We start from the raw sequence: 144,179 nt of genomic DNA, 5'->3' as shown, positions 1-144,179 counted from the left end.
AAGCTACTGACATCTGTTCTGCAAGTTTTGATGCCAACACTTTTCTAACTGTGCCTGGTGGTGTCAGGAAACAACAGCTGTGATATGATTACCCACCTACCTGGCCACCAGTGATAGTATGACACATACTGATTTAGAGATGTTAAAATGTAGGAAAATGCAGTCTTAGGATTGGTGAATGTGATATTTATCTTTCTGGTTCCAACCCCAAAGTTGCTGTGTTTCTTGTGACTCAATCCCTGACTCAGTTCTCTGAATGGCATCATTCACACTATGTCAAACTCCAGGCTTTGGAGAAAATCCTATTATTCCCCCTATTGTATCTGCTTTACCTATACATTTAAAAAAACATGTTGTTTCTCTCTCCAGACCAGGAACCCCTACTTATGAGATGTAACCTTGCTACTTGGACCAGTAAAATCGGCCTCCCTGGGAACTTGCTAGAGACGCGGAGTCTTAGGCCTCATCCCAGAACTCCGGAATAAAAATCTGCATTTTAATACAAATTTCAAGTGATTCAAATTCACATAGGACTTTGAGGAACATTTGTCTAAAGCACTTATGACTGTGGCACTAGCAGTTGCTGTTACACAACTTGTTGTGCACAGATGCTAAGGAGACACATCTCTATTGACTATGTGCTGTGTGCCATATCCTGTTCATTTCCAAGCCACAGTACTCGAGAGTCAGATCCTTGCTTGCTTATAGGTCATTCATTTATTCAGCTCTAACTTAGTGATTTGTATGTGCCAGGCACTAGAAATACAAAGTTGAACAAGACATGGGCCCTGATCACAGTTACTATAAGGTTGGAACAGAAGCATGTGCCCCAAACGCCATAGGAACTCAGTTATTGTTACCAGGGTGGCTGATTCCAGTAGGTGGTGTGAGTCCTTTATCCAGGTAGCCTGGATATGAGCAGTGGGTGGGTGGAACTTCTTATGTGGACGCCAGGTTGAAGGCAGGTAACTCAGTGTGTAAAAGGGAATGATCATGACTGATGTTGAACAGGAAGAAGTACTACACAGCAACCCAGAAGCATGGACATTGGAACTGAACCTGATGAAACAGGAACCAAATAAGCTGTATTCTTTGGCCAGCATGCTCAGGAAGCTGGCATTTTTTGGTTTGTTTATTTGTTCACCTAAGTCCAGGGGTCTGAAGACTCTGGCCCATGAGCCAAGTCTGGCCCACTATTTGTTTATAAATGAAGCTTTTTTGGAAAACAGCCCTGTTTATTGGTTTACATGTTATTTACTGATGCTTTCACACTACAGTGGTAGAACTGAATAATTGCAACAGTGATGGTCCACAACGCTGAAAATATTTACTATCCCATCCTTGACTGAAAATGTTTGCTGACCTCTGATCTAGTCTTCCACTTTAGCTAAAATTAAAAAAATTTTTTCAATGAATTTTTAAAGTATACATACATTTAAATAGAAAAAGTCTACAATGATATGTCCTAAAATGATAAATCCTAAAAGATGATGCTGTGAAAGTGCTGCATTCAATATGCCAGCAAATTTGGAAAACTCAGTAGTGGCCACAGGACTGGAAAAGGCAATGCCAAAGAAAGGCAATGCCAAAGAATGCTCAAACTACCACACAATTGCACTCACCTCACACTCCAGCAAAGTAATGCTGAAAATTCTCCAAGCCAGGCTTCAACAATATGTGAACCATGAACTTCCAGGTGTTCAAACTAGATTTAGAAAAGGCAGAGGAACCAGAGATCAAATTGCCAACATCTGCTGGATCATTGAAAAAGCTAGAGTTCCAGAAAAACATCTATTTCTGCTTTATTGACTATGCCAAAGCCTTTGACTATGTGGATAACAAACTGTGGAAAATTCTTCAAGAGACGGGAATATCAGACCACCTGACCTGCCTCCTGAGAAATCAGTATGCAGGTCAGGAAGCAAGAGTTAGAATTGGACATGGAACAACAGACTGGTTCCAAATAGGAAAAGGAGTACATCAAGGCTGTGTATTGTCCCTCTGCTTATTTAACTTCTATGCAGAGTACATAATGAGAAACGCTGGGCTGGATGAAGCACAAGCTGGAATCAAGATTGCCGGGAGAAATATCAATACCTCAGATATGCAGATGACACCACCCTTATGGCAGAAAGTGAAGAACTAAAGAGTCTCTTGATGAAAGTGAAAGAGGAGAGTGAAAAAGTTGGCTTAAAGCTCAACATTCAGAAAACTAGGATCTTGGCATCCAGTCCCATCACTTCACGGAAAATAGATGGGGAAACAATGGAAACAGTGGCTGACTTTATTTTTCTGGGCTCTAAAATCACTGCAGATGGTGATTGCAGATGTTAAATTAAAAGACGCTTACTCCTTGGAACAAAAGTTATGACCAACCTAGACAGCATATTAAAAAACAGAGACATTACTTTGCCAACAAAGGTCTGTCTAATCAAGGCTATGGTTTTTCCAGTGGTCATGTATGGATGTGAGAGTGTATGGACTATAAAGAAAGCTGAGCACAGAAGAATTGATGCTTTCAAACTGTGGTGTTGGAGAAGACTCTTGAGAGTCCCTTAAACTGCAAGGAGATCCTACCAGTCAATCCTAAAAGAAATCAGTCCTGAATATTCATTGGAAGGACTGATGTTGAAGCTGAAACTCCAGTATTTTGGCCACTTGATGCGAAGAGCTGACTCATTTGAAAAGACCCTGATGTTGGGAAAGATTGAAGGCAGAAGGAGAAGGGGCCGACAGAGGATGAGATGGTTGGGTCGCATCACCCACTCAATGGACATGAGTTTGGGTGAACTCTGGGAACTGGTGATGGACAGGGAGGCCTGGCATGCTGTGGTTCATGGGGTCACAAAGAGTCGGACACAACTGAGCGACTGAACTGAACTGAACTAGGTTACCAGTTTATTATAGAAGGATATAACTGAGTAACAACCAGATGGAAGAGATGCCTAGGGCATGGTCATAGAGCTTCCATGTTCTCTCAACACCTCCAGGTGATGACCAACTTGAAAGATCTGTCCTTTTGGGTTTTTATGGAGGACTCATTACCTAGTCAGGATTGATTAGATCATCAACCATTGGTGATTGAACCCAACCTCCAGCCCCTCTCTCCTCCCAGAAGGTCTCCTCTCTAGTCACTGGGTTGGTTCCCCTGGTAACTAGCCTGGGTGCTTAGATAACCTAGAGGCTTTCCACAGGACACTCATTAACATAAGAAATGACTTCAGAATCTATCTCAACACTTAGGCAATGCCAAGGATTTTAGCAGCTCTGTGCCAGGAACTGACCAAAGAGTACATACACCCGTTTTATTATAAATCACAACATCACACAAGCTTTTAAAGGTGTTTTTGGCTTATTTGTTTTGTTTTGGTTACTTGTTGATAGGATTGTTTCAATTTAAATCCTTATCAGATGTGTCTAAGAATGCCTGCTTCCCAGAACTTCCAACTAGGTATTATTGAAATTAATATAACAGTACCTTTGCCAGTTTCACTCTTGGTTTCCTGTTTCCTAGCAGACTGATCTCCTCTTCATATTGACCATTTAAGCTACACCCCACCTCTCAGGACCACTTAAGCCCCTAACTACTAATATTTGGCACCGCTGGCCATCAGCATCAACATCAGCTAGTTCTGGATGTCAGCCCTACTATGTACATGCCTCTTTCTCTCACCTTGCTCTAACACGTGTCAACTGATGAGTCTGGTGGGGTCACATAACCTGCCATATACTAGGCCACACATCACTGAAAAGCAAAAGTTTTATCATGAGGGTAGGTGACCACTCTCCTCCTGTTTTTGGCCAACATCCATTAGAGAATAGTGAAAACTTTCTGCCTCCACTCGCAATCCCGTGAGGTTCTGCTGAAATGGAGGAGTCAGTCAGGAACTTCCAACTGCCTGATCCAGGGACTTCCTTTGAGGTTTGTCCTTCTCTTGGCAGATTTCAATACTTGACTCTCCTTCTTGAAGATGTCTTCTCCACAATGTGCAATTAACTGTTCACACTCAGGTCTCCTTTGCTGGCTCTTCTTCCCTTGAACGCCTTTTAAATACAAATATTCTTGACGTTCTTGCTTTCCTTAGTTCTTGTCTCTTTTTGTTCATGCTTCATACCTACAAACCTCTAAAGCTGTGATCTGCAGATGGCTTACCTGCTCTAATCTTTTCTTGGTCACTTCCAATTCAACCTGTCTGCAATGTAACTCACCCTCCCTGTCTCCTCACCGGAACAGGTTCTTCCACTCCTGTTTCCTTTCTCTCTGAGCAGAATCAGCGTCTACCAACTGCTCAGCTTAGAAACCTCAGAGATATCTTTTTCTCCTCTCTGCCTTGTCTGTCAACATCCAACCTGTTGTCAGACCCTGTTGGCTTTCTGTATGAATGTTCAATTGTGAAGACCGCCTGGAACTGAAACGCAGCTTCCTCATCCATGACTTAATGGTCAGAGCAATTTTCTATCCCATTTTCTGCTTCCTGATTCTCCAGTCAAATTCCTTTCATGCTGCTGCCAAAGCCATCTTCCTATGATGCAAATGTGATCAAGTTCTTTTCCCACCAAAATAATCTCTTAATGACTTCTCATAGATAACAGAAGCCTTCATAATCTGATCCCTGCCTTCCTTTTCTGTATTAAACCTGTAGGTCTTCCTGCCCAGCAGCCAGTTCATGCTCCTGGCAGGTCACCTTCTGGTCTCAGTTTGCCCTGGGCCCCTGCCCAGGATGCCCTGACTTAGCCCCTTCTGAATCCTGGACACCTGGCCTCACCTTTCCCCAGCATCACTCACTTCCTGCTCTTTGGCCCTTGGCACCTCTGTCCTTTCACTGGTAAATCAGTTATCACGTTGTTATTCCAGCGAATCCTATGCCTTCCCCTTCTCCGCTGCCAGATGCTGTGTTCAGGGTAGACCAGACCTTGCTTGATTCATCTCTGTCTATCCAGGGCTTTGCACAGGGCCAGGCACAGAGGAGTCACCCCTCTAATGTTTGTTCCTCTAATGACCTCATCAAGCTTGCTTGGTAACTGATATTTGAAAGTGTATGTGTATGTATATTTGTGAGTATGTATGTGCATGCGTGCATGCGTGCTAAGTCGCTTCAGTTGGGTCAGACTCTGCGATCCTGTGGACTGCAGCCCACCAGGCTCCTCTGTCCATGGGATTCTCCAGGCAAGAACACTGGAGTGGGTTGCCGTGTCCTCCTGCAGGGGATCTTCCCAACCCAGGTATCAAACCTGCATCCGTTATGTCTCCTGCATTGGCAGGCAGGTTCTTACCACTAGCGCCACCTGGGAGGCCCATGTATTTGTATATCTGTGTGTGTATGTATTGATCTCACTTTGCTGTACACTTGAAACTAACACGATATTGTATATCTATGCTTCAGTATAGAAAACTCCCACAGGGGATTTCCTGGCAGTCCAGTGGGTAGGACTCCTCGCTTTCCCTGGGGAGGGCACAGGGTCCATCCCCAGTCAGAGACTGCAAGTCACGGCCCCCTCCAAAAATTCCTGCAGATGTCAGATTCTAACTATAGCCAATATTCTATCAGTAATCAGCTTCCATATTGATCTACATTCTTGTTGTTGTTCATCAGATCCACATCTTCTCTGTATAAGATATTAATAAGAAGTTGGTGTTTTCTGTAGTTCCATCACAAATTCAGAATGGGTCAGCTGTTGGTGGGGTGGAGGGAAGTACGAATCAAACTGATCTTGAGACCAAAAAAATGAAGCAGGCAGCTCTATATAACCAATGGGTCAGTTTATTACGGGGTTACTTACGCACAGGTGGGATCTGGAAGCATTTACAACTGCATTCCCTGCCCCTGAGGGGTCATGGGGGCAACTCTATAGCTAATCTAGGGTATGGGGGTGTGTGCTTAGAAACAGGACGTGTATTCCTAAGTCAAGATTTATGAATGGGTAACTAGTCTTGTTGGTGCTGAGAATAGGTCAACAAAAGTTTTCATCATTGTTTGCAGACTAACAGAGCATAGAGGCCACCTGGATCTAATGATCATTAAACAATATCTATTAACTACAAAGCCCTCGATGATTGAAAAGAGATTTACTACACAGTACGGCCCTAAGGTGGGGTCAGTAGAAGGACAAGAGGAGCTGAATGGGCCTACAACGGCATCAGTAATGCTAATAGCCATACACCTCCTAAAAGTGGCCTGTTTATTCTCATCTCCAAACAAGAAATTAAAAGGCACATGAAAATGAAGCAGACAAACGGAGCCAACATTCGTAGCAATTCCTTCACCAAGTGCTCTGGGATTTTAGTTTGTTCCTGCTAGTTTCTAGAAAGACGTTTGCTGCCATAAAAGTGAATGAAATTTTGCCGTTGGCAGTAACATGGGTAAACTTGGAGGGTATTATGCTAAGTGAAATAAGCCAGACAGAAAAAGAAAAATAATTAATTATATTACTTATACGTGGAATCTAAAAAAATACAATAAACCAGCGAGTATAACAACAACAATAAAAAAGCAGACTCACAGGTATAGAGAACAAACTAGCGGTTACCAGTAGGGAGAGAAAATATAAAGGTAGGGGATTATGAGGTACAAACTATTATGCATAAAATAAGCCACAAGGATATACTGTACAACACAGGGAATACAGCTAATATTTCATAATGAATATAAATGGAACATAATGTTTACAATTTGTGCATCACTATCTTGTACACCTGTAACTTATATAATATTGTATAGCAACTATATTTCAATTTTAAAAATTAATAAAAATATAAATTAAAAAAAATTTAAAGACAAAAAGTTTTATAAAAAAATGAAAGGCATTTGCTCAGGCTGACTGGGCCTGGGGCAATCCCATGGGTGCCGAGGGTGCTGGCAGTCCTGCCTGGGATCAGGTGGATATTGCTGGGAAGGCTACTAGCCCTCTCCGAGCCTCAGTGTCCTCACCTGTAAAGTGGAAACAATGACCCCGTGGTAGAGGCTTGTTGCACAAGTTGGGGGGTGAAATGTTCCAGAGAGGGCTCGTGGCCTGGCATGTAGTAAGCGCTCCATGTGCAGCGGTCACAGTAACCCACTGCAGACATCTAGATGAAAGTGACCCAGAGTTCCTGCTCCATGCAGGCCTCCCCTCCCCCTTGGCCAACACAACTGCTTTACCCTGACGAGAGACATGGTTTCATGGAAGCCACCTGGAGCTGGGCCGGTGCAAGGTGCTTAGTCAAGGCCCTCTTGCTTTGAAATTCAGTGACCAGGGAAGAAGCTTTTAGGGGTTCAGGGTGTGTTCAGGGGTTCTTTGAACCCTCTGAAACCATGTTGATCAATTTTGTGCAAAAGTGTATTTTTCCTGGGAAAGAGGTCTTGGTTTTTATCAGTTTCACAGAGGGGTCTGTGGATCTTAAAAAATGTTAGGCACCACTGGCTTGGAGTCCAACCAGCCTGGGACACATGGGGACACATGCATTCCTCTGAGTCTCTTACGGCCTTACCGAAACGGAGCTGAGAGCTGGAGCCAGTCCCAGCCCAGACCCTTTGTCAGCCTGGAGTGCAGCTCTGGACATGTAAACGGAAGAATGAGAAATCCCTTGTCAAGAATGACAGGTGAAGTGATGTGGCTTTGTGGTGGCAGAGATCCTCTCTACAGACCCTGCTCTACCTGGGACTGTCAGCCCTCAGTCTTAGACGGGAGCTGTAACACCAGCAGGAGGCTGCGGCAGCCTCTGTAACCAGGCTTATGTGCTTATGTGTGTGTGTGTGTGTGTGTGTGTGTGTGTGTGTGGTGTGTATGTAAGTGCGAGGATAGATCTGCCTGGATCCTGGGTGGCAGATGTTGGTACCAGCTTCTGGGGGTAGGAGGTGCAGTCTGTGGTCCAGGAACTTTACAGAAGAGAGATCTCCTGTAATTCTCATCTAAAGGGAGGACAGCCTCCATCTTATTACAGGGCTCTAACCACCTCCTGCTAAAGCAAGCTGGCAGCTGCAGGAGCTCCCTGTCCTGGAGGAACAACTTCTGGGCACAATGGTAGGCTTCTCCCCACATCTCGTGCTGGGAGAGGGTTCTGCATAGGGCTTCCCACTACCTGCCTCAGTCCTCAGGGCAACATTCAGAATACAGAAACATCTCAGGTATGAGCTCTCAGAGACTGAAGGCGCATGTCCACTGGCAATCAGGTATGTTCAGATTGCCTGACTCCCTGGGTTTAGTGGGATGAGACAGGTGTCTGGAGGTGCTCCGTGGCAAACAAGTTTCCTGATGGAAATGCATTTATTCAGAAGCACATTGTTGCTTCCTTGGGCAGGATGTCTTAGAGGTCTCTAAGTTGCTCAGCTTTCCCTCCAGGTGAATGGAAGTCCTTTATGCCCCTGGCTGAAGGAGAAAGAGATGATGCGGTAATAGCTCAAGCTTGTCTTCATGCAGATATTACATTCAGGTTTTTACAATGAATGTTTGATTTTCCCTGGAGGAATATTTATTTCCAAATCTACCAAATGCTTCTCGAGGCAGCCTCCACATGGATTTTAATTGCTAAACCCACTTATTCTGACTCAGTGTCTGTTTGGTAAAATGTTTGGAGATACAAAAAGTAGAGAGAGGAGTGAGCTGGGCCCAGCTGCTTCTCTATGACTAACAGAATGTCCACCCAAAGTTGGGAGATGAGCAGCCGGCTGGCGTGTCATAGGTGGGTGGGTTTCTCATAACTCTTATTTAAAGCTGTGCCCTATTGTACTAAAATTATAATTTATGAATAAGCTTTGAATTGGAGTCATTGGGCTGAGCTGACTCACTGTCAGTAACTGGGACAGGGTCTGAGGGATGTCTCTGTGTCACAGTCAATGCCGGGGAGAGGAGAAGCGGACAAAACGCTGGAGGGGAGCCTGCACGTCGGCTTTTCTGAGAGTCATTTCTGCAGACCTGGGGCACTGCCTTTTCTCTCCATCCCTTCCCTCTATCCTTTTAGAAGAAGGATAGGGTTACTTTGGGACTTCCCTGGTGGTCCAGTGGTTAAGAACCTGCTTTCCAGTGCAGGGGTCTCGGGTCCGATCCCTGATCAGTTCCCACTACCATGGGGCAGCTAAGCCTAGGAACTGCAGCGGGGAGCCCTTGTTGCTGTTAGTCTCTGAGTTGCGGCCGACTCTTTTGACCCCAGAGCCCACGCCCCCACCCTCCAGCTCCCTGCCAAAACCAACAATAGGGTATGTCGAAGTCATCCTCACTGGATCATCCAGTGGGTCTCAGTGGAAAGGCTTGAAAATCAGAGTTGGGGGCTTCGACCTCACATAGCCCACTTGAGCTCACTAGGCTGGCCCTTGCAGCAGGAGGTGAGGTGTAGAATACACAGAAATCTGGAAACCTGGTTTCAGGGCCAGGTCAAGAGGTAGCCAAAAATTCTCACCATTTTAAGTCATGGAGTTAAGGTCTTGGAAGGAGTAGATGGTCTCTCTGAGGTGGCCTAGGCCGTTGTGCTGGGCTCTGTGTTTCTGGCGGGTGGGAACAGGCTGGCTGGGGGAGCTGCAGTTCAAGGGCTCAGGGGCTTATCACAGCGCTTTTATTCAGGGGCCCTTGTGCCATCTCGGGTATTTATGTTGTGAGATGCTCAGCGTGTCATATGATTTGATCCCAGGTGGTCCCTATTGAGATGTCTCAGTGACAAATGAAGGATGGTGGGAGTGAGTGTGGGTGACGGAGCCACCGACACCTGTATCCGTGAACAGTTTAGTTTGAATTCACTCCTACTCATTGATCAGCATTTTGAAAAGCAGAGAATAACGTTCTGAAGTGATAGATTTCAGGAAGCATAGTTTTCAGAAGAAACAGGGTAGAGAAATCTCAGAACAGAGGGCTCTAGAGGAACGAAGAGGTACTGGGATGATGACGTACAGCCTGTAGCCCAGTGACTCCCAATGGGCGACCCTGGGCAATGACTGCAAACACCTTTAGTTGTCACAGCTGAGAAGGGAGGTACGGCTGACATGTTATGGGATCTAAGGACCCTCTGGTGCATAAGACAGCCAAAATGAGGAGCAATCTGGCCCAACAGGTCAGTACCACCACTGCTGAGAAACCCTGTTGGAAATGGACCTCAAAGCAGGGCGACAGCATGACTGCCTCTTGCATTTTATATGTAATAAACACCAGACATTTGGGGAGCGTCCTCTCTGTGCCAGACACAGTGGCTGGCTGAGCGGGAGGCCAAAGGATGACTAAGACAGCTAGGGAGACAGCAGGATGGTTGGGCTCCTCTCTCTCTGCTCCTAGATGAAAGTTCTCGCCAAGAAGGTGTATCTCTCAGACCCTCACAGCACCATGTACAGTTCCTGATGATCTTTGTTCTCAACAAATGCTCACATCCATCGGAGCGAGGCACACTTCTGCTACGAGGCCTGTGCTATGATTTGTCCTGGTGACTTCAGCTGGCCTTTGGTGCTGTCCCGAAGGCTTCCTGGTTTCTCACGCATGCAGCTTCCCACGCCAAGAAGCAGACTTGTTTTAGTTACTGACATGGACTCAGATGTGACTGTGTCTGGAGCTCACCTCTTGCTCAATTGTGATTATTCATGGCTGACTGCAGATTTCTGCAGAAAATCCCCCACATCTGGCTTCAGGAAGCCCTGCTCAGGAGGTAGTTCTTATGCCAGAGTGTCCTGGCAAGGCAGTGTTGGAGAAGGAGGAGAGTCATCTGTGTGGCTCACAGTCCCGTCATTCTAACCCCCCTTGATTACATGTTAGGCCACAAGAGTTCAGTGGAGTGAGAAGGTCTGTTTCACATGAGGGATTTGGACTTACAGGAGATGGAAAAGTCTGAAGATATGAATTTACCCAAGGCACAGAATTCGAAGGCTGCCTGGGTCAGCCCAACCCCAGCTCAGCCCACATAGGGATGGTCCCCATTTCTGCTACAATGGAACACGATTGCTGGGGCAATTCCTTTGCTGATAGACTTAAAGCAACAGTTCAATTCAGTGGCTCAGTCGTGTCCGACTCTTTTCGATCCTATGGACTTCAGCACACCTTGCCTCTCTGTCCATCACCACTCCCGGAGTTTACTCAAGCTCACGTCCATTGAGTCAGTGATGCCATCCAACCATCTCATCCTCTGTTGTCCCCTTCTCCTCCCGCCCTCAATCTCTCCCAGCATCAGGGTCTTTTCAGATTAGTCAGTTCTTCTCATAAGATGGCCAAAGTGCTTAAGGCATAGAGCCTCTCTATCATCAAACATTTATACTCTTCACATTCTGTGACAAAGCGCCTACGGTGGGGCAGAAGGTGCTACAGAGTTATTGCAAGGGGCCTGTGACCTATGCAACCAGCCTTGATGTCGACCAAACATATGATATTTCACACATAAACATTCTACTCTTTTTCAGATGTATGTGAATGCTGCTGTGATTAAACCATGGGGATTAATTGAGGTGCTGAATTCAGAGCGAACTGTTATTCCCCTGCCACTCCTGTCTCAAACCACAGACAGTTTTGAGTCTGTCTCCTGGCCCGCTCCTATCCCTTCCCATTTCCACCTCTTCAAGTAGGAACTGGGTGTTGTCAATTACTCCTTCGTAAATCTCACCTGTGCGCCCTTCCTTCGCTGCTGTTCCCCCCCAAGTCAGCCCCTCATCACTCCACCACTGGAAGACGACCAGAGCTCCCCACCTGGCCTGTCTCCAAGGCCCCGTTCAAGATCGTCTAGCACTCTGCCACCAAGTAAATCTTCCTTCTGGTCCATACAATTCCTTGGTCTAAAAATACTTAGGACTTCTGGTCTCTTAACCTGGTTATTCACAATGCCTCTCAGAGTGGCATTAAGTACCACCTCTTGAACACAAAATGAGAACCATCTAATATTTTAAAAATAACTGAATCAGATTGAAGTGTCCCGTAAAATACCACAATTTATGGTTACCGTGTATTGATAAGAATTATTATTTTATCATACCCTTCAGAATGTGCGTGTGTGGGCATGCTGTCACTCAGTCATGTGCGACCACATGGACTATAGCCCGCCAGGCTCCTCTGTCCATGGGATTCCCCAGGCAAGGATACTAGGGTGAGTTGTGACTTCCTCCTCCAGGGACCTTCCCAGGAGGAATCTGAGTCTCCTGCATCTCCTGCTTTGGCAGGTGGATTCTTACCACTGCGCCACCTGGGAAGCCCTTCAGAATGAAAGTGTTCAATAAATAGATGCAGTGGAATTACAGATTGCAATGAATAGAAAACTTCATTTTCCACATCTCATTTTTTTCAAGAACAGGAGGTCACTTCCTGTTTCCTTGAAATAAATTTTCCCTAAATTGTAGTGTTCTACAGAATTCTGTGTATCAGAAAGTTCAGGAACTGCGAGCTGAGTTTACTCGGCCCAGGACTCTAATTCCAATTTCTCTTTGCTTCCATGAGGGTGTAAGCAGAGAAACTTGTCCAAACAGGACCTGCTGGCGCCCTCTGGTGGAGATCGGGGAGAAAACATACACAAAGAAAGGTTGCTCTGCTGCTGCTGCTGCTGCTGCTGCTGCTAAGTCGCTTCAGTCGTGTCCGACCCTGTGTGACCCCATAGACGGCAGCCCACCAGCCTCCCCCGTCCCTGGGATTCTCCAGGCAAGAACACTGGAGTGGGTTGCCATTTCCTTCTCCAAAGCATGAAAGTGAAAAGTGAAAGTGAAGTCGCTCAGTCGTGTCCGACTCTTAGCGACCCCATGGACTGCAGCTCACCAGGCTCCTCCATCCATGGGATTTTCCAGGCAAGGTTGCCCTACCTATTGGCAAATGCTATTACTGTATTGAAAGGGCCCCCAGAAATGTGATCTGCAAAGTCTGTTCTGACAGGGAGGTGTCTTTTGCTGTGTGCAGTACTGCAGAACGGATGGGAATCATTGGGTGGGGGGTGGTGGAGTGGTGGTGGAGAATAAATAACTGGAAAGCGCGGATAATTAAATACCAATTTTTGACCGATAGTTTTAGTGTTTGCCTTTCCACCAGGGCATTTTACAAGGAATGATCTCTTTCTCTTTTCATGGTGGGAAGAGGAGCAGAATGATCCAGAGGGAGGGTCCAGTCAAAGCTTCCTGCTCCTGGCAGGGATTCGAACCCAGGAAGACCAGCCTCCCGGGGACCTGGACTGCCTGGTCTCTGGGGTCTTTCCTGCTGGTGGTTGCTCCTGATGGCCGTCAACCAGCCCTTGAGGCCACTCAGACTGGCCAGGGTGTCTCGCTGGTCCATGCGTTTCCTTCTCCTTCTTCCTACTAGAAATGGGGGTGCAGAGGATAGTACCCACGGGAGGGGATGGAATGGGCGTGATGAGTGTGTGTAATACAGCCTGTCGTGGATGAGAGGCACCACGTGTTCAGCTTGTTCTGCTTCTATGGTTGTGCCATGTGGTCCTTGATTTGCAGCATCTGAACATATCTGGCTGGTAGGACACTGGACAAGTTCTAGCCAGTGGCACCCATCCTTGCTTGGCTAAATCTGGCCTGCCTTCCTGGTCTTATCTAAAGGGCAATTTATTCCAGGAGGTCTCCCAAAACAGGGGGAGATGATTTTCTCATGTGCCCCCCTTCAGCCCACAGGCTGTACCCCATTTATTGTACTGATCACTCTGTACTTCACCAGCCATTTGTTTTGGCTGTCCTCACCATCAGCCTCCCTGACTCTGGTGGTGACTGTGGCTTAACTCTCCTCTGTATCCCCAGGCCTAGCGCTCTGCCTGGTACTCTGAGAAGGCTATCGGAGAAGGCTTCCCATACCATCTAACTTCTGAGCTATGTCTAAGAAGGGAGGGACTTTCCTGGTGGTCCAGTGGCTAAGATTCTGGATTCCAAATTCAGGGGGTCCCGGTTTGATGCTAGATCCAACCTTTTGGATGTGAAAACACAACCTTTCCAAACACAATTTAAGAGAAGATACATATTCCCCCCTCCCCAGTAATGGACACTTTGGAAATTAGAGGAAAACATAAAAGAATTTGTGAAGCCCTGGGCCCCATACATTAATACCAAGAAACTGAAAGCAAGATGTCTTATCTTGAAATGGCCATGGCCTCTTTATGCCCTGGGTGCAGCCTCTACGCAGATGCGTTAGGATGGGGTCACAGCCCATTGCTTAGAGAGATGACGCACAAGTAAAGCTGGCTGGGAGTGTTAAAGTCACAGCCATAGCTGAGATAAAGGGCCTTGACAGCAGCTGCAAACTGGGGAGACAGGGGGAGTGGGGGGCTGTGGGGGGCACAGGCACAGCTCCAAAGCGCCAGCCACTTCTCTGGCCAGCAGGAACCCAAGGGTGCAGATATAGGTGTAGAAATACATGGGCTTGACCTGGCTCCGTCAGCAAGGAACCCGCCTGCAATGCGGGAGACCTAGGTTTGATCCTGGGTTGGGAAGGTCTGCTGGAGAAAGAAATGGCTACCCATTGTTGCCTGGTTAATCCCATGGACAGAGGAGTCTGATTATAGTGCATGGAGTCACAAGAGTTGGACGCGACTTAGTGACTAAACCACCACCATGTATATATATATGTATATATATATATACACATTTTTTTTTCAGATTAGAGTTTATTACAGGATACTAAATATAGTTCCCTGTGCTACACAGTAGGGCCTTGTTGTTTATTTTTATATTATAGTATCTACTAATCACAAACTCCTAATTTATACGTCCCATTCTTTACCCTCTGGTGACCGTAAGTTTGGCTCCCGTGTTTGTGAGTCTGCCTCTGTTTTGTAAGTAAGTTCATTTGTATCACTTTTTAGATTCCATATATAAGTGACGTCATATGGTATTTGTCTTTCTCTGTCTGACTTACTTCAACACGTATAGAACTCTGCAGTGCATCAGTGTTGCTACAAATGGCATTATTTCATTTTTTTTTTCTGGCTGAATAATATATATATTATTACTATATATATTACTATATATATCACATCTTTTTTCTTTTTAGAATTACTTTATTTTAATCTAACTTTATTTATTTTATCACCTCTTCTTAAGCCAGTCGTCTGTTGAAGGGCACTTGCTTGGCTTCCGTGTCTTGGCTGTTGTAAATAGTGCTGCTCTGAACACTGTGGTGCATGTATCTTTTCAAATTAGCGTTTTCTCTGGTAAGATTTCTTGATCTTTAAATGGCTGGCAACTGACTCAAATTTGAAAATGCTCTATCAATCCTCTATCAATCAGACAAACCAAATGCTTCTGTGAGTCGCACTCACCCAGTGGCCTCTGTACTCAACCTCCTTGGCAGGGATTGCTCCAGCCAAGAGCTGGTTTCTCCATTCAGACAGATGGACAGACAGTCCCTTGGGTCTTGTTTCCCCCTGGTTGCCCAACAGAAGGCTGATGTTCCCAGTGTGACCCAAGCCAGTGCTTCGACTTAAAGTCTTGGGAACTAGTATGTGAACTGGGATATGGGGGCTCCAAACTTCAACTTTATCTGAACTTTTGGTAACTTTTAGTCATTGCATTCAGCATCTTGAACCTTGTAGGCTCTCTCCCACAGGCTTCTCCATCCCCAGGGACCCAGCCTCACTGGCCACCATCAGAACAAGGGGGAAGGAAGGGGAAGAAGGGGACGCTCCCAGATCTTCTTTAATTGCTCCTAGGAAATGGCAGTCCACTCTAGTGTTCTTGCCTGGAGAATCCCTATGGACAGAGGAGCCTGGTGGGCTATAGTCCACAGGGTCGCACAGAGTTGAACACGGCTGAAGTGACTTAGCACACACACACCTTGCTGCACCCGGGGTGAGCATGCCTCCCTTGGCACTCTGTGATGCTGAGCAGCACTGTGAGTCGCATTCCTTTCTCTACACAGTCCAGACAGCTCTGGGATTGTGGAGTTAGTGAACCCTGAGCTTTCAAAGGCATCCAAGCTGCCTTTGGTGCAATTCACTTGGCTTGGAGCTGGGAGGATGGCAGACAGGACAGGAAAGAGGGAAAATGGGGACGTGTAGGAAAAACGGGGATGGTTATATCTCAGGTCTCAGGTGAATCCTTGGGACAGGCTGCCAAGTGAGAGTCCTTGGCCTCCTGCAGGAAAGAATTCAAGAGCTGGCCATAGTAAAGTGAAAGTAGATTTATTTAGGGAGATACACACTCTATGGAGGGGCTTCCCAGGTGGTGCAGTGGTGAAGAATCTGCCTGCCAACGCAGAAGATGCAGGAGATGCTGGTTTGATCCCTGGGTCGGGAAGATCCCCTGGAGTAGGAAATGGCAACCCACTCTGTATGTTTTACCTGGAGGATCCCATGGACAGAGGAGTCTGGTGGGCTACAGCACACAGGGTCTCAAAAAGTCGGACAGCACAGCAGTGGCATTCTATAGACGGTCTGAGAAGGTGAGAAGCAGCTCCAGGGCCTGGGCTTCTCTCAGAAAGTCAGAGCCATCCTGAAATATGGAGTTGTTGGTTTCTACAGGCTGGGTAATTTCATACACTAATAAGTGGGAGGAATATTCTGTCTTGGGTAACAGAAGGGGATTTCCAGGAACTGGGGGCATCGCTCACTTTTTGGCCTTTTGTGGTCAGCCTCAGATCCCTCCTGGTGCCTGTGGGCATGTCCTTTAGCTAATGTACTAACAATGAACGTGTAATGAGGCTCAAGGTTGCAGAAGCTGAATATTCTGCCATCTTGAGCCTAGTAGGTTCTAATGGGTTTTTTGTTGTTCAGTGTTCTTCTTCATGGTTGTGTCCTTCTTTTAATGGTTGTGCCCTGCCTCGATTCTTCCTGTCTCAGAAGAAAAGCAGAAAATGGCAAAAACATGCTTCTATGATTCCTCACCTTCTCTGAAACCTGCTTGGCTTGTGCTGAAACTCAGAAGAGAATTTCTCCGTGGAACTTTTCCCAGGGTGTGTTTGGTTTGCCACAAAAACCAACTCTGTGTTGAGTGTAGGCACGTGTGTGTGTGAGCTGCTGGAGGAGGCTTTGGGTTGTTCTGGGTTTTGTGAAAGGTATCTATCTGGTTTCTCCCTGTTCTCTTACAACATGTGGCAGCTTTAAGCTCCAGTGAGCTGCTGCTTTCTTGGTGCTTCGGACCCAGTGCAGGTACCACTGCCACATTCCTGCCGGGAGAAGCCCGGGGTAATTTCTCTTTTGCTGCTGGTGGTGTGTTCTGAAGCTATTTGAGTTTGGTTTTAGTGCCTGATGCCCTCTCTTCTGAGTTAACCCCTCACCCAAGAGCTCAGTGTGACTTTTGTGATAAAGCCAGTTTTCTCCGAGGGCTGCTGGTACCCAGGGACTTGGGGGTCCCTGGAAGTGCCTCTGGCAGGTGGGCATATCCAGCTCTGGTTTGAGCGTGTGACTCCAGCTAGGATTTGGGACTGAGGGGAATAAGGTCCTGAGCTTCTCGGGGACGAGGATCAGGTCCTTGAAAGCTATCTGAGGTTCAGGCTGAGAAGGAGAAGTGGGTTTGGAATTTGGAGGTGGGTGTTCCTGCCCCAGGCGTCCCTTCCTGCTAGCCTTGCTTACCTGCTCTGGACTCCTAAATGTTTCCACATTTAGGAACCTGCTCGGGACTCCTAAATGCTTCCACAAAACAAGCGAGTGCAGAGGTGGCAGATTGGTTTCAATGACAGAGTCCGGGGCTGAGCTGACTGCAGGCACTGTGCTAGGACCCCGGGCTTCTGCAGCTCCCCACCCCCAAGTCCCTCAGCCCCTGGACAGCAGGGCCCATCCTCTGTGCCTGGGGTCACATGCTGCTCAGTGACATTGAGGGGGTGCAGGAGAGGGGGTGCAAGACTTTATGATTTTGCTGACTTTCTCATTTTAACTGATTTAAGTGTAAGCAGCCACATGCATCCCGTGGCTGTTGTCCTGGAGGGCTCAGCTTCCAAGCCTCCTCTTGGAGGGAGTCCAATGGACAGGAATGATTTCACTAGACACAAAAAGCATGTATGTGGGTGTGTTAGCTGTCAAGTGAATCATGACTCCGGGACCAGAGTATAACAGCCCTATAGAGGCTCTTAAAGGGTGACTCGATGGTGGGATCTTCAGACGTCAGCTCTGGCATCTTTTTCACTTTCTGTGTGTGTGGGACAGAGCCCTTGGCTACCTTTACACCGCTTTCTTCCACACCCAGCTCTCCCACAGCCAGGAATCACATTGCTCTGGAATAGCTCTATGTTACTGTTTTGTCTTAGAAAGAAGAGTTTAGGGGGTGGGGATGGGAATGGTGGGGAAAAAGGGACTTTTCATTATACCCTCCACTCTGGTTTGAAATTTCCATCGTATACACATACGCACAACTTTCATCTATATAAATACATAAAATGATGATCGATGCCCTTGTCTCAAGCCTTCACGGCATTGTAGTTGGCATGAAAAGATGCTCAGGATATTTTGTTATGTGACGGAAAGGAGGTCACAAAACCATATGTTTCGTTTTTGGAGGACACAGACACAGGCAGTGAGGAAAAGTCTCGATGGATTTGGTCTAAGTGCTAATTCGGTTAGTGGCATTCTGGATGACTTTAAGTAATCTTTTGTATTGTGTTTCCTGGTGTTTCTTCAGCGAACGCGCATCACTTGTGCTGTAAAAACAATACTGGGAACATAATTTACAACCACAGAAATCACCACGGGCCTGTTTCTGATGCAAGAAATAGGGTTAAATGACTGAATGAATGCGTGTGCGTGCTTAGACGCTTGGTCGTGCCCCACTCTTTGCGACCCTGTGGGCTGTAGCCTGCCAGGCCCCTCTGCCCATGGGGATTCTCCAGGCAAGAACGCTGGGGTGGGTTGCCATGCATGATCAAATGAACACTTGAGGTCTAATCCTTGTATGGGCTATTTAGAAAACTTTGAAATCGAATAATGGGTGTAGCATTTGGAAAGAAGACCAAAAAAAAAAAAAAAAAAAAAGCAACTCTCTTCATCGTTACCATGTGACAGGTCTCTGAGCTGTGGACGTCTGGGAAACTGTTCTTTTGCAGTTAATCAGCTGGATTGGTTTGTTTTTCCCCTTTCCCCAGTGTGAATAAGCTTTACTACAGTTGAGACTTCTTGATGAAAGCTTACATCGTTTTTTTATTAATTCTCACAAAGTTTCCATTTTGTAGTTTATTCAATCCCTGTTATGTGATGTGTTATTGTCCGTTATTTGGTTCCCAGAAATATCCAGGTTACCATTTATATTTTTGTATTGCATATGTAAGTATAACTGAATCGCTTTGCTGTACATCCTAAATCAACCCAACATTGTAAATCAACCATACTTCAGTTAAAAAAGGAATGGAATCCTAACAGAATAATAGGAGACATGTTACAGAGAATGAGTATACATCCGAAGCAAATGGTAACCTGGATATTTCTGGGAACCAATGTATACATATATATGGGGCTTCTCTGGTAGTTCAGACAGTAAAGAATCTGCCTGTAATGCAGAAGACCTGGGTTTGATCCCTGGGTTGAAAAGATCTGCTGGAGAAAGGAATGGCTACCCACTCCAGTATTCGTGCCTGAGAAATCCCATGGACAGAGGAGCCTGGTGGGCTACAGTCTGTGGGGTCGCAGATAGTCAGACATGACTGAGCGACTAACACTGGCGCTTTTTCCATACATATATATATTCTTTTTGAATATACAGTAGGTCCTTGTTGTTTATCAACTGGATTTGTTTTGATTTTGATTTCTTGCTGTTTTTGGTGAATTGTGTCCCCTCAGTCTCTGTATATTGGCACCTTAGGCCGTTATTGGGCCTTTGAAGAGGTAATTTTGGTAAAATGAGGTCATATGCGTAGGCCTAATTGACTTTGACTGGCGTTCTTATAAGCAGAGGAGATGGAGACATAGGCAACACAGGCAGAAGGGTGACCTTGCGACGGGTCAGTGAGAAGGGGCCTTCTGCCAGCCAGGGAGAGAGGCCTCAGAGGAAACTCAGCCTGCTAATACCTTATCTTGGACCTTTAGCTTTATAATTGTGAGTCAAGTAATTTCTGTTATTTTATTTTATTATGACAACACTAGGAAGCTACTATATTTGGGTTTTGTGTGACTTACTTCATTCAGGCCAAAGAGAAATGAAGGAATAATTTTTATTGGGCTCTTCCTTGGGCCTCAAATCTGGCAAAAACATGTCTTTCGCCTTGGAGGGAATTGAGTAAGACTATGGGAAGGCTGTTTCTCTTCAAACCTTTGGGGACAGCGACATCTAGTGGTCTTTTCTTTTCTGAGTCCCACTCTGTAGTTCAAGGCTATGGTTTTTCCCGTAGTCATGTATGGATGTGAGAGTTGGACTCTAAAGAAAGCTGAGTGCCCGAAGAATTGATGCTTTTGGACTGTGGTGTTGGAGAAGACTCTTGAGAGTCCCTTGGATTGCAAGGAGGTCCAACCAGTCCATCCTAAAGGAGATCAGTCCTGGATGGTTATTGGTAGGACTGATGTTGAAGTTGAAACTCCAGTCCTTTGGCCACCTGATGCGGAGAGCTGACTCATTTGAAAAGACCCTGATGCTGCAAAAGATTGAAGATAGGAGGAGAGGGGAACGACAGAGGATGAGATGGTTGGATGGCATCACCGACTCAATGGACGTGAGTTTGGGTGAACTCTGGGAGTTGGTAACGGACAGGGAGGCCCGGCGTGCTGCGGTTCATGGTGTCACAAAGAGTCAGACACGACTGAGCGACTGAGCTGAACTGGACTGAGCTGAACTCTGCAGTTCTCAGTCTGGCTGTACAGAAAAATCACTTGAGGAGATTAAAACATTCCTGGTGTCCAGGTGGCACCCCAGACAAATGATACCAGAGTCTGGGAATGCGACTCAGGCAGCAGTACTTTTACAGCTTCCCGTGTGTGCTTGCTAAGTCACTTCAGATGTGTCTGACTCTTTGCGACTCTATGGCCTCTAGTCCACCAGGCTCCTCTGTCCATGGGATTCTCCAGGCAAGATTACTGGAGTGGGTTGCTAGTCCCTTTTCCATGGGATCTTTCCCGATCCAGGGATCGAACTGGGACCTCATGTCTCCTGTGCTGGCAGGAGGATTCTTTACCACTAGTGCCACCTGAGAAGCCTTAAAGCTTCCCACATTAGTCCAAAGTTCAGCCAAGGTTGAGAATCACAGCTTTCAAGCGGGAACCCACTTGAAAGGTGGTGAAAACATAGTTCACTGAAAATAATTCTGGGTAGTAAAAATACGACTTCATATTATGATGTAACTTTTCACAATATGAAAACTTTTGTTAAATTGTATACTTATATATTACATGAGGGTTGAGGGGACCATGGTCTGGTTCACCCCTGGGTCCCGTGAGTCTGCCACAGTGCTGGGCACAGTCTGGGCTCATAATAGCTTTTGTGAAATGAATGAACATATAGCATGATGTCTGGCTGTGTCAGTTGTAAATATAATATTTGTTCAACAGAAAATAGCCATCACACTTTAGAGTTTCGAACGTGTTATATTAGGTTCATTTCAAAGTGACTCATAGAATATTACAGGAAGACATCTTTGGATCTGTCGTATAACACATAGATTGATTTTTTGGAGTCTTTACTGCCTCTGATACTAGGAAAGGATTTTCTGAGGTTCAATTTTGTGGCAAGCTCTCAATGTCTACCAAGAACTAATATCTTTTCCTCTGTGTTCCATTCCCCACTGCCTTTAGACTTGGAAGGTTCTATTCTTTCAAAATCAGTTAACTGGTTAAAAGTTTTCTAGTTTTTAAGTTGTTTCTTTTTTCATTGGCTTAACATATCTGAAATTAATTTTTTGTGTATGATACATAGTGAATACATAAAGATTTTCTCAAATCCAAGAGCTAATCATGCCTATATGATTTGTGAATACACCATCCCTTTTCCTGGTTTGTGACACTTTCTGTATCCTGAAATAAATCCTTTTATATACCAATATGAAAGATGTGTGGAGGAGGACATGGCAACCCACTCCAGTACTCTTGCCTGGAGAATTTCATGGACAGAGGAGCCTGGTGGGCTACAGTCCATGGGGTCACAAAGAGTCGGACTAACACTCACTCATGGAAGATGTTAGATTGAGGCTTTTCCTGGCAAACTGAGTAGGAGATTCTGCATTGTCTTCAAAGGAAATCTCTGGGCATCTGCTTTCTGACCACTGGATGTGATTAAAAAATAGTCAGTGAAGAGATAAAAGAATAAGACTGTGCAAAGAGATTTCTTTGGGGAAAGCTGTTACTGTGTTCTGGGCCCCTAGCATCCCTTTTTGGGGAGAGGTGGAGGTGCTTTCTTCTAACTTTTGGCTTGAGATACAAGGAGAACTTTGGAAAGTGCTTCCCATGGGGGAGACGGGGAGAAGCAGTGCTGACTCAAGGTAGCGTTTGGACCCCTACTTGGAAACCTAAGGGGCCAGAAGAGGCTACTGGTTCCCACACCCCAGAGTTATATAGGGCGCAGGATGTGTGTTTGTGTCTTAAGGATAAGATAGGGGGCTGCCTGGAAAGGAAAGAAGATTAAAAACACATTCACAAGTTTTTTTTTTTTTTTTAAACTACTTCTCACTCTGAGAGATGATTCTTAATTCCCCTCTGCTTGAGTGTGGGCTAGAGTTACTGACTTGCTTCTAATGAATATAGAATATGGTGAAAGTAAAAGTGTGAGACCGCCAAGACTAGGTCGTAAAAGGAGCTGTGGTTTCCTCTTTGTCCTCTCTCTCTAGGGTCATATGCTCTGGGGAAAACCAGCTGCCATGTGAAGACATTCATGCAGCCCTGGAGTTGGACTGTCAGGTAAAACACAGGCTGCCCAGTTAAGTTTGACTTTCATGGAAACAATGAATACTTTTTTCGTATAAGTATGTTGCCAGTATGATAGGGACTGGGCATCCTTGACTTGGGCTTCCCTGGTGGGGAATCTACCTGCAATGCAGGAGACCCAGGTTCAATCCCTGGCTTGGGAAGGTCCCCTGGAGAAGGAAATGGTAACCTACTCCAGTGTTCTTGCCTGGAGAATTCCATGGACAGAGGAGCCTGCTGGGCTATATAGTCTATGGAGTTGCAAAGAGTCATGACTGAGCGACTAGACAACATCCTTGATTTGGAGTTGAGACTTTATTTAGGATATATAGTGACTTAGGGTTGTCTTTGACCTATGAGTGGGCAAAAATATCGGTGGCTTCTTCATCTGAGAAAAAGGTTAATGCTTCTCTAAGTAAAATTTAAGGGATGGTGGGAGACTGCAATGATAGCTTATTTATTTATTTTTTCCTGAGTCTTTGTTGCAACACATAGGCTCCAGATTGCTCGGGCTCAGTAGTTGTAACATATGGGCTTTCTAGTTGTGGCACATGGACTTAGTTGCCCTATGGCATGTAGGGTCTTCGATCCCTGACCAGGGATTGAACTCGGGTCCCTTGCAATGGCAGATAGATTCTTAACCACTGGCTCACCAGGGAAGTTACCAACATATGATTTCTGTAATCCAGGCATCTTGCTTATTCAATATATAGATTGCATTAGGACTAATTTGATCTTGATAGCACTCCCTCTTAAAATGCTATATCTTCATTAGGACCTTTTTTTGGTTGCAAATAGCAGAACCTTCCTCAAACAAGCTCAAATAGAAAAGAAAATTTACAGTAAAGATATATAAGGTGGCCCTACTAGTAGGCATTCAATATTTTGGTCTTCTCTCACATATCCAGCATCTCTGGATGTGGTAGGTTTTGATACATTTTGATATATAAATAAATTAATGAACAAATGAAAGACCCACCTCAGCTATTGGAGCCAGCCAGAGGCATTGTCCTTCCCTCACTGGGCAGGAGTTGTATCAATGCAGCTTTACTTTCATAAGTCTGTTCCCTTTCACCACTCACCAGCAAAATGGTGCAGCAAAATTGCCTGTTATATATACAGTGGAATATCATTCAGCCTTAAGAAGAAGGCCAGTCTGTCACATGCTACCGCATAGATTACAGAGGACTTTATGTTAAATGAAGTAAATCAGTTAACCTAAAGACAAATACTGTATGATTCCCGTTAATATGAAGTATCTGAAGTAGTCAGCCTCTTAGAAACAGAAAGCAGAATGATGGTTGCTAGGGGCAGGGGACGGGGGAAAGAGGGAGTTGCTGTTCGATGTGTGAAGAGTTTCAGTTCTGCAAGATGAATGGTCCTAGAGACCTGCGGGGGCTTCCCAGGTGGCTCCAGCGGTAAAGAGCCCGCCTCCCAGTGCAGGAGACAGAAGAGACGCGGGTTCGATCCCTGGACGGGGAAGATTTCCCTGGAGGAGGGCTTGGCAACACACTCCAGTATTCTTGCCTGGAGAATCCCATGGACAGAGGAGCCTGGCGGGCTACAGTCCATAGAGTTGCAAAGAGTCAGCCACGACTGAAGCGACTTAGCACACATACTCCCCCCTAGAAAAAGTTGTCCATGTGGTTACAGACTTCGCTGGATTTAGGAGGCAGGGCTCAGTGACCTTTCTCTTTCATTGTTTTGTGCTGATTTCTGAGGATCTTACCTACTTGTCTCAGAAGGTAACCTTCTTATCAAATTCTGGAAATTGGATCACCTACACTGCCTGAACCTCCAGACCAGCCTGGCGTTCAGCCAGCCTGCCCTGCTTCTCCCAGGCTTACGTGGGAGAAAGGGTAGCTACATGGAGCCTGGATCACAGCCTGGGACCCACGACTCTGGTCCTCAGGAAAGGGACAGACCCCGAGACAGTAGGGAACCCAAGTCCCACTTAGTGATATAAACAGGCAAGGTGGGTTTTTTTGCCTTCTTCTGTAGAGGCTCTTCTGCAGAGCCTCCTGCTTTTCAGTTATGAGACTGCCTAGTTGTATTCCTGCCCCTTCACACACAGCTGTGTGGCTCAGTGTCTTCTGTCAACACCCATCTGAGTCACAGGCAGAAGGCTCTCTGCAGCTCTGTGAGGGGCCTTCACACCTAGCTTGTTGCCCCTCCTGCCTTCTCGGCTTCTCTTTCAGCCAGTTAGCACCTTCGCAGGACAGAAGGTCTGCAACAGGGGGGCCTGCTCCTTCTTAGGAGCCACGCTGGAGAACAAAGGGGGCTGATGCCCTCCCTCCTCTGTCCCCCATCTCCTCTGTCTTCAGGATTCTCCCCCTTTCTGAGAAACCCATCTCAGAGCTGGTGTACAACATCCAGGAAGAGTAATCACACCCCCTCTCCTGCTTTCTGCTCCTGGCTTCCTGGGAAGACTGTGTTGTGCTAAGGGGCTTCCCAGGTGGCGCTAGTGGAAAAGAACCCATGTGCCAATGTGGGAGATGTGGGAGATGTAAGAGTCACAGGTTTGATCCCTGGGTGGGGAAGATCCCCTGGAGGAGGGTTCCTGCTTTCTGCTTCCCACTTCCTGGGAAGAAAGAACTTAAAAAAATCATGTGAGTAGGAAGGGTTATTGTAAGAATAGTTAGAAAATAGAGATAAGTGCCTTCCCTGGTAGCTCAGTCAGTAAAGAGTTCACCCACAGTGCGGGAGACCTGGGTTTGATCCCTGGGTTGGGAAGATCCCCTGGAGGAGGGCATGGCAACCCACTCCAGTATTCTTGCCTGGAGAATCCCCATGGACAGAGGCACCTGGTGGGCTGCAGTCCATGGGTCGCAGAGAGTTGGATACGATGAATAAGCACACACAGAGATAAGGGAAAGAGAGAAAAAGAAACACCAGCTGTGAAAATGGGCTGCCCAGAGATAACCTGAGGTCAGCCTGGTCTGTCAGGAACAAAAGCCCGAGAGGACGTGGGAGCCAGGGCCTGGGGACCGAAACAAGGAAGAGAAAGCTAAGAGAAGGATACACATTGGCTCTGACCACTGCTAAGGGCACCTGGGAGCTTAAGCCACTCTGACTGCTCGAGGGGCCTGGGGCATAGGAAGTCCATGTTGGGACACTTGTCTAGGAGAAAAGAGGGAGGCGCTTATTCATTGACTTTCATCTCCCGCTGTTGGAACACTTGCTCTAAGGGAACTCTCCTTGTCTGCATTTCTGGGTCACACATGCAGGAACACCAGAGGGTGCATCACTGCAAAATCAGAGAAAGAGGACCCGTATGGGCCTGAGTTTGGTGCTGTAGGGATGGGTGTGAGTGGACTAAGAGACAGGTGAGGAAGAGAGAGTCTGAAGTGGCGCCAGAGGCACCTGGTCCATCTACTGTTTCCCAAAATATCTGCAAACCCAGCAGTTCCTCTGAGCCAGGTGCAGTGCAAAGTGCCCTACACAGATGACCTCATCCCATCCTCTGGTAACTGGAGGAGAAAGTCCTGTTATCATCCTGATTTCAGAGATCAGAAAGGCTCAGATGACCAGTGAAAAAGTGGCAGGTTGAGGACCCAGGCCCAAGCTGTCCGAATCTGGTCCCACTCTGTCTCTGCCACCATAACCAGTGCACGCTGGTCGTTCGGGCTTGCTCAGCACCCCAGCTGGCTTCAGGCGGGTTGGATTGAGTGACGGTCCATCTGTCACTCTGTTTAGGCTTCTGTTGTGTCCGCTGTATTTCAAGTCAGCTCACCACTCCCAAAGCCACATGCTTTCCCACCCGTGTCTGAGGGACAGAGATAGAAGGGTTTCCACCTGGCATTCCAAGTCGTCCCCTGACTGGCCCTGCCCATGTGGCCTGCTTACCCCTGAACTGTGATGAGGGAAACAGGATAAGTCAAGGTTGGGAGGAATCCATTTTCCCTAAAGAATGAGAGGAGAAGCAATAGATCCTTGAAAATCTGGGCTTGGTTAGGAAAGGGAAGTGGGGGGTGGATGTGAGTCCGGCACCCTTGGACCATTTGGACGTTATTTCCTCAGACTTCCAGTTTTGAGCAAACCACGCCTGAGTGGAAGGAACGGTTTGAAGGGTCACTGAAAGGCTGGCTGCTGGCCAGACTCTCTGCTGGAACTTCTTTCTTGAGCATCCTTCTCTCTGACCTCCCCTAAACCTGGTTCTTCTGTCTAATCTAGAAACAATTGCCAACCCCCTGCCTACTAGTTATTCTTTTAATAAAGTCCTCTTTGCCTTAGTTCATCAGATAAGGTTTTACTGCTTTTCACTGAGAGCCTTGACTGAGTGATGTTGGGACCTCTGAGGAGATCCAGTGAATTCCACCCTACTTCCCCACCTGGTTGCCAAACAACCAGAAATCTGGCCAAGAGTACAGAAAGAGGCCAGGACGTCTTCTTTACTGTAGATAAAGGAAAAGTTGGAGATGTAATCTAGTGTGAGAGCCACATGGGGCTGCAAACTGAACCCCAGGCACAGCTGGCAGTGGACTGGGTGGGACTTCTGGCCCAGGGGGCAGTGGAAACTATTCACTGCAGCCAGATCACTCCCAGGGGTGAGAAGGGAGAAGCAAGCCAGGTAGACCTGTTATTCTTCTTAGACTTACCAGTCAGATAAGTCACTCCTCTTCCCCAGAGATGGAATAAGTTAAAGGGGATGGAGAGAGACCAGGAGAGTTTATTGATAATCCCTTCTCAAGGAAAACCTGGGGTGGAGAAAAGGTTTTCTCTCCTAACAGAGATGTAGCATCTCCTGGTTATTTCTATTCATTCATTCATCTATCCATCCGTCCAGCTACCCCACCCCCATCCATCCATTCATCCACCTACTCCCTCATCCACCTACCCCCATTCACCCAGGCCCCATTCACCCACCTTCTATCCATCCATTAACCCATCCACTCATCCATCTATCCATCCATCCACCCATCCCCTCATTCATCCCTTCATCTATCTCACAAAAATGAACTCGTACAGTATACCCTATTTGTACATCCTTTCCTCCTCTGAAAATATGTTATGAATATCACTCTGTGCCAATAAATGCACCATTGCCACATTTCCCCTTTAAATAGCTACCTGATATTCCATTGTTTATCATAATTTATTCAATAATTTCCTATTTTGAATATTTCAGTTTAGTTTAGTTGCTCAGTCATGTCCGACTCTTTGTGACCCCATGGACTGCAGCACACCAGCCCTCCCTGTCCATCACCAACTCCTGGAGTTTACCCAAACTCATGTTCATTGTGTCAGTGATGCCATCCAGCCATTTCATCATCTGTCGTCTCCTTCTCCTCCTGCCTTCAATCTTTCCCAGGATCAGGGTCTTTTCAAATGAGTCAGTTTTGCGCATCGGGTGGCCAAAGTATTGGAGTTTCAGCTTCAACATCAGTCCTTCCAATGAACACTCAGGACTGATCTCCTTTAGGATGGACTGGTAGAATCTCCTTGCAGTCCAAGGGACTCTCAAGAGTCTTCTCCAACCATCACAGTTCAAAAGCATCAATTCTTCGGCGCTCAGCTTTCTTTATAGTCCAACTCTCACATCCATACACGACCACTGGAAAAACCATAGCATTGACTAGATGGACCTTTGTTGGCAAAGTAATATCTCTGCTTTTTAATATGCTGTCTAGGTTGCTCATAACTTCCTGCCAAGGAGTAAAGTGAAAGTGAGAGTGAAGTCGCTCAGTCGTGTCTGACTGTTTGTGACCCCATGGATTATAGCCTACCAGGCTCCTCCCTCCATGGGATTCTCCAGGCAAGAGTACTGGAGTGGGTTGCCATTTCTTTCTCCAGGGAATCTTCCCATCCCAGGGATCGAACCCGGGTTTCCTGCATTCCAGACAGATGTTTTAATCTCTGAGCCACCAGGGAAGCCAAGGAATAAGTGTCTTTTAATTTCATGGCTGCAGTCACCATCTGCCGTGATTTTGGAGCCCCCCAAAATAAAGTCAGCCACTGGTTCCACTGTCTCCCCATCTATTTTCTATGAAGTGATGGGAGTGGATGCCATGATCTTAGTTTTCTGAATGTTGAGCTTTAAGCCAACTTTTTCACTCTCCTCTTTCACTTTCATCAAGAGGCTCTTTAGTTCTTCTCTTTCTGCCATAAGGGTGGTGTCATCTGCATATCTGAGGTTATTGATATTTCTCCTGGCAATCTTGATTCCAGCTTGTGCTTCTTCCAGCCCAAAGTTTCTCAGGATGTACTCTGCATGGAAGTTAAATAAGCAGGGGGACAATATACAGCCTTGACGTACTCCTTCTCCTATTTGGAACCATTCTGTTATTCCATGTCCAGTTCTAACTGTTGCTTCCTGACCTGCATACAGATTTCTCAAGAGGCAGGTCAGGTGGTCTGGTATTCCCATCTCTTGAAGAATTTTCTACAGTTTATTGTGATCCACACAGTCAAAGGCTTTGGCATAGTCAATAAATCAGAAATGTTTTTCTGAAACTCTCTTGCTTTTTTGATGATCCAGTGGATGTTGGCAATTTGATCTCTGGTTCCACTGCCTTTTCTAAAACCAGCTTGAACATCTGGAAGTTCACAGTTCATGTATTGTTGAAGCCTGGCTTGGAGAATTTTGAGTATTACTTTACTAGTGTGTGAGATGAGTGCAATTGTGTGGTAGTTTGAGCATTCTTTGGCATTGCCTTTCTTTGGGATTGGAATGAAAACTGACCTTTTGCAGTCCTGTGGCCACTGCTGAGTTTTCCAAATTTGCTGGCATATTGAGTGCAGCACTTTCACAGCATCACTTTTAGGATACTTACATCTTTTTGAATATTTACTTTCCAATTTTTCACCATTAAAAAATACTGTCCATCTATTTGACTACATCTCTGATTATTTCCTTAGAACATATTCATATATTAATAATTATATGAGATTATTAATATTAGAAGTGATTGTTGACTATAAAGAAATACATATTTTAAGGGTTTTAGTGTATTTCCTGATTTGTTTTTTGAAAAACTTTGTGTTAAATTATATTTTTACCAGTAGCATGTGAGAAAATCTCTGCTCGTTTTAAAAGCCTTATTTGATGGGAAAAATGTATTGCTTTAATTTGTACTTCTTGATTAATAAAGTTGACTATTACTTATGTACTCATATATTTATCATTCATTCTCCTGCTTTGTGTCTTTTACTTAATTTTAGAGTGGCGTTTGTTTTTCTTGTTGAGTAAACAGGTCTTTGTATGGTAAGGACATTAACCTCAGTTCAGTTCAGTTGAGTTCAGTCGCTCAATCATGTCCGACTCTTTGCGATCCCATGAATTGCAGCATGCCAGGCCTCCCTGTTCATCACCAACTCCCGGAGTTCACTCAGACTCAAGTCCATTGAGTCCGTGATGCCATCCAGCCATCTCATCCTCTGTCGTCCCCTTCTCCTCCTGCCCCCAATCCCTCCCAGTATCAGAGTATTTTCCAATGAGTCAACTCTTCTCATGAGGTGGCCAAAGTACTGGAGCTTCAGCTTTAGCATCATTCCCTCCAAAGAAATCCCAGGGATGATCTCCTTCAGAATGGACTGGTTGGATCTCCTTGCAGTCCAGGGAACTCTCAAGAGTCTTCTCCAACACCACAGTTCAAAAGCATCAATTCTTCTGTGCTCAGCCTTCTTCACAGTCCAACTCTCACATCCATACATGACTGCTGGAAAAACCATAGCCTTGACTAGGCAGAACTTTGTTGGCAAAGTAATGTCTCTGCTTTTCAATATGCCATCTAGGTTGGTCATAACTTTTCTTCCAAGGAGTAAGCGTCTTTTAATTTCATGGCTGCAGTCACCATCTGCAGTGATTTGGGAGCCCCCCAGAATAAAAGCTGTCTCTGTTTCCACTGTTTCCCCATCTATTTCCCATGAAGTGATGGGAATGGATGCCATGATCTTAGTTTTCTGAATGTTGAGCTTTAAGCCAACTTTTTCACTCTCATCTTTCACTTTCATCAAGAAGCTTTTTAGTTCCTCTTCACTCTCTGCCATAAGAGTGGTGTCATCTGCATATCTGAGGTTGTTGATATTTCTCCTGGCAATCTTGATTCCAGCTTGTGCTTCTTCCAGCCCAGAGTTTCTCAGGATGTACTCTGCATGGAAGTTAAATAAGCAGGGGGACAATACACAGCCTTGACGTACTCCTTCTCCTATTTGGAACCAGTCTGTTGTTCCATGTCCAGTTCTAACTATTGCTTCCTAACCTGCATATAGGTTTCTCAAGAGGCAGGTCAGGTGGTCTGGTATTCCCATCTCTTGAAGAATTTTCTACAGTTTATTGTGATCCACGCAGTCAAAGGCTTTGGCATAGTCAATAAAGCAGAAATAGATGTTTTTCTGGAACTCTCTTTCTTTTCCATGATCCAGCAGATGTTGGCAATTTGATCTCTAGTTCCTCTGCCTTTCCTAAAACCAGCTTGATTGCTTGTCAAATATGTTGCAAGTATTTCCCCCATTTGTAGTATATGTTTTAATTTTATTGAATATCTTTGACCTAAAAAGTTAAAGAACCTGTGTAGTCTGTAAGTTTTTCCTTTATGATTCTCTGATATTGTGACTACAGGGACTACAGTTTAAAATTAATTAATTTTTAATTTTTAAATTTTTATATTTTTGGTTGCACCATGCTGCTAGTGAGATTTTAGTTCCCTGACCAGGGATCGAACCTGGGCCCTTGGCACTGAGAATTCAGAGTCCTAACCACTGGGTCACCAAGGAATTCCCTATATGTTTTTAAAAATAGCTTTAAAAAATGTGTATATATATATATATATATATATTCACATTTTATTTGTTTATTTGGCTGCACTGGGTCTTAGCTGTGGCACTCAGGATATTCATTGCATCACTCGGGATCTTTTGCTGTGGCACACAGACTCTCTAGTTGTGGCATGGGCTGTAGAGCATGCAGGCTTAGTTGGGCACGGACTTAGTTGTTCTGAGGTATGTGGGATTTTAGTGCCTGACCAGGGATTGAGTCCCAGTCCCCTGCATTGCTACGCAAATTCTTAGCCTCTGGACCACCAGGGAAGTCCTTCCCTATAGTTTTGGGGGCATTTCTGGCTGTGCTGGGTCTTTGCTAGCTGCACAGGCTTTTCTCTAGTTGCGGTGAGTTGGGGTTAGTGTCTAGTTTCGGGGCATGGGCTTCTCATTGCAGCGGCTTCTCTTGTTGTGGAGCCTGGGCTCGAGGGCTTGAGGGCTTCCGTAGTTGCAGCGCCCAGGCTCTGGAGCACAGGCTGAAGAGTTGTGGTGCTCGGCTAAGCTGTATGTGGAATCTTTCCAGATCAGGGATCAAACCCCTGTCTCCTTCATTGGCAGGAGGATTCTTTATCACTGAGTCACCAGGGAAGCCCCCTCCCTATAGCTCTTTAAAAAGAGGATATCAAATCTCTATGAAGCTCTACATATGGAGCAATATGCTTTGTCTGAATACTTTGTACCTTTGCCCACCAAGTAATTTCTCTTCCAGAGCTTCCATAAAGATTTTTGTTTTCCTTTAGCTGTGGAAAAGGATCTTTGAAAGCTGCAAGCTAGCACTGACTATATACACAGTTTGCATGATTCTCCCTCTCAGTTCTCTTGTTGTTGCTGTTCAGTCGTTCAGTCCTGCCGACTCTTTGCGACCCCATGGACTCCAGGCCTCCCTGTCCATCACCAACTCCCAGAGTTTGCTCAAACCCATGTCCGTTGAGTCAATGATGCTATCCAACCATCTCATCCTCCATCGCCCCCTTCTCCTCCTGCCCTCAATTTTTCCCAACGTTAGGGTTTTTTCCAGTGAGTTGGCTCTTGGTATCAGAGCCAAAATATTGTAGCTTCGGCATCAGTCCTTCCAATGAATATTCAGTTCTCTATATTTCTGATTTAAAACTGATCACCAACTGAAGATGTAATAAGGAGTTTAAACATTAATTTTCCAATAAGGTATTAAGCATGCTACTCAGGCGGTTTATTAATTAATTCATTTAATTGCATAAAGCAACAGATTCTCTGATTTCTTCTCAGGAAAAATTATGGGTTTAGATCTCAAGGTAGAGATTGCCAGGGCTATCCTGAAGCTATTTTTCTCCTTTTCTTAACAATGATCATGATCAGCACTGTACACACAGAGGTTAGTGGGAACCAGGCACTGGAAAGAGGGCAGTGGATGGTTGGCTGAGGCTAATAGTTTCTCAGAACTATTGCAACTAACTCCTGTGATCCCGTAAATAGATCCTATACTGCCTTTGAGGCCTTCAAGCTGGGTCCTGTGAAATATCCTTGGAATTTTGTTAGCTGTCCCTTAGTTTCTGTTATGTCTACAGTTGTCAAAGATGGTTACTGTATCCAGGATATCATGTGGGGGTGTCTCTGCCCTCCTCATTAAGTTCCAAAGATGCTCCAGACACAAGTGCTGGCATACTTGAAGTCCCCAAGCTCCCCAAAGGCAGGGGCGTGGCTTCAAAAGAGGCCAGGGATGTGTTTTTATTATTATTTTTTTTCTTTTTGAGGGTTTCTAAATAGTCATCTCAGAAAGATCCTGTGAATGGTTTACTTTTATATAAACCTTCCTTGCAAGCTCCCTTGGAGAAAGTTCATGTTCACTTTTGTATTTATTTTTAAGGAAGCTGTGATATTTGCAGGTCTTGATATGCACATTACATCTTGCATATCAGGACCCTCTGTGGCATTTCCAGGTTTAACTGGAAATCTGTTTTTTTTTTCTCCTAATTGCTTAAAAAGGTCCACTGACAAGTAAATCAGAGCCACAGAACTGAGGACTGGAAGAAGATCTTCAGGGAGATCCTACCTGCAAGGACCATGAGGCTCCAAGTCCAGGTAGAGACTACAGTAAGACCTGGGGCTTAGGGAGGTGATGATATGTATAATCTGTAATGGTGTATGTGTGTATTTTGGATGACTGTTACAGTAGTGAGTGTCTAGAGTGTTCAGTGTATTAATTAGGTTCCTATTGTTGCTGTAACAAATGGCTGCAAACTTGGTGGCTTAGCACAACACAAATTTCTCTCTTACAGTCACGAAAGTCAGATGTCCTAAAATCAAGGTGTTGACAGTTCTGGAGATCAGAGGTCTAAGATCAAGTTGTCAGTTGGCCTGATTCCTTCTGGAGGATCTAGGGAAGAAGCTGTTTCCTAGCTGTTTCAAGCTTCTAGAAACTGCCTGCCTGAATCGGCCTGTAGCCTCCTTCCATCTTCAAGGCTGGCAGAGCAGCGTCCTCAGACCTCTCCGATTCTCTGACCTCTGCTTCTGTCACATCTCTGACTCGAATGCTCCTGCTTTCCTCTTATAAAAATTCCTGTGACTACACAGCCCGCTGGGATAATCCGGATCCTTAATCACATCGGCAAAGTCTCCTGCTGTGTAAAGCTACATAGGTACAGGTTCAACATAATTTTAGGAATTGGGATATAGATATCTTCGGGGACCATTATGCTGTCTTCCATATTCATTGTGACAGATTTGCCCTAGCTTTTGCTTTATTGCAGAGATCCTCAAGGAGAAATGAGGATGATGGTGATGATTTATAACAACCTTTCATTAGATGGTGATATGCCATTTACAACACTTATGACATTTCAATTTCCCTGAATTTCAATTAAAGTGTAGTTAAAGGAGCACTAGGACTTCGGATCAAGAGCTCTGATTTCATCACTTGACAATCTGTATGTCCTTTAGCAACTTATTTAAACTCTTGAGGCTTGGTATTCCCATCTGTAAATTGGGGGACTATTGTGATCAATGGGAAAATTTAGCTAGATTCTGGACAACTCGAGAATCTTGGAGTGTTTTGTGGGAAAATTTTATTTGGGGAGGTGCTTTTCAACTTTTTGCATTCTAGGATGAATTTACAAACTTGTGCAAAATCTTTTTGCTCTAATTTTCACTCTCTGCATTATGTGAGATGATCAGAAAAGCAGAAACCAAAACGGAATCAGACACATTCAGGAGATTTACTGGGGAAAATGCTTGTGTGGGGGAATGGGGAGGGGTTGGAGGAGGTTGGGAGAAGCTGTTCTAACCCCTGTGAAGAAAAGCCAGATGGTTGGAGCTGGGTGTTGCTGGAGAAGAAGAGTAGTATGGGGTGAGATTGGTTGGAATTTTATTATTTTTTAAATATTGTAAAATTGTTATTTATTTATTTGACTGCATTGGGTCTTAGTTGTGGCATGCAGGATCTAGTTCCTTGATCAGGGATTGAACCCAGGCCCCCTGCGTTGGGAATACAGAGCCTTAGTCACTGGACCACCAGGGAAGTCCCTGGAATCTTATTGTTGAGGGCCTTGAACTGGGAGCATTAGATGATTATTGGCAGAGGAGTAACTCAATTCCAACTGCCTTTTAGAAGATTGTCCTAGGATAGAAGATGATGGATTAGAACTAGAGAGAACGTGGACACCATCCAGGGACTGCTGTGACCTTCTTCAAGTGGGTAGTGTTATGGGTCTGGATTAGGCTAGAGGCAATGAAAATGAAAAGAAAAGAACATGTGTGTGAAAGTCACTCAGTCACATCCAACTCTTTGGGACCCCTTGGACTGTAGCCCACCAGGCTCCTCTGTCCCTGGGATTCTCCAGGCAAGAAGACTGGAGTAGATAGCCATTTCCTTCTCCAGGGGATCTGGTAGCCTTGAGTTATTATTTATCCCCCAAAATAAGTTTCTTTATTCTTCCCTGCCAAATAGAACCATCTGACTGTGTTAAATCAGTTTTGATTGTTGAGGGGCCAGGAGATGTTTAACGTGCTGTTAAATGACTATTGTAAGGAATGGTGTTTATTTTGCAGATGTTGACCCCGTCCCAATGTCAGCTGATCTGTATCAATTTCAGTCTGCATCCCATTCCTCTCCTCTCCTTTTGGCCTCTCCTCTCCTCTCCCCTCCCCTCCCTTCTCTCTCTTTCCTATCAGACTTAAGAACTCAACATAATTTATGACAGGAACAGGAGTGGTCTGGGCATTCTCCCTTTCTTCGACAGTAGATAATTCATCAACAGTAAGTTATGTCAACCTGCATCTTTTTGAATTTATCATAACATCTGAAGTTCCTGATGATTTATTTTAACAAAAAACTGGGAGGAATAAAGGAAATGTAGGTTTAAAAGATGATCACTCTTGCTGCTGATCTGACTTAAGGATGTTTGACTTTGAATGTACTTGTTTGTGAGAAGTGTCTTTAGGCAAAACTGATGGCCTGATGGTGACTTAAAATAAATGGCATGGGGTCTTGACGGGTGGATAACATGTAGCAGCAGAGTGCACCTGGAAGTCCAGGTGGATATTTGTTGTTTGTTGCCATCAGTTTTGGAGACTATTTTGCATGCTCCAGAACCTCTCATTGCTGGACTGAGTTTCAAAATAGGCTTCTAGTCACGGGGCTGGAAAACCTAGGTAAGGCCCTTGTTCTAGAGAGGATTCACAGCACCAAGAGAGGGTGCAGGCATAATGAACAAAATATAAACTAGAAGCTGAAGTTCAAGACCAGAGCTACAATAGGAGTGCTGGTAAGGGTCTACCAAGTTGGACTCTGGAATTTCTTGTGTTTAAGTTTAGGCTTAGACTGGATACTGAGACAGGACTACCCCTGCAGGTAGGGGATCTAGGGCTCCAATGGGGAAGAAGGAAATGGGGCCTTGTCAGGACTGAGGTCACCCAGAGGGGATTCTCATAACATTGCAGGAAACAGAGATGTCAATCCCATACTGAAGCAAGAATCAGAACTACCTGGTAGGATTGTTAAACCGCAGACTGCAGTGCCCCACCCTCAGAGTTTTTGATTCAGTAGGGTTGGCCTGGCTTCCAAGAATTTGCATTTCTAACATGATTCCAGGTGATGCTGATGCTACATCTGGGGCCCATGCTTTGACTACAGTTGTCGTTCAGTGGCTAAGTCATGTCCAACTCTTTCCAACCCCATGGACTGCAGCATGCCAGGCTTTCCTGCCCTTGGTGTTGGAGAAGAATCTTGAGAGTCCCTTGGACTGCAAGGAGAGCCAACCAGTCCATCCTAAAGGAACTCAGTCCTGAATATTCACTGAAAGGACTGATGCTGAAGCTGAAACTCCAATACTTAGGCCACCTGATGCAAAGAACTGACTCATTTGAAAAGTCCCTGATGCTGGGAAAGGTTAAAGGCAGGAGAAGAAGGGGATGACAGAGGATGAGATGGTTGGGTGGCATCACTGACTCCACAGACACTGGGAGTTGGTGATGGACAGGGAGGCCTGGTGTGCTGCAGTCCATGGGGTTGCAAAGAGTTGGACATGACTGAATGACTGAACTGAATTGAACTGAACTATCTCCTGGAATTTACTTGAACTCATGTCCATTGAGTCGGCGATGCCATTCAACCACATCATCCTCTGTTGCCCCTTCTCCCCCTGCCTTCAATCTTTCCCAGCATCAGGGTCTTTCCCAGTGGCTTGGGTCCTGGGTACAGTGTTTCTCTCTATTCACTGTACATTTGAATCATTTGGGGAGTTTTTTAAAAACTATGGATGCCTGTGTCGTGCCTTCAGAGGTTCTATTTTAATTGGTCTGTTGTCTTTGGACTTCAGACTCTGATAGACTCTGATTACACAGTTTTTTAAACAAAATTTTCTCTAAAATTTGCATATACTAAAATTCACTCCTTTTGGTATTCAGTTCAATGAATTTTGACAAATTCGTAGCCATATAACCACCGTTACAATCAAGATATGGTCCTGTCACTCCTCCTACCCTCATGCTATGCTTTTGAAGTCACTCTTGTCTCACCCTCAGTCCCTGGCAACTGGTGGTCTGTTCTTTGACGCTACAGTTTTGCCTTTTCCAGAATGTCTGAATCTAAATGTAGTCATATAGAAAGTTCCCTTTGAGTCTTGTTTCTTTCACTTAGCATAATGCACTTGAGATTCATTGTGCCATAGTTTGAGCATTCTTTGGCATTGCCTTTCTTTGGGATTGGAATGAAAATTGACCTTTTCCAGTCCTGTGGCCACTGCTGAGTTTTCCAAATTTGCTGATATATCGAGTGCAGCACTTTCACAGCATCATCATTCAGAATTTGAACTAGCTCAACTGGAATTCCATCATCTCTGCTAGCTTTGTTTGTAGTGATGTTTCCTAAGGCCCACTTGACTTCACATTTCAGGATGTCTGGCTCTAGGTGAGTGATCACACCATTGTGATTATCTGGGTCATGAAGATTTTTTTTGTATAGCTCTTCTATGTATTCTTGCCACCTCTTCTTAATATCTTCTGTTTCTGTTAGGTCCATACCATTTCTGTCCTTTATTGATCCCATCTTTGCATGTAACGTTCCCTTAGTGAAGGAAGTGAAGTTGCTCATTCGTGTCCGACTCTTTGCGACCCCATGGACTGTAGCCTATCAGGCTCCTCCGTCCATGGGATTTTCCAGGCAAGAGTGCTGGAGTGGATTGCTATTTCCTTTTCCAGGGGATCTTCCTGACCCAGGAATCAAACCGGGGTCTCCAGCACTGCAGGCAGACGCTTTACCATCTGAGCCACCAGGGAAGCCCCTTGGTGTTCCCTTAGTGTCTCTATGTTCCCTTGGTGTCTCTAATTTTCTTGAAGAGATCTCTAGTCTTTCCCATTCTATTGTTTTCCTCTATTTCTTTGCACTGATCCCTGAGTAAGGCTTTCTTATCTCTCCTTGCTATTCTTTGGAACTCTGCATTCAAATGGGTATATCTTTTCTTTTCTCCTTTGCTTTTCACTTCTCTTCTTTTCACAGCTATTTGTAAGGCCTTCTCAGACAACAGTTTTGCTTTTTTGCATTTCTTTTTCTTGGGGATGGTCTTGATCCCTGCCTCCTGCACAATGTCACAAACCTTCATAGTTCATTAGGCAGTCTGTCTATCAGATCTAGTTCCTTAAATCTATTTCTCACTTCCACTGTATAATTGCAAGGGATTTGATTTAGGCCATACCTGAATGGTCTAGTGGTTTTCCCTACTTTCTTCAATTTAAGTCTGAAATTGGCAATAAGGAGTTCATGATCTGAGCCACAGTCAGCTCCTGGGCTTGTTTTTGCTGACTGTATGGAGCTTCTCCATCTTTGGCTGCAAAGAATATAATCAATCTGATTTCGGTGTTGACCATCTGGTGATGTCCATGTGTAGAGTCTTCTCTTGTGTTGTTGGAAGAGGTGTTTGCTATGACCAGTGTGTTCTCTTGGCAAAACTCTATGAGCCTTTTCCCTGCTTCATCCTGCACTCCAAGGCCACATTTTCCTGTTACGCCAGGTGTTTCTTAACTTCCTACTTTTGTATTCCAGTGCCCTACAATGAGAAGGACATCTTTTAAAAAATAGTTTTCTAATAGTATTTTACCTGGGCTCAGTATCAGAGTAATGCTGGCCTTGAGTAAATGAGTTTGAGACTGTTCTTTCCTCTTTAGCCTTTTGGAAGAGTTTCAGAAAGAATAGCATTTATTCTTCTTTAAATGTTTGCTGGAACTCACCAGGGAAATCCTCTGGACCTGGGATTATCTTTGTTGGAAGATTTTTCTGTTCTGATTCAGTCTCCTTCCTTACTATTGGTCTGTTAAGATTGTCTGTTTCTTTACGATTTAGTCTGGTTAGGTTGTATGTTTTGGGGCATGTATCTGTTTCTTCTAGGCTATCCAATTTGATGGCCTATAAATGTCCATAATAGTCTCTTGAAATCTTATGTATTTCTGTAGTACCAGTTGTAATGTCTCCCCTTTCACTTCTGATGTTGTTTATTTAAATCTTTTCTCTTTTACCCTTAGTCAGTCTAACTAAAAGTTTGTCAATTTTGTTTATATTTTCAAGAATCAGTTTTTATTTCATTGAACCTTTCTATTGCTTTCTGGTCTCTATTTCATTTGTTTCTGTTCTAATCTTTTAAGTTTTCCTTCCTTCTACTATATTTGAGCTTCGTTTGTTCTTCTTACTTCTAGTTCCTTGAGATGTATAGTTACATTGTTTATTTGATATCTTTGTTTTTTCCTAAATGTAGGCATTTATTTCTATGAACTTTTTTCTTAGAACTGCGTTCTCTGTTTCCCTAAGTTTTGGTATATTGTGTTTCCATTTTTTATTATTTCAACATATTTTTTGATTTCCATTTTGATTTCTTATTTGACCCATTTGTTGTTTAAGAGTGTGCTGTTTAGTTTCTGCATATTTGTGAATTTTCTAATTTTACTTTGATGGTGTTGATTTCTAGTTTCTTACCCCTGAGGTCAAAAGATACTTGGTATGATTTCAATCTTCTTAAATTTGCTAAGATTTGCTTGGTATCATATAATCTCTCCTGGAGAATGTTTTGTGTGTGCTTGAGAAGACCATGTGTGTTCCGTTGTTATTGGTTGGAATGTTCTATATGCATCTGTTAGGTCTATTTCGTCTAAAGTGTAATCCCAAAGTTTCCTTCTTATTGATTTTCTGTCTGTATGATCTATCTATTGGATACTGAAGTTCCCCACTATGATTGTATTATTGTCCATTTCTCCCTTCAGATCTGTTAGCATTTGTTTGATATATTTAGGTACTCTCCTGATTGCAGATACACACCCCCTGCCACACACACACAAATGACCGTTATATCTTTTGGATGAATTGACCCCTTTATCACTACACAGTGACCCTCTTTGCTTCTTGTTACAGTCTTTTCTCAAGGTCTATTTTGTCTGATAGAATAGTTTCCCCTACTCTCTTTCATTTTGATTTGCATGGGATATCTTTTTCCATCTCATTGAGTTTATATATGTCCTTACAGTTGAAGTGAGTCTCGTGTAGGTAGCATGTAGTTGGGTCTTTCTTTTTCTAATTCAGCAATTGCTGTTTTCACTTATATTAGGTCATCTGGCTCTTCCATTGTCGCCTCTTTCTTTTCACTGCAAAAGGTTTATTGAGAAAGCTTTGCTTGAGTCCTCTTGGGGCTGGACAGTAAACTGCGAACCCTGGTTCTCTGTTGTGTTTCCTCCACAGAATCTGTGACTCAAAACTGGACATAGATTCTAGAGTCTCTTCCCCTTGATGTAAATTCCAGGTCTTTTAGCCATTATCACCATGTGTATGTATGTGTGTGTATAGACATTGATTTCAATGTCTAGTTCTCTAATAAAAGATCTTTAAATCAACTAGGAATAGGATGCCTCATACTAGGTTGCCCTAGTATGACCTTGTGATACATTATTGTATGGATTGGGTCATTTATGTTTAATCTTTCATTGTCCCACTGACATTGCTTATAAATTGTCCTGTTTGGACTAGTTTGCTTAACTCTGTTTGTGTGGATCGCAATCTTCCAAGAGGACATGGAATTTTATTATACTGGTGTTTATAACCCATGTGGGTGAGGGTGCTCTGAGTAGATCTCACCATGAAAGTGACGAGAATGCACGGATTTCCATTAGTACACTCTCTCGGTCTAGGAGTCCCTATGAACTGTGGTGGAAAGAGAAGGGTGAGGACTATTACATTACTGTTACATTACTGCTACTGTTATAGGAACCATTTCAACTCACTTTTTGACTGGCTTTTGCTGGCAGCTCTGCTAATGGCTCTTCCCCAAGAGAGGGAAGTTTCTGTTCAGGACGGAGGAAACAGGTATGGGAAAATATCCTTTTTATTGTTCCTGAGCCTACAGCTCAAAGAGGGGAGCATTTGTATGCTGGTCACAGGCCCAGGCAGATGGCAACTTTCTGAGGCACCTGTTTTCCAGCTGTTTGCACCCCCTGTGAAAGCCAGAATGGATGTAAGTAGATATAAAACATTCCACAAACTCTGTTTAGGATGTTAGTAAGTCACCAAGTAGAATACTTATTTAAACAAAGTCAGTGGCCAGGGATATTTTTATGTATGTCGCATTTTGCCCCGTGTGCATGTATTAATCTTGTAGTTGAAAGAGTAAATTGGTATTAACCTGATATGTTGCCATACTCTGAGTTCCCTAGGCCTGTTTTCCATTTGGAATGAAATCAAGAAGATTAGGACATGAGCCCTGATCCTTTTTTTTTTTTTTAAAAATTGTTCTATATCTTGTAAACGAGAAAAGAGACCCTTGTATTTTGGGGTGATGTCATTTTCTTTTTGGAAGAAGAGTATGAGATTAGTATTTGTCCCTCACCTTTAAGTCTGGCTTTTGATTTAATTATCCCATGGAAGTAATCTTTTAGTAGGATGTCCTATCATAGCTTAAATGCCATTTCTGATTTTGCCTGTGTGGACAGGGCCTGAGTCTCCTCCAAATGTTCAATTAGAATGACTTACGAGAACAAAGTGGGGGAAATGGCATTGGCTATCATACCAAAGCCATTTGTACTATCAAATAATGACGTTTCTTTTCTAGAAACACATAATTATATTTGGAATTCATGATAACATTCTCCTGTATTTCAAAATCCAGACCACAAACAGATAAAATATCAGAGGAAAGAAAATGCTTTTGATGTGTCAGAATTCATTTATATTCCAACTTGTAATGCTTTGTCTTACGTATGTGAATGAGTACTTATCAAAACATAGGAAGGTTATTATTCAAATATTCCATTTCTGAACATTTGTCCAAATGCAGTTTAATGTGCCCTATTAACATGAAGAATGTTGAAAGAGGATCCCAAATAGACTTCAGAAGGCAATTAGAAAACTAAATCAGGCTTTGTTCGTAAATATTTTAAAAATACTTATTTAAGCTATAAAAGTAACACATGAACAGATACTTAACATAAAAAGCAAACAATATATTCTTAGTACTTACCAGTTTGGGGTCAAATATCTCTCCTCTGTAAGAAATTTTGGAATCTATCTTTTCATGGCTAATACCTTTAAGTTAGCATTTTTTATGATTAATTTTGCAGCTGCCCATTAAAAATATAATTTATTATTTAGGATTCTCTTGAACACATTTTGCATTTTTGTTTGCTCTCTTTAGTAAGAGGGAAATTTATAAGGCAGTCTTCTAAAGTGTAGCACTTATCTTATGCCCCTTAAGTTGTCTGTTTTGATGCTTTGCCTTGTTGAATCAGTCATTGTGGTGCTTTACAGCTATTTTCACGAGTATCTTATCTTCTCAGCTAAATTGTAAGTACTGTAAGTCTGCAGCCTATGTTTTCCGTGTTCTGTAGTACATAAAGGGTATTATGAACAGTAGGTGCTCAATAAATAAATTTTTAGAAGTACAGATTAGCATTGGACTGGTTCAAATCTGCTACATAGGGACATAGCCTCTAATATTGCCTTTGGGCATAGATGGTGGTGGTAGAAATATTTTCTCTCTCCTGATTCATTTGTAGTTTTGCTATATCTTCAGGAAGAATTTCATTTTATTTATTTTTTTTCTGGTATATGTCTTTTAGAATTTAATTTTATTTTGTTACAATTTGTTTCAGAAGCATAGTTGCTTCTTATTTTTTTAAATATAAATTTATTTATTTTAATTGGAGGTTAATTACTTTACAATATTGTATTGATTCTGCCATACATCAACATGTATCCACCACAGTTATACACATGTTCCCCATCCTGAACCCCCCTCCCCCTTCCCTCCCCATACCATCCTTCTGGGTTGTCTCAGTGCACCAGCCCCAAGCATCCAGTATCATGCATCGAACCTGGACGGGCGACTCGTTTCATATATGATATTATACATGTTTCAATGCCATTCTCCCAAATCATCCCACCCTCTCCCTCTCCCACAGAGTCCAAAAGATTGTTCTATACATCTGTGTCTCTTTTTCTGTCTCACATATAGGGTTATCGTTACCATCTTTCTAAATTCCATATATATACATTAGTATACTGTATTGGTGTTTTTCTTTCTGGCTTACTTCACTCTGTATAATCGGCTCCAGTTTCATCCACCTCATTAGAACTGATTCAAATGTATTCTTTTTAATGGCTGAGTAATACTCCATTGTGTATATGTACCACAGCTTTCTTATCCATTCATCTGCTGATGGACATCTAGGTTGTTTCCATGTCCTGGCTATTATAAACAGTGCTGCGATGAACATTGGGGTACACGTGTCTCTTTCAATTCTGGTTTCCTCGGTGTGTATGCCCAGCAGTGGGATTTCTGGGTCATAAGGCAGTTCTATTTCCAGTTTTTTAAGGAATCTCCACACTGTTCTCTATAGTGACTGTACTAGTTTGCATTCCCACCAACAGTGTAAGAGGGTTCCCTTTTCTCCACACCCTCTCCAGCATTTATTGCTTGTAGACTTTTGGATCACAGCCATTCTGACTGGCGTGAAATGGTACCTCATTGTGGTTTTGATTTGCATTTCTCTGATAATGAGTGATGTTGAGCATCTTTTCAGGAAGAATTTAAAAATTCTGGTTAATTGAAAGTGCTAATTTCATTTTCAGTTCAAGATCTCATCTTACAAAAATTTTATTTGGAGAAGGAGAAACAAAATCAGGGTATTTAGATTAGAATAAGGATGCAAAAGTTTAAGCTGCTATTTCTTTTAGAGTCTCTCATCTCTCCCATCCTCTCTTACATGCATTTGACTCTTTATGTGGGATGGTTTCACCATTCTCCCTTCTTCTGACCACAGGCACTGAGTACTAGAGAAAAATGAATGGCAGATTGGCTGAACTCACCATCAGGGTACTTGATTCATAGCCCGGACACTCCTCAGTTATTCTCAGACATTCATCTCTTCACTTTGCCAACAAATCTGAATTAATCACTTATTATTAAGGCAGGAGTTGTGCAGGCCTAGAATTACTGTGGGCACAAGACAAACACACCCAGCCCCTCAGGGACTTGTACTGTTGGGCTCTGTCAAAATCTTAAATAAACTCCATTACAGAGAGGATGTGAACTGCTTAAAGCCTAGTGGTGTCGAAGAAAAAATTAGACATCTGCAGACTGATTCACAAAGTAATTGTGTGGCTCTTCAGTTTAACTTAAACTTAATTCAGGTTAGATTAAAAAAATACAAAATCAATTTGACTTTTCCAGTCTAAGGAGAAAAGTGCCTTAAAAAATTCTAATAAATATAGAAAATTACGTATAAATTATAATCCCATATGACAGCTTCTTGTGAAGAATTACAGTCCCCCACAACTATTAAGTAACCTATCAAGAAACTACTTACATTTTCTCCCCTTTTCAGCAGACGTTGACACCGTGTTGCGGGTGTCCTGTGGAATGAATGAGGACTACACAGGGACATCCGACTTGGTTAGAAACAGAAGAAAATGTGACCATGATTTCAAGGATGATCCAGTATAGCTTGGCAACAGTCCTTGATAGCTCTCCTGCTGAGTTTTTTTGGGGAACACAAATGGAAAAAACAATGAAGATAAAATTTCTAGGAAATAACCCAATCAGGTGTTGCTTAATGGAGTCTACTGTCATTAAAATCCAATTCGATTCATTTGGAGAGTGAAATATCACAATTGCAGCTACACCATAATCGCTTTTGGAAGATGGAATTTGTATAAGCTGGGTTAATCCCTTGATCACCAATTCAAATAAAAATAGATAAAACATGAGGAACTTGGCAGGGGTAAAGGACTGGGAATAGCAATAATGATGCCAGAAGGTGTCTTTCCTGCCAAAGGGAATTGGCATAGGAATAGTCTCTGAGCCCAAATACTGGAAATTGCAAGCTGGTATAGACCAAAGACAGATTGTCCACGTCCAGTAAGAGAGCAGGAATTCTGTTGACCCAACCAGATCACAAGTGAACAGACTCTCTGGCCTGCACACCTGGCCTCATGCAGAAATTTGCATTTCTTTCCATTTAGAGTTTGGCTTTCTGTTAGCCTGCAAGTAGTTTAATGGCTTGTCATGAACAAGTTCTGTCTTTGTAAAATATAGCAGAGACAGTGTCTCTCTCAGGGGTGAGCTACTCTGTGTTTGTAGAAGAGGTTCTTTCCATGGAATAATTAGGAAATTGGTCAGTGGATTGTGACTCTATGCCCAGAGATGACCCTCTGGAGATCTGAAGGGGATAAGAGCTACCACAAAATCCCAATAGACTTCAGGGCATAAACGTATATCCAAAGACTCAGCAGTATTGAACTGTGCATGCTAAGGTGCTTCAGTCATGTCCTACTTTGTGACCCTTTGGACCCACCAGGCTCCTTCATCCATGGGATTCTCCAGGCAAGAATATTGGGGTGGGTTGCCATGCCCTCCTCCAGGGGATCTTCCCCCACCTAGGGATTGAACCCTCATCTCTTGTGTCTCCTGCATTGACATGTGGGTTCTTTACCACTAGCGCCACCTGGGAAGCTGGGTATTGCTCTCAGTTCAGTTCAGTTCAGTTGCTCAGTCGTGTCTGACTCTTTGCGACCCCAAGAATCACAGCACGCCAGGCCTCCCTGTCCATCACCAACTCTCGGAGTTCACTCAGACTCACGTCCATCGAGTCAGTGATGCCATCCAACCATCTCATCCTCTGTCGTCCCCTTCTTCTCCTGCCCCCCAATCCCTCCCAGCATCAGAGTCTTTTCCAACTCTTCGCATGAAGTGGCCAAAGTACTGGAGTTTCAGCTTTAGCATCATTCCTTCCAAAGAAATCCCAGGGCTGATCTTCAGAATGGACTGGTTGGATCTCCTTCGGCAGTCTTAATTACAAGGCCATTACCTTGAATTTGAAATACTTTGACAATCTATTATAATTAGTAGGTATGGGGTGAAATTGGCAAATTCTTCTAACATACTACAAGCAAAATGGAATTTCAAAGTCATGTTTACATTAGTTTTCATGACAAACATTTATTACCTCATATACCAAAAAATTGGCATGGTATTTAAATTTTTTAGGTTTTCAGCGAAAAAAGACCCTACAAGAATCTCTACTACGCTGTACTTGATTGCCTGTACATTAGATAGGATCCTTTTGACTGAAAGTTATGGAAAGCCAAGGTCAGAAGGGTTTAAACAATAAACAATATGAATAATTTGTTATCTCACTTAACAAGAAGACCAGACAGAGGGTTCCAAAACCAGCACTTCAGAAACATCACCAAGGTCTCACATTCTTTCCATTTTGCCCTTCTCTGTGAGCTTGGTACCTTTTTCTGGTACCAAGATGACTGCAGAGTTGCGGCATTGAAATGGACACAACCATAGTTCCTGCCCAGCTCTTTTTTGTAGAAGAAACTTATTATTGAGGAAATTCTTCTAGAGACTTCTCAGCAGACTTCATGTGTCAATTTATTGGCCAAGAGTGGATCATACTCCCTTCCTAAATCAGTCAGTAGTGGGGTGAATGGGCTCATGAACTGACTACTTAGCACTACAGACTAATCAGGATTTACTTCCAAGTCAAGTTGGGCGATAGTGTCTCTCTGAATAAAAATATCACACACACATACATATGTGCGTGGTTCTCCAACAATAGTCAACCGCTGAAATGTGTGCTCTCCAGAAGCAGAAGCTGAGACAAGGTTTGAGGTGTAAGATATTATTAGGGTTTAATTCCTATTAAGGGAAGGTGCAGGAAGCAGGACTGAGCAGAGGAAGAAGCTGAACCGTGATGTAGCTCTGGAGAAGCTTTGGCCAAGAAAGTGGAGAGTTTGGGGGCAAGTGTTGCCCAGGGGTATCCTGCCTCAGGTCTTTATATATATCCTGACCAGGCTATGTATACCTATGTGTATACCTATCTGAACATTCCCCAGATGTGGGCTACTGGCCAAGGCTGCTCTGCAGCTGAGGTAGACCTGGAAGAGAGTGCTCTCCATTCTGGGCAGAAGGTCTTCCTTGCAGGGGGAGGTGGGTGGTACATTCCCAGGTGTACTACACCCACCAATGTCTGTTACAGCCCAGTGTGCAAAAGTGCATAAACACGAAAAAAAAATACAGCCACATTTCTTTAAAAGGATTCTGTAGTTTCTTCTGTTCCCCTTCCTCTGTTCCCAGCCTCAGTTATTTCAGAGTTGCAGTGTTTTATTGAATGTGACCACCACGTGTGGATCATAGATGTTTAGAGCTCAAACAGCTCTTGGAGCTCACCTGTTCAATTAGAAAACCAAGGGGTTGGGTTAGATAATTAAGCTGCGGTGCAAATGAGATCTGGGATTGAATATGAAAACTTGCATGTCGTGGGCATTCAATGAATATTCCTCCAATTGAGAATTCAAATCCTGTTCTCCTGACTTTTAGACTTCTAATCCAAGGTTTTTTGTCTCTCAACATATGCTTCCTTGTATGTGTGTGTGCTCAGCATATGCTTCCGTGTGTGTGTGTGTGTGTGTGTGTGTGTGTGTGTGTGTACATGTGTGAGTGTAGGCAGGGGTTTGCAGGGAGAGATAGAGAGACAGCAAGAGAATTAGTTTAACATGTTTCAATTAGGCAGTCTGGGATTTTATGTTGTACTTATAGAAGTCCTGCAAATCAGAATGATTTCACTTGAAAAAATGGAGGCAGCTTTATCTGGCATTCAAATAGGTTTTGCTTTATGGGCTGTGTTGAGGCCACAAACTCAAACTTGGGTGGGGCAGTAGCTACTAAATCTAGCTGATTATTGCTATGGGGCAATGCAGGCAAGATGTCTTGCTTTCTCAAGAGAAGCTGGAGAGCTGAATTTTTAGATAGTATTTCCAAAATTTCTAGTGTTGATTCAATAGCTTAACATGGTGTTTGCCAGCTCTAAGCATGCTAAGTTTCAAATTCAAATCCAGCAGTTCTCAGCCTGGGGCAAATTTGCATGCTCTCTCCCTCCCCCTCTGTGGAGATATTTGGCATTGAAAGTGAAAGTGTTAGTTGCTTAGTTGTGCCCAAGTCTTTGCGACCTCCTGGACTATAGCCCACCAGGCTCCTCTGTCCATGGGATGCTCCAGGCAAGAATACTGGAGTAGGTTGCCATTCCCTTCTTCAGGGGATCTTCTTGACCCAGGGATCGAATCCAGGTCTCTTGCATTGCAGGCAGATTCTTTACCATCTATACCACCAGGGACTCTCTGGGTTTATTTCTGGTTGTTACAAGTGGAGTAAGAAATGCTACTGGCATCCGAAGGCCTGAGATGCTGCTAAGCATCCCATGATGCCCAGGACATTCCCTACAGCAAAGAGTTAACCTGGTCCAAAATGTCAATAGTGCTGAGTTTGAGAAGCTCTGCTTTAGTCATATCTTAAAGGAAAAAAGATGGAAACTGTATCTTTTTCACTGGAACATCCTGCTTGAATGATGGCAGCTGGGACCTGCCCAAGAACAAGGAAGTGAAATTTCAGGACTTTAAAAATCAATGCCTTTTAAAATGGTTACTGATCAGCAAATGGCCAAAAAAGCATATGAAAAGATGCTCAACATCACTAATCACCACATAAATACAAACCAAAACAATAATAGATATCATCTCAGACTCATTAGGATGACTACTAAAATAGATAGCTAGTGGAAAGCTGCAGTATTCAGCCTGGTGCTCTGTGATGACCTGGACGGGATGGATGGTGGGTGGGTGGGAGGCAGGGGGTACATGAGGGAGGGATAATATGTATACACACACACACACACACACACACACACACACACACACACACACACACACATATATATATATATACAGCTGATTCACTTAGTTGTACAGCAGAAACTAACAATATTGTAAAGCAATTACACTTCAATAAAAAACCCTAGAAAATAACAAGCTGCAGGTATGTGACCTTGGAATCTTTGTGTACTATTGATGAAACTATGAAATAGTACAACTGCTATGGAAAATACTATGGTAGTTCTTCAAAAAAATGGAAACTACAACTATCAGCAATTCTACTCCTAGGTATATAGCCAAAATAATTTTAGATCTGCTGGAGAGGTATTTGCATACCTATGTTCATAGCAACATTTTTCACAATAGCCACTGATGAATGAATGGATAAAGAACATAATGAGGTTTATACCTTCAGTGGACTACTATACGGCCTTAAAAACAAAGGAAATTGTCACATGCCTCAACACAATGAACCTTGAGGATGTTACTCAAAATAAACCAGTGACAGAAGGGCAAATACGGTATGACTCCGCTTGTATGAAAGTAGGTAAAGTAATCAAATTCATAGATATGGAGAGTAGAATGGTAATTACCAGGGGATGGTGGGAGGGGGCAAGGAAGGGTCATTGTTTAATGGGTATAGAGCTTCAGTTCTGTAAGATGAAAAGGTTCTGGAGACTGTTTTACAACAATGTAATAAATATACTTAACACTACTGGACTGTATACCTAAAAATGGTTAAGATGGTAAATTTTATGGTATGTGCTTTTTATCACAATAAAAAAGATGACTAAGCTGAAAAATAGTCCACCAATAAATTCTAATTTCATTTGAAATCAGTTATACCAAGTGGAGAAGGCAGTGGCACCCCACTCCAGTACTCTTGCCTGGAAAATCCCATGGGCAGAGGAGCCTGGTAGGCTGCAGTCCATGGGGTCGCTAAGAGTCGGACACGACTGACCGACTTCACTTTCACTTTTCACTTTCATGCATTGGAGAAGGAAATGGCAACCCACTCCAGTGTTCTTGCCTGGAGAATCCCAGGGACGGGGGAGCCTGGTGGGCTGCCGTCTCTGGGGTTGCACGGAGTCGGACACGACTGAAGTGACTTAGCAGCAGCAGCATCATACCAAGGGCATTTTTGAAAAACAAAGACTACAACAACAAAATTGTAGATACTCAAATCATGTTTTTCTCTGCATTCAAGGAGAGAAGCATCTAAGGAGTTGACCTGTGGCTGAGTGACAGGGAGTCAGAAGTACAGGGGTCATGCATCTGTCCTACCCGGACCCCTCATGGCCCAGTGTCCTGATGAATTAATGTGATCAGATCGCCAAGGAGTCTCCTGCTCTGAGGAGCTGGTGGAACGAGTGCTCCTGATTGAAATGAAAACGGTCAGTGTTGTGTCTTCTTCCCTGCTGTATGATGAATGACTCTGACTCTGCGCTCTGAAACTTCCAGAAGTTGGTTTCTGCTATGAAAATCAAGATTTTAGAGTTTTATTTCTGTCTTTCTCTCCAAATCTCTGCTATATGTTTAAAATGGCCTTTCCTGATGGCTCAGTGGGTGAAGGATCCACCTGCCAGTGCAGGAGACACAGGTTCGATCCCTGGGTTGGGAAGATCCTTTAGAGAAGGCAATGGCACCCCACTCCAGTACTCTTGCCTGGAAAATCCCATGGACAGAGGAGCCTGGTAGGCTGCAGTCCATGGGGTCACAAAGAGTTGGCCATGACTGAGCGACTGATGCACACAGGCATGCATGTGTTTAGAATAGCTATTCTGAAATCAGTTACATTTTTCATTCTGGGTTGTAGACAGTGAGTTAGAAGGCCATCTCTGATACCCAGAGTGAGGGCAGAGGAAAGTGGAAGGGGTGGAATATATCAAAACTCCATCCTGATACTCAGGTTGCCTTCTTTGCCCTCCTGTGAGTTCCTAGGCAGGGTCTATATCTTCATCCTGTGCCACCAGGCTTGGTTGGCACAACAGGAGCTTACTAAGAAGGTGTTTGAATCAAGGAAGGAATGAATGAGTGAGTGACTTGACCTCTTTTCTTCTAGGACTTTCTTGGCAGTCCAGTAATTAAGACTCTGTGCTTTCACTTCAGGGGGCACTAGTTCAGTCCCTGGTCAGGGAGCTAGGATCCTGCAGGTCGCACAGCCAAAAAGAGAATAAATAAATCAATGGAAAAGTATTCTTAAAAAAAGCTTAAACAATAATGCAGAGTTAATAATCTTAGGGATGACATAAGCTGTTTTCCTCCATTTCTTTTGGGTAACCCATTCCCTTCCCCTGTTAAAAATGGTTCTCAGGAAAGCCCCACCTGTGGTTTTGCCCCACATTACACACTGATTGATGGGTTATCTTTCCATAGTCTATTGCTTCTTAAGCCTTGTCTACGCTGTGACATGGAAGAGCTGTCTTTGTGAGAAGGGCTGTTAGGTGTAACTTTTTGGGAGGGACTTGGGGGCCGTCAGTCCCTTCCTGGGCCCCTGGACCTATTGAGCACCTAATCTGCTTTGCTTACACTGAAGGCCAGCCCTGATAATCCCAGCTCCACCTGCATCGCCAGGTTGTCAGCAGGATAAAGTGGGATGATGGATGGAGGAGCACTTTGAAAAGTTAAAAGCTCCTCACAATTGTGAGTTGTTATTGTTATTAATCCACGGTGTCAGAGAGACACTCCTCTTGAAAAGAGTCCCATTCCTGAGGAGCCTGGGGGCAATTTGGGAGGAGGTATCACTCATTGGTTTCTTGTTCTTAGAGCAACAAAATCGCCCCCAGTGCACATGGAGTGAATAGGATGAAAAGTTGTTCTTAAAATCAGCACGGATAAAGGGCTCCCCTCTCCCACCCCAGAGCCTCTAAAACTTGTAAACTTTGCTTTGGCAGGTTCATTGCCAAGTGACAGGGAGCCAATAGTCTTCCTTCTCCCTCTCTGTTCCCACATCTCTTTCTCTACCCCCTCTCAGTTATTTTAGAACAAGTCTCAGCATGGAGCTGATCGTCAGCTTCTGGAAAGCTGAACTGGTGCCTAAGTATTTGGCTTGGCTGAGTGAGGGGAGGAGGGCTTGCTTCTGCAGGAAGAGGACAGGGGTGCAAGCTGGGGAACTGGGAGGGGACGGGGGCCTTGGTCCAAGTTTGTACACTCACTCCCTGGCCTGCGCTTCTGTGTTCTGCTCACAGCTCATCCAGGGGTGGGGCTGGGAGAGGATGGAGGCTGGGGGGAGACAGGAGGGAGGGTCTGAGGCAGTCAGGTCCTGGAGCTGATTGGGATTCTGACTGTTGGTCAGATTTTGTTAGATATGGGGCCAGCTGCTGGAAAATAAGTCAGGAAGTGGGAGAGAGGTGGCCAGTGGGTATTTATGGTGGTGATTTTTTGTCTTACAGGAAAGAGCTGTTTCCACATATCTTTTTCAGGTGGGAACGGGGACCCCTGCTGCCTTTCCCTCATCACTGGCTGTTTTCATAGGTTGGGGTTTTGGCAAGAATACATGTGTTGGCTGGAGTTCCTGGGACCGGGTTGGGCAGCACAAGGGGGGCCCCTGAGCTGGGGTTGAGATGCTGTCCTCTGCACTCACTGATGGTGAGCACCTTGAGCCCTGCTGTTCTTTGAGAGCAGCCCCAAGAGTGAAGGGCCTCCTGAGGCAGCTGCCTGCAGTGTGGGTAGGCTAGGAAGCATGGCTTTGTATCTGCGTGGGAGAAACTGTCTTCTGTACTCTAGAACCCTCTTGCTCGGTGAGCATGCCCAGAATATGGCTTCTTCTCTCTAGTTCTTCCTGCTGAGTGAAAACCCCTTCTTCCTCCATCCAAATTTAACTTACACAGGGCTTGGCTGAAATCCCACCTCCTTCTGTACCTTTAGAACAGTCTTCTCATTACATCCGAAACATTAAGAACCCTGTTCATATCCATCACACGAGTGGGCTCTTGATGACCTGAAAGTCCATAGATGTTGACACTCGTGAAGTTATTTTTATCTCATCATTTATTATGTGTGTCTCAAGAATTTCTCTGTATGTGCTATATTCTTCTTGAAATAGTTCATTTCTTTAGGACAAATGCTACCCCCTACTCTTTTGAAAAGATTTTGCGTATTTAGTATTTATTTTGGCTGTGCTGGGGCTTTGCTGTTGCGCAGGCTTTTCTCCAGTGGTGAATGGGAGCTACTCTAGTTGTAGAGCATGGGCTCCTCGTCGTGGAGCACAGCTCTAGGGAATGCGGGTTTCAGTAGTTGTGGCACATGGACTCAGGAGTTTTGGTTCCCAAGCTCTATGGCACGGGCTCAGGAGTTGTGGGGCACAGGCTTCATTGTTCTGCGGTACATGGGATCTTCCCAGATCAGGGATGGAACTCATGCTTCCTGCGTTGGCAGGCAGATTCTTTACCACTGAGCCACCAGGGAAGACCCCACTCCACTCCTTTCAGACACCGTTTGATTCCAAATTTTATACTGAAAGTGGTAAGTATTCTAAACCCATTTCTTCCCTTTTTCCTTTAGTGAATACAGTTTATGTGAAATGAGGATAGGTATTGGACAGGCAGATGTACTGTCAAGAGCAGATAAGGTTCTAGAGCATCCATCCTCCGCGATGTGCCTTTACTGCCTCATCCGACACCAGTGTCAGGCATCACTAGTGGAGCGTCACTCTCTTCTCCATCCTACGCATGTGCAGGCACTATCTATCAATCAGAGCTGGGCCGATGCTCTGAAGCATTTGTGGGGAGCACATGGGCTTCTTTGAAATTATCCCCCTCCATTTCTCAGTCTTCCCTGAAATGGCCAAAGTGGGTAAAATGAGGGACAGGAGGCTGGGTGGTCAGAAGGCAGGAGGAGGTCTTGGGCATAGGAGGCTGCCTTTTACAATTCTGCCACCCTGGGGGAGTTGGATAATCATGCTTGGATGGTGGTCATGCAGGAAGGAGAATAGAATGGCACTTTACGTTTCCATAGCTGCTTCAGAGTATAACATTTTAATATACAGAGTGTCTGGGTCCCACGTTCTTACTTCCCAGTCCAGGTATTATATCAGAGAAGTAGACTTTACATTTTGGTGTTTTCCGGTAGGGTAGATGCAATCCGGGATGTGATTATTTTCTCTCTGCCAATTCATACCTGGTTTTCAAAGATTTTCATATTAAGAATTGCTTTCAGAAATTAATGGTAAAATACTACTGGTGTGGACACTTCCATGGGAGTCCAGTGGGCAGGACTCTGTGCTTCCAGTGCAGGGGATGCATGTTTGATCCCTGGCTGATGAAGTAGGGTTCTGCAAGTTTGAGGGCTGCGGCAAAAAACAAAACAAAACAGAACAAACTTCCAGTGCTCACTTCCCTCGGGTCATTATAGGCACTGCCAGTGCTTCCTCAGAGCCTATACTGGTCCTCAGAGCCCACCACCCAGTCTCCCTTCACTTTGCTTCCAGGCTGGCACCAATGGCCTTCTTCACAAGATGTCTTCGGACCACTGGCTTTGCTTAAATCACAGCACAAGAGCCAGACATGTCTGGGGGTTTCCCTTCTGCCCTGAGGTGACAGGCAGCAAATGACTGACCTCATGCGAGTCAGAAGGGCCAGCTCCTTGCCTCAGTGTGTGCTCTAGATTGCCCCTTGCAATCAGGGTGAGGCAGAGGCTTGGAATCACACCCGTACTCAGCTCTTGCCCTGTTTTTCTCCTGCTTCCCCCACTCCCTTCTTGATTCTTCCTGAAAGCACTTCATTGATATATTACTGGCAAGTGAATCACAGACTCAAGATCTGATTCTGGGAAACTGATTTAAGATGGGGGCAGCAGAGGGGGGATAGTGGTGGTGGTGGTGAGAAGGGTGACTATTATGGGTAATCTCAATCATGGTTAAAAGAAAGCTCCATGGAATCTTGATCTGGGGGCAAGGGATCTGTGACTAAAGCATGGATGTGTCTGGGGGAGGATGCTTCCAGTTTGCCTACAAGACTTGGGAATTTGTAGTGTCTGTTGAGACTGCCAGTGGTCTAGAGAGGATTCCAGGTGTGGGCTGAGAACCTGGGTGGGCAGCAGTCAATTTCTATAGCTCAGGTTAAATCACTTCTGGAAGCCAGAGGGTTGGTAGTAGTTGATTTCTCAGTTTCTGAGACTGGAAGTTGGCAACGGCTCTGGAACAACCACGATGACCTCCATGGGCAGAGGGGAGGTTTTGCGTGGTGGATGCTGGATGTGATTGCAGCCATGAAATTAAAAGACGCTTACTCCTTGGAAGGAAAGTTATGACCAACCTAGATAGCATATTCAAAAGCAGAGATATTACTTTGCCGACTAAGGTCCGTCTAGTTAAGGCTATGGTTTTTCCAGTAGTCATGTATGGATGTGAGAGTTGGACTGTGAAGAAGGCTGAGTGCCTAAGAATTGATGCTTTTGAACTGTGGTGTTGGAGAAGACTCTTGAGGGTCCCTTAGACTGCAAGGAGATCCAACCAGTCCATTCTGAAGGAGATCAACCCAGGGATTTCTTTGGAAGGAATGATGCTAAAGCTGAAACTCCAGTACTTTGGCCACCTCATGCGAAGAGTTGACTCATTGGAGAAGACTTTGATGCTGGGAGGGATTGGGGGCAGGAGGAGAAGGGGACGACCGAGGATGAAATGGCTAGATGGCATCACTGACTCGATGGACACGACTCTGAGTGAACTCCAGGAGATGGTGATGGACAGGGAGGCCTGGCGTGCTGCAATTCATGGGGTCACAAAGAGTCGGACACGACTGAGCGACTGAACTGAACTGAACTGATGCTGGATGTACTGCCGTCTGGGTGTCAAGGTGAAGTGGTTTGACCTTTGAGAGTAAGCATTTCCTTCCTTTATTTTAGGGTTTCCTTGGTGGCTCAGATGGTAAAGAATCTGCCTGCAATCCAGGAGACCCAGGTTTGATCCCTGGGTCGGGGAGATCTCCTGGAAAAGGGAATGGCAACCCACTCTAGTATTCTTGCCTGGAGAATTCCATGGACAGAGGAGCTTGGGAGGCTATAGACTATGGGGCAACAAAGAGTTGGACACGATGAAGTGACTAACACTATGAACTATGTCCTTTATTTAAAATTCAACTTATTTTATTTTAAATTCAAATTTGCTACCTTTCACTGCAGTCACAATGTGGACACACTTCTGTGTGAATTAAAGTAAACAAAGGCACACACTCTTTTTCTGGAAATTTGAAGTTGAGATGGAAAATTTATCTGTCTTGGCTAGGCAATTTTTTCTCTTTCTACTCCATCCATCAACCTTGTTGGATTTTTTTTTTTTTAACACTATCATATGAGTCAGAATGGGTGTATCACTTTTAATTATTGTTGATTACCATTCATGTTGGAACAGCTACCTTGTAATACCATCTCCTATCAGAAATAAATGTCGACTTAGTGACCTGCATGAGATAGCTGGTGACCCAGCCCACTGGGGAGATGGCAGGCAGCCGCCTGGCGCTTGTTGAATTAAGAAGTGTGACTATAGTAATTAGCAGTGAGTTTCCAGCACAGGAGAGAGTAGATTCAGGGCACAGCCCAGTTGTCACACAGGTTGACCCCAGTGTGGGAGAAATGAGGGATTTGGGATTGGGGCCTGGAGGGTTGGGGAAGGGGTCACGGGAAAGATGGTCGGTGGCAGAAACCAATTTGACATCCTTGAGCTTGTAATAGGATTTACCCTGGGCTTGCAGACCTTGGAGGTGTCAGCTATGCAAAGCTGGTTGACAGTTCTGCAGCCCTGGAGTATGTAATTGGGACCAGAAGAGTTAAGTCTTGACTGTTTTGCCTCTAGTATGTGCTTAATGGATCACAAACAAAAAGGAAGAGACATGGTGTTAAAATAGAGCTGGGGCACAGATTGAAATGATACACGATTACTAGCAGTTGTACAATTCATGGAAAAAATGTGCATGCAGGTCTTTTAGGAAGTGTAAATAAAACAGATGGGTTTATGGAACGGGGAAGTATGCTTTACACACCCAGCTCCTATATCAATAAATATTGCCCTCAAGGTAAAATTTTTAAAAAATGTTCTAAGCTTGTATTAGTCACACCCATTTATTTTTGGCATAATTTGTGCACTACTTGGAAGTTGGCAAGAACAGGAATGTTAGGGCCAACATTTGGTCTTGCTTCAGGAGTTTCTGTGAATATGAATGCCTGAAGTTTATGTAGGCTTATACCATCTCTATAGCAACGCATGTTTGTTGTGAAAATCCCGCCTTTTAAAGTCAAGACTTTGTATGTTAACTTCAAATTCAACACACTATTCCAATTCTGGTGTTTTAAAACACTTTTAGGACTGTTGCATGTTCAGTATTGGATTGGATTGGAGGGAGAGTTGATGGGTGTACTTGGTAAATGCATACACTCTGCCTCTGTGTCTGTCTCTCTGTCACACTGAGAAGGGAAGCCCTTGCTTTTGGAAGTTAACCTTAAGGTGCCTCCAGATGGAGCCAGGTGAGTGGAACTTCAGCCCATGGAGCAGCCCTGGCAGATCTGAGAGCCCCGTTTGAAGCAACAATGGAGAAAATGGTTGTTGATTGTGATTTTTCCACTGACTGTTTAGAACTTGGGAAGAACTTGTGGAGTACCTGTTTGGCTGGCTTTGGTCCTTCAGAACCTGGAAAGCAGAAAAGGGCTGCCTGGACTCCAGACTGAATAAGGGAAAACAGCCCACATCCTTTCATCACCTTGAGGCATGGGGATTCTTCTTGCAGTTCCGTCTCTGTTGGGCTTTTGTGTGGTGGCTGCTGTTCTTGCCCTTGCTGGGATTCTTGATGGAAGCCTAGTTATATACCAGTGGTAGCAGGGAACTTGAGTATTTTTACTGGTTTCCCAGTGCTGGCTTTTGGCAGAATTACGGTATACCTTATGTCCATAGCCCCTGGGCTCTGACATCCTGCTTCTTTTTGATGATGCCCTTTCCTATCCTCAGTGCTTCTCAGGATCTTCAAACTCTCCCCTCCCCTGACTTCAGAAGAGGATAAGATCAATTCTTTCATGTCGCTGTGTAAGAGAAGAGTCCTTTCACAGAGAGCAGCGGGCTTGGAAGAAGAACTAGCCTCCATGTTAGAATCTAGGACCTACTTATTAGTGATGTATCCATGAATAGTTTGCAGAAACTCCTAAAGTCCTCCATGTTAGCATGAAGGAGAAGAAAATAACACCTGCTTGAAAGACATCATGGATGTGACAGAGCTTTGAATAGTTCTCAACTCATTCAAATGCAGATCTGAAATAATAAGAAATGGCAGATAACTTTCCATTCACATCCCAACTTTGTTCAATTGTTGGTGGCTGCTGGAAGTGTCATGTGGAAGATTCTTAGATGGGAGGAAAGTGCTGAGATTGATTGGTGATGTCTGTCAATGGCGCATGGAAGCTGGAAGAGTGCCCTCCTGTATAAAATGTTGCCACTTCTTGGTCCATTTTCTTTTCAAGAGGGTAGACTATGAAATAAAGGGATAAACATTTACTACTAAAATTTCAGGTGTCAGTGCATGGTGAAGGCATTATATTGAAGAAATGGACCTCTCAAAACCCAGAATCAAACATGTATAGTTCTAACTCTGTCTATGGATGAGAACTGTCATATTATTTCACAAGGCTGTTCCAGCTGCCTCGTTAGGAAGATGATAATAACTGTGACTAGCATTGCATCTTCCCTTTTTGTTGTTCCATTGTTCAGAACACCTCTTCCATACATTTTGGCATTTGGTAAGAAACAGATTAGCACTTGGCTCTTTGTTGTTCTATCTTGATATCTAGTGGCTTATTTTATTATGTTTTTATTGTGTTAGAATTGACATATAACATTATATTAGCATCAGGTGTATAACATAATGATTCAATATTTGTATGTATTGCAAAATGATCACCACAGTAAGGCTAATTAACATTTATCTTCATACAGTTACAGAACACTTTTTTCTTGTGATGAGAATTTTTAAGGTCTACTCTTGGGACTTCCCTGGCAGTCCACTGGTTAGGGCTCCACACTTCTACTGCAAGGGGGCATAGATCCGATTCCTGCTTGGGGAACAAAGATCCTGCATGTCTCAAGGCATGGCCAAAAAAAAAAAAAAATTAAGATCTACTTTCTTAGCAACTTTCAAATATACAATACAGTATCATTATTACCGTATGCTGTACGTTACATATAATTACATGTTAAAGACTAATGGTTTTTAACTATATGTTCCTATTCATCTGTGAAACTGTAAGTTGTCCAAAGGAAGGGATTATGTCCAACACTTTCTCTCCTGATTCCTGGTCTAAAATAGGATAAGTAATTATTTGCTTAGCAAATTCAGAGTTGATCATTACAATTTTTCTTGTTATATGCATAATTAATTTTGAAGAATTTGAAAAATAAAAAAATGAGAGAATCACGTAAAAATTGATTATAACCTTATCACTAGAAGTAATTACCAATACCATTTGATGTGTTTCCTGCCAACATTTTTTATGTGTATATTTAGATATAACTTTCAAAATAGGTGAGAGCATACTGTTTATATAATTATGTGATCTGATTTTTCTTTTCAGTCAGTTCAGTTCAGTCGCTCAGTTGTGTCCAACTCTTTGCGACCCCATGGACTGCACAGCATGCCAGGCTTCCCTGTCTATCACCAACTCCCAGAGCTTGCCCAGACTCATGTCCATTGAGTTGGTGATGTTATCCAACCATCTTATGCTCTGTCGTCTCCTTCTCCTCCTGCCTTCAATTTTTCCCAGCATCAGGGTCTTTTCAAATGAGTCAGTTCTTCACATCAGGTGGCCAAGATATTGGAGTTTCACCTTCAGCACCAATCCTTCCAGTGAATATTCAGGACTGATTTCCTTTAGGATGGACTGGTTGGATCTCCTTGTAGTCCAACAGACTCTCAAGACTCTTCTTCAACACCACAGTTCAAAAGCATCAATCCTTCAGTGCTCAGCTTTCTTTATAGTCCAACTCTCACATCCATACATGACTACTGGAAAAACCATAGCTTTGACTAGACGGACGTTTGTTGGCAAACTAACATCTTTGCTTTTTAATATGCTATCTAGGTTGGTCATAACTTTTCTTCCAAAGAGCAAGCGTCTTTTAATTTCATGGCTGCAATCACCATCTGCAGTGATTTTGGAGCCGCCCCCCCTCCCCCCGCCCCTGCCAGATAAAGTCTGTCACTGTTTCCCCATCTATTTGCCATGAAGTGATGAGACCAGATGCCGTAATTTTAGTTTTCTGAATATTGAGTTTTAAGCCAACTTTTTCACTCTCCTCCTTCACTTTCATCAAGAGGCTCTTTAGTTCTTCACTTTCTGCCATAAGGGTAGTGTCATCTGCATATCTGAGGGTATTGATATTTCTCCTGGCAATCTTGATTCCAGCTTCTGCTTCATCTAGCCCAGCATTTTGCATGATGTACTCTGTGTATTAGTTAAATAAGCAGGGTGACAATATACAGCCTTGATGTACTCCTCTCCCAATTTGGAACCAGTTGTTGTTGTTCCATGTCCAGTTCTAACTCTTGCTTCTTGACCAATTATTGCTCTGATTAATTTTCTAAATGAATCTTAATAAACAATAAAATGCTTAAGTTTTAATTTTTAAAATGTCATCTGTTTATTAGTTTGTGACTTAAACAATGGTATCCATTAATTGTCAAAAAAACCTTGAAAGATATGGAATGAAAAATAAACAACTTCCTTCCCCTCATCTACCTCATGCCCTCACTTTCTGTAGGCCCCTCCCCCTTTAAAAATTTTATATTTCCTTCCAGATGTTATTTTTACATTCATTGATATATAAAATATTGTTCATATTATTCATATGGTTTTTCAACATGACTTTTGTGCTTATTATGTCATTGAATCTTTTACATTACTGCATTCAAATCCATCTCATTCTTTTAAACTGCTACAAGATATCCCATTCTATGGATATCTCATTCTTAACCAAATTCTTTATTGGTGGGTTTTTGGTGGTTTCCATTTTTTTTGCTATTATAAACAACACAGCATTGAACATATTTACACATATATTTGTGTACAGAAGTGTGAGTGTTTATGTAGGATTAATTCCTAGAGTGGAAGTTCTTGACTAACGAGAGGATTTGTATTTAAAATAATGAAGAAGAAGGACAAATTGCCCTACAAAAGTGTTAAACTATTGCATTCTCACCAGCTACATATGAGCTTTCTGTTTTCAAATATCATCAGTAATATTTTCATAATGAGGAGGTCTACCATGAAATTAAAAGATGCTTACTCCTTGGAAGGAAAGTTATGACCAACCTAGATAGTATATTCAAAAGCGGAGACATTACTTTGCTGACTAAGGTCCGTCTAGCCAAGGCTATGGTTTTTCCTGTGGTCATGTATGGATGTGAGAGTTGGACTGTGAAAAAGGCTGAGCGCTGAAGAATTGATGCTTTTGAACTGTGGTGTTGGAGAAGACTCTTGAGAGTCCCCTGGACTGCAAGGAGATCCAACCAGTCCATTCTGAAGGAGATCAGCCCTGGGATTTCTTTGGAAGGAATGATGCTAAAGCTGAAACTCCAGTACTTTGGCCCCCTCATGCGAAGAGTTGACTCACTGGAAAAGACTCTGATACTGGGAGAGATTGGGGGCAGGAGGAGAAGGGGATGACAGAGGATGAGATGGCTGGATGGCATCACTGACTCAATGGACATGAGTCTGAGTGAACTCCGGGAGTTGGTGATGGACAGGGAGGCCTGGCGTGCTGCAATTCATGGGGTCGCAAAGAGTCAGACACGACTGAGCAACTGAACTGAACTGAACTGAGAGTATCCTGACTGAAAGTGAAAGTGAAAGTCGCTCAGCCGTGTGCAACTCTTTGCGATCCCATGGACTACATAGTCCATGGAATTCTCCAGGCCAGAATAGTGGAGTGGGTAGCCTTTCCCTTCTCCAAGGGATCTTCCCAACCCAGGGCTCGAACCCAATTTTCCCACATTGCAGGTGAATTCTTTATCGGCTGAGCCACAGGGGAAACCCAAGAATACTGGAGTGGGTAGCCTATCCCTTCTCCAGTGGATCTTCCCGACCCAGCAGTTGAACTGGGGTCTCCTGCATTGCAGGAGGATTCTTTACCAACTGAGCTATCAGGGAATCCTTAAAAATAGTATTTCCTTGCTAGTTTCACGTGGATTAATTTTCCAGATTATGACTATGGAGTCATTATGTTAAATTTCTACCCTCCCAACCCAAGGGACAAACAAAATCCTGTTTTTGTGACTTGGGTTGGGGTGAGATTTAGCTTATAGAATAAGATGAAGAGAATTGACATCTCTACTGATACTTCTTATCCAAGAACACAGTTTTTGTTTCCTTTTATTCAGACTTACTTTGTGTTTTTCAATAGAACCAACATCATTCTTAAAAGCATTAGAATACTCTGCCCATGGATTAACTATCATTTATGTGCTATTACCTTATTGCTAATCTATCAGATCATTTCTAGATTCAGCAATGATACTGTGAGCACTTGTGTGATTTGTTTTTGAGTACATTTTGCTGATTTCCTTAGAATGTATTTCTGGAAGTAGATCAAAGGACCTTGGCCTTTATAAAGCTCTTGGTAGCTATTGGGAGATAGTGAATTTTTAGAAAGGCTTAAACAATCTACTCTCCTATCAGATGCGTAAGAGTACCTATCTGGTTAAACTGTCACCAGCTTCAAGTTAACATTCATAAAAACTTGGCTTTGACGAGAAAGAAGTGTGTGAAGGAACACAGCAGTGTGCAGCGGCCCCACCTGTCTGTGAATAAATCTTCTCTTCTTTTCTCCTTTGCTTCATGCTTACCCCCCTGTACACTCAGGGGACAGTGTTCACCCTTCACTAAACTTTGGAGACATTTAGTTAAAAAAAATTCTTGGGTCTTTCGGAAAGTTCAGTTGTCCATGGACATCTAGGAATGGAGAATAAATTTGGAGAGGTGTCTTTCCATTATGCCATGATAAAATTGTCTAATAGCAGAAAAGATAGATATGCTACTGGAGATCAGTGGAGAAATAACTCCAGAAAGACTGAAGAGATGGAGTCAAAGCAAAAACAGTACCTAAGTTGTGGATATGACTGGTGATGGAAGTAAAGTCTGATGCTGTGAAGAGCAATATTGCATGGGAACCTGGAATATTCCATGAATATTCCAGGTCCATGAATCAAGGCAAATTGGAAGTGGTCAAACAGGAGATGGCAAGACAGGAGATGTCGACATTTTAGGAATCAGCAAACTAAAATGGAAGGGAATGGGTGAATTTAAGTCAGATGACCATTGTGTCTACTACTGTGGGCAAGAATCCCTTAGGAGAAATAGAGTAGCCATCATAGTCAACAAAAGAGTCCAAAATGCAGTACTGGGATGCAATCTCAAAAATGACAGAATGATCTCTGTTTGTTTCCAAGGCAAACCATTCAATAACACAGTAATCCAAGTCTATGGCCCGACCAGTTATGCTAAAGTAGCTTAAGTTGAATGGTTCTGCAAGACTTTCTAGAACTAATACCCAAAAAAGATATCCTTTTCATTATAGGGGACTGGAATGCAAAAGTAGGAAGTCAAGAAATACCTGGAGTAACAGCAAATTTGGCCTTGTAGTACAGAATGAAGCAGGGCAAAAGCTCATAGAGTTTTGCCAAGAGAATGCACTGGTCATAGCAAACACCCTCTTCCAACAACACAAGAGAAGATTCTATAATGGACATCACCAGATGGTCAACACTGAAAGTGGATTGATTATATTCTTTGCAGCCAAAGATGGAGAAGCTCTATACAGTCAGCAAAAACAAGACTGGGAGCTGACTGTGGCTCAGATCATGAACTCCTTATTGCCAATTTCAGACTTAAATTGAAGAAAGTAGGGAAAACCACTAGACCATTCAGGTATGACCTAAATCAAATCCCTTACAATTATACAGTGGAAGTGAGAAATAGATTTGAGGGGTTAGGTCTGATAGACAGACTGCCTGAAGAACTATGAATGGAGGTTCATGACATTGTATAGGAGACAGGGATCAAGACCATTCCCAAGAAAAAGAAATGCAAAATGGCTGTCTGAGGAGGCCTTACAAATAGCTGAGAAGAGAAGAGAAGCAAAAGGCAAAGGAGAAAAGAAAAGATATACCCATTTCAATGCAGAGTTCCAAAGAATAGCAAGGAGAGAAAAGAAAGCCTTCCTCAGCAATCGGTGCAAAGAAATAGAGGAAAACAACAGAATGGGAAAGACTAGAGATCTCTTCAAGAAAGTTAGAGATACCAAGGGAACATTTCATGCAAAGATGGGCTCAATAAAGGACAGAAATGATATGGACCTAACAGAAGAGAAGATATTAAGAAGAGGTGACAAGAATACACAGAAGAACTATACACAAAAACATCTTCATGACCCAGATAATCACGATGGTGTGATCACTCACCTAGAGCCAGACATCCTAGAGTGTGAAGTCAAGCAGGCCTTAGGAAGCATCACTATGAACAAAGCTAGTGGAGGTGATGGAATTCCAGTGGAGCTGTTTCAAATCCTAAGAGATGCTGTGAAAGTGCTGCACTCAGTATGCCAGCAAATTCGGAAAACTCAGCAGTGGCCACAGGACTGGAAAAGGTCAGATTTCATTCCAATCCCAAAGAAAGGCAATGTCAAAGAATGCTCAAACTACCGCACAATTGCACTCATCTCACACACTAGTAAAGTAATGCTCAAAATTCTCCAAGCCAGGCTTCAACAGTATGTGAACCACGAATTTCCAGATGTTCTAGCTAGATCTGGAAAAGGCTGAGGAACCAGAGATCAAATTGCCAACATCTGTTGGATCATAGAAAAAGCAAGAGACTTTCAGAAAAACATCTACTTCTCCTTTATTGACTATGCCAAAGCCTTTGACTGTGTGGATCACAAAAAACTTTGGAAAATTCTTCAAGAGATGAGAATACCAGACCACCTGACCCGCCGTTTGAGAAATCTGTATGCAGGTCAGAAAGCAACAGTTAGACTAAGTTAGCAACAGTTAGACTAAGCAACAGTTTAGGCCTTGTAAATTGCATAGAGTAACTTGGGCTTGAGATGGGCCAAGTGGGAGAGGAGGTTTCCAAACTCCATACCACCAGATGGGTGTCTGGAACAGAAGGTTCCTCCTGCTTTCCAGGGGAAAACATCATTCTGATTCTGTGTGCTTCAAACCCATGTTAGCAAGCAGATGCCATATTTACTAGAAAAGCCTTGGTTGGACACCTGGACAGCTCCCCTTGTTAATTCTTCTTTGCTGTGGGGTTATTATTCACTCCTGTGTACTTTGGCAGGCCCTGAGCGTGGGAATTAGACACTTAAAATGCTCTCATTCCATCTGAAAACCCCTTTTGTGGCCACCACCTCACCATAGAACCTCCTCCATCAGGATTTTTGTGTGGGGTGGGTCATGCTTTTATAGGGTGGTGTCTTTCAGGGCAAGTCTATTAGGCTTGTAGGATGTTTTAATTGGGGCAGTGTAATTGCAGGGTGCCACAAGGGCCCTGGCAAGGGATACTTTATAAATCAGATTATTATGCTTAGCTGTGCTAATGGGCATTTATATGCCCTAAATCCTTCATACAGCAATGGGATAATAGCCCTTAAGGCCATAGTTACTATTTTGGGTTGGGCCCACTTGTAAAACAGGATCTTTTTATTGTGAAGCTGTTTTCAGTTAGAGGAGTACATAAAACCCTTTAAAAGACAGAATTTCAATTTTGTGGTTGCTGTCTTATATAGTTTAAATGGTAGAGCCACTATATTTGTGTGTGTGTAAAAATATATGTATATAAATATTTTAAATATATTTAAAATATTAAATATTTAAATATACATATATTTTAAAAAACTTGGAACCAAAAAGTTAAAATTGTACTCCTGAAGCAAAACTTCTTAATAATGGAGAACTACAAAATCTTAGTGGAATTTGGCCAAATGTACATCCTTTCCCCTGATTAGTAATAAGTTTGAATTCTGGGGAGAAAGATTCTTTTCGGTTTTGTGATGTGTCTCAGAGGTTCTAATCTCCCTGGAAGACCTTGGCCTAGTGACGGGCAGCGGTGTGCAGGGCGCAGACTCTATGGGTTACACTGGGGAATTGAACACTCTGGCATGTCATAACAAGGTTTTTCACATCTAAGGCAGACAGAATGCCTGGCTAGCCCAACAGGAGGTCTTGGGCCTCCTGGAACCCTGTCTACCCCATTTGGTGGTTCATAGTAAGCAAATGGAATGGATGGTGGGTGGCTGCCACACTAGACATGCTGTGTAGATGTGGTTGGGATAGGAAAAGACTGAAAACTGCACGACACGGAGAATGGGTTATTTCCTGAATAGAGAGGACCCAGGGTGTTGGGACGGAGAAGGCAATGGCACCCCACTCCAGTACTCTTGCCTGGCAAATCCCATGGATGGAGGACTGAGCGACTTCACTTTCACTTTTCACTTTCATGCATTGGAGAAGGAAATGGCAACCCACTCCAGTGTTCTTGCCTGGAGAATCCCAGGGATGGGGGAGCCTGGTGGGCTGCCATCTATGGGGTCGCACAGAGTTGGACACGACTGAAGCGACTTAGCAGCAGCAGCAGCAGGGTGTTGGGAAGGTCCCCCACTGATAGCCTCTGCCACTGATTCCCTTTATTGATATTGAGAGGTCTGCTTCACCTTTCAAGAGCACACACGTGCATACACTCACTCTATTTTGAGGGAGGAGATTGGGAATGAAGCTCCTCTGAGGATGGAAACTTTGTCTTTGGTCCCTGAGGACTGAAGAACCAGAGAATGGGAAAAATTCCTTCTGGTCTTACTGTGTGCTTACAAAACTACATTTAGTGACTGTCTTTCTCTGTTCTCCCTGGCTGCCGGTCCTCTTTCTGGTGTCGAATTTGTGAGTCTGAAGGACCAGCCAGGCATGTGGTTTCCACAGCCCTGTTTCAGCCTCCCCTTCCCTGCAGATATCCCGATAGCCCTGTTCCTACATTCGTTCCCAGTATTTCTCCTGTATGTGACCCCAGGCCTCTTATTTGTTCCTTTCCCTTCTTGTAGGTCTGCATCAGGCTCCCTCTTCACTGAAGCTTTCTCTCACCACTGGTATAATTAATGTTGCAGACATTAATCTGGGGTTTATACTTCCTCACCAGTTATTTATAAAGCAAAGAGGCAGTGTATGTGGTGGTTAAGAGTTTGTCTTCTGGAGTCAGACAAGGCTGATCTGAATTCAATTTCTGTCCCCTGCTGGATGTGTAACCCTGAATATGACAATTCACCCTTCTGAGCTTCTGTTTCTTATGGAAGACTCGAATCATTAATCATGAGGATTAAACATGATTCAAAGCTCTTCAAAGTTTTTATCATGGTTGCCGTAGATAGTAAGCACTCCAGAAGTGTTAACTGCTATTTTTGTATTGTTGTTGTTGTTATTATTATTTCAATAGAAACATCATGTCCTGACTTCATTTGTGAGGTCTTTGAGAGCTTCCTTGTATCCACCTGAGCACCTGGACCTGTGCCTACAGGTGATGATTCAGGGGGTGTGGAGGACGGCACAGGCTTCATGTTCTCCCAGTGCTGACCCTTTCGTTTCTAGAACAAGATAGTTGGTAGCTCAGAGGTCCTGCTGAGCTTCTTGGCAAATAAACAATAGCATGTTCTTTTTAAAAATAAGACTTTAATTAATTAATTTATTTTTGGCTGCTCTTGGTTGCCCTGTGGGCTTTTCTCTAGTTGCGGCCAGTGGGGGCTACTCTCTGCTTGTAGTGCGGGTGTTTCTCACTGTGGTGGCTTCTCCTGTTGGAGATCACGGGCTCTAGAGCACACAGTCTCCAGTAGTTGTGGCTCCCAGTCTATAAAGCCCAGGCTCACTAGCTGCGGCCCACAGGCTTAGCGGCTCTGCAGCATGTGGGACCCTCCTCGGCCAGGGGGTGAACCTGTGCCTCCTGAATTGGCAGGTGGATTCTTTACTACTGAGTCACCAGGGAAGCCTGGCATATGCTTTGGGAAGCAAATAAGGTGACTTTTCATTGACCTACAGTTTCCTCTGTGTGTGTGTGTGATGTGTGGGGAGGAGGTGAGTGTGGCAGAGAGATGAGCACTTGAAGAGGTGGGGTGAACAATGGGAAGCTGGTTTCCGCTTTGCCCTGTAACTTGCTGTTTTGGGAGGCCACGTGGTTTAAGGGAAGGAGGATGATGTTAGCGTCAGAAGGCCAGGGTTCGGGTGCCCAGTCTGTCACTTGCCAGCTATGTGAGATTGGGAAATTCAGTCTTTGGGGCTGAAGTCTCCACACTCGTCACGTTGTGATAGTGCAATTCTCAGGGCTGTGGGGGAATCCAGCGAGGGGGTCCTTTTTTAACTGCTGTGTGAGAAGTGACACAAATATCAGCTGTAGAAACTGGACGTGTCCTGATTGCACGTAGCTTGGTGTAGCTCGGCGATTCCTTTTTCTCTGCCTTCCTCCTGTGCGCTTCTCTGCCTCTTCAGTGGTCCTCTCTCTTCTCCCTTTTCCATCGCTGGAGTAATCCTTAGCCTGGAGGAAGCAGCAGAGGGAACAGAGCTCCAGCTCTGGCTGGGACCTTTGCACTGCCCACTTGGAGCATTTCTCTCGCAGCTTTCAGACTGCTTGGTGCTCAAGATGTTCCGAATCTGTGCTCAGAGTTCTTTCTCCCCTCAGGTGCATTCCTCAGTGTTACTCTTATCTCCCAGCTAGAGCATGTATTTATTTCCAGGGAAAGATTATGGTTTGTATGGCTTTGTATTAATACAGAGGTGGGCATGTGGTCGGGAGTGAGTCATTGTTTCCTCAGTGGTACTCTTCCTGGGGATGGATGAGAAAAATGCGGCAAATATCCCTGTAGCCTGTGGATCAATAGCCCCTGGAGGGCATGCTTGAATGATGGTCCAAAGGGACATGGCTCAGGCTCCTGACTTCTCTTTTTGCCTCAAAGATCATAGACTTGAGAGGTGGTCTCCAGGATGGAGAGGTGGGCGAGGTCTGGAGATGATTCGATAGGCAAACCACTGTTTTTCTCTTTAGAAAGTAGAAACCATCCTATTACTATTTAATAATTAATGAAGGTATGAGTCTATGTAGATTAATCAGGAAAAAAGATTTAATGGAAAATACAGATCTTTTCAAGAGAAACAGCTTTAGAGAGATATAAAATAGAACTAAGTTGTGAACAACTTTATCCTACTAAATTTGGAAACTCTATATGAAATGTGAACATTTAGAGAACACTATTAAATGCCTGTGTTGGTAAAAGAAGACACAGAAAACTTGAATAAATAAGTAAACACCAAAAAATTGAGATAGCAATCAAAGACCTCCTCGCCAAAAAGGCACCTGACTCAGACAGTTTTACAATTCACTTCTAGCAACCTCAAAATAGAAAGGAGAATATAACAAAAGCTGTCCCACTCATTAAAAAAAGTATTTATTTATTTATTTGGCAGCATCAGGTCTCAGCTGCGGCACGTGGGGTCTTCGATTGTGGTGTAAGGGCTTCTCTCTAGCTCTGATGTATGGGCTTAGTTGCTCTGCAGCATGTGGGGTCTTGTCGGGGATTGAAACCACTTCCCTTGAATTGGAAGGTGGTTTCTTACCCACTGGGCCACCAGGGAGTCCCTGTCCCACTCACTTTTGTGTTAAAAATAATTTTTATTCTAAAATTGGATAATGACAATATAAAAAAAGAAAATTACTGACCTCTTTTGTTTATGATCACAGATATAAAAATCCTAGATGAAATATTGTAGTAGCTTATCAACTGTTAGTAGTTAAAAACATATTGTCATTTAGGAGGTTTATTCAGAAATGAAAGAATAATTCAACATGGTAACATAATTCAACACATTAATAGACTTTAGTCTTAAAGGAGAAAAAAAATCACAAAATTTTGGTAGATACAGAAAGGCGCTTAATAAAGCTCGATACCTACCTGTAATGAAAAACTTAAAACACAACTTACACTTACTGGAGAAAGGTGCATTCCATTTAAGATTGAGAGGAGGCAAGGATCTCCATTATCATTCACTAGTGTTAGCACAGTATTGGACTTCCTAGCCAAGACTAGGAATGAAAAAAAAAAGAAATCAGATGAGTGAATTAGAGGGGAAGGAACGAAACTGCCATTATTTGCATAATGTGATTGATACATAGCAAAAGCAACAGATTCAACTAAATTAAGCAAATTGTCAGATACAAGATCAGTTTATGAATATGAGTAGAGGTACTCAACTACAGCAAAAAGATTTAAAAAACATAGTAAAAATAATATTCATGGCACAAACCAAAATTATGAAATATTTAGGGATTAATAAAAATATATGACTTCTATAGAATATATACTAAAATGCTTAAAAGCTATAAAATTAGCCACAAGAAATGATCAGAGTAAACGCATTTTAGTGGCATGACAATATAACATTATGTTTATCCTCCCCAAATTATATTATAAAGTCAAGGCAATCCCAAGAAAATTCCAGAAGGATTATTTTTAGGAGTTTGATAGTTGTATTTAAAAACTAATATGGAAAAATAAAAGTTCATGAATAACTCACAATCTAATTCACACCTCTTTCTTTATCCATAGTCTTGGCTAGGAAGTCCAGTTTTGTGCTAACACTAGTAAATGATCATGGAGATCCTTATCTTGTCTCTTCATCAACAAAAGGAGATGAAGAGAAGAAAGTTATCTTATTAGGTATGGACACATCACTAGCCTTAATGTGGGAAAAAAACCCCCAGAGAAATAGAGCAGTGTGAGAGTAGAGAGCTCATCGACAGACTGTGTATAAAGGAACTTTAGAAATGATAAAGATGAGCTGCTGATAAAGTTGGATCCCGTGGCCAATTCTATTCCCAAAGATGACTGCAATGCTCTCTCCCGTCTACATGCGCTTTTTCACAATGTGACTTTGACACTTTTCCCATTGAAATGTGGCTTTTATGTTTCCTCCCCTTGATTCTGGGCAGGTTTTGACTATAGCAGAAGTAATTCTAAATGATTTCTGAAGATAGGAGATATAAAGTGATACCGGTGATATAAACTGCCGTTACTTTTTCCCCCTTGGAACTCAGCCACCATGTGTGAAGAAGCTCAGTCTGTGACAATCAAGGTGCTGGTGGGAAGGATATGGCCCACGGCCCTCAGCCTTGGCTGGACTCCCAGTTGACAGCCAGCCATACGAACTTGCCAGCTGTCAGCGAGCCATCCTGAAAGTGCATCCTTCGGCCCCAGGTGAGTCATCCCAGTTGCCACTCCATGGCGCAAAGATGAACCATCCCTGCTGATCCCTACCTACAATACAAATGTGTGAGCAAAATAAATGTTAGTTTTAGTTGTAAGCCACTACATTTTGGAGTGTTTTCTTATATACATTTTAAACAGCTCCCTGGCTCACACCATATACAGTTACTGATGTTACATCATTAAAGGTTAAACAATACAGTTTGTAAAACATTACATAGGAGAACATCTTTAGAACATAGGAATGGGAAAATATTTCTTAAGCAAAACCTCAATTATACAAACTGTATTTGGAAAATTGATAAATTTAATTAAATAGAAATTAGAACCCTAACCCAAAGCAATAATGTTTTGTGAACTGAGGACTCTAACCAAAACATTATTAAAAACCTTCAGTCTTAAAACACATAAACACCTCCCCACTAAATACTCCATGCACTAAGTTAATGCTTATCCTGGGAGATGTTTCCTTGTGTTACTGCTCTTATTCTGCTTGGAAACTCTTTCCTCCTATAAGGAGTCTCAGTATCTTTGGGTCAGAAGAGCTCTTTCCTTCAGTAGCATCTCCTCATTGAGTGAGATACAAGAGAAGCAAGATACACTACCTATCTTTAGGCCAATTCATATAGATGGAGAGAAAACATACTCAAGAAACAATTAGATAATGGCCCAAGACAGTGTGTAATTAAGTGTTAAGATGCATGGAGCAGGCCTGCAACCAGCAAAGGCAGAGGTGCTGCTGGGAAAGAATGGGATGTCTGCTAAAGATGAAAATAGTTATAGATATATGGCATTTTATTGACTTCAGAAGAATTTAAGCGGAGTCACAGGACTTTCCTGGACCCTGAGCTTACTGCACATTGCCAGGAGCAGTGGATTTCCAGCTGTGCTGCCAGGGGTCACAGAGGTTGCCCTGATCAGCCTCTGGTGCAGGAGGCCAGCAGGAGAGAGGGGCTCTGAGTTTACCATTCAGCTTCAACCAGATTTGCTTTCCATGAATCCAGGGCTTTGAATGAAGACACTGCCTGAAGACAACTTTTCTGTACTGAAGAGTTTGAAACGAGAGGCCTACAGAATGAAATTCAGTGCCTCAGTGAGTGTGAGGGAACCTAACTTCCTGATCTGGCTCTCACTGACCTTATGGGATGTCATGGGCCTCCTCTGATCCCAGAAACTGCAATTTTCCTGAAGACCTCCTTGCTCTTATGTCTCTGTGTGCCGAGTGAATTCCTTGTATTGTTCAAGTAGTCTTTCCTTTCTGGACACCTTTCTCATCAATCACCTTCCCCTAACCAGAGCATATACCTTCCTTTAAGCACTCACCATACATGGTGCTATGATTGTCTTTGTATCAGGCTATGAGCATCCCTTCCTAAAGGTTGAATGCTAACTTCTCCATCTTTGCAGCTTCAGCATCCAGAAAGGTACCTGGCACATAGTAAGTGATAAGTGAACACCTGCGGAGGGAATGTGTGATTGACACACTTGTGTCTCTTACATTTTTAAAGACTTAAAAATACTAGGAAGATTGTGTGACAGAGGCTGTATGTGGCTTGTAAAGCCTAAAGTATTTACTATCTGACCCTTTATTAAAAAACTTGCTGCCTCCCTGGGACCCTATGAGAAGATACTGTGCAAATGTCGTGGGATAGAGGCTGTGCAGAGCTGACTGTACTGGTTAACATTACTAGTTGGTCCTTGGCTAACATAATTGCTCTTATTATGTGCCAGGCACTGTTCTAAGCACTCTCTCTAATTAACTCATTTAATTCCCCTCTACCCCCTATGAGGTAGGTACTATTATAAGCTCCATTTTACAGGTGAGGAAACTGAGGCACAGGAAGTTTGACTTGGCCAAGGTTCCTCAGTGACTTCCCTTTAGACAGAGAATTAGCAGAGTACGGTGGTTAAGAAGAACGTCCTTGTGCCCTCCAGCCTGGTTTGATTCTCGTCAGCACGACTTTCCTGAGTCTCTAGGTATAAGGAACTCAAATGTTATAGAGAGGAAAAGATAAACGCTCCTTCTTATTAAAACTGTGATGCTGCAAAAGTCACACTGACAAATACCTTGTGTTACTGTAATGGAACAGAGAATATGAGTCACTAGATTTGGAGAAAAGCAGTCAGATTGGGAGGAGAATGGTACTGCCCAGGGACTTGTGCCTGTGGGGGGCAGTCAGCATACTGAGGGTGGTATATAAGTGAAGGGCGATTGCAGTAAAGGGCGGGGGTGATAGGGTTAAGAGGTAGAGTTGGTGCATGTGTGTGCATGCACACACGTGCATATGTGTGACATGGAGAGGGAGAACGTGGAAGAGAGAAAGAATGTGTGTGTGTGTTTGTGTTCAGCCTGTACTGTAACTGTAAAACTGTAAGATGGCTAAGGAGGGTTGATTGGGAAGATTTCTGGGTGAAACACCAGCATAAAACTTTATAAGAAAATCCCACACTGATACTGTTTTTCAAGACTTCTGGAGTCATCTTTGTGTTTTCTTTGAATATATCTTTATGCTGAGACTGGATCACGTGGGGGCTAGGATTTACGTGGGTTTTGTTATCTATCAACTGAACTCAGTAACTAAGACTAGCCTCCCCACCTATGATTTCATGTCAGTATAAAGTGCCTTTTAGCCCAGGATATTGGCAGGAATGTCTAAAAATCATTCTAGAAACAGGCCAGTTGAGAGCAAATGACAAGAGTTACCTCTAGAACTGCTGCCAGATGTGAAAGGTGCTGGGGATATATTTCAGTCTGGAGTCGCAGACATCCAGTGGTGGAACCAGCTCCAACCACCTGGTAAGAACCAACCGTGCATAGATATTCCCAGTTCTGCACTTCAGCAGCATCCCAGTGGTAGCTTGAAATTGGCTGTGATGGAGGAATTCATATCATGGAAATTAACAAATGCTACAAGTCAGTTTTTTTTTTCTCACTCAAGCTGGTTGTTAAATATCTACTGGCATACCACTGCAGGCATCAGGTTTCTCCCTCTTCTCAGTTCCAGAATTTCTTTTATTACTTAAAGAGTGCAAGGATCATGGTAACACGGGTGGAACCTTGAGGAGAAAGAGCATTTCAGTGGGGAAATTTTGTTTTTAATGAATAGGCTGAATAGTAGTTCTCAGTTTTGAGGGGCTTTTTCAAGGGTCTTAATGCTAATTAATCTAATTTTGACATCAAACATTCTAGTCAAATGGTGGATGTAAAATAATTGGGCTTCTATGTTTAAATGGTCTGTGTGTGTGTGCACGTGTGTGTGTGTGTGTGAATGTTTTTGTGGTGGGAAAAACTTGAGCCGGAGAGAGCTGGCATGTGGTGGGGTACTTATAGAAAAAAAGAAATATATTTTGGCCTAGTATTTCTCTATATTTCATTCAGATTTATTTTTTTGGTTTTTTGGAGGATCTTTTTTTATTGTACGTTGACTTACTATCTTTCCACCAATATCTTTCAGGGAGAGAAGTGCATTTTTTAAAGTATGTTTAATGCAAGTCACAACCAGAGAGGATAAAAAATTACTAAGTTGTTGTCCATGCATGGTTGAGTATTATGTCTTTGGTTTTTCAACAATAGCTAATTTTCAATAAAGAGATTATCCTGTAAAACTGAAATAGCTCTGGAAAGGAGTCAAAGTTTCTCAGTTACATGGTAGAAGTTTACTATTATCACTGGTTAGCTCTAATTAACACAAGAATGAGATTTGGATGACATCGCAGGGGGGTGTAAGTGCCTTTGTTGTGTGACTCTTCCTGTTTGTGGAAGAACCAACTCTTGCGGGAAACATAGACTCTGCAGCTATTGGAATATAATTATGTGCGTTTTATTTGTTTTTACAGAACAGATGCAAGACAAAGAACATAGTATGAGATATTGGAATGTAATTTCGAAACATATGTTTCCAAAATTATGGAAACATTCTGGATGATAAATAAATCCTTTCAGCCTCAGAGGGTACAGGCTTGTAAGTCTGAGGGGGAGTGGGGTGTCAGGCGGGGAGGAACACGGTTTAAGTAACAGGCTAAAGAGTACACAACATCAAAGCTATTAAAGCATAAACCCCCAGATTTAAAAACGTGAGAGGCAGAAGATTATGTAGCGGCTTTATAGAGCCCATTTCAAATGAAGGATAGAACAAAAGAATGTGTGATTGAAGCTCTTGAAGAGATTTATTTCAAGAGAGAGGCAAACATTTTGCTCTGATACCAATTAACCAGGAAAAAGCACCACGTCATAAATGCCAATATTAAAAATGTAAATCCCACACCCGAGGGTGTATTGAAGACAGGTCACAATGCTTTGAAGATGAAATGCATAAAGAGATAACAGGAAGAGAGTCATTCAACCACCCAGACTACCTGCTTAGTTCTGTGTTTTGTCTGCGGATGAGATTTTTCAATGAGGTAAAAGGTGCTTGTTTGGGATAGTTTGGCCACTTGACCTGTTATAATGTGGGGTTCCCATATCATCCAAGAGACTTTATTATGGCAACTCCAGAAGTCCCTCTTCATCACACTTTTTCATCTGTACTACCCTGGAGATGCCCCAGAGATATCTGTTATACTGAATAGCATAGTTCACATAGTAGATGTGTAGAAGTATTTACAAAATACAGAGTGAAAACCATCAAATGATATGTGTAGCACTTTTATGCCTTTTAAAGCATATTCACCTCCATTAACTTAGTTATTCCTCATCATAATTCTGTACAGAAGGAAAAGTTCATAGAGTCTTTTCCTTTGGAGTTTGGGGTGAATTTAGGATGATTAGGCCAGCTCTTTCATAAAGGAAAAGAGGGCCAGGGAGGCTGAGAGATACTTATACTCATTAACCTACTCAAGAAACTGAACAAAAAGAGAGCTGACCTTCTCAGTCACCAACAGCACTGTGTGTTGCATTGTGGGTTTCTCTCATTGATAATAAGGCACCCCAGTCTTCTGGGAATGAAAATACACTAAAAAGTCCAATAAAAAGTGTTATCTGGAATAGAGATGTCTGTTGCTACAAAAATATTCAACTCATCACTACTGAACTAAGATAATAAATCTCTTTACCTTTTGTATTTTGGTGCATTGAAACGCTATCTTTTATGATCATAGGTGTTGCTTCATTATTTAAAGCATACTTGTTATTGCAGGAAAGACAAGCTCTCACTTGATTTATAATGGAACGATTATGCTTTGAGTTAAATGAAAGTTCAAAGGAAAATGAATTCTAAATAAGAATAATTGAAGAGATTCAAGGTTCATTTGAGTTTATATTCATCAAGGCGATTGTCTCCAGAAATCCTCTTATTTAAAGCAACAGGACAGATCGTAACTTACAAACTTTGCCTTTATGACATCACTTTATTCTATATATCATAATCAGAAATGTTAAGCCTCAGCAGTAATTTATACAAAACGTATTGTTACAGAGTTATAAATGTCATTAAGTGGTAGACTTATGCCTCAATGTCATGCAAGTTGAACTCTGGATTTAAAAAAATTACCCATAATGCAAGTATTCTATAAAAATATTCTTAGTCCTTTCTCCTCCAGAGCAGTTTCATATTAAAAGTTCAGTTTCATTTTACACCTGTACTCTGCTCTGGGAAGTGCAACCTTTATTTCTCCTTCATGTTTTTAAAGTCACCTTCTTAATTCTTGTAGAACATAACTCAAACAACTGAAAATGTTAGGAATGAATTTACAGTCCCTCTGGCTACTCTCTGTCTGGGATGGAAAGGAGAGTGAAGCTGGAGATAACTTTTCCTGCCATCAAGGGACACGTAGAGGGAAGAGGTGATGAATTGTAATGTGCCAACTACTTTTGATTATTCAGGGACTTTTGATGGAATCTGTGGATTGTTCAGGTCTCCGGTTTTCTATTTTGGCTCAGTTCACTGCTCAGGGGCACCTCCGGTGGCCAGGGACAACTGTCCACCTACATATGGTAGGCCTCTGAAGAGAAGGTGGCAAAGGAATGACCCCCTTCTGAGCCTTACTCCTTGTCAGACACAGGGTAGAATTTTCACAAATATATTTCCATTAAATATTCACTTTAAACTTACAAGGAAGGTACTATCATCCCATTTTATAGATGATAAAGGCTCAGGATAGTTCATTCATTTCTCAAATCCTTATTGAAGTTATGCTATGTTCTAGTCCTGGGGAAAAGGTGGTAAATGGAAGAGATGAGCTCTCTGCCCACTTTGAGCTTAGAATGCAGTATGGGAAAAGTTAGACAAATCACCTCACACATAAATGATAAAATTACAAATAGTGATGCATGTGATAAATAAAAATTATTAGGGATTAAGAAGTTTATTTAAGGGAGATCTGATCCGATTTGTGGGGCCAGAATGGTTGTCCCTGAGGGTGTAATGTTTGAGCTGACAATTAAAGGATGGCATAAAAGTCATCAAAGTCTGCACAGCTACCCCGTGGCAGAGCCGGGATTCAAACTCATGTCTGCCTGACACCAGATTTTATCCATGTCACAGTACTTCATGTAGTTGAGAATGTGCACTGAAACCAGCCCTTTGACTCCAGGCACAAGTCATGCTCCAACAGCTTCTACTTCCGCAGACTGTGTGTGGGGGAGTTGGTGATGGCAGATTGGAGGTACTCATGGGTCCTTATGGCTTCTCAGCAAGCTATACCCACAACACAAAGCAGCCCTCCTCTCTGCATTCTCTCCCTTTTCTTCCTGGTTCCATCTAGATTGAACTTGGGCACTGGTGGCAGGGGCGACCCTCTGGCATTGTTCCTGGTTGGGGAGAGGCCAATTTCCAACACTTGGGAGGGGTTTGATGAATGACCCATTCAAGCCAGAATTCAGAAACATTGCCCGGGGCCTCTCAAGCTTCCCAGAGTCTGTCTCCTAGTCTTAACTTTCATTGTTCAACCCTACTTTCCAGATCAAAAGCTGGGGATTGGCCACCTGCCTGAAGAACTCCCTGACCCACTGAGGAACTGTGGTGGGGATCCTGGGAGCAGCTAGGGGAGGGTGGTTGGAGTCCAACCAAACATTTCTCACTCATGTTTCCACCCACTTTGTGTCTGGCGGGGTGAGCTGCCCTGTGGGACATGGTTGCCACCCAGAGCCGACCTTCCAGCCAGGGACAGGGGTGGGAGCAGCTGATGACGGAGGAAAGAAGTCGGGGAAATGGAACATTTTCCTGGGTCTTCTGATAATTTTTTTCTTCTCCTCCAGATTATAGAAAAGGCTGTAATTCCTTGAAGAAATTGAGGCACTAGATAACTTTTCAAAGATGTTCCTCCAAAACACAAAGACAAAAAGGCCTAGGGAAACAAAGTCTTTTTTATTTTAAATTTTTTAATTTTCTAAATTTCCACTACTGGTGATTTATTCTTTGGGGTTAAGCAGCATTGCCTTTTTGGTTCAGTGCTTTTGTTAAAAAGCATAGTCTGGGGTGAAGGGAAGTTTTCAGTCCTGGACACCTTAATGTGAATGAGTTGATCATTTCCCTTTTCTGAGATTGGTGGAATGGCAGCTGGAGGGCCGTGGGTATCTGGAGAATAGGTTGCTAAAGTGGGGGACGTAGGCAGCAGCTTATTTCGCTGGTCCTCTGTTCTCTTGTCTTTAGCAAAAAGCAGCAGTTATGATCACTAGGGGGCAGAAGCAGGCCAGCAACTGGTCTCTAGTCCTTGTTACCAATTCTGAAAACCCAAGTTGGCAAATATGCATTATTAGTGCTCTTTTTTTCCCTAGGAATCTGGAGTTGCTGCAAGCTGGTATAGATGTGTGAGTTAGGCCACTGTAGTGCAATGAAACAACTCCTCAGGAAATAAAAAGCCCCGTGTAGGTAAAGCAAATACCCAGCAGATTCCATCAATGAACTTGGGTATTGTTCTCCCATTGCTTTTATTCTGAAAATTTCTCAGAGCTAAAATTCAAATGAGAACATTTGAAGTCAAACTGGTTTGTTAAATCCATACTGGTACCCTTGATTTCACAAAAGGATGAAAATTTACATAAAGATATATATTTTTTTCTTATGGAGGACACACTCTCTGGAGGAACAGTGAAAAAGAATCTCCCTTGCAGTCAAACATATATTGTACTGTTACGGATGGCTCTGTTCTTACTGAATAAATCTTGCTTAGCAACCTACCTCCAGAGTAAATAATAAATCACTGCTGAAAGCTCCAGGCATTTAGCTCTGTCTGGGCAGTAAAACTTTGCAATGGTCTTGACAGCATTTTGTAAAATCATAATTGCTTAGGGAAAGTGATTCTGGATGTCTTAAAATGTTCAGAATTAAAGAGTAGCTGTTCCTTTGAGGAAAATTATCCTAATACCATGTGTGTGTGTTATCCTTTATAAGAAGTCTAGATTATAATCTACAGACCCTCTTCATTTCTACTAAGGATGTGATGCAAGAATGTGACTAGAGACTCAGTCACACGCATCACACTCAGGTTTTATAGGAAACTTTGTGACAGTTAGGGCAAAGATGCTCAGTTGTCTATGCACAGTACACCGTATTCAGCCTGTACTGTACCCCTAAAACTCAAATGTTGAATTCCTAGCCCCCATACCTCAGAAGGAGGAGTAGGGGTCTTTCAGTGAGGTCATTAGGATGGGCCCTAATCCAGTATGACTGGTGTCCTTGTAACAAGAGGAAACATAGAGATGGATACACACAGAGGGAAGGTCACATGAAGACACAGACAGGAGTCTATGAGCCAAGCAGGGAGGCCTCTGAGACCAGCTCTGCAGATACCTTGATCTCAAACTTTTGGCTCCTAGAACTGGGGGAGAAAATAAATTACTGTCATTTGAGCAGGCTAGTCTGTGACCCTTTGTTTTGGCATCCCTAGCTATCTAACTCTACGTATATATGTATTATATATATATATATATAAAAATTGTTTTCAAAAGTCAATGTATTAAAAGGATATCTTTACATATTTAAAATATAGCTCATGATCTGGATTTGCTGCTGCTAAGTCACTTCAGTCGTGTCCAACTCTGTGCGACCCCATAGACCCCACCAGGCTCCACCGTCCCTGGGATTCTCCAGGCAAGAACACTGGAGTGGGTTGCCATTTCCTTCTCCAATGCATGAAAGTGAAAAGTGAAAGTCAAGTCATTGAGTCGTGTCCAACTCTCAGCGACCCCATGGACTGCAGCCTACCAGGCTCCTCTGTCCATGGGATTTTCCAGGCAAGAGTACTGGAGTGGGGTGCCATTGCCTTCTTCGCCTAGCGAGGCTAGGCGCTTTCTTAACTACCAATCCAAGTTTCGGACCTAAGCCACTGTACACAGTAACAGTATAGATCCAAGTCCCTTGAAAGCCTAAGATCCGATAGATTAGGTTAGTACTTCTAATTCTCAAGGAGTTATGAAATGGTCAAAGAGACGGAAAAGTTTGACTGAGAAAGGAGAGTTTGGTCCGCATGCTTTGCCCATTTCTGATCGGTTCCCAAAGGAGACATTGGGTGCCTCTTGGCATTGGCAGGTCGGTATAAACCCCCGATAGGTTTCTGCCATAAGTCGTATGAGATCACTGTGGAACCGCAGAGCAGGGCTCCTTACTTGCTTCACGCAGGGCATGTCATTCATTCACACAAGCACACTGTAGAGTTAGTAAAGCACAGCAGAAAACGTGTTCGCTAAGAGAACAAAGAACTAGAGCTCCAAGCATCCTTACCTTGTCCAGAAGGATCCTGGACAAGCCCCCAAGATGAAAGATTGTTGTTGAATCACGACGCCGGGATTATTGGCCCCCAGAGGAGAAGAATTCAATCTGGGGCCAGAGACGAGGCTTGATCGCTCAGAGCTTTTGTGTAATAAAGTTTTATTAAAGTATAAAGGAGACAGAGAAAGCTTCTGACATAGGCATCAGAAGGGGGCAGAAAGAGTACCTGGGTTTAACAGTTTTAATATCAGTAATTTTAAAGTAGAATTGTTTAAAATGAAATGAAATATTTATGGAAACTCCTACTATTGAGCTAATCCCCCCTCTGTAAGTTGCCGTTAAATCAATGCACTGTGTTTGTGCCTGGATACTCTGTAAGCATCTGGCCATTCCAGTTTCTCAACCTTGGCAAGCAGGAAGGTACCTTTGGATATTGCTCTTTTCTATCTTTCCCCCGAATTGTCACAGGACATTTAACCCCAGGTTTTGCAGTGTAAGTGAAGTCTCTGTCTTATTTTATCCAGTAAAACAACAGTGCATTGTTCCCAGGCTCACCTCTGGGATGGGATATGGATGAGAATCATCTCAACTGCCTCCCCACTTCTGGCATCACTCTGAGAAGTGCCAAGAATGTATAATCAAAACCCCAGAGGGGAGAGATGAGCTAAGCAGTTCAAAATAGTTAGACGATAGAATTGAGGTAGTTTTTCAAGACGGATAATGGGCTTGAGTTTTTAATCTCTCTTTGTTTACTCATCTCAATCACCAGGTGTGTTGAAAGCTCATTGGAGGAGAATTTGGACCAGCAGTCAGGAGGCTGGGGTCTAGCCTACCCCAGGGATCTCTCCCTACTTTCTTCTAGCACTAACATTCTCGATAGTAACTAAGTGTTTGAGGCCATGGGGCAGGTGCTGCATCTAAAACGGCCCTTGGCAAAATGGACAGGTTCAACGTTCCTTCTCTGGCCCAGTGGCCTGGTAGCGTCTCCTTTCCAAGGCTATGTTGCATCCATGAGACTCACTCATTTCACCCGTAGGTACTAATAGATAAGTTCTACTAATAGATCAGTTCTCTGGTGTTACCTTCTTTTCCATCTTTCTCTCTAGCAAAACTAGTTCTCTAGAGAGTACCAAGCACATGTCATTTACAACTTAGTCCAAGTTTAATAGGTTACATTCAAAATCACATTCCTTAACAGCTGTAGGACTATCTCCTTCGAGCAGGTTCAGTCATCTGGGAGGGTGGAGAGCCATCTTTGAGGGTCAGGAGTGTCTTATGAATCTGTCAGGTAGGTAATTCCCTTCTTTGCTGGGGAGAGAAGGCCAGGTGTGAATAAAAGAACCATGTTAAATGACTGCTGTGAGTTTGTAATGAACAGGAAACATCTGTGACCAGGATTAAAAGCCCAGGTCTGGTTGACCTCTTCCGTTTTCATCCTCTTGCTGCTGCTAAGTCACTTCAGTCGTATCCGATGCTGTGTGATCCCATAGATGGCAGCCCACCAGGCTCCCCCATCCCTGGGATTCTCCAGGCAAGAACACTGGAGTGGGTTGCCATTTCCTTCTGCAATGCATGAAAGTGAAAATTGAGAGTGAAGTCGCTCAGTCGTGTCCGACCCTCAGCGACCCCATGGACTGCAGCCTTCCAGGCTCCTCCATCCATGGGATTCTCCAGGCAAGAGTACTGGAGTGGGGTGCCATTGCTTTCTCTGCTTCATCCTCTTAGGTGGATGCATATTTAGTATGTATTTTCTTACTCTGGCAACTCAGTGCCACACACCAGTTATCCGAGCCATGAAGCAGCCCAAGTCCAATGGGCAGCAAGGCAGGACAGGACTTGACCCGCTTCCCGATGATTCCTGCTTTCTTGCCTCTGTCTGATGCAATCTGGGCAACAGAGCACGGCACACCACAGGAGGAGGTCAGTAAGATATTTTTTCGGATGAATGAATGGATGAATGAATGGCTGTGTCTTACGAGCTCTTGGGGAGACCCCACTGTGGGTCTCTCAGTGTATTTTCCTGCTGCCTGCTGTGGTTAGGTGTGCTTCTATGCTGCATACCACACCCGTGACACTATGTAGCATGTGGTGCTATGTAGTGAATGCTACATATTCACATAAAGCAAGCACATACTACATATGCTATGTCCATAAGACATGTGAGAGGGAAAATGAAAGTTGCTCAGTTGTGTCTGACTCTTTGTGACCCCATGGACTGTAGCCCACCAGGCTTCTCTGTCCATGGGATTCTCCAGGCAAGAATACTGGAGTGGGTTGCCATTCCCTTCTCCAGGGGATCTTCCTGACCCAGGAAACAAACCGGGGTCTCCAGCATTGCAGGCAGATTCTTTATCATCTGAGCCACCAGGGATGCCTCCAAACAGGAGTTAGATGCCATGAAGTAGGTGGCAATGCCTTAACCAAAGGCATTTTGTCAGGCCAGAGAGCTTCTTCCATCCTAGTCAAGGGGAATGCTAATCTTTTCTCCTTTCATACAACACATAGAAGACATACACCCTAAATTAAAACTTAAAAAGGCTGAGAAAAAACCTAAGTACAAGCCGAAGTTGTTCGAGTATTTGTTTCTAGACCCCAGTGGGTGTAAATGCACATTTTGTGGTGGGAGGGGCTGAGCCCCACTTCAGGATCTCTTGCTTAGTGCAATATTTTTATGTCTGACATTGACCGGAATCTATATTCCATCCACTGGATGAAGGAAAGCCAGAATTCAATTAGATGAATGTTCACTGAAGGCCTGTCTTGTCCTGGATAGTCTGCTAAATGCTAAGGGGTTAGTGACTCTGTGCCTGGGATTATTCTAAGCAGACCTGATTTAAAATACTCATTTTCATTTTCCCATAAGTATACTCACCCTGGCTGGTTGCATGCCCAGAGTTTCAGTATAGAACGCATGTAAGAATTAAAGATTTTAAAATTTAAAAAATAAAAAACTAAAAAAAAAAATATTGTGACAATTGCTACGGAATAACCAAAGGATGGAGAAGACTGCTCCTGTTCCTCAGGTCTTATTTTGGGTTATGTTGTGTTAGCAGTGGCCACAGTAAAAAAACAAAACAAAAACAAACAAACGAAAACAACAACAGGGCCATCAAGGAGGAGCATAGGGAAGCTCTAGATATCTTGGTGATGTGGTGATGTCTGTTTCTGAACCCAAAAGGAGGATGCACAGATTTCCCTTGATTATTCTTATTTAATCCATAAAACAGTAGTCATGTATGGATGTGACAGTTGGACTGTAAAGAAAGCTGAGCACTGAAGAATTGATGCTTTTGAACTGTGGTGTTGGAAAAGACTCTTGAGAGTCCCTTGGACTGTAAGGAGATCCAACCAGTCCATCCTAAAGGAGATCAGTCCTGGGTGTTCACTGGAAGGACTGATGTTGAAGCTGAAACTCCAATACTTTGGCCACCTCATGTGAAGAGCTGACTCATTTGAAAAGACCCTGATGCTGGGCAAGACTGAGGGTGGGAGAAGAAGGGGATGACAGAGGATGAGATGGTTGGATAGCATCACCAACTCAATGGAGATGAGTTTGAGTAAACTCAGGGAGGTCTGGTGTGCTGCAGTCCATGGGGTCACAAAGAGTCGGACATGACTGAGTGACTACACAGAACTGAACTGAACAGGTACAGGGACACTTCTGAAAGATGAGCAATTTTATTAAAAGCACAAGAAAATAAAAGAGGGCATTAAAGTTACACAGCCCTCTGGGATTGAGCACAAATAGAATGAAGCCGGCTGTATGTTACTCAGACTGATGGGGCTGAAACAGTCAGGGGAAGCTTTGCCAATGTGTATGGATGTGAGACTTGGACCATAAAGAAGGTTGAACGAGAATTGATGCTTTTGAACTTTGGTGCTGGAGAAGATTCTTTAGAGTCCCTTAGACAGCAAGGAGTTCAAACCAGTCAATCCTAAAAGAAATCAACCCTGAATATTCATTGGAAGGACTGATGCTGAAGTTGAAGCTCCAATACTTTGGCCACCTGATGCAAAGAGCTGGCTCATTGGACAAGACCCTGATGCTGGGAAAGATTGAGGGCAGGAAGAGAAGGGTATGAAAGAGGATGAGAAGGTTGGATGGCATTACTGACTCAATAAGACTTCCCTGGTGTCTCAGATGGTAAAGCGTCTGCCTACAATGTGGGAGACCCAGGTTTGATCCCTGGGTGGGCAAGACCCTTTGGAGAAGGAAATGGCAACCCCCCAGTACTCTTGCCTGGAAAATCCCATGGACGGAGGAGCCTGGTAGGCTACAGTCCATGGGGTCACAAAGAGTCGGATAGGACTGAGCAACTTCACTTCACTTCACTGCCTCAATGAACATGAGTGTGCACAGACTCTGAAAGATGGTGAGGGACAGGGAAACTTGGAGCACTGTAGTCCACGGGGCTGCAAAGACTTGGACATGACTTAAGAGACCGAACAGCAGCAACTGCGGGGCCTGGAAGCACAGTGGCATGTGCTTCCCGGTAGAGAGGAGCCTCTGGAACTCTCCAGGGGAGGTGAACAGTGAGAGCTAAGAATGTCAGTGAGGCTGAGCTGGAAGGTCTGAACATCAGCCTGGCAGGTCATGGGAGGGCAGCAGATGGGTGTTCATTCTGAGTCGTGGGGTAACTAGTGGAGATATGGGTGAAAGTAGTTGTGGCAGGTTTTGCAAGCCAGACAGAAGAGTTTCAAAATCAGTTTGAGGGCACTGGAGAGCCATTGACCAAAGTGAATTTGGAGAAGGTTAATTTGAAGCTATGGAGAAATGCTATCTGTTGTTGTTATCTTCTGACACCTCCTGATTCATTCTATCTCTGTTTGTGATGCAGAAACAACCTCCTTATTGGCTCCCTCCCTCTCATCTTAACTCTTGCTAGTCCACTTCCTGTACTTTTGGCTAAGAGATCTTCTGAAAATGCCACTGACCACAGCTCTTCCCAGCTCAAACATGTTTAAATGGTCCCCACCATCTTTTCCATAAAGACCAAATGCCCCTATGCCTTTTCCCTTGTCTTGCTCTCCAGGTTTTTCTTCCACTTCCCACAAGCAAAACTGAAGGCCTTGTACTTCCCTGAGCCCTCCACCCCTCCTGATGTTTATCTGAGCCATGAGATCCGCCCCCAGCCCATCCCCAACTTCCTCTTACCCTGGCTGACTTTGGCTCATGCTTCAGACTTGGCTCAGCCTTCAGAGCTCTCTTGAACGTCACGGCTCAGAGTGTGGTCTGTGCACCAGAGTCATTCTCAGTATCTCCTGGATCTTGTTAGGGATGTAGAGTCTCAGGCCCCACCTCAGACCCACTGAGTCAGACCTGCATTTAACAAGGACTCTAGGAAGATTGTGTGCGTAGTGACGTTCAGAAGCACAGCTCTGGGCATTCTGGTCCACTCCCTTCACCACCCCCAACTGTAGGAGAATCAGGCTCCCATGCACTCCTGGAAGCCCTCCTAAGGGGACATTGATGTCTTTTTATTTTCTTGTGTTTCCTTCCTTGATTTTGACCTCTCTGAGGACCAGGATGACACCTTATTCATTTTTGGTGGCTGACTCAGGGACTAGTCTACTGCCAGCACACAATAGGTGTTCAATAAATGCTTGTTCCATGAGTGAACCATCAGCAGCAGCCTCATATCACGAACAATGATCCACTGTTACTCTCACACCACTGGTGACCAGCATAAGGGAGACCCCATACAGGATGCTTTGTTGAGACCTGTTGACACCTTAGTTTCAAGCATCTATTTACCCTAAATGAGCTGTGAGGCCAGCCAGGGCCCTGGTACCTGCCAGAGCCCAGAGCCCAGTGCTCGTGGTGCTGACATGTAAATTCAAGAGACTCTCCTATTAGCAGGACTGCTTTTAAACAGCTGCCCCTTGGGGAAGAACGAGCTGTTCATGAAAAACAGACTTGTCAATTAAACAACATTCTCCTTCTGATCAAAGATCCACCTTGAAGACTTTTAATTTGGCCTTAAAGTGAGGATTGAGGGACTAAGTGACATGGGGCACCACTTTTGACCGCTTACCCTTAGTGGGGAGCCCTCATCAGGACTCTTGGCTCTGTGCACAGAATGGGGAGGTCACCCTAGCTCTAGAACTGGCTTTTCTCTCTATCTTGGAGACGGACATGGGTGACCCTCACGCCAGAGCTTCAACAGTGAGAGAGCCTCCAATTGACCTTGGAGTCCAAAGGACACAGTTAGACCTGCCTCAGTATTTCAAGGCCCAGTTATAAAGTCTGGAGCATTGTCAAAGGGGACAGGGGCACATGACGATCAAGGCTTGGCCTTGGAAGTCCATGAACAGATTTTTGATGCTTCTCCCTTCTACCCTGAATTTTCTGTAGCTCAGCTGAACTTAAAAAACATGTCCTCTATTTGTGATGAAAGGAATAGCTTGTGTTTGCCAAGTCCTTAACTCGTCAATGCACTTTCCAATCTTGGGTGTCATTTGGTCCTTATGGGAGACAGCAGAACTGTGTCACAGACTTTATTTTAGACCTGTGGGACTAAGGTGCAGAGAGAGGAAGAGACCAATCTCGTGCCATGTGACTAGTGGGGTTGAGCTGAGGTTGGGACCCAGGGCTTGTGACTCAGTGCAGAGCTCTTTGCAGCCTGCTTTTTGAATTTACAAGATGGATTCCTGCATGTGGATACCACATGCCAGGGTGGAAACACACCTTGTCTGTTAATTCTCATTCCTCTGAGAGATAGGAACTCTATCGTCCTCATTTGCCAGACTGGGAACTCATGGTGGACATCCTGTCTTGGCCAGACAAATGTCTCCTGCAGGACCCAGCTTCAGTGTGATTCCTTGGGTTCTTTCCTGGTTTCCCAGCAGCTATGGGTACTCCTCCTTACTCTGCTCTTGAATCTGTTGGTCTCTCCTCTATAGCATCCATCATCCTATGGGATGGTAATCATTGGCCTTTGAGTGGTTTGAGGGTATCCTTTTTTTTTTTTGACACGATTCAACCGTGGGTAATGATATTCTTTCTCTTTTCTTTGTAATTTTGCCTGAACTTTTGTTTCTTTGGGGTCCTCTGGAGTAAAAGAAAGCATATTATACATCAGGGCACATTTGACAGATACAAGTGATTATACTAATAGTGGGATTATTTCCCCACATGTCCAATGTATTCAGGCTTCTTTCAAATGAAATGAGTTTAAAACTCATCCCTAAAAATGAAATGAAGTCTTTAAGTTTAATTCTACCTACTTTTTATCTGGATTTCAAAACCTTTTTGTTTTTAATGAGAGTGATATTGTGCTGCCCATAATTTACTTTAAAATACTTTGATACAGATAGCTTGATTTTATACTTATATATCTTTATATATATATATATATATATATATAAATATGATATATACTCACACACATGGACTTCAATTATCTTTGTAACCACAACTAGAGGTTTTACTTTTTGTAGGTGAAAAAATAGTGTTCAAGATCTGTGGATTGGTTAGAAATATTGCAGTGACCCTTCCCCTTTGCATAACAGTACGTAAGAACATAGTCCAGTGGTCCGTACCTTTCCAAATGATGCCAGATGTTTCCTTTGGAAATGATCCTGTACCAGCCACTGATTAGAGAATTCTGGTCCCACAAATCTAATTATAAAATCAGCCGAAACCTGCTGCTAGTCTATTGTCACATCTTCCTTTGGCAGACCTAAAACTTTCTACAGGGATGGACAGCTGGAATGTCATGCTTACAGACTTGGTTGTATGAGCATTTTGGAGCCTGCTTGCTAAGTGAATGAATGTATATGTGGTGGAATTTTGTTTGGGACTTAATTTTATTGTAAGCAAATGGTGGGGCTTCCCAGCTGGCTCAGTGGTAAAGAATCCACCTGCCAATGCAGGAGACACAGGAGACATCAGTTCAATCACTGGGTCCAGAAGATCCCCTGAAGAGAGTAATGGCAACCCACTCCAATATTCTTGTCTGGGAAACCCCATGGACTGAGGAGCCTAGAGAGCTATAGTCCATGGGGTCACAAAAGGGTTGGACATGACTTAGTGACTAAACAACAGCAACAGTCAAATGGCAAGGGGAGAGGTCTATAGACCCCACCCACCTCTAGCTATTGGATGCTGCCCGTTTGCTAGAAAGAACCTAATAATTGTGAACAACCAAGTTGGCTTAGGTGAGATCACAACAGAAGATAATGGAAAAACTGAGTTCATCTCTTAGAGTAGTCTTTGGCTCATTAGATTACTTTATTGCCATTCTTAGGATATTCCATCATCAACCTTCTCAGTTTTGCAAAGGAGGCTAATAAAGTATCCTCTAAGCAAACAACAAGAACACAACACTGCTAATGATATCTTAGCTTCGTCTTATTATGGCTCCGAAATTTAGTTTTCAGAATACACTGGGGGCCAAGGATGACATGGGTGCCTGCATGATGAGCGTCATCCTGTCCAGAGAGAGAGGATTGCTTGACAGTGTACACAAGGGCAGTAATGATGGCAGCACTGCTATCAATCCAGGGTCACTGGGGAAAGACTCCAGTTTCTTTAGCACGTTTTACCACATGGGGCCTATTAGGATTGAGGGGAGAAGTTTGCTGCAGATTTTGTGGGAATCCATGGCAGCTCAGCATGCTTTAGATGGTGGGGTAAATCCTGCGTTGTCCCTCATTTATAGGGTTGGAAGTTATAGAGAGATTTCTTTTTTATACACATGTAATAATAACTTGGCAAAAAGAGTCTGTATGTAGAAGAGAATCCTGGAATGAGATATATCAACTGTTACTTATGGTTGTCTTTGGATGGTGGAAATAAGGATAGTACTCTTCTTTCAACTTTGGTTTTTCACAAAACATTTTAGTGCCTGATGATACGATTTTGAGGCACTTGGTATAGGGTCTTTCAGCCTTGAGTGAGTTGGGGGTACAATGTCCAAGCTCTGACTTGGCCGCAGGGTGACAGCAACGCAGACTGACCCCTTGGGCATTGCCAGACTTATTATAGGAGGAAAGAGCCCAGAGAGGGAAGAGAGTTTCTTAATAGAGAAATGGAGGCTTGGATCATCTTAATTTCAATATTAGAAGAACAGTGACCTTTTTTGATATTCCAAGTTTCTACAACAGGTCACAATGCATCAGAAGCATTTCCCCATGCTACTAGATACTTTAACTAGATATACCCAATATAAATATATATATATTGTAGTCCCACTATCCAAACACACTCACTAAATTAAGGATTGAATGTTATGTCATTGAATGGTTGGCTTATTATTCAATGAATGATAGCTCTACAGTTGGAAATTTAGATCTTTTCATTTTTCATCATATATTACAATGAATATAATTGTGCATAAAGCTTTCTTTGGTTTGTTTCTGATAACAGTAATATTAGTTAGTGTTTATGCAAGCTGCTTACCCTTCTAGAACTTCAAATTTTGTTGGCAAGGGACTCCCCTGGTGGTCCACTGGTTAAGAATCTGTCTGCCAATGCAGGGGACGTGGGTTCGATCCCTGATCTGGAAAGGTGACATATGTTTCAGAGCAACTAAGCCTGCGGGCCACAACTACTGAAGCCTGTGTGCCTAGAGCTCATGCTCTGCAACAAGAGAAGTCACTGTAATGAGAAGCCCCTGCACTGCAACGAAGAGTAGCCCCCTACTCACCTTAGCTGGAGAAAGCGGGCGTGCAGCAGCAAAGATCTGATGCAGCCAAATAAACTAATTAATTAAAAAAGAAACAAAAAAACCCAAACTTTGTTGGCAAGTAGGGTCAGGGACGCAAGTAAAATAATAAAATGACACAGGATGAGATCCTATGGTAATCAGCAACAAATAATTTGTACAGCTAGTGCATAAATTAAGGTGAAGTAGGAATTGAAATATTACTTATACAAGTTTACTAAACTCACCTGATCTTTGGTTTCAGATAAAGCTGAGTTCAAATACAGATACTGACATTTATTTGCTATGTGATTTTTGGATAAGTTACTTACTGCTTGACCCTCTTTTCTGAAAGATATTTTTTTGAGGGGGAAAGAAATGCCTCATCTTGGATTTAAATCCAATAAATGCATGCCAAAATATGAGATGCTTTTACGTAGCTGTGAATTTTAAGGAAAGATAATATTTTATTGGGCCATTCTGGAGTCCTTAAGTCACACCAAGTGTAAGTTTACACCCTCCCCTGAATTCCGTACAAGTTTAGAATGTGGTACAGAGTGTCCTAGTTAATTCACGTCACTCATTCATGTAACTAATATTCACTGGCACTTAACATGTGTCAGACACTAGCGGCTATGGGGACTTTTTATATCCTTTTCAAGGTGTATCAGTCTTATCAAAAATGGCCCCAAAACCAGAGTAAAACAATTTTTTCTCAGAGCAATTGAGGGCCTGAATACTAAACAATTTTTGAAAAAAGATTAAGTGATATGTACAGTCTGGTTATTAATAAGCTCCCAATGGAAATGCCAGTGAACAGCAAAGTGGCACCTATAAGAAGCCCCTGCCTGGCTCAGCTTTTAGGGGAATCACGCTTGGGGACGACTCCTGTGACATTATGAGCTGCTCATAAAGTCTGCCCTTGAGGTCAGTGCTGCCAGCCCAGTGAGCACTAGTGATAAGTACTCCAGAGGCTGATGACTAAACTCAGGTACCTCACTTTAACCCCACTTTTTAGGCAAGCCGACTCAGCCTGGAGAACTGGGTCCAGTAACACTGTGACCCCAGGGTTGTAGCCAGCAACACACTTCCACTTCTCTGCTGCTGATGAGTCGCTTCAGTCATGTCCGACTCTTCGCGACCCCATGGACTGCAGCCTACCAGGCTCCCCCGTCCCTGGGATTCTCCAGGCAAGAACACTGGAGAGGGTTGCCATTGCCTTCTCCAATGCATGAAAGTGAAAAGTGAAAGTGAAGTCGCTCAGTCGTGTCCGACTCTTAGCAACCCCATGGACTGCAGCCCCCCAGGCTCCTCCGTCCATGGGATTTTCCAGGCAAGAATACTGGAGTGGGGTGGCATTGTCTTCTCTGAAGTGATTTTGGAGCCCTCCAAAATAAAAGTCTGACACTGTTTCCACTGTTTCCCCATCTATTTGCTATAAAGTGATGGGACTGGATGCCATGATCTTAGTTTTCTGAATGATGAGCTTTAAGTCAACTTTTTCACTCTCCTCTTTCACTTTCATTACGAGGCTGTTTAGTTCTTCTTCACTTTCTGCCATAAGGGTGGTGTCATCTGCATATCTGTTATTGATATTTCTCCTGGCAATCTTGATTCCAGCTTGTGCTTCTTCCAGCCCAGCGTTTCTCATGATGTACTCTGCATATAAGTTAAATAAGCAGGGTGACAAAATACAGCCTTGATGTACTCCTTTTACTATTTGTAATCAGTATGTTGTTCCATGTTCAGTTACAATAAGAATTTTAAAAATTGTTTGCCAGTATGATATGTGGAAAATATGAGATTTCATGATTTAATTTGCATTTCCTTGATCATTGGGGAAAGTAGCTCATTTTTCACATGTATCTGTCATTTATACTTCCTTTTTGTGCATCGCTTGTTCACTCTTTTTGCTATTGGCGTGCTCATCTTTTTCATATTGATTCAGAAGAGCTTTTTCATATGAAGGACGCACATTTAATTTTAAGTGTTAAGATTCTAGTTAAAAGGGAAAGTGATCACTATGCAAAGAAAACATGAGCACATTTTATTAGCTAGTTCCCAGTCTTGCTCTTCTCTAATCACTGCGTCTGTGGAGACTAGAGTGAGGACTCTAAAATGCAAGTCTGATCCTGTCGTTCTCTCTTTTTTAAAAGGATTAATTTATTTTTGGCTGTGCTGGGGCACGGGGTCTTCTTTGCTGCGTGTGGGCTTTCTCTAGTTGCGGCGAGTACAGGCTATTCACTAGTTGCCGTGCACAGGCTCCTCATTGCTCCGGCTTTTCTTGTTGCAGAACATGAGCACCTGGGCTTCAGTGGTTGTGGCACACAGGTTTAGCTCCTCCACAGCATGTGGGATCTTCCCAGAGCAGGGATCAAACCTATGTGCCCTGCATTGGCAGGAGGATTCTAATCCCCTGGACTACCAGGAAAATCCTCTGACTCCTTTTAATAGTTCCTGATTGTACTATGGTACAGTCCATCTCCCACATGTAGAGTGCCAGGCCTTTTATTACGATCCTGCTTGCCCCTCTTGACTCCTAACCCTCTATATCTAGTTCTAAGAGCTATTCATATTTCATCATCTTCGGCTCCCAGGAACTGCCAACCTCTACCTCTCTCTCTCTCTTCTGGGCCTTTGTGCTATATCTTCTGCCTAGACCTCTCCCAATTCTTTTTCTGATAACCACCACTCATCATTCAGATCTGCCTTGGATACCACTTCCTTTAGATCAGTGATTCTCCGCCAGGGATGCTTTGTCCTCAGGGGACTGTGTCTGGAGACATTTTTGATCATTATACTGGGAGGGAGTTATGTTAATGACATCTAGTGGGTAGAGGCCAGGCTTCTCAGGTAGCTCAGCTGGAATCTGTCTGTAATGCAGGAGACCCCAGTTTGATTTCTGGGTTGGTAAGTTCCTCTGGAGAAGGCATAGGCTACCCACACCAGTGTTCTTGGGCTTCCTTGGTGGCTCAGATGGTAAACGATCTGCCTCCAATGCGGGAGTCTTGCGTTTGATCCCTGGGTTGGGAAGATCCCCTGTAGGAGGGCATGGCAACCCACTCCAGTATTCTTGCCCAGAGAATCCCCATGGATAGAGGAGCCTGGCGGGCTTCAGTCCATGGGGTCGCAAAGAGTCACACACTACCAAGCGACTAAGTACAGGAAAGCACAGTGGACAGAGGCCAGGGATGCTGCTAAATATTCCACAAGGCCAGGGATGCTGCTAAATATTCCACAACAAAGAATTATCTGGCCTGAAATGTCAATACTAGTGAGGTTGAGAACCCCTGTTCTAGATCTAAAAAGTCTTTACTAGTCTTCCCTCTGATTTGCTAGAGGTAGATGGGGGAGCCTAGCGGGCTGCCGTCTCTGGGGTTGCACAGAGTCGGACACGACTGAAGCGACTTAGCAGCAGCAGCAGCAGCAGCAGCAGCAGCAGCAGCAGCAGCAGCAGCAGCAGCAGCAGCAGCAGCAGCAGCCTTACTAATCTACCTCTCTCTGCCCTGTCTAAGACTGGGCCTTCCTGTGCCCACAGCCTCCCAGAACATTATCCTGTGTTACTATGTTCGTGGATTTACTGCACTGTATTGTAATTGTTCTCTGGACTAGAAGCTTCTTGAGGGGAAGAACATGTTTTGTTACTCCAGGGCCAGGGCTGAGAATATGGTTGGCAGAAGCAGCTTAGGACATTGTGCAGTGGGGAAACAAAGTGCCTGGACTTGATTCCCAGACTCTGCTACTTGCTAGCTGTGTGCTCTTTGGTGAATTACTAACCTCTCTGTGCCTCAGTTTCCTCTTCTGTAAAATGGGGATATTAATAGCATCTATCTTGTGAATTATTAGGAAGAATGCATAGGTAAATGTTGGTGGATTGCTTAGAGAAGTAGGCTCTCTACAAGATTATTGTATAGATTATTTCCTATAAATAAAGGAGTATTAATGAAATGAGTGCTCAATAAATATTTGTTGACTGAATGATCAAGGCATGCCTCACTGTGGGTTTGGTCATCTCTCCTTTTCTTATCTTTCTCCCATTTCATTCAGCACACAGTAATTTTCTCCAATGATTTGAAAAGCTTCTTCGTAGTTGTTAATTTTTCTAGGCTCACATTATATCCCTAAGTAGCTCTGTGATCATGAGCTGCTAATTTTCCTTAAAAATGTTCCTATATCTATTTGTGTAAAGGGGCAAATGAGAGTAAGCCAAAATATGGAATCATAAACACATACATTCGTTTTGGAAATGCCTTTCTTTTAAATAAAATATGTATGTGGTTCCTCCTTTTGTATGCGGGGTGTACTATGGAGAGGCTTTTACAAATGAATTTGCTTTAAAAGGAGCTTTACACAAGGTACATGAGCACACGCTGGAGCAGTGTCGTGTACCATCTCAAATCAGCGTCGGCTGTTACATATTTGAAGTTAATTTGACGTTGAAGTAAACAAATCAAAGTGTGTTTATGGGATAATTAGGCCCTATTCTCAATGCTGTGGCTAAGAAGTTTTGTCACAATTACTGATCAGTGGTTTTCTTTGTTTTGCTTTCAGAATTCCATAGCAACACATAAAAATAAAGTGGTTGCTATTACATGGGTACTTATGTAATTCCAGCATCCTGTATGCAGAGTATCTGAGGAGGAAGTCAACAAATTCTTAGCTGACTCCTCTCTTGGCTCATAGAGTAGAGCCTGGTTGGATCTTCAGAAATGGAGAGGAAAAGAGAACTTTTATAAATGTGGTCCAGTCTTCCACAATTGCTTTAAAACGCATGTTCCTGCTCATTTCTTGCTTCCTCTTGTGCATTGTGGTTTTTTTCCTTGCCACTGGGGAGAACTGGTTCACAATCTTGTGAAATGAAGTCTTCCATCTAGATCAACAAGGAACTTGACATGAGAAACCAAAGCAAGAGAGTACCATACATCATACTTAAAAAAATTTTTTTTTTTTCCCCAAAGAAGCTCATTACATTCCCTAAAGGAGTATACAGTTGGACCTTGATATCCATAGGGGATTAGTTCTAGGATCCACCCAGATACGAAGATTTGCCTGTGCTCAAGTCTCATAGTTGGCCCTGTGTATTTGCAGTTTCCACTTCCAGAGATTCAGCCAACCACTGATCATAAACGTAGTAGTATAGATATTGAGGGGGCCTCCCAGGTGGCTCAGTGGGTAAAGAATCCACCTATAATGCAAGAGACACAGGAGACGTGGGTTCGATCCTTGGGTTGGGAAGATCCCCTAGAGGAGGAAATGGCAACCCACTCCAGTATTTTTGCCTGGAAAATCCCACAGACAGAGGAGTCTGGCTGGCTACAGTTGATAGGGTCACAAAGAGTCGGAAAGACTAAGCATCTAAGCAGGGAGATAGGTATTTGAAAAAATCCAAATATAAGTGGACCCAAGGCAGTCCAAACCCTTAACTGTTCAAGGAGCAACTTTACTTAATCACATATACTCAGAGGAGTCTTTTTATGGTGTGCCAGTGCACTTGCCGGAAGGTATATTTAGGAGAAGGGATCTGAGGGTATTGAGGACTGCCTGGAGGGCTGGAGATGGGGAGCCCTGCCCAGCAAATCTCCCTGAAATTGTTCTGACGCACTAGAAAGGTCTTGGAGTGATCTGTTCTTCTTGAACACCATCTCCCCGGTATTTACTCAAAGCAGGCTGGCATTTACAATGGGTCCTTCTACAAAGAATCTGTTTCTTTTCTGATCTTTAAACGAAGTTGCGGATCAGTCCCCAGTTCTTAGCTTGAACGTCAGTTCCATTTTTCCTCCTTTCCTAAACTCCAAGACTCCTTGCCCTGGGCACACAGCCTACTGTTTTCCAACAGCATCTCTGTCCCTGCAACCGCCCGCTGCTCATTTGAGGTCCTTGGTGACAGTGGCGCTGTGCCACCGTCAAATCTCTGGGGTCTGCTGCTGAGTATTATTTTAATTTCTCTTCATCTAAATTCCTCATAGAGCAGCTTTTGAAACATGAGATTGTCTTATTAAGAGGTACTTATTGTAAAGTAGAGTGAGCTGCACCTTTGATGAAGACAGAAGAGGCCAAGTTTGACGGGTTGGACAGCGTTAGACAAAGAGAGTAATTAATGACTTAATTGCCTCTTCACCCTTTCCTTTTTAAGAAAAGTTTTTCTTCTTTTCTTTCAAAACTCACCAGGCTGAAAATTGGAATTCCCAATGCTATTTTACAGCTTAGTGCAAAAAGAAAAAAAAAATGGAGCCCAATTTTTCTCTTAGATTTTCCTGTAACAGCATCCTCACTTACTTTCTAGAATCATCATCTATTGATTTTACCTGTAGTGGCCTTGGAAGTTGCAGTGATCTGTTTCTGAGAAGTTCAGTACCTTGTATGGATTTCCCTGTGTTGGTTTAAACGCTGATAAGATACATGGCAAATTAATGAAATAAAAATAGCTTTGTCAATAATCAGAAGAGAAGCCACTTTCAACATTTGTTCAGTACCCACTGCTTTTCAGGGCCTAGACAAAATTAGTGCGTAGGATTAAAGAATATATTTGTCTTTTATCCTATGTTTGAGTACTTGATCACAGAGGCATGGTTTAATCCAAACATCAATAGCACCTCGTCAATTCCGTCAGAGACAGCTGTCAAAGTGGACTTTGGGTTTGTTAGGGCTTTGCGTTTTATCCTTTTTTAGGGTCATGGAGTATTTTCTTTGATTCTTGATGCTGAAATCTTTCTTAATCTTCTAAACTTGAGAAACATCTGTTAAGATTTAATAGGACGGTTTTTGTCTTAAAATTAGAGCCCATCTTGCAAATCATTCTACCTCCTTTCCTTTTCTACCCCAATGTAGAAAACTGGGGAGCTGGGACGGAGGAAGGGAAGCCCATGGCCCTCATCAGACAGGAGTTCTTCTGGTCAGTGTGCAAAGAGTATGTTGGAGTGATGCTCAGGCAGGGCACGACATTTCTGAATGCTGGATGCTGGAAACTGGCGTTCAATTTTATTTTATTTCCTGGTGACATTAGCAATTTCCCTATAGCACATCACTTAGCTTGGGATCTGAGTGGCAGATTTATGGATACTCGTGAATAATGAGACAAAAATGATATAAGGAAGAGAAACAGCTGGAAATAGAAATTTTAACCTTTTCCCGTAAGCCTCCTTGTTACTGGATTGCATCGTGTCAACAAAATTTAGTAGCTAACATAGCTGGAGGTACAGTAATGGCATCTAAAAATATATGCCTCCAAATACATACAGACAGCTGTCATCTCTGTTGACAGAATATATTAGTCATTATCCTCATCAGTAGACACAAAATCATCACAGTTTTCATAATGGAGGCATTTCATACCACATAATTGCTAGTGATTTTGGAAGTCCTCCGATAAAGCCACCACCATTGTAATCATGGTGTTTTCATTTACTTGCTTTTTGTATACTTAACCTGGATATTAACACCTTAACCAGAGTGCTTCACAGGGAAACATTAAAAGCCTTCTAATTTATTGCTTCAGACACGTTACCGCCTCCCCTTGATAAGGAACATGGGCTGGAAACTTCTGTTTTGAACAGGAGGGGGGTCCAAGCCCTTTCCCACTGAAGGTGCCAATATCCGAATCCAAACCTTTTCTAAATGTATTGGAAAAAGATGTCTAACTCCCGAGAACTGGATTTGTACCATTTTCCAAGGGTTTCTTGCTCCTTCTCAAATGCAGGAAGGAATCCCCTGTGCAGAGCCTGTGGGAAATGGTGGCACGAGGGAGATTCTGGATGCTTGATGCCACCTTTAGGAGCCTTGTGACTTTGGGGAGCTTTTTGACCTGTCCTGAGCCTCAGATTCTTAGTGGAAAGTTGGGGAATAATCATAACCATCTTTCAGCTCTGTTCAAACACCCCGTGAAAGCACTTAGAATGTGTCTGCTGTAGAACAGATGATTAAAAAAGAACAGCTTCTTGGTGTTCCTGCCCTGTTACCCTGTACTGAATTCTTGCCACCTTCCTCCTCTGCCTCGACATATATATGCATTCTTGTTCCCTTTGCCATTTGATACCTTCTGTGGAACTGGTGCCAGATTTACTCAGGAAATGGAAGTAGAACAGCAGCCTCAGCTCTTTCTCCTCTATTTTTCCCTCATCTATTTTTCTCCAGCCTGATAAGGGAGAATTCTTATTGTTACATGTCTTAACATGCATGCGTGAAAAGTCACTTCAGTCGTGTCCGATTCTTTGCAACACTATGAACTGTAGTCCATCATGCTTTTGTTTGTGGGGTTCTCCAGGGAAAAATACAAGAGTGGGTTGCTATTCTTTTCTCCAGGGGATCTTCCTGACCCAAGGATCTAACCAGAGCAAAACATTAAGATCTGTCACTTACTGTATCAGGCCTTGTGTCAAATGCTTACAAATATTATCACGTTTAATCCTCATAATGACCCTGTTGGGTAGATGCAATTCTTATCCACATTTTCCAGAGGAGGAAACTGAGGCTGTGTCTTGAGAACAATAAGTATCCCATCCTCATAGAGCAAGTAAGCCCCAGAACTGAGCAGGGGTCTGGAAGCCCAGTGGTTGCCTCCTTGCAGCGTTTTTTTTATTGTCAGGCACCATCTCCCAGAGCCTAAGTCCCCAGGTCCTCACAGCTGGGAGGAAGGCCTTCTGTGTGGCTGAGAGGGAGATAGCCCACCCTCTGGGAGGGTGCGTTGCTCTTCACAGTGCAACGGGGTCCTGCCAAGGGTGGTTGTTTTTCCCCCTCCGCCTCTTCCTCCCACTTCTGACAAGGTTTTCAATCAGCAGCTTGTAGAGGTCCGGCCTGTGGTCTTCATTTCATGCAATATGCATAACTGAATTCCCCCGAGGGGACTGAAGGGCAGAGGGAGAAGGGGAAGGGGGGATACAAAGGTCCCTTGAATCAAGGACAGAAATGTGCTGTGAGTACAGGCTGAGAGCAATGCCTTGTTTAAGCTTCTGGTGACTCTCAGCAGTGAAGGGGACACTGCTGCTGCAGGACGTGGGGCCCCTGGGTGGCTGGCTGGGGGGTGCCTCTCTACCTCGGTTCTGGTTCCTGGCAAAATCTGCACAGAAAGCGGCGCGGGCTGCTGCTCAGGCCTCTGTGCTCAGGAAGAAGGCGTTTCCTCCCCTTCTGGGAAGTGCCCCTAGGTGGCTTCTTCAGGTGGAAGTCCTGCTCCCCTGGAGGATAGGCTGCCTATTCCTTCCACAGCCTCGAGTGGAACCAGCGCCCTCCTCTCTCCGGTTGGAAATTTGTTTCTGTGGAGATTCTGCTGGTTGCTTCCACTTTATCAACAGGCTGGGTCTGCATTTCACCTGGAAGCCATATTCATTTTTAAAAAAAATCTGTCTAAAGCAGGATAGTGGTTTCAAGGAAGAAAAAAGTCAAGATGCTCATGATCCTGAACCAAACGCTGTGTATTTGCTACCTCCATCCAATAAATGGCTTGTGATCCACCGGGAAATAAGGGCTCCTTGAATCAAACGGCAGGAATGTGCTGCCCTTTAGTGCAAGCTGAACAGAATGTCTTGTTTGAACTTACGTGGGGCCAGAGAATTATCTGAAAAAGAAGACAGATCAAAGTTAAATTCTGGTTTCTAAATAGAAGTAGAGGGTTTTTTTTTTTTTTTTTAAAAGAGGTTGTTTGCAGTCTTTAAACCTCCATTATCTGGTTAATATCTTTTTCTTAGGATCCACAAACACGATTTTCTCTAAAAGAGGGGTCTGCCTGTGTTATTGGCAGTCCTCAGAGGGCCTGATGTTTAGAGGGCCAGGAAGAAGAGGTTCTGGAAGTCTAGGAGCAGAGACATAACTCCCGCTTTGTTTAAAGTGTTCTTTTAAAAAAATTGTGGTAAAAGTCACATAATATAAAACATGCTATTTTAACCACATTTAACTGTACAGTTCAGTGGCACTAAGGACATTTACGTGTGTGCATGCTAAGTTGCTTCAGTCATGTCTGCCTCTGACTCTTTGCAACCCCATGGACTGTAGCCTGCCAGGCTCCTCTGTCCATAGCATTTCCAGGCAAGAATATTGGAGTGGGTTGTCATGCCCTCCTCCAGGGGATCTTCCCAACCCAGGGACGGAACTTGGGTCTCCTGCATTGGCAGGCAGATTCTTTACCGTCTGAATTACCAGGGATGTCTCTAAACTGACACTCTCTCCTCATTAAATACCAGCTCCCCATTGCTCCCTCTCTATCCCCTCAAACCCTGGCATCTATCAATGTACTTTCTGACTCTAAGAATTTGACTATTCTAAGTACCTCGTATAAGTGGAATCAAACAGTATTTGTCTGTACCTCATGTATATTGCAATGTACTTTTCTTTAAGGAATTTTATAACTCCTTTACTCAGTGTTCAAGACTCCTCTGGGCAGCAGCCACAGGCATATAAGAAATAATTAGGCTCCTGACCTGTTTTGTGAGAGAAAAAGTAAAGAGTATAAAAGGTTCCAGATGAATCACGGTGGTATTCAAATTTGAAGTCATCCCCAAAGCTTATGTTCTCATCAGAGCATATATGTAGTCATAGCTTCAGTTCTTTTTGAATCTTTGTTTCCTCCCCTCCCCTCTTCTCACCTTCAATTCCCTCCCCATCCCACCAGCAAGCATTTTCTTTCCCTGCCAGCTTCTTGTTGAGGGCTGTTTGGAGTACTGAATTCCCCTCAGGACAGACCTGAATCATCCCATGCAGGGTGTATATTCATGTAACAGCAACGTGTGAAAACAGGCCCCAGGAGAAGCTGGACTCAGGGCCACCCACTGCAGGCATTTTCTAGGTGAGCCTGACCTCGGTGACGGGCCAACCAGTCAAGCATTGTGTGTGCTGAGGAGAGCCGGGGTGTGAGGGAAACCTGCCTTCCAGTGACGAGTGATTCTGAATCTCAATGATGTTTTCCTAGATGTAGTTTCAGTTTGTCAAATCTCCTGCAAACGAGGCCTTTCCCCTTCTGGGTAAGTGGGCCCTCCCCTCCTCCTGCATCCGACCTGTCTGCTGCCGCCAACTGGTTAGGCAGGAATGGGGGGACGTGGGTGCTGCTGGGGTCAGGTTATCGGATGGGGTAGTCGTCAGGCTTGGGCGTCCCCAACCAGTAAACACGCTTGCTGTTACAGAAAAGGCAAAGTATCACATTTTCCTCTGAATTCTTGAGGAAATTGCTCTCATATACAACACCAACCTTTGGCTGCGTGACAGAGACAGTGTGTCGTTCGCATGCCATTACCAGGCTGTAAAGTCTGGTCAGGGCTGCGTTCTCGGAGTTTCCAATCTTTTGGGATTCTTGGAGGGTCGCCCTGGGGGTCAGGTTTGTTTAGTCTGGTCCGTAATGGTGTAAAGTGGCCTTGACTGTCAAGCCTACCTAAATAATGCCCTATCTGTGTGATACTCCACCAGCCCCTCGAAGTTGTATATATGTTTCACTTTCTAATATTCAAAGCCGAATTGGATTTCATTGTTAATAGAAGGCAAATTGTTTCTAAAAACAACCTCATCTCACTTTGAAAATTAGCCAGCGTTCAGAGGGCCCCTGCAATTTAAGGGGCGGTCCACACTTTTCCTTGGGAAAACAGCACAGCACGTCTGTGTTTCTGTATATACGTTAGCCACTCGCTGCCTCTCTTTTAAGACTCAGTTGAACATATGCTATTTTTCAGGCTCTTTCTAAATGGAAGCTTAACATACACAGAGGAAACAATATACATGCCAAGAGTATAGTGAATTTTCACAAACCCAGCCCACCCTAGACACTGGCCTCCAGATCCTGAAGCAGAAGATCACTCCTCCAAGAGCCCTCTTCATGGCCCTCCACTTCGAGCCCAGGTGATTTCAAACTTCTCCTGTTTATAATTTACCCAAGGTTTCCTGTCTTGCAACTTATTTCTCTTTTCCTGATGTGGCAACATTCTCTGAATTGTCACATAACACATCAGGAGGGGCAGGAGCCTGTCTGATCTTCTGAATAGTAATAAACAGTGTCTTTCCAGAACCCCTGCATCTGGCATTGTGGTGTCTTAGGGAGCTTTGTAAACTCATCAGTACCTTGTTAAAATGGGGTTCACTTCTGTATTATGGATCCCTCTAGAAGCTCAAATCATTCTCCTTTACATGTTTCATACAATAAAAATTCAGTTTCACAAGATCTGTCTAAACGGCATGGGCTTATCTATCTAATTCACACCCAGGCTTTGTGAAACGCCTTGGAACCCACTTTATAAATGTTAAGCGATTATGGCCTTGGGGGTGGAGAGGATAGAGGTGCAAGAAAGATGCTCATTGCAAACATATTTTGCTCAGAGGCTTTTATGAGTAAATAGGTTCTCCTCCCCAACCTCTCTATATTTCAAAACTAATCTTGTTTGAAGCCCTATAGATGGACTTCCCCTCCCCCCTTTAAACATAGTTCAATTCCTTTCTTCCTAAGCTCCTCAGCTCCCAGAGCAGCTTTCATTACAGCAACATAAATAAAAAGTGACATAAAATTATACAGCCCTGTGTAAAGTAGTTTAAGGAAAATGTCTTTTATGGCGGCTTTTATGGTTTCACCAATTAGTTATTAGATTTTCTCCATTTTTAATTTGATGTCCTGGGTATGCGTTCTGAAAGGTTTCCTCCCTCCTTTCATCTCCTGGCAGTAATAAGACTGGGGGGCCTTGAGCCCCCGTTGAGCTGACTTTCTAGTTTTGTGAAGGCCTTTCACTCCAGCTTATTTGGGCCAGGCAAGTTCCTTAGGAGAGAGGCCAGGGTCGAGGTGTTTTCAAGTGAGCAGAGTTTTACCCCCTTATTAACACTCAGGGTCCCCCGCAGCCCGTGAACTTGCCTCCTGCTGAGGGTAGCTGCAGGCCGGGCTCAGGTTTGCACCCTGGTCGTTGGACCTTAAGCTGATAAATCCTGAGATTTTAGTAACTTTCCAAACATTCCTGGGGAGTGAGAATAACAGAGATTTACTCCTGCCAAAATTTAATCATGCAGAAAAAGTGAAATTTAGATCAGCGTATAGATTATTTTTTAATGTGATCACTCGACGGAGGAGGCAAAGGGAGCCAGAAGTTGAGCACTTAGTGCAGCCGAGTCTAGACCATTGCAATTTGATTCATTTGGGAGAATTGTATTAGGTTTTAGGCTTTGGCTTGGGCTAGGCTGTTCTCTTTGGGAGTGCATGATGTCATTGTGTCAAGCGTGTCACGGCCAAGGCATTCTGGTATTTATGTTGGCTTCAGATCTAGCCCAGAGTACATGGCAGGCTCGATTTATTGCTACTTTAACTTTGTTTAGTCATGGAGAGACTTTATTTATGTTGGTAAATTTCAAACAGTGGCCAACAGTGACCGCACAATGAAAAGGCCTGCAAGATTCATCATCGATAAATCACCTTGTTGCTGAGTTTCTTTAATTAAGGAAAAACTCCGTCTGTTGATCCCTGTGGTTGCTGGAAGGAAAGCAGGGTGGGGAGTGCTTTGATTAATCTATCTATCAGCCCAGCTTTGGAAAGTGAGTCTCCTGTTTCTGATTGTAGCTGGGCAAAGACCTAAATAAAAATTTATCTTGTCAAAACCTATGGGCTAACTGAAAGCAAATAAAGAAGTTTTATGGCATCCACATAAAGTTAAATAAATAGCGCAAAAGTGCAATGTGTCCTACAGACATTTTTCAGTACAGTACGTGGCTGTTCTTAGGGGAGAGCTCATTAACTTAAAAAAAAATTACCTTTATTGGGCCACTCATTATTGTCATGATTAAAACCAAAGACTGGGGCTCATGGCTCGGTGCTGTTGGAACCACCCAGGATGGTTGGCTTGGTAAGTGCTTCTAAATGGTGACAAGCACATTGGGAGAATCAAGCATATTAAGGGATCTTTTTATTGATTCTTCTAGAAGGTAGCCCACCTTCCTGTTGATGACATACCATGGGGGCAGTGGGGTAAAACTCTTTATGTCTGATTGAACAGGGGACCTCATCTCTGGGTGAACTTACTTTTCATGTAGGGGATTCCCTCTAGAAAAAGCCTATTGAGGTTGGAAGGCTCTTTTTATCAAACGCACTTTAAGCAGATGTCTATCTGAGCTTGGACTCCTGGCAGAGTACCTCCTTTTTCTAGTTAAAGGATGTCTTTGAATCAGACGAAAGACAGCAGCTGATGATGGAGAGGGCCAATTTTGATATTGAGGTCGGCTTAAGATCACTTGCTTTTCCTTTTTAGGTTGTGAAAAGGGTGCCTTCTTGCTACCAAGCTTCAGGATCTATTCACAGGAAAAGTGTGATTTCTCGAGTGTCAAACTGTGGGGCATGATGTATCTGATGGAGCTATACCATAAATGTGGGCTTGAGGAAATATGGACTGTTTTGAGGACCATCTCCTGTGGGGTCCTGGTGCTGTAGGCTACTTTGGGACATGACATCTTTGTGTTGACAGACTAAAGCTGCTCTTCTTGGATTTAGCTGATGGTTTTGCAAGTTCTTGGCTCTTTTCCTGACTCCTGTCAGCATACTGCCGTTATTCATGGGTCAGGGCTCTCAAGGAGCCCCACAACTGAGGGTGGTGATCATGGTGATGGTGTGTGAGGAGCATGGGTGCTCCACCAGGGTCTGGTTAGGAGAGATGGGGAAGCCAGACCTTCCCTTGAGTTAGGAAGATAAAAACTTACTCAAACGGGGGACAATATAGAAGTCACAGTCTGGACCATAGAAATTGGTAATACATAGATAAAAATTTCCAACTACTTTATGATGACTGTTTCTCATGCACTTTCTGTCTTTTCATTGGCTCCAAGATATAGTTCAAGGTTATCTTGAAGTCACCTTGGTTTGCTGCCATGCATAACCAAGGGCACTTCACTTTTTTCACAGCATGGAAGTCAGAAGTTAACAGGGCCACAAGTACTGTGTTAAGCTTTCTCCAATTGCTTTAACAAATGCAGGGCTGTGTGGGGAATCCAACGAATCTGAGGTCATGGTGCTTGCCCTGAAGAACCTTCTGATCTCCAGGAAGGAGGTAGGATTTGTGGCACTGCCAGTTTGAAGGTGAGGACAGCTAGAGGGTGCAATCATAAGGTGTCATTGTTCTTTCCTTCCATGCCTGGGCCGTGGTTCTTCCTTCTGCAGGAGAGATTGAGGGTAAGTTCTGTCAGTTTTCTGGTCACTCCACAATCTTTTGTTTGAAAAAATGTTCTTTTTTAAAAGAAGTTTTTTGATGTGGAACATTTTAAAAGTCTGTATTGAATTTGTTAGAATATTGCTTCTATTTAATGTTTTGGGTTTTTGGCTGCAGAAACATGCAGGATCTTAGCTCCTCAATTGGAGACTGAATCTGCATCTCCTGCATTGGAAGGTGAAGTCTTAACTACTGGGCTGCCAGGGAAGTTCCTGCAAAAAGTTCTTAATTCAGTATTACCACAGTGGTTTTCAGCCTGGGCTACCCATCAGAATTGCCTGGGCTTTTTTTTTTTGGATATCAATATCCAGGCTGCTCCTCAGGCCAATGAAACCAGTATCTCTGGGAATGGATCCAGGCATCAGGAATTTTTAAAACTCCCCAGGTGAACCCAATGGGTAGTCAGGATAGAGAGCCATTGAAATGTGCAATTCCAGATGAATAATGGAAGCTTCAAAGTCTATTTCGAATTAAAGCTCCTCCCCTTCTCTTATTTTGGCCTGGGAAGAGGGCATGGGAAGCTGCTTCTCATCTTACAAGTCTATTACTCTCTGCCAACTTGTTCACCAAAGTTGTCAACTGCTCTGTGGTTGGGGTGCTGATGGGGGAGGGGAAGTAAAGGCTCGGGATCTAATGCGACAGGCCCTGGTGCCGTCTGATGTGGCTTCCTCATGCTGTGGCAGATGTCCCAAGCCCATTCATTTTGGGGGCAGGGATGAGCCTTTGTGTATTCTTCAGAGACTGCCTTCCACCCTTTCTCTGCAGTTCTCTTGGTTTTCCAGCATCTTATTCACATGGAGAGATTCTGCTGGTGTTCTGGTGCTGCCTCCCTGGAAGACTGTCCTAGACAAAGTCCATTTAGGATGGCACCAGGCTAGAGTACATCATGAGAAACACTGGGCTGGAAGAAGCACAAGCTGGAGTCAAGATTGCCAGGAGAAATATCAATAACTTCAGATATGCAGATGATACCACCCTTACGGCAGAAAGTGAAGAGGAACTAAAAAGCCTCTTGATGAAAGTGAAAGAGGAGAGTGAAAAAGTTGGCTTAAAGCTCAACATTCAGAAAACGAAGATCATGGCATCTGGTCCCATCACTTCATGGCAAATACATGGGGAAACTGGAAACAGTGGCTGAATGTATTTTTTTGGGATCCAAAATCACTGCAGATGGTAACTGCAGCCGTGAAATTAAAAGACACTTACTCCTTGGAAGGAAAGTTATGACCAACCTAGACAGCATATTAAAAAGCAGAGACATTACTTTGTCAACAGAGGTCCCTCTAGTCAAGGCTATGGGTGTTCATTGGAAGGACTGATGTTGAAGCTGAAACTTCAATACTTTGGCCACCTGATGCGAAGACCTGACTCATTTGAAAAGACCCTGATGTTGGGAAAGTTTGAAGGCAGGAGGAGAAGGGGAGACAGAGGATGATATGGTTAGATGGCATCACCAACTCAATGGACATGGGTTTGGGTGGACTCTGGGAGTTGGTGATGGACAGGGAGGCCTGGCGTGCTGTGATTCATGGGGTCACAAAGATTTGTATACGACTGAGTGAACTGAACTGAACTGAAGCTGGTTGTCTCTCAGTCGCGTGGGTTTCCTCCTCCTCTCTCTGGTTTCAGAGAAGCAGTCACCCTAGACATCCCCTCAGGCTCGCCCATGAAGGGGTCTGGCACCAGCCTCTAGTGTTCCACAGACTTCAGGAGACTAAAGCTCTCACTGGGCTCCCTGAAGCTACCTCCTCCAGGACGGAGGTAAGGGGAAACAGTGCTTTAGCAGAGAGCCCTAGTTATCCCCCAGCATTTGTTCCACTTCTTTCTACATTGCAAACATGATTTCCCAGAACAAAAACAGTGTGTCTCACTTTCCCTTGCAGCCAGACAAGGCTCTGTGACTAAATCCTGATCAAAGGTGTGTTGAGTAGAAGCAGTGTAGGCAATTTTCAGGAATTGTCTTTAAAGGGAGAAAGCATATCCCTCTCCTCATCCCCCTTTTCTTATTGCATGGGATTCAGGTGGCTGGGCTGGAAGAGCCATCTTGGTCCCAGAGGTGGGGGAGGAGCTGGGTCCCCGGTGTAGGGCCAGCACACACAGATGGCCTACCTTCACTTTCACATGAGAGAGAAGTAAACTTCCATCTTTAAACTCCATTGCTTTCAGGCTTCCCTGGTGGCTCAGATGGTAAAGAATCCGCCCACAATGAGGGAGACCTGGTGTGATCCCTGGGTTGGGAAGATCCCCTGGAGAAGGGAATGGCTACCCACTCCAATATTCTGGTTTTTATGGCTTCCTGACACAATTGAACCTGATCCTAAATAATTCATAATTTTGTCCTGAAATGGACTGCTGAGCATGAGCTTAGGCAGGTAGTGGGCCACAAGGACATAGGTATCGTGGGCTAGAAAGATGGAGCCCCCTGTTATGTGGTGGCAAAGCATTTGGTCAAATTGTTATCTGCTGCAAGGCAGACCACAAATGAATGGAAATAGTAGGAAGAAAGTCTGAATGTTGGTGGTGTTGGATGCTTCTTGCTGTTTTTAGCTTTAGTCCTGCAAGAGAGAGCTGAAGTCAGGAGAGAGCTGAAGTCAGCAGAGAGCTGGTAAGGCTGCAAGCAGAGATGGAAGGCAACATCCCCTTGCTAAGGCAGGCAATTTGGCTGCTGCTTGTGTTCTAATTTGGCTGAAAGCCTAGCAGTTGTGGTCTTTGAAATGTTGAAAAAGCTATATCTGTACCCCAGATTGAAGCAGTTTTAAGAAGTGGCTACCAATGGCAGAGTTGTTAAGATGTAACACTGTAGCCCCAAGTCTTCTTCAAGCAACTTCTGTCAGAGTTCTCTGCCCTTTGGTGGGAATCAGGCTTAGCTGGCTGTACAAATCAGAACTCATCCAAGCCTTTGGTTTTAGTTGCCACTATGTTGAGAGAGAGGAGTGTGGTCAGTAAAGACTTGAGACATTTTCAAAAACTCTGCCTAGATGCGATCTTTCACTGTGGTTTTTCACACATAGACATAAACTGACTGGAAGTCTAAGATTTTGAAGGAATTCTATTGGGAAAAAGAAGTCTGTGATCATCAGCCTCTCTAGCAATGCCTGGGCTCCTGAACCTGTGTTAGTAGAAAGAGGGAGTAAGAGAGGATCATGTGTGTTCTCCAAGGTCCATTTCACATGTGTACAAGAGGGTGATGGATAAGGAAGAAACCTTCCAGAGAGCAAAGACAGGGATAATAGACAAGGGAATTCTTCTCAGGAAGGAGACTGAGAGGCTGCCAGACGGTCTAACCAGGGAATTCACTCAACTATTAAGGAAAGAAATCTTTGCAGTTTCTGACCAGTGGGCTGTGACAATAGTTATGGGCCAGTAACTTCTGGACATTTCCCATTTCCCCCGTTTCCAAATGGGCTTTTTTATTGTTGTTATCTTGCTTCTTTTCTACCAGTTTTATTTTAGGTGTGTGATGGGAAGATAACTTACTATTAGTAATAGATCACCTGACCATTCAGAGCTCTGTCTGGGTCTGGTGGAGAAGATTGAGCTTTGCTCACAGGTCCTGACTTTAAGCTGAATGCAGTTACTGCTTGGCTTGGTTGTCTTCTTTTTTGGAGAGTGTGAGTGTGTTCTGTAACTTCTCAAAAGGGTGCACATGATAGTTTTAGGGCTTAAGAGGTAGATTGTGGAAGAAACAGCTAGATTTCTTGTTACATCTGTTGGTCCCTTCCTCAATCAGTGCCTGGTTTCTTGGCATAAAGACTGCATTTCCCCATCGCCTTGCAGCCTCTTGTAACTAGTGTTGGCTATGTCACCACATCCAGGCCAATGGGAAATAAAGTGTGTCTGTGCAACTTCTAGGAAGTGTCCTTTCTAGAAAGGAGGACACTTTCTCTTTCCCTTTTAACCTTCCTACTGATGGGAAGGTGGGTGGAGTCTCCACTGCAGTGCTGAATCATTGATTTAAACATTAAATACAGTTCTACTTTTAGAAGTCACTGCCATTTTGGTTCTGCTCTCACTTGTGGTTGAAGCCAATCCTATGGAGGATATTGACAGAACACAGACTAATGGGGAATGAAAACCTCTCCTATTCCCAACTTCTTCAATTTCAACATTTTATATCATTGAGGACAAAAGTCGCAAAAGTGATTATAAGAGCTTTTCTTTACAATTTCCACACAAGTGGCAAGTGGTTTAGGTAGGGAAAGCTGGCACCTATTTTCCAGGTGTCCCCAGGGAAACTGAGACAGAAAGAGTCGCATTTTAACAACCTATTATAGTCATGTATATAAAGGAGTTGTTCCAGAGACTGTATACTGTAAGTTAATGACAGATTTCATGATGTATACTATAGATTCTCAAGAAATTCAGAGAATTGAGAAACTATTGTGGGTTAGACTAGTTAGGGGTTTCTCTGGTGGCTAAGATGGTAAAGAATCCGCCTGCAATGTGGAAGACCTGGGTTTGATCCCTGGGTTGGGAAGATCCCCTGGAGAAGGGAATGGCTACCCACTCCAGTATTTTGGCCTGGAGAATTCCATGAACAGAGGAGTGTGGGAGGCTACAGTCCATGAGGTTGCAAAGAATTGGACATGACTGAGGGACTTTCACTTTCTTTCACTTTTAGACTAGTTAGAGAAACTTCTAAGCTGTGGAAGACTCAAAATGAAGGTCTGGATTGAAAGAGAGTGAGCCATATAGGGATGTGTGTGTGTGTGTGTGTGTGTGTGTGTGTGTGTGTGTGTGTAGGGGTGAGGCAGTTCAGACTGCACAAGTGAAAGCGTGTAAGTAGGAATATATATGGTCCAGGGGGGCATTTTCTTTGGTGTTGTATAGTTCTGGGTGAAACTTGATCTCCATCTCTTTCATTTTTCTTTTCCTTTTTCTTCAAAAGTTGATATATGAATTGCATTAGAGTGGTTTAAACAACTACCTGAATTATTGATGAAAAATAATAGCCCTCAAAGTACCATCTTTTTATGTTTTTTTTTTTTCAGATGTGGAAGACACTGTTTATCTGCTTTCTCTACCATGATTCCTCCCAAGCCCCTGCCAAGAGACCACTGTTTTGGTTGGGTTATCAGGCTGCTATGTACTTTGGGGGACATCAGGTCCTGCCCCAGTGCACAGGGGGCATCTCAATTACTCTAAGCCAAGCAAGGGAATCTGTTATACTTTTTAGTGGTTGCCATGGGAACTTGGCATGAATCACAATTCTGGCTGAATTGCAAGAAGAAATCTGCTAGGGGGTGGGGATGTTCTGGAAATTTTCTTTGTTATTAAAAAGCAATATAAGGATACTACATTTGCCAGATTCCTCTTACATCTTGTATAAACTCAAATACTTAAAATATCCCCAGACATCTGCCACCATGAAGGGACAGGCCTGAGGACAAAAGCCAACAAGCCTGGGAGAGCAGAACAGAAAGATGGAAAGAAAGAATCTTTGCAAACTTGTCTCTGTCCTTATCCAAACATACACAAACATGGATATGTCATTTTCCCCTCCTGTAAAACAGCTGTATGAAGCACTTATACAGGCTTAATCTTTTCTTAACTATATATCATGGAGTTTCTGTAGGTATTAGGCAGAGAGATAACTCATTATGGAAAAATAAATGTATAATATTCCTTTGTGTGGATACATTAAAATTTATTCAACTCTTTAGTACTGATGGATACTTAAGTTGTCTCTAGTTTTTCCAGTTATGTGTTTCCTTACATATAGAATCTGTTGTTCTGTTTACCTCTGAAGATGGATGACATGAAGTGATATTAATGAGTAAAAGGATTTATAGGTTAGAATAAGCTAATTGCGGTAACAAATAGATCCTTGACTATTTAGTATTTCAGACAAAATAAATGTAAAAGTTCAAGTTAGTTCCAGGTACTTAGATGGAACTAAGGGTCTCTGCTACCCATAGACATTCAGGGGTCCAAATTGTGAGGCGTCTGTTACCTTCAACAAGTGACTCAAATGTCATACCTGAGCTCGGATTCAGTTACCTGCTGCAAAGAAGTCTGGCAAATGTAGTTTAGGTATGCCCAGGAGAAAGAGGAGACAGATTTTGAGAGCAGCTAACTAGTTTCTTACACAAAGGGTAGATATAAGTATATTTCTAATTTAAATATGTGCTACCAGATTACTTTTGCCTATGGTGGCAATGATTCACATCTCCACTAGCCATATCTGTGTGTGGCCATAATGCTACCCTTTGCCGGTCCTGAATGGTATCATTCTTTTCATTTTTCCAAATCTGATGGGTGAATAGTGATACTGCTTTAATTTGTAATTTCCTGAATAGTAATGGTTGAGTATCTTTTTATGTAGGTGACAGTCACCTGGCCAATCTGTTTCAGATTTTTAAAATTTTGTTTTAAGTCTTTTTTTTTTTCTTATTTTTATTTTTAAATTTTATTTTACTTTACAACACTGTGTTGGTTTTGCCATACAGCAACATGAATCTGCCACTGGTGTACACGTGTTCCCAATCCTGAACCCCCCTCCTCCCTCCCTCCCCATTTGTCCTACTTTCCATCTCTCATTTTTTTTGCCTTATTTCAGATGAATTACTTTTTATTGTTTCATTTCTCTCTTCTATTAGTTTGTTCATTTTTATTTTGCTTTATTACCCTTTTAGAGATACTCAGAATTTCAACATACCTCCCTGATTTATGAAAATCTAATATGATGTTGCGGGTGAGGTTGGTTTCCCAGGAGAGAAAAAGTCTAAGATGGAGATTACTTCCGAAAGTCTATTTGGGGGATGCTTTTGGGCTTATCACCAGTGGAAAGGAAGGAAGGGTGCAAGTTTGGCAGGAGGAGTTAAGTTGCAATGCAATACAACAAAGGCCTGAAGCCACCATGAGGGGACCTCTGAAGCTGGATGCTCTTCAGAGTTGGGTGAGTAGGTCAGGCTTTTACATCCACACATTGACTAGTACTTGGATACGCGCTGCCCTGGTGGTCTTCTTAAGTTTATGACAATTATTAAAGAGGAGTGACAGCTGAAAGAATAGGTTCTTAAGTCTTGAAGTGGGATGGTGGTACCTATTAGATTATACTGCATCTAAATGAATACTGTGATTCTTTCCTAGGCAATGAAAGGAACATAATACTTTAACTTCACTTAACTCCTCTGATTTTATTTTTGTCCCTTATGTTTGTTCCCTACACATTTTAAATGCCATATTATTATTATTGTTCCATTGGATTTTCATTTAGATTCACCTACTTGCTTCACCTTTTTGTGGATCTTTATTTTTTGCATTTTTGAGCTTCCATTTGGGATCATTTTCCTCTGCTTGAAGAATTCTCTTAGCATATCCTTTCATATAGGTCTGTTGGTAAGATGATTTTCCCTGAAACATCTTTATTTAACTCTCATTTTTGAGAAACATTGTCACTGTTCCATGTTTGCAGGTTGGCAATTATTTTCTTTCATCTGAAAATGTTATTTTGCTTTAATCCTTGAAGTACACTTCACTGGCTATAGAATTCTTGGCTGAGAGCTTTTGCTTTACCTTCTAACTGTTTTGCCACTCCCTGTCTCTTGCCTCCTAGTTTCTGATGGGAAGTTAGTGATATAGCTAACCATGCTCTGAGCACTTTCAAGATTTTCTCTTTATGTTTGGGGTTCAGTAGATAGAGACTGCTGTGATTGTTGTAGTTTTCTTTGTTGTTTTTTTCTCCAATTTTTATTGAAATAAAGTTGATTTACAATGTGTTAGTTTCAGGTGTACAGCAAAGTGATTCATATATATATATATATATATATATATCAGATTCCTTTCATTATAGTTCTATGGATCTATAGACCCATAGATCTTTGTTGGTTATCTACTTTATATATAGTGATAGTGATAGTGTTAGTCACTCAACTGTGTCCAACTCTTTGTGACCCCATGGACTATACAGTCCATATAATTCTCGAGGCCAGAATACTGGAGTGATTAGCTGTTCCCTTCTCCAGGAGATCACTCCAACCCAGGGATCAAACCTAGGTCTCCCACATTGCAGGCAGATTCTTTACCAGCTGAGCCACTTGGAAGCCCAAGAATACTGGAGTGGGTAGCCTATCCCTTCTCCAGTGGATCTTCCTGACCCAGAAATTGAAATGGGGTCTCCTACATTGCAGGTGGATTCTCTACCAGCTGAGCTCCCAGGAAATGCATTTTATATATAGTGTATATTTTCTGGTTTTCTTTGTGCATATCCTTCTTGTGGATCACTGAGCTTCCTGAGTATATAAATGATGACTTCCACTAAACTTGGGAAAATTTCAGCAATTATTTCTTTAAATGTTTGCTTATGTCCCAATCTCTCCCTCTTCTGAGATTCCAGTTACACATACGTTGCTGCTGCTAAGTCGCTTCAGTTGTGTCCGACTCTGTGTGACCCCATAGATGGCAGCCCACCAGGCTTCCCCGTCCCTGGGATTCTCCAGGCAAGAACACTGGAGTGGGTTGCCATTTCCTTCTCCAATGCATGAAAGTGAAAAGTGAAAGTGAAGTCGCTCAGTCGTGTCCAGCTTGTAGTGACACCATGGACTGAAGCCTACTGAGCTCCTCCATCCATGAGATTTTCTAGGCAAGAGTACTGGAGTGGCTTGCCATTGCCTTCTCCGACACATACGTTAGGACTTTTGATTTTGTCCCACAGGTATCTGAGGGTCATGCTCTTAGCTGGAGTCTGCCGTGTGCATGTGGCTCAGGTGTTAGCCAGAGATTTGGGCAGAGTATAAACCCAGAAATTGTGGTTACCCTTTCTGGCTCTCTCCTTTCTGGAATTTCCCTCTAGCTTTCAGTGCCTCTGGTTACCCTTAACACTCTGTTTCTTTTTTTTTTCAAGCCAGTAATGATGTGGGTTTTCTATTGGATTCATTCTATGCTGCGCTGACTTTGGTCTATGCTTTAGGCCAAATGCCATCAAAGAGAATAAATCACTGTAGGCTGTTCCTTTTCCCCAAGTGTCTACTCTCCTCCACAATCTATGTGCCTTTTTACCCGGTAGTGCCTTTGAAATGTTGTTTATCATTTTGAATTTTGTCCAGAATTTACAGCTGGGATCTGTGTGAAATTTGGGTATGGTAGGAGTCATTTCACAACATTGGAGGTAGAAGCTCGGTTGTTTTCTCTCAGTACTTTTGATCTCAGGTGGCCTTGGCCGGCAATGGCTTGGAGCAGGGCTTGGGTTCCTAGCCAGAAGATGAGGCCAGGTCACAGCAGTGAGAGCACCAGGTCCTAGCCACTAGACCAGTGGCCAGTGACAAAGGTCCTGGCCCTTTGGCTTTGCGGAAAAGAATTTTGACAAAGACAGAACATGTTGAAGCAAATAGAGTATTTATTAAGAGGAAAAAGTACAATATGTATGTATCGACACACAGGCAGACTTGGAGGGAAAGTCCTTAAATCGTGTCCTTGTGGCAGTTTGAATTTCTTTTATAGGTGATTTCTTCTGAGTGTCCTTTGGCCAATCATTTTGATTTGCCTGGTTCCGAGTCCATATTTGATAAGTCTCGGGATCCTTCCATGTGTGTGCATGCATCTCTTAGCCAATTGGATTCTACCACAAAGGCTTGTGGGTAGAACATCCCTTAACATCATTCTCCTTTGATCTCCAAGGAATCTTTCTGTCCATGTGTGATCAGGGAGGTCTCCTCACTTTGAGAATCAGAAGTATGTTATCTGAGCAGAGCCCAGCCTGCTCCCTCAATTGCTATACTCTTCTTGGAGTTTCAGCCCACAGGGAATGAAGCTCCAATTAGTTTACCATGGCATAGCCCATCTATCTCCTGCCTCACTTTGAAAATATCACTTCACTGTCTCCTTTCGGTTATTTCTGTTGGGAATCTAGTTGTCAGTCCATTTGTTCTATTGAAGACAATGGGTCTTACTTCTGTATCCCTTGAATTTAGGCTTTTCTCTGTGATTTTCAAAAGTTTCCACTACATCTGTGAAGATGTGGGGTTCCCCCTTCCTTCTTCTTTTGGTAGGAAATCTGAGATTTATAGTGCTTCCTGAGTTTGTGGCTTATCTTCTTTGATTAATTTTGGAAATGTCTTAGCCACTAGCTCTTCCAGTATTACTTCGTCCCTCCAGTCTTTACTGGCTTGGTAGCTTATTGACGCTTTCAAGCAGGTTAAAATCATTTTTTTCCCTACATGTTCTTGTACTCAGCAGGAAGATAAGTCTTTAGCAAGCATTACCACCATTGCCAGAACTGGAAATTCTTGTTTGTTTGTTGTTTTTAATCTCACCAAAGGCTCAGAATACCTCAGCATTTAATAGCAACTTGGAACTTTTTTCTTTTAACCTGAGAAAATCACTGAATTTCAAGGCTGGCTGTGGCAGTCAAAGGGCATCAGAAGAAGAAACAGTGTGTCTTCAATGTCCACAAGTAGTGGCGTCTATTATTATGGTTTTCATCTGCCTCGTAGTGTTCCTCTGACAATAAACTGTGGCTATTTTCATGTAATCCTTTGCAGTATGTAGGAGTGTATGTAAGAAGGGACCTGTCCTCACTGCAGGGCTCTTGGGTGGGGAAGCAAAGTAGCTATCAGTCTTCCAGTTTGCCCAGTGCTAATTGTCATGACTGCATAGCCACATCTGGAGTCATATCTGAGCTGCCAAAATGACTCAGGTCAGAATGAACCTCCTTCAACCGCTAAATTATTTAAATGTTGTTGGTTTCGGGGAGCAGAGTTGTGTTCATGGCAGAGCAAAAAGTCAGTCAGTCAGTCAGTTCAGTCGCTCAGTCGTGTCCAACTCTTTGCGACCCCATGAATCGCAGCACGCCAGGCCTCCCTGTCCATCACCATCTCCCGGAGTTCACTCAGACTCACGTCCATTGAGTCTGCGATGCCATCCAGCCATCTCATCCTCTGTCGTCCCCTTCTCCTCCTGTCCCCAATCCCTCCCAGCATCACAGTCTTTTCCAATCAGTCAACTCTTCGCATGAGGTGGCCAAAGTACTGGGGTTTCAGCTTTAGCATCATTCCTTCCAAAGAAATCCCAGGGCTGATCTCCTTCAGAACAGACTGGTTGGATCTCCTTGCAGTCCAAGGGACTCTCAAGAGTCTTCTCCAACACCACAGTTCAAAAGCATCAATTCTTCGGCGCTCAGCCTTCTTCACAGAGCAAAAGGTGGTGGACTTATTTTCCCAGTTCAAGTGGCCTCATCCCGAACAGAGGGCATTAGACCCAGTGATCATGGCAGGGATCTGTCCACTTTCATGGTGTCATCTCTGTAACCTGTTGCCTGCCCTCCTTTTCACTCATAATCCCCAATTCACCTGCTGTTGGCTGCATTTACCTGTTGTTTTCCTTGCCCTTTTACTTTCCTACCTGTTTCTCTTTTACTTTTAAACCCACATCTTCATCCTGCTGCACAGACCCATGCCTGTGGGGGCAGAGAGAGAGAATAGGTTCTCAGGAATAACTCTGAGTGTGATAATGAGGTACACAGAGTGGTGGTACCTGGAATATTTTTATTAGCAGAAACAAGGGATGATCTGGGAGAGCAGCAAGGCTGGAGCTCTCTTACTTTAGTCTGCAACTGACATGCCAATGATTTTGTGAATTGCATCAGTAGCCTTTATGATAAATTTAAAAAAGTCCTCACCAGCAAGTCAGTACCATCTTCAGCTTCTCTGCTCCTGCTCTCAGTTGAGAATATTTGTTTGAAAAGTTAAGTATACTTTGACAAGCATTTTGGTAAGATCCAGATTTTGAGAAACTCACAAAATAGACTGTTTCTTTTTTTTTTTTTTTAAACAAACAAGCTTTAAGGAAAAAGATTTGAGGGGAAATCTATACATTGAAAAAAGATAACACAACTGAAATGTGTAGACATTATTTGGATCATTATTAAAACAACTATATCATCAAAGAGATATGACTATTATGAGACAATTAGAAATTTGAATACTGAGTAGATATTTGATATTAAAGAATGATTAAGATTTCAGGTGTGATAGTGTCACTTGCTGAGTTAAAAAAAATTCTTCTAGAGACACAATGAAAATATTTGCTGATGAAATGAAATAATGTTTGGGCTGAGCTTTGAAATAATATGATGGGGGAAATCGGTGGAAATCTAGATCATATAAGACTGTGAATTGATAGTTTTAAAGTCTGGGTGATGAGAACAAGATTTCTTATATTTTTGGTCTACTTTGGTACATGTTTGATGTTTTCCATAATGAAAGGAAAAAAGGATCTCTGTGTCTTTGGGGAACTTTGTAGAAAGAGTTCTAAGCAACCCCCAATTAATAAAATTCACCCGTTCCACTCCATTTTGCATAATATCACCAAACTGACACCTCAAATATAAGGAAGCTTGTGGGTCTGAAAAACAAAGCACATATTGTAGGGTGGATTTTCAATTTCACATAAAATGCATATTGGCCTGAGGCCTGCTCTCTTTTAGGCTAACTGCTTGCAGGGGCTCATCCAGATTATTCTTTGTGTATATGTGTGTGTGTGTGCCTAATACTCACATTAAAGCCTTTGAAATAGAATTCCATCCTGGGCCATTAGACTGCTCCAACTTTTTAGAGATCACTTGTGATCCTGAATATTCCAGACAAAAAGCAAATATATAAAATGAAGTTTCATAGGATTTCTCTCCATGTAGTTAATGTTATTAATAGTTGAATCTGCACTTGGTGTCAGGTCCTAAGCTAAATATTTTACATGCAGTATTTTATGACATCCTCATAGTTTTTCTGTGGAAAGTACAGCCATTACAACATTTTTTTTTGATATGAGAAAATGAAAGCTTGGAGTTTACATAACTTCTCCAAGGTCACATACTGGTAATTAAGGTATGGAACTAACGGGGTTTGAAACCTAGGCTGCTTGACTTCAAGCTGAGCTTTATTATGTATTCCAAGTTCTTTGGTAATTCAGTTTACTGTGGACTAAATTAAATTTAGGCTCTTTGAATGTACATATTTCAAATATACATATTTAGGCAAAAGCAAAAATATAGAGAATTTAAAAAAAAGTTAAACATACATGTAAAATAGATAACCAATGGGAATTTGCTGTATGACACAGGGAACTCTAACAAGGGTTCTATAACAACCCAGAGGGGTGGGATGGGGGAGAGGAAGGAGGGAGGTTCAGGAGGGAGGGGACATATGTATGCCTATGACTGATTCATGTTGATGTTTGGCAGAAACCAAAACAATTCTTTTGTGTTGAACCAACCCTTCAATTAATACATAAATAAAATTTAGAAAAAGATTAAACAGACCCAGAAGAAATAAAAACCAAATGTCAAAGTTCCAAAAACACCTTTAAGTTTCCTAGAATTAAAAAACTTGGGGGGCTGGGCCACAGAGGTGGTTGCCGTAGTGGGAGTGAACTTCCACGAAGCTTTCTGGCATCTTCCTCAGAGCAACCCATAGCAGTACGTGGTACATTGTCTTCTCTTTCTTGGCCACTGGAAGCAGGGATGAGACGTGCTTTCTTGATCCAGGGAATTTGGCAATCCTGGTGATGACCCAAGACCCTGTTTTCCACACGTCCTGTTGCATTGTCACTGGCCGTACATCAGGATTGCTCAGCCTCTTCACAGAGTGTCAGTGTAAGGCTCTCTCCCTGGGCTTGATGCGGTGGCCAGGTCAAGTGCAGGAGGGAAATAAATCAGTCCCTTGTGAGGGCCTCCCGTGTCTCTAGGTTAGCTTTGCTTTTCAGTTCGTTTGGGTAACTTAAGTCCAGGAAAGGAGAAATTGCCCACTGTGTTGGGAGTAAGGGGGAATCTTGTAAGACAAATAAGATCCAAGATGAAGAATAATTTAAATCTACCCCACCCTAGAATATTCGTCAGGGCTCACTTCAGAGGGCTCCAAGGGATGCTCATTAGTTTGAAATATCCCCAAGGGTCCTAGCAGCCAAAAGAAGCTTGTGACTATGTGGCTGTTGTTACAGGATGTGGCTTTCAGTCTATGAACTTGCAGTCTTTGACAGTGGTGACATTAGGAGGAACTCTGAAATTGGGGATAGCCAAGCTTGAAATCACTTAGGAAGATGAACCACACTTGAGTGGTTACAGAATAGACTTGAGAAGGAGGCATCCACTCAAAAGAACTAGTATGTGAAATCCCTGCCATCAAACACACGGGTTCTTTGGGACTGTGTTGAGGGTATTGGGCTGGAGTCAAGCACCAGCAGTAAAAGAGAAGCGTAGAGGGGTTGGGCTGGATCAGTTACTTTAAAGTGGGATCAGTGAGTAGTGACCAAACTTATGAGAAATTGAAGATCCATATTAGGAGCAGGCTGTCATCAGCTGATGGAATTCTATTGCGCCTTAGACTATCTATAGAAGGTTCCATGATTTTGGATGTACAGATAACTTGCTCACAGAAGCACTTCCTCCAGTGGGTGGACCAAAGGCTCAGGACTGTTCTTCTCTCTCCTTTGAGCTCTTGCTATCCAGTTGGTTGGCAGGGTCGCAGTTCACAGGGACTCTGGCAACTTCCCAAGAGCCACATTTAGGAGAGCCTTGGAATTTGCTCCTTTTTTCCACCTGAAAAGCAGAATGTTTCCTGAGGACTCTTCAAATTTATTTTTTATCTTTGCTTATTTTAATCTATAGATTCCTCTCTCTCTTGCTCTCCTTATTCCATTTATTTTAAAACTTTTTATTAGTATTGATTACACACCATCTACAGTTATTGCAAAACATTGACTATATTCCCTGTGTTGTACAATACATCCTTGAGCCTACCTTACGCTCAGCAGCTTGTGCCTCCGGCTCCCCCATCCCATTCTGCCCCTCCCTCTGGCAAACAGTAGTTTGTCCTCTATATCTGTGTCTGCTTTTTTTTTTTTTTTTTGCTTATATTCACTAGTTTGTTGTATCTGTTTTTAGATTCCACATACAAGTAATATCACAGAATATTTTTTCTTCTCTCTGACATTTCACTAATGCAGTACCTCAAGTCCCTTCATGTTGCTGCGAACGGCAAACTGGCCGAGTAGCAGTCCGTGTGTGTGTGTGTGTGTGTGTGTGTGTGTGTGTGTGTGTGTTTAATACTTTTATCCATTCATCTGCTAATGGAGGAGATTCTTAAAGGTAAAAGTTTGAAACACTTCTTTTATAAGAGACTCTACAAAAGACTTGTGTTTGCAACAGCACTAAACCTACATGCTTCTCGATTCTCTCTCCCATTAATGTAGTTACTCAGAAAAGAACTCAGAGAGTATATTTATTCCTTTCCCTTCCTTTTAGCTTTAGTTCAGTTGCTTTCTTTACCCAATGACTGGTACCTCAGAGACAGCATCTCACTGAGTTTTAAAGAGAACAAACTTTACTTTTAAAGAGAAATTATATACATTTCTCCTTTGATGTACATTATCCTATAACTCTGTCCTGGTCTTTTGGATTTATACATAGATGATTTATTAAGGCAGTGCCCCTAGGAAGCCAGATAGGAAGTGGGGGAACCAGGACAGGGAGTGGAAAGAAGCTATTCAGGTTGCTTTGGCTGTCTAACAAATTACCCTGAAACTTAGTGGCTTAAAACTATGTCACTATTTATTTTGCTCACAGATCTACAGCTTGGACATGACTCATTGTGGACAGCTTAACTCTGTTCTGTTCGAAGCAGTTGGAGTGGCTTAAAGACCAGGAGTGGCTCTGTGTGAAGGTACATGTACTCCTGTGTCTGGCTGTGGATTCTGGCATCTGATGATGTCTCAGCTGGACCACCTAAACATGGCCTCTGCCTAAAATGTAACATTCAGAGAAAACGAAGTTGTAGCATAATACCATTTTTAGTATGATACAGTATACAGAAATTTAATAAACACAGTCCACTAGGTATGGGTTACTTATGGTTACATATATAAGTAGTAAAATTATGAAAATGTAAACTAGATATGTAAGTTTAAAATGATTTCACCTGGGGCCTGTAGAGGTTTGTACTTCATCTATGATATTTTATTTGTAGAAAAAAAAATCTGAAGCAACATGATAAACTTAACATTTATTATATGTGGAAAAAGAATCATGAGTATTTGCTATTATTTGTATCTTTTTTATACACTCTATTTTTCTTAAATAAAGGAAACATTTTGGAAAATTAAGAACACCTTTTAAGTTAAGGGTATTTATTTAGGCACTACCCCCCAAAGCAATAAGGTTGAGGTTAACATAAAATAGGAAAAAGTGTGGAAAAAAATTGATAATGAAGGATTGTCAGAAAGTTAGGTATGAATTGGAGACTAGAATTGTAATGGAGCTATGCAGTGTAGAACACGTACTGTGGAAAACAAAACTTTTCTTTGAATATGGAGAAGAAAAGACAAAGATTCAACTGATGAGGGACAGGGCCAGAGAGAAGGGGTCAGCAAAAATGACTGTTGTTCTTGAGGAAGAACCCACCTTTTGAAAATTTACAAATGCCATCTTCCTCTGTTTAGATGTTCTGATCAGGAATCTAACTATATTAGATATTTTCAAGAGGATTTATAAACCTGGAAGAAGCTAGGGTCTGTGACTTTTTCATTAATTGTTATTATTGGTTTTGTTATTTTTCAGTATCAGGAAGTGTGTTTGGGGAACAATATTCTTTACCTCACACAAAAGCCACTTCTTCTCTAGCCTCAAATAAAGACTACAGTCATTAAATGACAGTGACATTGTGTTTGCAGAATTGCTAAACCCAGAAAGCCTTTTTCGTTCCCTCCACTGAAACTGATTTTTGTTCAGCAATATAATGCCATTGCATTGACAAGGAACTTGAGTAATAACTTTCTGCTTCTAAGAATTCATTTTTAATGACCTGAGTGTATAGGGTTTTTATTTTTCTTTTTTATAATTATGAAAAATGAATAAACCAGTAGTGGTAGATATAATCTGTGATTAAGATCCTTTTTGTAACATCTTCCAACTAAGGCTTGTGGATGACTCTTCTTGGGTTAATTGTACTTAAAATCAGAATATGTAATATAATCTTAACTGTGTTAAATTATGCATAGAAAAAGAACTGTAAAGAAATAAAATAGTAAATGAGGATATATCTGGGTGGTGGGATTCTGGGGGATTCTAATTTTCTTTATGTATTATATATTTAAACAATTTCCTAAGATAATAAATTATATTTTTATAGTCAGAAAAATAGATGCTATTAGGACAATCAATGTATATATGGTTTTTATATACCATCTGATACAAATTATGTAAGTACCATGCACAAAGGCAAGATTGAGAGGGGTCTTCCATGGTTAAACAGAGAGTCTGCTGCCTTTGGATATTAGAACTACAGATTCTTTTTTCTTTTCCTTTTTCTTCTTTCTTTTTTATGGTTTTACAGCTGAGATGGCTATATATTTTTTTCCTGGTGAAAAATACTTTTTATTTTATAAATGCGTTAAAATAAAATTTATTCTACTCAGCATAATAATACTAAGATGGGTGTACAGAGAAAAGATATACTTTCTATTTTTAATTCTTTAAACATAGTAATTATTTAAACTATAGCCCTCTCTTCTTATGAATAAATAGTTTTTAAAATTGATAGTGGTCCAAACACTAAATTCACTGTAAGACTCATACTAATAAAATAATTTTAATAAAATTAGATTTTTTTTATAAGGTAAAATTGCTATGGTGAAATTAATACCTTTAAATTTATTACAGTGAAACAGAAGACTTGAGTTTTGGACTTGAAGTTCTAGACCATAGTTTTAAAGAAGAAAGGAGTTTTGAGTTGATTTCAAGTCCAACTTCCTCATTTGATAGATGAGGAAATTGAAGTGGGAAGAAGAGAACTGAACAGCTCTGAGTTTCACATTAATCTGCACCAAAACCCAATGTTTCAGTGATTTTTCTTATTATAACCATGCTTTTGGAGAGGACTGGTTTTGAATGTGATACAGAGGAAACTGACGTGTAAACTATTTACCTAGACATCTTCACATGCAAAATGAAATATGGCCTATTTCTTTTCTTTCCTTTTTAATTTTTTAAATTTTTTTTTACAATTATGTGAAACACCTTTTGACTCCTGCGTCACAACCCCATGGCTAAAGCTGCTTGGTGGCCATCTTGGAAGGAAGTACAAAATCCCTAATGTTATTCTTCCTGCTCAGAATTTCACTGTAGAATTCCACTGGAGGAAACCCTATGAAGAGTTCACTAAAAATTGAACAGCTTCTAGAATTAAGGTAGCAAAATGTCTTTAGTTTCTTTTATACTGGTGGCTCAAATGGTAAAGAATCTGCCTGCAATGCGGGAGACCTGGTTTCATTCCCTGGGTTGGGAAGATCCCCTGAAGGAGGGTATGGCAACCCAGTCCAGTATTCTTGCCTGGAGAATTCCCATGGACAGAAGAGCCTGGCAGGCTCCAGTCCATAGGGTCGCAAAGAGTCGGACATGACAGAGCAACTAAGCACACAGCACGTACTATTTTTTAAGATTAAAATCAGTAAAACATTTACTTCAAAAGGTAGCTCGGATTTTGTTGAACCCACTCTGCTTGCAAAATAATAATAAAAAAATCTGTCAAATAGTCCAGCTCTAGATTTTAGAATTTAGAAGATGAGAGAGAGAACAATGATGAGGAAAGTGATTTTATAGGCATGGTAGTGGTGTGGAGTAGCGCTAATCATTATTTATTGGTGATTGACAGGCATCCAAGGGTATTCTGGGTAAGTCTTATTTTTCAAGGCACGTTCTAGTCCTGTGAAAGCACCATAGTAAATTTTTTGAAATATATTTGAGATTGGACTCTGGTGTTGAGTTTTTCTGAATATGTGGCAGCATAATGACATATTATCTGGGATTTTAGGCTCCCTTTTGAAGTGGCGGTGATCAGATTTACACTTTAGTATTTCCACTAGATGGCATTAGAAACTTCTGAAGCCATGAAGTAATTACTAGTCACCTTTGTTAGGCTGTAAATTACACCTGCATATTTAAGGGGTAAATTGGCAAATGACTTTCTGGTGTGTTTGAGCTCTCATGCCTGGTACACAGCTAAGACATTTGTATCAGATCTCTCCTTTGACATAAATAGCTCCTGGGATTATCAGATTGTCATTCCACATCTCATGTTCCAAGCAGGAGTTTTGAACACAAGGTATACCTTCACCTCACTATAAACCGACACCAAGTAGCATTGCTTTGTCCCACCTGAGCAAAGCAATCAGTTTAGAGCAAACCTATTAGGTGGACAGGAACAACCAAAACTTTTATTTTCCCAGCACACTGAGAAAAAATTCGTTTGTTCTTTTGAATGGGATGCCATGTTTCAAACATGAGAGGGACAAAAAACCAAAAAACAAAAAACTGAAGATCTATCAGCTTATTCTAGTGGTTGTTACAGGGCAACTGTGCTGTGTAGGTTTTTAAATTATAAATGAAAATTAACAGTCATGAATAGGTACACATTCCAGTGTTTCTGAAAAAACCTTTGCTTCTTTAGATGCTCTGTCTAGCTAAACCAAGAAGTAGGTTTGGCATGTGTGTGTACGTGTATATCTTTTTCTTTCCTCACCATGGTGTATCTCTGTGGCTGCTGCCTGCTTCCTAGCCTGGCTTTCATCATTTCTTCCTGTTGATTGGTGTCACCTCGCATGCTTAGAATGTCTGCCTGTCTGTTCGGAGTGTGAACACATTCCTCAGAATGCTGATCTGCTCGTTTCACACCAGTGTCAAAATGACTTATTAAATTCAGCACCTCCTGATACTCAGTAGCTGATGTGTTGCTGTCCAAACAGTAAATGACAATAAGCATATGCAGCTGGTGGGCCTAGCAAACTCATTTAATTTGATAAAAATGTCACCGCAACATGCTTTAAATCGCTGTCCTTTTCATCATTGCTAATTGCTAGCTATAGACCTTTTTCCTATGCTTAACACAAGTGTTAAAATACTGCTCCTTCCTGCCTGATTAAGAATTTAAAAAAAATGTAGAATTCCTTTTCAGTGGCAGCATTATTTCATCAAGAGATGGATTTTGCTCTTAATTAGCCAACATGCCACTAGGGAAGCTTCAGAGTCATGGGTGTGAAACAGCCTCAAGCAGGAGATCAATCTAAAGGAAAAAAATGGTGGCTGGGGAATAATTGGCAGCTCCGGTGAATGTGGGCTGGTTATAACAGTGACAATATGTTCCACTGGAATATCACAAACCTCTCTCCTGTTTCCAACTTGGCACATTTCAAGCTCAACAAAAGCTGAACAATATATCCCATGGTTATTTGTCTATTGTTTTGTATTTTTTCCTTGCTGCTTCATTGAGGTTTTCTCTTGTGTTGGGTTGACAATCTGGACATTTCCCCTGAACGGATTAGGGGATTAAAAAGGAATATGAATTCTAAAAATAATAATCCTTCAATAGCTTGGTGCTTAAAAACAGATCTGGAACTGATCCTTACATCAGAAAACAGGCAAACCTGCACTAATTTGCTAAACCCAAATGTTGATTTAAAACACAGACACACATACCCATAAATTGAACTCAAACTTTTTGAGTGATGTCTACTTGATGAATAGGAACTGACTCCATTTTTTTTTGAATTATATAATCCAAAAAAGAGGCTACATAAAATTTTCTCCCAAGTGAGTTGATACTTAAGTTAGTTCAAATTCCTACTTTTTTTCCTTCTTCTTAAACAAGCTCTGTGTGTTGAGCCCGACTCCTGCAGCAAGTGAACTGACAGCCACGCTGGCCACCAGACTGTCCATCCACCCATTAGCACGTCCTCCCAGCAGGAGGCTTTATCTAGGATCTGACTTGTGCAAACTGCACTGAAGAAAGAAGGAAAATCTTCCCTTCCTCCTGATATTCTTGCGTTTTAGAGCCTGGTAGCCTTTCTCTTTCCCTTTGCTAAACACGGAACAATGATTCTATATTATTTCCTATTTTATTTATGTGATTGAATGTATTTCTTAACGTTGTTTGTGGAAGAAAATATCACAATCATTTTGGTGTGAATTCCAAATGATCTCTCCAGTCATCTACCTATCGTCTTCCCGCTTTGATTGGCTAATCTAAATAAGAGTCCATTGAAGGTCTGGGTAACCTATTTTGAAATCAGATTTTTAAAAAAATTTATTTTTAATTGGAGGATAATTGATTTATAATGTTGTGTTTGTTTCTGCCATGCAACAGTGTGAATCAGCCAGAGGTATACATCTAAACCCTCCCTCTTGAGCCTGATTCCAACTCTACATCTAAAGTTAAGAAGTACATTTTGGTCACCAGGCAATCCCAGGCTCTGAGAGGTTGTTTCATTTTCCCATCTCTTTGGGCATTGGTGGTACCTTTACCTCTGGCATACACAAGAAGAACATGTTTTCCAGAAAGGCCTACAGATGCTTTTTATGCTTAAATTGAGCAATACTCTGAACTTTACCAGATCAGTTATCAGTCTCACTTAGAATCTGCATTTCCAAAGAGAGAAAGTACTAAAGGCTCTGGGCTCTGATTAATACTCATGGTGGTGGGCAGGCATCAACCAGGTGATACATGTCCCATGGCTGGCAGGTACATGGCGGAAAGCAAGGCTGGTGGCTCCCTGGTTGACATGTTGGGGCACAGGGGACCCCATCCAGGTTTTCAAACCATTATAGAACTTCCCCATTCTCAGCTGCAAATCCACTTTACTTATCAGTGCCTTACAGGGTTCATTTCCAGATAAGTTTGGAGCCAATTCTTTCCATTTTCAGCTCAGTAAGGGAAACGTGATGTGAAGAGCAGACTCATTTGACAAGACCTTAATGCTGGGAAAGATTGAAGGCAGGAGGGGAAGGGGACGGCAGAGGATGAGATGGGTGGATGGCATCACCCACTCGAAGGACGTGGGTTTGACAAAACTCCGGGAGTTGGTGATAGACTGGGAGGCCTGGCATGAGGCCGTCCATAGGGTTGCAAAGAGTCAGACATGACTGAGCGACTGAACTGAACTGAAGGGAAACCCCACTTAACTATCTTTCTGCAAAGAACTCTGGCCCCTTCATGTTTTGACCTCATCTTCACACTTGCTCTCATTAACTGATTAGTCGAGATTCTTCTAGAATTACTGTATTTCCTGAAACAAGCTAGAAGGTAGTTTTTATTGGCTACATTAAAGTTTTCTTTTCTCATGCATAAGAAATAAATATAGTATTGTCTCTTCTGAAATATTTAAGTAATAAGGTCTCCATGTACTCTTCCTGTCTCAATCTGGTGCTGATCCCTGGAGAGATGACCTCGTGCCTTGGCCCATGTGCTTTAGCCTCTATTTTTGTGTATTCTTACATACGTGTGTCCATGGGCCTGTAGAAATCACCCAGTGTTATTTCAGTGGCCTCTTTTTTTCAAGCACAAATAGTATCATTCTATGTGTATCATTCCACAACATGATCTTTGAACCGAATAATGTGTCTGAGAGCTAGCCAGGAGATTTGGGTTATTCCTTTGAAGAACTTCAAGGGCTTCTGTAAATAAAAAGAGCAAAGTTTGTTTAGCAATTTCTCTTCATTTTATAGATGAGAAAAGACGGTCCAGAGAAGTTAAGTGAATTATCCAAGGTTATGCATGCTTCCTGCATGCGAAGTCGCTTCAGTCATGTCCAAGGTTACCCAGCTACAAAGGTTACCCAGGGTCTGGGTAAGAACCCAGGCTGATCTGAGCCTCCAACCTGTGTGGATCCTTCTTTGTCATCACATTCCCCTGGTGATGCCCCCTCTGCTCCCTCTCTGCACTCCTCCCACACCTGCTTTACTTTTGAATCTCCACTGGACTCTAGATTCATCTTTCTGCTATGAGTAACCTAATTCAAACACTCAGCAGATCTAATCAGAGGTCAGATCTACTCCAACCTATAATTTACTCCAGGATGAACAAATATTTTGAAAAACATATTTTTTTACTGGGCACCTTTTAATATTTTGTTTTTGCCAACCAAGTTTTGTCAAACCTTAGGCTATCCTAATCCTACAAATCTTTTTTATTTTTATTTTTGTTGGCATGTAGTTGATTTATAATGTTGTGTGTGTGCTGTACAGCAAAGTGAATCAGTTTTACATCTACACATATCCACTCTTTTTCAGATTCTTTTCCCATGGAGGTCATTACAGAGTATTGAGTAGAGTTCCTTGTGCTATATAGTAGGTCCTTATCTAATCCTACAAATCTTTTAAGCACTTTTCCTCAGTGGGTTCTATTTTCCATGTTTTGTAGGAAAATGTGTAGGAAGGATGTGGGAAGCCATTGCTTGGGGAAATACTGCCCTCAGGAATGTGACAACTGCAGTCATTCTTATGTTTCTGTTGGGATGTTAATGGTGGGATCAGGAAGCGTTATGGTGGGGTCAGCAGGAGTTTCTGTTTTTGAAGAGGCTGCAACATCAGAATGGGAGATAGACTCGGTAACTCAGTTGCTTTACAAATGAAAGGGCCTTTATCTTCCCCCAAACACTGTCATAACTTGGGACTCAGCGGCTCATTCTAGAGAGGATCTGTTCTTGAAAACGGTCCATTTGATGCCGCACTTTGAGAAGTCATCAAAAACAATTGCTGTTTAAAAAAAGTCCTGTTTGTAAACTTTGCTTACCTATGGAATGAACTAATTTTTGCATCTCAGTGCTCAGATCTGGAACTTCACATAGATGTATTTGAACATAAAATTTTAAAGCCATTGTTGCCCCAGCTATGTGCTACAGACACTCCCACCCTACCCCATTGACCACCTGGTTAGTTTTCTGAGAGTTTCTGCAGGAAAGGTTTACAATGGCTGGCTCCTGGTTTGATGTCATATCGATAAATTATGGTGCTTTAAACAGATGTGATCTCACAGCATGGAATCCTTCAGGGTAAAGCTCGTGAAAAGGTTTCTTTCCCCCCTTGGTTTCATTGTAGTTTTGTTGTTTGGAGGTTTTATGTTGTTCATTTAGTTCCCTGGCTATTGGGGTTTTATAGTCATATTTCCTTTGTTTAATATAATTTCCTTCTTTTTTTCTTTTAGCTATTTTTGTTAGGGTGCCCAGAGGCTTCAGTTATGAGTGGCTGTAAAATAAAATATATTATGATTATTACAATGATAAAGTATAAGCTTTTAAGAGTCTGCTTATATTGACCCATATATTCTCTTTCTCCCTCTCTCCAAGATACACACAGAGGCACATTGGAAATGCAGTAGAAAACGGCTGCCAGTTTAAAAGCAGAAGTTAAGAAGAACAAATCTAAGCATGCAGTGAGAGAGCTTCAAGCTAGACCAGCTCCCAGCAGAAGTGAATCCCAAGATCGTGGATTCTCTTGCCTCTTCTCTCCTCTGTGAAGTGGCAGATGCCAGCACCTGGGCTTGAACTTGATCATTACTGTTTATTTCCTAAACTTTTCTGGGCTACCTACCTCCCTGGAGTTGCAGTTCTCTCGCCTGTGAGTTGGGAGATGGAAGGTTCTTCACCTGAAATCTGAGTGAGGTGTTAGCAGAAGCACCACACATAGTATCTGGCAGATAGTAGATGCTCAGTGAGTGTGAACTAGTGTGAATATGACCTCTGCTTGCTTCTTGCCCCCTTGTGGTGGCTGGTCTCTTGTGCTCTGTGCTCCCGGAGACATGGCAGCTTGCCCCAAGTGGGCACTAAAACCGTGTTTGTCCTTGCTGTCTCATTTCCTAGGTCTCCTGTGCCACCTGCTCCCTTCCAGTTTCAGATCCCAGGCTCCATTCCGATAGAAACTTGTATCAGCTGGCTATTATGCTAAAAGAAGCTGATGACCACTCAGGTATGAGATGATAGTGATTTATGGATGCCATCCCTCCAGACAGCATTTGCAATATTATAGGTTTTGCTTTTACTTTTTTGGGCACTAGAAGAGCATTGAGAACAAAAGGAAGCTTTCTCACGGTAGAATATAGGAACTGTAGCATGCTTTTTTGATGGATGGGAAGAAGGCTTTTCATTTTGAAACCTTTCAGATCATACCCCACAGGAAGCTGCTCAGTCTCTCTACCCATACTGATCTTTTCCTGTACTGGGTTAAATAGTGTCCCCTTCCCAGCCCCCGCCCCCCCCCCCCACCTCCTCAAGTTCATGTACACCTAGAACCTGTGAATGTGACCTTATCTGGAAATAAGGTCATTATAAATACACTGAAGTTTAGGTCATATTGAGTTAGTGATAAGTGGAAGTGTTAGTCACTCAGTCGTGTCTGACTCTTTGTGACCCCATGGAATAGCCTGCCAGGCTCCTCTGTCCATGGAATTTTTCCAGGCAAGAATAGTAGAGTGGGGTAGCCATTCCCTTCTCCAGAAACTGGATTAGTTCAGTTCCGTTCAGGCGCTCAGTTGTGTCTGACTCTCTGTGACCCCATGAACTGGAGCACGCCAGGCCTCCCTGTCCATCACCAACTCCCAGAGTCCACCCAAACCCATGTCCATCGAGTTGGTGACGCCATCCAGCCATCTCATCCTCTGTTGTTCCTTTCTCCTCCTGCCCTCAATCTTTCCTAGCATCAGGGTCTTTTCAAATGGGTCAGCTCTCTGCATCAGGTGGCCAAAGTATTGGGGTTTCAGCTTCAAAATCAGTCCTACCAATGAACACCCAGGACTGATCTCCTTTAGTGCTTCTCATGATGTACTCTGCATATAAGTTAAATAAGTAGGGTAACAATATACAGCCTTGACATACTCCTTTTCCTATTTGGAACCAGTCTGTGATTCCATCTCCAGTTCTAACTGTTGCTTCCCTACCAAGCCCTAAATCTAACATGCCTGGAGTTTTAATAGGAAGAGGGAAATTTGGACACAGAGATAAACAAGGGATCAGGCTAAGCAAAGACTGAGGCAAAGCTTGGAATGATGTGCCAACAACAGGGATTGCTGGCAACCATCAGAAGATGGAAGAGGCAAGGAAAGACTCACCCTTAGAAGGTATATGGTCCTGCCAACTCTGACTTCGGACTTCAAGCCTCCAGTAGTTTGACAGAATACCTTTCTGTTGTTTTAAGGCACCCAGTCTGGGTACCTTGTTACAGCAGTTCCAGGACATGAATACACTGACTGCGCAGGATGTCTGCTGAATATTCAGAGTGAGCCCAGTGGGTCCAGCAATAGGGAGGGGTGGTGGGAAGCTTTTGGTGTCAGGCAAGTGATGTTGGCTTACAGCAGAGCTTGGCATGTTGGGCATGAAGCATGTGCTCTTCAGTTTGAGGAGGGGAGCATGTAGGCTGTGAAAGGATGGGTGATGCTGAGCAAATGAATGAGTTCAAGGAGTGCAGGCTTCACTTTATAAAAGGAAAGTCCTCATAAAACACACCAGGCAAGCTAAATTTTTCTTGAATCTTTCTAGGAGGAAATGAAATTTCAAGGGATCATTGACATTGCAAGAAACTAGAAATGTTTTTACAAAGTGGAAGATCTAGGCCCTTCCCCAACCTGGGGATTGTTATTTTGTGAGTTTCCATCCTATACTTGTGAAAGTGAGGGACTTCCCAAAATGCAAGAGCCAAAGGAGGTTTGGGAGAGTGAAGGGAGGCTGACTTTTCATACTCTGTAGGGAAAAAAATTGTGCAACTCTGACAATTTAAGAATTTTAGAATGACCTCTTTAGATACTTCATAATTTATTTCTGAATGTTAAGGAATAGAATTTAACAAGAAGAGGCCATTGTGTGTCAAAATAGAGGAAGTTCTTACTTGATCATTTGAAATAGCAGTGAAAATTAGTTTTTCAACCATCCATTCAACAAATGCTTTCCAAGTGCCTGCTACATGGTAGATGCTTTATCAGGCCCACCTGGTGAGAAAGATACCAATAATCTCTATCCTTGCCTTCAATGACCCTGGGGGAGGGGATACACAGGCTTGTAAATACATAATTATAGCTGTAGATAACATTCCTGAACATCCACAAAATGCCAGGCCCCATGACAAATGCTCTATATCTAGGACAGCATCATTTACTCCCCAAAACCCTATGAAGTAGATTCGGTTACTGGTCCCATTTTGCAGATGAGAAAATTGAGGCTTGGATGGACTAAATTGCCTAGTGTTAACCAACTAAGTACGTGATGAAGCAGAGATTCAAACTCAGGTCTGGGGCCCTGAAGCCTCCACTTCTCACTATGAGTGGTTGAGATGTATCTGATGTATGTGCTAGAAAGTGAGATTCCCTGGGTTTGATTCTCATATCCACTTGCTGCTAGTTGTGCCCTTGAACAAATCACCATACTTCTCTGTTTCACAGAGAAAGCTAATGATAGGACCTGCCTCATAGGCTTGTTGTGAGACTGAAATAGTCTGATGCAAGCAAAATGTTTAACACACCCCTCAATGTGATCTGGGCAGTGAGGATATATCAGCTTTTGTTGTTACATGTTGATGGGGGTTGAGAGTCCCTTGGACTGAAAGGAGATCAAACCAGTCCATCCTAGAGGAAATCAGTCCTGAATATTCACTGGAAGGACTGATGCTGAAGCTGAAGCTCCAATACTTTGGCCACCTGATGAGAAGAACTGACTCATTGGAAAAGACCCTGCTCCTGGGAAAGATTGAAGGCAGGAGGAGAAGGGGACGACAGAGGATGAGATGGTTGGATGGCATCACCGACTCAATGGACATCAGTTTGAGCAAGCTCTAGGAGCTGGTGATGGACCAGGAAGCCTGGTGTGCTGCAGTCCATAGGGCAGCAAAGAGTTGGACACAACTGAACCGAATTGATGGGGGCTACCGTAGGGTTGTGACCTGAAGGCTGTAAAGCAGGAGAAGTTCCCGGATTAGATGCTGCCTTTCCTGTATGGTGCTTTGATACTGGTCCAGGCATGGATCTATTACTGAGGTCAAAAGGAAGATCTGTGTGTGAGGGAAGCTTTGTAATTAGGGGTGGCGGGTGAGGGGAGGGACAAACATCACAGGATTTACTCTCATAGAGCTCTTTGTTTAAAAGGGGATAGTTAATGGTTTCAGTCTGTTTAAATGTATTCCACTATAGTATTTGATATATAGGATACAATCTATAGGATGGTAATGGAGGTGTGCTAGAAAGTTCCTCTAGGCAAAAGGACCTTTAGCCTGGGTAGGATAGGGAATTAAGGTCTTTTAAAAATATATCTAAGTGCTATTTGGAGGTGGTAGAACAGTAGCTTCCAATAGTTGGAAATACTCTACCTCAAATCATGTGAATACATGTCTCAGCAGAGATCTGGGTTCTGAAAATATGGCAGAACAGGACACCTACAGAACAGGTAAATTGATGAGGACTGGGAATGGTCTAAAGCCACCTGGTACAGGTGACATTTTGAAGTACAGAGGCTTGAACTTGAATCTAATGCTTTGTTATTCCTCTGCAACCTCCATACAAGGGCTCAAATATCACCTCGTCCAGGATTCCTCTCTGATCCCCCCAGAGTCTGAGCTCTCTTCACATATCCTGAACACTTCTAGTGCAGAACTCACCATATTTGTTGGAATGAGCTCTTGAGGAGTTTGCTCTCCTTCTCCAGCCCCCATAATATTTCTAACACCATGGAAACAGCACATAATAGGTACCCATGTTGTAACTGGATGGAAGTAGGCATTATCAGATTAACAAAAAGCGGGGAAATGGCCCAGAAAGGGGAGATTCAGAGAATGCTGACTACAGTAGCCTCTCATTTCATAATCTTGATGCAAATAGACCTTGGTTCTACATGCTTGAATTTAAAATCCAGTGTATGGTCAATCTGTGGTCATGAATTCTACCTGAAATAATTCTTTTTCTCCATTTAGAAGTAAACAGCCTACAAATCTCAGGTAGAGGGCTTCGGTTTCTTGGAAGCAAAGTAAATGTGGTGGGTCTGGGTTCAGGAGAAAGGGGCATATTGATTGACTCATCTCTCCTACCCTCCAAGAAAAAAAGAGAGAGAATATTCATGCTAAGGCAAGATCCACTATAAGGCAGGGAGCATTACCTTGGGAAGAGCATCTGTCCAGGCCACCCATCATGTTCTGAACACCTACAGCATGTGGGCAATCAGGGAATTTACACATCTTCAGATCTGCTGTACTGTCGGGGACAACGCTACCATTTGTACCTAAGATGTTGAAAATGACTCTTCTATTTTCTCAGGCAGCTTTGGGATGATTTCAAACTTGAAAAAATGAATCGAGGGTAAAAAATTACCTCCTCTTCTTCCTCCTCCTTCTGCTTATCTTCTTCCTCCTGTTTTTTCTTCTTCTCCCTCTTCCTCTTCTTCTCCTCTCTTTCTTCTTCTTCGCCTTCTCTCTCTCTTTTTTTTTTTTTCCTAAAGGACATTCCATTCCAAATCAGTGGAGATAGTCTGTAAAATTCTAGATTTTGTTTGAATGTTCTCTTCCATGTGGAACAGCATTCTTTCTCTGTTGGCAGAAGCAGCCCTTTGTCTAGGCCAAAGCATGGCCATAGTCCAGGCCAACAGTAACAACGGCTTTGGGACATATTGTTATTTGTTACCAGGATGGCTTATAGCACATGACTTACCCTAAACAAATGAACGCTAAAGGTTTGGATTACCAAGGGCCATACATTTAAACCCACTCAGCTTATCTTTGTTGGGGCTTACCTCTTCAAAGACAGCCTCCTACTTTAACTCCTACTATTACCTGATTCTCTGTTTTAGCAGAGATTTTTAAAAAGCCTGGACAGACTGATGCTTCGGAAGCTTCAGTTGCTGACCCACCACTGTGAGGGAGAGAGATCTGCGAGGAGCAGCAGCTCTGCCAGCAGGGGTCAGCCCTGCTGGCTGCTCACAGCAGGTAAGTGGCTTGACATCACAGTGTCAGGAGTATGGCCTTGAGAGTGAGTAGACGGGGCTGAAATTCAGGGACTTTAGCACTCACACGTCAGCACTCACACTTTAGTTCTCTTTTTCATGATGTTCTCCTTTATGTTACTTTTCATTATATTCTTTTCTTTTTTTGTTATTTTGTCCTCTTGAATGTGTAATACTTTTACAAGTGTGAACAGAGAAAAAATATAAAAATCCATGTGCTTAGTGTCTTTTTCTCTTCTGCCCCTGCTCACTTTGCTTGCCTCTTCTCTGACACTTATAGGTAACCTTTGTTATTAGATTCTTATTGTTCCTTCTGGTGGTTTTTAAATGAAAATACAAGAAAATTTGAATATATATTATTATTTCCCTTCCTTTCTTATCCCCAAAGAACCTTACTATATCTATACCGTACTTTATTCAACTGGCACACTATTGCATTGTTTCTAGGCTACTGCTGTTAGAAATAATGCCACGAGGAACTGCCTGGTGTATATGTCCTATGTATGCTGGCATGCCTGCAGAATTACCTTTGTTGGGGCAAAAGATAAATGCATCTGTAATTTCAGCAGTGCTTGAGCCACTTAATGGATAGGCCATGTTAGGCCAGTTGATTGTCCTTGCAGATCCTTAATTTCAATCAGGTGTGAAATGCCCACCTCCTCCTCAGACGGTTGTGAGGATTAAATGAGGCAATGGTTGTAAAATGCTTAGCACGGAATAGCACTCAATAGTAATAGCTGTTAATTGTCATTAAACAGAAACTTTCAAATCTGGCAATCCTTTTGTCTCCAGGGATCTGGAACAGACTTGGTCTCCTAGTAGGTGCTCAGTAAATATTTACTGATTGAGTACCATTGGTAAACTATTGAGATGTTATTACTTGCTTCATTCCATGTCTCTTCATGAAGACAAATCTCTTTCTGGTCTCAGGATTAATTGTACTTCTAAACAAGCAGTTTGATTTTCTTCTAAGGACACCGGATAATGCAACCGATGGTGTTTTCCTCTTTTCACCTTGGCTGCTAGGAGACTCAGAGTTCAATTTGTTAGTCTCCTCTAGTTAGTATACAGACCATTACAGCGACTTAGCAGCAGCAGCTGCAGCAGGGCAGCTGTATCGTAAATCAGAGTTTCTCAAACTTGGCTGTATAGAATTACCTGGGTTACTTAAAAAAAAAATCCTGATGGTCAGGTCACATCCTATACCAATTAAATCAGGATCTCTGGAGTGGGACTCTGGCATCAGAACTTTTTAAAGCTCCTCAGGGGGCTCTAATGCACAGACAAGTTTGAAGATAGGTATTCTAAACTAACCTTACCCCTAGCTTTATCTCATTTTTCCTATCCTTATTTTTCTTCCATGGTAACAAATTTTATTTCTCTCATTTTCTCCATTTGTATCTTCACCTTCCACATGGAAAGTAGTACATGGCTTAATGCAAGTCATCAATAACATGATGCTTGGCAGAAGAAGAGGTAGAGGAATAGAGAAGGAGCTCGGGTGTCTCTCTAGAGAAAAATTCATTTATTCATTTATGCATGCATCATTCATTTATATTCAGCAAATATTTATGAAGTGCTTTGGGCTCAGCTTCCTGTTTGGGGACCATGTTTGGTGAAAATAACGCCTTAGAGAGATTCTTCCTAGTGAATGTGTTCTTTAGGCAGATGATAATTTCAGGTTATCTGATAGAAGCTGTGCTTCTGACATTTCTTTCTCCCTCCAGGGAGGCTCTTGGCGTTTATCCAGAGAAACATCCTGACATCTACAGGAGGGAGTGGTGAAGAACCCAGAAACATGTCCATCCCTAGAAGGCGTCTTGGCCCCAGGAAAGCCAAGTATTTGTATGACGAGGCATAGAGTAGATTTTGGCTTATGTCTTTCATCACTTGGCTGAGTCCTTTGTCAGATAAAAAAGTAGCAGCTGAGAGCATTAGTGGAACAATCATCAGCCTAAGCTCCCTGTGAGAGAGCAGACAGGGATGAGGAGGCTGGGTGTGGGCCGACAGCAGCGGCAGTGATCGTCATCCACATAGACCCACCGAGCTCAGAGCCCTGCAGCACCGGCCAAGAAGCACCCTTAACTGCGTGCAGGATCCTCGACTGCCCCTCCAACAGGAGCTGTCCCCAGTCAGTGGTGAGCCCAGACAGGACAAACAAAGCAAAGAGGCGCCTGCAGGCCCCTGGCCACAATTTGGACTTCTTCTCAGAAGGGGGACTCTGCTGATTCTGTGGGCCTGGCTCCTTCCCTGGGGGCAGTATGTAAGCAGAAGCAAGCCAGCAGCAGGGGCCACCCCTAAGCTGGGTCGTGCCTTTGCAGCAGGCTTCCCTGCCAAGGTGAGAAAATGTGAGACGCTCCCCAGTGGGTGCAAATATGTGGAAGAAAATTGAATGGAATCCATCCCCCACTGAATTCCACCCTCACGCTATGATTTGCTCTCGTGTTCAGTTCTTCTGTATCCAGCTAAAGGCTTTCTGTTGGAATGAAATTAGAACCAAAAGGAGACGGAGGAGCTGTTGTGGCCAAAGATGACACTGGAAAAGGTGGCAATTGGTGGCCACCTTGCCTCTCCCCAACTGGTCAGAATCCCTCGGATAAATAAGCAGAATGTCCCCAGCACCTCTGGTATCCAGTGCGGCACTGCAGAGCCACTGTGTACCCTGGGGCTCTTGCCACAGTGGGGCCCTCAGACCCCAGGGACCTTCCAGCCTTGCTCCCCTGGACTCCTCCTCTCCTTCCTTTTGTTCAGGGTTGGGGCTCTGCTGTCCCCTCAGCACCCACCTCCATGATGTGAACACACTTACCCAATTCTGGAAGGATTTATGCTCTTTGGAGGAGCAGATTTTTAAAGCCAAAAGATTTTGCTGTGATGGGCAAAAACACAAACAATAATACCACTAGAGCCAGGCCTCTTGGTACAGAGGCCTGAGCAGTCAGACTTGTTGGTAAGTGGGGTGACGTGGTGGGGTGGGCTGGGGGGCTCTCCCTGGATCCCCAGTGAACCAAGTACTCTTAGAGGAGTGAGGACCAACGTGTCTGCTCAGGTTTCTTTCACCGAGAGGCAAGCTCTGCAGATTGAGGCCCTGGCTAAAACCCATGGCAAGGCCTTGAATGGGAGCGGCTTTTTCTGACGAGGTTGTTGGGCCCACTGCGCTGGGCTCTGCCAAGAAGCCATCTGAGCATTTGCTCTAGTGCTGACGTAAGGAAGTGATTATGACTGGAAACTTGAATCTAGAATGCTGTCTCTTTAGGCCCAGGGTACTTCTAGTGTGCTTTGCTGGGTAAAACAGGTTTTTCCAGCTCCGCGGGTGGTCTCACGGCCACTGGGAAGAGCATCTAGCTGGGAGGTTTGCAGTGTCGACCTGCCTTGGTCAGTCACCTGCTGTGTGACTTGGGATAACTCACTCAGCGTCTCTGGGCCTCCTGTGAGTGTCTCAGCCTTTTCCACCTCAAGACAGTTTATGTAATCAAGTGTGTTATTAATTTGGTGTCATTTTCCCCCCTGTAGTTTCTGTAGACAGGGAATGGAGTTACGCTAAAAATAAACTGGCGAAGCCAAAGCGTACATACACAAAACCCCTCAGCATCTCTCTGCTGAGTTTCACTTGTCAGGAAGGGCTGCTAAAGGACAGCTTGATTCTTCTTTATGCAGTTGTCTGCAAATGGCACTTGAACGAAAATATTCCCTTTCATCTCTGTGACAGAAATATGATTCAGTAATTCTTTGTGAAAATGTAGATGATACGCTGCCGTAGTTACAGTGAGTTAGGTTTAAGTGGCAAATGCCTACTGATAAAGACTTAATTAAAGACACAATAGCAGTGGGAGGTCATTATAGTAATTACAGTCCCGGTTTTATTGTGGGGGCCCAGTCCTGAACTGTAGCAGCGCGTTATCGCTACAGAGCGTCTCGGTGCGATGAGGCCCTGCTCAGCCTCTGTGTGCTGAGACTGTCACCGATGGTGGGATTGGTGCTTTTTCTGCGGATGCCATGGTTCCACTTTATTTTAGCATAGGTTTTGTGCCTTATTTAAAATATACATGATAAATCAGTCATCTCATGCAGGGGCATTCTGTTTCATGTTTCCTTGGACATGTGTGGTATGTGATGGGTTGTAAATGTGCCCCGGGTCTTCTTTGTGGCAGCACATCCATCCATTAGCCTTATCAAGGGGAATTCTGAGGCCTCAGAGAGCAAAATGTGGTAAGGCCAGGAATCCTATGCTTGCCTGGAGTGGAGCCATGGGTGGTGCCTTGGGAAGGCCCGGAAGAGCCTGACTTCGGAGTGGCTGTGAGGTGTGACAGGCTGTGGTTTCCCATGTCTGAGCAGCTCTGCAGGGCCTCTGCCTCCAGCTCTTTCCAGGACGCTGTTACTTTACTTGGAGTGTCCTGCTCCAGGCCAGATTGCAGGCAGAGTGTCTTTGTGCATTTAAGGACAAATCCCTCCCCAGACTTGCAGGAAAACAGCAGGATCTTGGACTGGGTTTCTTGTCATATAGGTTGGAATGTTGGTCAAAGGATAAGAGTTGCTAGCAGTTTGCCAGTGTGGTTAAGAATATTGTCAGCATTATCAATGATCTCCAATCAAATAACATAATATTGGTTAAATATGAAAGTGTATCAAAATGTGAATCTTCTAAGAAAGTAGAATTGTGGTTGCTAGAAGCTTAGGGGAGGGGAAACTAGGGAGTTATTGTTGAATGGGTGAAAGGAAAGTCACCAAGTCGTGTCTGACTCTTTGCTACCCCATGGACTATATATAGTTCATGGAATTCTCCAGGCCAGAATACTGGAGTTGGTAGCCTTTCCCTTCTCCAGGGGATCTTTCCTACCCAGGGATCAAACCCAGGTCTCCTGCATTGCAGGCAGATTCTTTACCAGCTGAACCACAAGGGAAGCCCATTGAATGGGTACAGAGTTTCAGTTTGGAAGATGATAAAGTTCCAGAGATGGATAATAGTGATGGCTGCAAAACAATGTAAATGTACTTACGCCACTGAACTGCACACTTAAAAATGGTTGGGGCTTTCCTAGTGGCTCAGTGATGAAGAATCTGCCTCCCAATGCAGGAGACATGAGTTCAATCCCTGGCCTAGGAAGATCCCACATGCTGTGGAGCAACTAAATCTGTGTACCACAGCTACTGAGCCTGTGCTCTAGAGCCTGGGAGCTGCAACTGCTGAGCTCACATGCCACAACTGCTGAAGCCTGAGCACTCTAGAGCCTGTGCTCCACAAGAAGAGAAGCCACACAATGAGCAGCCTGTGCACAGCAACTAGAGAATAGCTCTGGTTTGCCCCAACTAGAGAAAGGCCCATGAAGCAATGGTGACCCAATCAGCAAAGCCAAAAATAGCTAAGCAAATTAAAAAAAAAAAAAAGTTAAGGTGGTAAATTGTAGGAAATGCCAGTCTTCTGCCTCTTTGAAGTCCGAGATAAGTAGTTTGTGGTTATTAGGTATTCTGTTCACCAGTTGAAATTGTGAAAGGTTTTATCCTTTTCCCCAAAGACTCTCCTTTTCGCTGACTCTTTCCTTGATGTTAGCTTGCCTAATGATTCTTCAATAGGCATTTCTGTCCTATTTCTGGTCCCTGACTAGAATGATGTAATGAGATGTACAGATTCAATAAAGTGAAAGTCACACAGTTGTGTCCGACTCTTTGTGACCCCATGGACTATACAGTCCATGGAATTCTTCAGGCCAGAATACTGGAGTGGGTAGCTTTTTCCTTCTCCAGGGGCTCTTCCCAACCCAGGGATCGAACCCAGGTCTCCTGCATTGCATGTGGATTCATTACCAGCTGAGCTATCAGGGAAGCCCTACAGATCCAGTAAGACGGAAATAAAGCTCAATATGCACTTTCCCCATCATTCTGTTGTTAATGCTGGAAATGGTCCGAGTAGCAATTCATCCCTTTGGATTGCTTTAGAAGCCATGGATAGCTTAAAAACCAAAAGAACATGTAGAAAGGGGTTCCTTGACTCTTCCAAAGTAGTCCTAGGCTATCAAGGCTCAGATGAAATTAAATGGGACCCCACCAGTCCCCCTTAGGTTCCTGTGTCCTGATACTTCTTGAGCTTCTTGACTGGTTCCTGACTTTGGTTATTGGTTAAGACCTTGGCTAATAACTTACTTGATTTGGCTGGTCACAACTCACAGCTTTCTGGTTGGCTCTAACTTTGCTTTGCCTCAACTGACTCATCTGCTGCCTCCTGGCCCGGCCTTGTTATGTAACTGCACCTCTTCTGGCATCTACCTCCAGCAAGTCCCAGGTTTGGGTTTAATCACATTTCACCAGTGTTCAGGGGCTTGCATTAAAATGCCAGAACTCTTCAAAGGAGTGACTGCTCTGCCTGAGCCACCCAAGGGATTAAGTTTCAGAAAGAGAAGTGGATGGTGGGACTAGGATGGAGAGAAATATTCAGTAATGGAAGACTTTAGCATCTCATTCTCAGCAATTGATAGAACTAGTAGACAGAGATCAGACAGGCTACAGAAGACCTGAACAAACCATCAAACAGTAGGATCTCATTGACATTTATAGAATATGTCACCTAACAATAGTGGAATATACATTCTGTTCAAGCACTCATGGAACACTTGCCAAGATGGACCATATCTTTTTTCCCTTTCTTTTAAAAGAATTAAAAAACATTTTTATGTGATTTTAAAGGATCTTTAAAATATTTAGTTATTACAAAATATTGACTATATTCCCTGTGTTGTACAATACATCCTTGAGCCTATCCTACACTCAGTATTTTGTATCTTCCACTTCCCTATCCCTGTGTTGTCCCTCCCTCCTCTCCCCACTAGTCACCTCTACTTTGATCTCTATATCTATATGTGAGAAGATAGACCATATCTTGAATCATAAATCAAGCTACAAAATTTAAAACAATTGAAATATTTATATTATTAAACCATAATGGAATCAAACTTGAAACACATAATACAAACGCAGCAGAAAAAGTTCCAAATACTTGGAAGTTAAACAACACAGTTCTAAACAACTCATGGATCAAAGAGGAAACCCCAAAAGAAATTTTAAAAATATGTAGAATTGAATAAAAGGGAAAACATAACATATCAACAATTTGGGATGTGGTGCTACGAGGGAAATTTAACCACTAGATGCTTATGTTAGAAGAGAGGAAAGATCTCAAATCAATAATCAAAGTTTCTACCTCAAGGAACTAGAAAAAGACCCAAAGCAAGCAGAGAAATGAAATAATAAAGGGCATAAATAAATAAAATTAAAAATAGAAAAATATGAATGAAACAAAAGTTAGTCATTGAAAAGAAACTAATAAAATTGATAAATCTCTAGCAAGAAAACAGAAAATACACAAGTCCTCAGTAACAAGAATGAAACAGAGGGTATCACAACAGATACTATAGTTATTGAAAGGATAATAGGGCATTATTACAAACAAGTTTATGCTCAGACATTCCAAACTCAGAAGAAATTGACCAATTTCTCAAAAACACAAGCTACCAAAAAGCCAAGATTAAATGGATAGTTTAAGTAGTCCTATAATTAATTTAAAGTTGAATTTGTGATTACATAGCCACTGAAAAAGAAATCTCCAGGCTGAGATGATTTTACTGAGAGGATTTTATTAATCATTCAAAGAAGTATTAACACCAATTTTATACAATCTCTGCAGAAATTAGAAGAAGAAGGAATACTTTCCAATTCATTTTATGATGTGAATATTACCCTGGTTCCAAAATCAGGCAAAGAGAGCACAAAGAAAAGAAAATTATATGCAAAATATCTTATGAACTTACATACAAAAATTTAGCAAATAAAATCTGACACTGTGTAAAAAGAATAATAGACCATGACCAAGTGATATTTATTATAGGTATGCAAGAATAATTGAATATTTGAAAATGAATCAATGTAGTCCACTAGCCCAACATCCTATCAATTGAGGAAGAATAAACATTAGACAAAATTTAATACCTATTCCTGATAAAAACTCTAAGCATATTAGGAACAGATAGGAACTTCCTAAAACTCATAAAAATCCTACAGCTAACTTAGTGGTGAAAGACCGAGTACTTTCCCTCTAAAACTGGAAACAAGGCAAGGGTATTTGCCGTCACTACTCTTGTTCAACGGAGTTCTGGAAGTTCTAGCCCCTGTGATAAGATAAGAACAAGAAATAAATGGAAGACAGATTGGAAAGGAAGAAATAAGACTGTGTCTGAAGACAACATGATCCCAAGGAATCTATAAAAAACCTTTAAAAACTGAGCTTGATAAAATCAACACACAAAATCAATTGCACTTCTTTATACTGGCAATGAAGAAAACACAGCACTATGTACAACTGCTACAAAAAATGAAGTGCTTAGGTGTAAATTTAGCAAAACATGCAGAATTTGTATGTTGAAAATTACAAAATGTTGCTAGAAGACCAAAATACTTGCGGAGACATATTGTAGATCAGAAGATTCAACACAATAAAGATATCAATTCTCTCTATATTGATTTATAGTTTAATGTAACTCTTACCAAAATCTTAGCAAAGTCTTTTGTAGACTATATAAGTTTGTGCTAAAATTCATATAGAAACAGAAAGCTCTTTAATGGCCAGAAACAATTTAAGAAGAGTAATAAAGTGGGAGAAATTATTCTTCTTGATATTAAGAATTATTATATAACTA

At 42.9% G+C, this 144,179-nt stretch overlaps 2 long non-coding RNA genes and 1 other non-coding gene across 4 annotated transcripts; 2 read left to right on the top strand and 1 right to left on the bottom strand.

Moving 5' to 3' along the window:
* Window positions 1–33,061: 33,061 nt before the first annotated feature.
* Window positions 33,062–141,145, top strand: LOC121819028 (uncharacterized). 2 transcript variants are annotated; one of them, XR_009600146.1, is made up of 8 exons: window positions 33,062–33,475; window positions 50,284–50,470; window positions 71,172–71,331; window positions 121,331–121,427; window positions 129,877–130,147; window positions 130,390–130,495; window positions 135,346–135,481; window positions 137,226–141,145. It is a non-coding gene; the product is annotated as an uncharacterized LOC121819028 (long non-coding RNA). The 2 variants fall into 2 exon arrangements; XR_006059154.2 differs by lacking the exons at window positions 33,062–33,475; window positions 50,284–50,470; window positions 71,172–71,331; window positions 121,331–121,427 and having other exon boundaries at window positions 129,655–130,191.
* Window positions 83,366–83,488, bottom strand: LOC114114275 (U6atac minor spliceosomal RNA). Its single transcript, XR_003589103.1, has one exon. It is a non-coding gene; the product is annotated as a U6atac minor spliceosomal RNA (small nuclear RNA).
* LOC132659583 (uncharacterized) lies at window positions 101,456–111,357 on the top strand. The gene is made up of 3 exons (XR_009600148.1): window positions 101,456–101,580; window positions 102,280–102,445; window positions 110,766–111,357. It is a non-coding gene; the product is annotated as an uncharacterized LOC132659583 (long non-coding RNA).
* Window positions 141,146–144,179: the final 3,034 nt, after the last annotated feature.

This window comes from Ovis aries, chromosome 3, assembly GCF_016772045.2.
Source record: "Ovis aries strain OAR_USU_Benz2616 breed Rambouillet chromosome 3, ARS-UI_Ramb_v3.0, whole genome shotgun sequence".
In the NCBI taxonomy this organism is placed as follows: domain Eukaryota; kingdom Metazoa; phylum Chordata; class Mammalia; order Artiodactyla; family Bovidae; genus Ovis; species Ovis aries.
Note: the sequence above shows the minus strand (reverse complement) of the source record. Positions and strands in the feature narration are given on the sequence as shown.